This window comes from Chiroxiphia lanceolata, chromosome 1 (genome assembly GCF_009829145.1).
Source record: "Chiroxiphia lanceolata isolate bChiLan1 chromosome 1, bChiLan1.pri, whole genome shotgun sequence".
In the NCBI taxonomy this organism is placed as follows: Eukaryota; Metazoa; Chordata; class Aves; order Passeriformes; family Pipridae; genus Chiroxiphia; species Chiroxiphia lanceolata.
The window spans coordinates 122,706,895-122,851,073 of record NC_045637.1 but is presented as its reverse complement, the minus strand read 5'-3'; the positions used below and the strand labels follow the sequence as shown (position 1 = coordinate 122,851,073).

Genomic DNA, 144,179 nt, shown 5'->3' with positions numbered 1-144,179 from the left:
AATAATATATGAAATGTGACTGTGTGATTTTATTGAATATAAACCCAGAATAATGATGTCATTTTGGTCAGAGACCTTTGGAAGTCATCTCCTCTAACCTCCTGCTCAGAAAGTTCAGATGGTTTGTGACTATTTCCAGATGAGGTTGGAATATCTGCAGAACAGACATTGCACAACTGCTCTTCCCAACATATTCCAATATGTGACCATGGATGTCATGGTGACAGAATTTCCCTTGTTACAACTTCTCTCTGTTGCCTCTCAGCCTACAGCTGTGCACCTCCAAGCATTCCCCATAGTTCCTCGGGGTCTTTAGAATGTTGTCATGTTGAAATATTGGAAAAAGTATTTGCAGTCACTGAAAGAGAAAGAAAGCTTTGGGCCAAGGGCTGAATGAAAGTGAGTTGAGGTTTGTAGTAAAGAAACTCTTCCTTGTTCCCCTGTTCAGGGAAAGGACTTTTTTTGTGTGACTTGTGAAGAAACACAATGCCTTCAAAGAAGATCACTCATTTTATTTACTTTTTAAAGGAAGCAGCTGTGTGGTCCTGACTGAGGGTAACCACTTGGCTGGAGGCGGTCAAGAGTGGGTACCCCAGGGTGTTCACACAGCTTTGTGGGTGAATGCACAGTACAGAGCATCAACTTCCCATAGGCAGTACAGCACCTGATGATTTCAAATAATTAATCTTGTTTTAAGGGGAAGGAGATGGACATGACCAAAAGCAGAAAACAGCTGAGTCATGTGAGCTGGGTCTGGAGAACCAGGAGGTCACTGAAGATGGTCGTGGACAGTGGTGGTGATCTCTGCTTGCTGCCTGGCTCTATGTGTTCCCTGGCTGCAGCAAACAGAAGAAGAGAAGGCAGGATGAGCTGGCCCCTACATTTGGTGATGTACAACATAGTGTTGGCTATATTTTTCATAAAAAGTTTGGCCAGCCACATCATGGCACAACTTTAAGTGCACAGCTTTGTGTATTTTTAGAAAATCAACAGTACTGAGGTCTGCTATTTTCTGTTGCTTCTCTAATATCAGACTTTGAAGCTGCTGAGATCCAGATAGATGTGGATCCCAGGAGAACACTGATGATCCTTCTGTACCTCCTCCAGACCTACCTGGGGCCATGGTCTGTCCCTGAGGATGCAGCATGCCCCCTTCCCCCCTGCAGCTTCATTCTCACACTGTGCATGCCTGCTGCCTCCCCTGTGCTGCCCTCAGCCTTGCAGGCTGTGGGCAGGATGTTTACAGGGAGGATTAGGCAAGGAGTAATCATAGTTCTTTCAGACTGGGTGGATAAAATTAGATGTGTATAATCAGTGGTTAGGTGGCTGGAGGAAAGGAGCTTTGTTTGTGAGTGGTCAGCACCTGCTGACATCCAAACTCATGGCCTCAGTATTTGTGTTTGCCTTTAGCCACCTCTGCATGAAAACACTCACCAAGGCCAGACACAGGGATTGAACCTCCCCTGGACCTGGAATCCCTCCTGTGTTTTCTGTTTCCACCTGCCACTGCTCACACTACCAAGCCATGTATTTCTGCGACCTTGTTTGGCAGGAAAATCGGAGTCTCTGCAGGTGGCCAGCTGCCAGGGACATTCATTTTTTCCAATTAGTGGAAAACAGAGGGTGTTACCTCTACCCATGATTTAAAAACAGCATCAGAGCAGGAAGCCATGGAGTATATCCAAAATCCTGGTCCATATGCCACTTTTGGAAGTTAGCAATGCTCTCTTGAGTGCAACAGAAGACACTTCTTTCCCCAGACTTTTGGAAAAACTAGCGATGATGATTCAAAACAACTGGGTAGAAGAGCATGGAGCCATTGAAATGTGACTGCTCTTGGCCCTCTTTGAGCAGAAGCAGGGACGCAGTGAGCACCTTGTGCAGCTGAAGGGCTCAATCTGGTGGGCTTGCTATGCTAAGGAACTGCCCTGGGTGCTCCAGGAGCCTAAAGACCTGTGTTACTGAGCTCACAAGTTGTGGTAAAAGAAAATCTGGGAAAGCATATTAAACCATGATAGGTTCCAAGGTACTCAGGAGACTTCCTTTTTATTCTCTGCTGAAATTCAATAGTCCTCCTCTGGATTTTCTTCTGATTCTAGCTCTCCCCTTTGGAGTGTTTTTGTTGCACAATTTGGTTTTTCAGATGTTCCCTTTCAAAGTGGCAGTTTGGAACTGGAATTAAAGAGGGTGGCAAAAAGCCTTAATCAAAGACCTGCTTTATAAATAAGACAAGTACTTATTTTATTTCACTGTTCAATAATATATTTCTTTTCTATAGTTGCAGTGCTGAGGAGACAGAGCAGCAACAAGTAGGACTGTTGTTAATTCTACATATCACTATAACTTACTAACCTTGAAATGTGGAGAAATGAAATTGCACTTTACTTTAGCATTTATAGCAACATTTAATCAAATGTGGTTGAAGCCCATATACAATTTCTGACGCTAGAGGGAGTACATAATTTATTTTATGAAAATAAGAAAAACCAAGTATTGCATTTAAATAGAAAATAGATCAACCAGGGAAAAGCAAAAATATTCAAGGAGAACTTTATTCCCCCACTTCAAGTTACAGTCAAAAAAAAGAAGCTGAGAAGCTGCCTTATGTGTTACCCATATCTAGGTAGGTTATGCAACTGTGTCTGTAAAAGCCAGTGTGGGGCAGATAACCAAACAGTCTGTGCTCAGTTTGTGTGTGTGTGTGTCTATCGAGTCTGAACACACAGGGTGAGTAACCAACCCACAGGATAACATGCACAGACACCTCTGCCCACAGGTTTCTATCTCTGGTGCTGCTGTATTCCCTCTGTCCCCTCCAACCACTGCAGTGTCTCAATAGCTATGATCTCTCCAATGTGTTTATCCTCTCAACATGCCTGGGAGGTAGGGAAGAAGCCTCTTTTATGGCTGGAAAAATCAGGTGCAGAGGGGCTGAAAGATGCACCCACAGCCCAGTGGGAGGCTGTGGTAGAAATTAAGACCATAGCCTGTCTGTGCACCCTTGCCCAGGTTCACAATTCATCTCTGGGTACAGCAGGTTGTTAAGTGACAAGGTGCCCTTGCCTGGCTGTTTTTCCAGACTACAGGTACAAAGGTGCCTTCTGTGTTGTGTTTTTTGTGTAATTGGATAGATGTGTCACCATGACTTTGTGACCCTTTCTCCAGTCCTGGTTAGCAGGAGATGAGTCAGGCTCAGGCTAATGTGGAGATCATGCCCTTTGCAGGGTGGTGTGGGTAGAAAGCAACTCCCTCACCCCTATGAGGGTGAGAGGCCATACAGCATGGCCCCTGCTGGCACTGTGACAGTGGCTCTCACATAGGCTGAAGCAGATCATCTTGGCCTCCTACGACAACAGTCATGAAATTGAGAGTTAAATACAAATGCAGTCATCCAGGACAACCTGAATGGTTTTGCAGCCCAAGCATCTTGATTTTCATGTGAGATCAGTCTGACTCGAAGGATGCAACAGTGGTTGTCTCCATTACAACGTCATTATCTGATACAGAAACCTCCTAAAGCTCTCTTTATCAGGGGAAGGATTATTTTTAAGTGATAGAAACAAAGTCAATTCCGAAAATGCTATTGTCTTGTTATCACTGTACATGCCAACAGCTTCTGAGAGTCCCTTCTGAGCTCTTCCACTAAGGCCTCCTTCAGCTCATTTAGCACTGCAGTTACTAAAGTAACAAGTAACTTCAGCAACTCATCCCATTAGGGAATATTAGGCAGTGAAATTGCACTGCTTTTAAAATAAATTCTAATATCTTTAGTGAAGGATTTGGTATGTTACACAGTGGTTTAGGGACAGATATTCGAGGGTAAAAGCACTGTGATGTTTGTAGGTGGATCTTGTCTCCTGCCAACACAGACACCAAATAGTAAAGTCATGTAAATAAGACTGTCTGTCGCTCTTTGGCTCACCCACAAACACACATGTCCAGGCTAAGAGAGTTCAATGAATACAACCACTGAATAGTCCTTCTTACCCACTCCCCATTGCTCCTTCAAAGCAGTCAGCATTTCCCTCCTTGCTAACAGGGCGGGGGGGGGGGTCCTCTTATGCTCTGAGGCTTCCTGAGAGACAAACCTCAGCAATTCTCCACTCCTGGGACGGACCCTATTTATGCTTGAGATTTAAGGAGTTGAGTCTCATTCTCACAAATGTTTTCTAGAATCTGGGTAATGATTTGTTACCGAGAAAATGAGGCTACCCCTTGGGATCCTGAAGAATTCATATAATGCAATGCAGCTGCATTTGAAGATTTCTTTTGTTTGCACACACAAAACTTACAGAGAGCTTTGTATGCCTAAGAAAGGCAAGATCTAAGCTAGGCAGGGGGCACCTATTGTTAAGCATCGTGACCTTCTTGTCTCTTTTGTTCAGATATGAAATATTTATCTTCCTTTCAACTGCCACCTATTGAAAATATGTTTTTTAATCCCTCCTGTGTACATATTCAGAAAGAACAACAACCAAAAAATCGTAAGTAGGTGATCAAATACAGTATTCAGTGTATACCCAAACACCAGAGCGCATCAAGTCTATCTCCTCACTTATGTCAAAATTTTATGTGGAATAGAAACTGAAGATCCCAGGAAACCCCTGCAACCCAGGAGCATGAAGGAACTGAGGCAGTTAACTCCTCATCAAATTCAGCTTTTTCTGCATCTAAACAGCCAAGCCTTGAAACACTGAGCCTCTCATTTGTCAAATGGGGCTGTTCAGCCTGGGGAAGAAAAGGCTTCAGGGAGACTTTAGAGCACCTTCTAGTACCTAGATTCTTCTAGGGAATCTACAAGAAAACAGGAGAGGGATTTTTTACAAGGGCCTGTAGTGAAAGGAAAAGGAGCAATAGCTTTAAACTGAAAGAGAATAGATATTAGAAGATCAGATTAGGAGATTAAGAGATTAGATATTAAGAAAAAATTCTTTTCTGTGAGGTGGTGAGGCACTAGAACAGGTTTCCCAAGAGAAGTTGTTGTGGATGCCCCATTCCTGGAAATGTTCAAGGCCAGGTGGGATGGGGTTCTGAGCAACCTGGTCTAGTGGAAGGTGTCTCTGCCCATGACAGGATGTTTGAAATGAAATGATCTTTAAGGTCCCCTTATGAGCCAAACCATTCTATGATTCAAATAGGGGAAATATCTCTACATGTTGTGAGAATAGACTTATCAAAAGATTTTGAAACACTTGGGTCAAACAGTTTAAGAAGGGTCACAGAAACAAAGCCCAAATCTTATTAAAAAGTGAGGCAGTCAGTGGAGGAAGGAATGAGTAACTGAGCAGAGGAAGGGGAATAGAAAGCCACAACTAATTTTAGAAAGAGAGAAAGATCGAGAAAATAAAAGGCTGCGAAGAGCAAAAGCCTCAGGGACAAAGTGATAAGTTTTTTTGTAAAATCTCATGTGCAGAATATCGTAATGAAAAATGCAGCAGCACTGTCAGGGGACATAGCTGCTTAGGAAAGAGAGGTTGAGCATCATGGCAGAGAGGAAATAGTGCCAGTGTCCTGTGTTCATTATTCAAAGGCAAATATGTTTAGTTTTTACATGAGCTTAGTACCATATAAGCAGAAATTTGCCTGGCTTGTTGTATTTTAATAGGTGATTAGGAATATGTACAAGCTTGGTGCTCTGAGACTATGGTCCACCTTTGCTGTGTGCATGAGGGCACAGTCATAGCCACTGGCTGGGAATCATGAGTAAGAATACTGCATCTTCCAGCTTCTTATTGCAGCAGCTCCTCACAGCTAAGGAGTCCACCTCCCACTTGTACAGCTTACACTGACATTTTCCCCTTAATTGTGTTTATCTATATGCAAATTCATGTGCCTATACACATTGTATCTATGTATCTCTCTCTCATGGCTCCTGGTTACATTCATCTCTACCAGATTCTTATTACGTTCTGTGTTTAATTCTGCAGCTGAAATTGGCATTTTGATTCCCTCATTCCACATTCCTAGATGTGTGCACTGATGTGCTGGTTTAAAGGTAAACCAGCAGGGGAAATGAACTCAACTCAAAAGAGAGATTACAAATCAGAATAACAATTTAATAAAATAATAGAATAAGTACGATTATACAGACAAACAATTGGTTTTAACCCACAAAACCCAAATGTATAACCCAGCACCCTGGGGCATGAACAGAGTGGTGTTCTTTGGGCCCCCTGAGTCCAAAGTAAAGGGAGAGGGGAAAACCTGTTGTTGAGAGTGCTGTTGCAGTTCGGCCAAGAGTGGTGATTGCAGTTTGGTTGAGTGTGGTGGTTACAGTCTGGTCGAAGAGTGGTGGTTGCAGTCCAGTTGAGAGTGGTGGTCTCAGTCTGGTTGAGGGTGGTGATCTGCAGTCTTCCTCTGGATCCCACGAGTGGTTAAAAAAGTTCCAAGACTCCAAGATTATATATTCTCCAGTTCAGGCAGGAATGCTCAGTACTTCCCTCAGGGCGGGGAGTTCCACAAAGGGTGTGAGGACAGAAGCACCCTCCTATCTCACAGGCCTCTTAACACCCAGTTTATAGCCTGAGGAGTCAGGCTGCTCTGGGCAGAGGGTGTAAATGGTCTATTGACAACAGTTTCTGGGAAATGGCATGGAAGGCTATAGAATACACAGTTTTGGGTTACACCCATCCAGTGATGAACTGGTCCCAGCTGTTCTAACTAGGACAACTGACTTTTGAAAATATCAGCTGACTCAAATGGCGGGATGTCAGGATGCCCATGTCTATACCACCCTGCCCAAACAAAACTGCCAACCCTGCCGGCAGCCTGCACTGTTAGAACTTGGGTAAATGAGGTATTTAGCTTTTACATTTTTCCCTAAGATATTTGATAGGGAAAGGATATCAAATATCCAAAGAAATTCAACAGAGACAGATTTTCCCCAGCTGTGGTTTTTCTCATCATGAGAAATGCAAACATTGAGTGCTTTTTAGACTTGTTGCTGAATTCAGGATTCACAGAAGGGTTGAACAGTTAGAGCAGTACGTAGTCAAATCCATTGTGGGGAACGTGCAGCATTAACTCCTTTCCTGGGTTCCTGCTAAGGCATTGCTTCTTGGCTAAGTTCCAACGTGCTTGCTATCCTGGTTGGCACCTCTTCGGTAGAGGAGTAACATAAATTTTTAGTGCTTGAGCACTTAGCATTTAGATTGAAATAGGAGAAAGCAATTTACCTTTGCCTACTATTACCACATGGTAAAATTATGCTTACCTTGACAGCATCTTTTGTTTGCCTGGAGTGCTCTGAATTCAGGGCAACTTTGGCTGCACGATGAACACAAATTCATCACCATCATGGTTAAAATGAAGCACCTGAATGAAAGCAAAGGGAATGTCTTTACCTCTAACTGGATTCCTCAAATCAGACTCACAAATTGAGCTCAGTATCTGAGAAAACCCTGGCTTTCAGATGAAAAAATCCTCTTCCTGGTCATGGGTTGCTCTTCATATAGTACCCGGAAGGACTTTTGGTTCAGATACAAAACAACACAGACCTTTTCCTGATATAAATGCAAAATAAGCCAACATATTCAGTGATGTATGGAAATCTGTGTTGTAGAAAGCCAATTTACAGATAAGAATTTCATTTCCTGTAGTCAAAACTATTTAATAAGAAGTGGGGGTGAAAGAAATTGAAAGAATTAAAATAATTGCATTTAGCTATTTTCTTCCTCTCGAGATACCCCATTATCTAATCCCTTGCATTTCTAATAAGCAGTGATCAGGCACTTAGTTTGTCCTGAATGTTCTATGGAAGAATTTCAACTAAAGAACAATATTGTAAACTTTCTACAATAAAATCTTTAAAAGTGTGACTCAGCATGTGTGGCCATAAAAAAAAAAATTAGTTTTTACAGAGAGGGGTGATGAAAATGCGTGTATCACATCAGAATTAACCCCTTCACAGGTGGACTTTTGCAGGAAAAAATCAACCCACCCAACTTTTCAGCCAGACTTCTGCCTGAAAGCTAACATTTCTAAGTTGTCCTTCTGTTAGAAGAGACGAAAAAAGCCTGAAGTACCCAGGAAGAAAAGCATGAGCAGACATTGCAGCCAACAGAACTGATAGAACTGTGAATGGCAGGACCACTCCTGATGCCTGTCTTGGTTTGGCAGAAGGGGTGAAAAAGCCTGAAGCATGCAGGAGCTTCACTAAGAGTAAAAACAAAAGCAACACTTGAAAGATCATAGAATCATTAAAGTTGGAAAAGACCTTTAAGATCACCAAGTCAAACAGTCAACCTGGCACCACCACCATGCTCATCATTAAACCATGTTCACACATTTTTTAAACACTTCCAGGGATGGTGACTCCCCCACTTGCTTGGGTAGCCTGTTTCAACGCTTTACAAACCTTTCCATGGAAAAAAAATTTCTAATATATAATCTAAACCTCCCCTGGTGCAACTTGAGTTCATTTTCTCTCATCCTGTCACTTGTTACCTGCAGAAGAGACCAACCCCTGCCTTGCTACAACCTCCTTTCATGTAGCTGGGGAGAGTGTTAAGGTTTCCTCTCAGCCCCATCTGCTCCAGCTGCTCGCCATAAGACTTGTGCTCCAGACCCTTCACCAGCTTTGTTGCCCTTCTCTGGACAAGCTCCAGCGCCTCACAGAATCAGAGAATCAGAGAATATGCCAAGTTGGAAGGGACCCACAAGGATCATCAAGTCCAACTCCTATCCATGGATAGGACCAAGAGCCACCCCATGTGCCTCAGAGTGTCATCCAGATGCTTCTTGGACTCTGTCAGGCTTGGTACTGTGACCAATCCCCTGGGGAGCCTGTTCCAGTGCTCAACCATTCTCTGGGTGAAGAATCTTTTTCTAATATCCAACCTAAACCTCCCCTGACACAACTTCAGGCCATTCCCTTGGGTCCTGTCACTAGTCACCCTAGAGAAGAGATCAGTGCCTACCTCTCCTCTTCACCTCACCAAGAAGTTGGTTTCCCCTCAGTCTCCTCTTCTCCAGGCTGAACATACCAAGTGACCTCAGCCACTCCTCATACAGCTTGCCTCAAAGTCCTCCACCATCTTCATTCCTCAATGTCTTTCTTGTAGTGAGGAGGGGCCCAAAGCCGAATACAGGATTTGAGGTGCGGCCTCACCAGTGCCGAGTACAGTGCCGAGATCGCTACCCTGGTCCTGCTGGCCACACTATTTCTGATACAGGCCAGGATGCCATTGGCCTTCTTGACCCCTTGGGCACTCTGCTGGCTCATGTTCAACTGGCTGTTGACCAGCACCCCCAGGTCCTTTTCCTCTGGGAATCTTTCCAGCCACTCTGCCCCCGGCCTGTAGCACTGCGTGGGGTTGTTGTGACCTAAGTGCAGGACTTGGCACTTTAAGATGCAGCTGTGTGTTTGATTTTCAGGGAAAGAGAAGAATGCACACACTTTTTCCTCTGAAAGAGCAATTTTCTTCTTCACACCAATTTAGAACCATGAATGTACTCTTAAGTAAGGGGAATGAGAGGAACATTAAATCTAAAGACTGATTTAAGAAAAACACAACTGTCAGAAGGATGACTTTGGCATTACTAAGTTTATAATATGCTTTTAAATGCAAGAATGGTTAATGAGAGGTTCTTGCTTCTCACTTTACAAAGAGACGTAAATGAGGCGTATTGTGAAAAAAAACCTCAGGAAGTTATACTCACAGTCAGAGCAACCTACAACCTGTTAAACTTGCACAAGCTAAAAATCATAGCTTTCCACCATCACTTGAAGGAAAGGAATAATTTGTTACTGAAATTCTGATCAGACAATGCATCTGACATATTGCTTGATTTTATTTTCTGAGAAATCTTAACTTTTTAACCAAGTAAAAAATAAAAAATTACTATTTTGTAGCTTTCCATGCTCAGAGTTTAACGAAATATTTCACATTTCCACTGTGAGCATATGTTCTTCCATAAAATGAATATGTCTTTTCAGTTTAAAAAAATCCATTACTGTTAAGATACAGTCCCTTTAAACACCACCACCACTGCCAGCAGCTTCCATTGCTCTTTCCTTGGCAAAGCACAGAACAAAGACAATCCCTGTCTAGAAGACTGTCTTCAACCCCGAGAGCAAGAACTCTTCTCCTCCTTTAGTCGGGCTTCTAGGAAGAAGAAAGGTAAAAAGCCAGCTCTAATCCATTGGGCATGAAGGGATAGGAAGCTGCTACGGGCTCACAGAAGTTAGTAATCAAGTGGACTAAGAGGCTTTGCGACAACAGAACTAACATAAAAAGAGAAGGCTGCAACAGAAGAGAGCTCAAGGATACTTAGCTCAGGAGTTGGCTGCCATAGTGGTTATTCTTTAGCCTTTTGCAGGATGATTGCAGTTGATCACCTGCCCACAAATCTGAGGGAACATAAATCTGGAATTTGTGAATTCATCTGTTGTGTTTTGACAGGAGAGAGGCTTTTGGCAGACAGTAAGTGGAAATAAACTCTCTCTCCAGGGCTCAGAGCCATGTTGCAACTGCTGGAGCGTATTTATGCCCTCTCATTCTCTCTTTTCAGAGAGGCTGCAGTTCAACCAGCTGCAGGGCTCTAAATCAGAAGTACTGCTTTAGAAAGAGGGAAAAGTCCTTCCGCCTGACAGATAGAGCTGCTGAGTATTTTTTGTTCTGAGAAGCTGGCAGCCTGGTTTTGGGCATAGGGTCTTTTCAGGTACTTCAGGAAGATGTAGACACAAAACACTTCTAACTAATGTTAGGTCAGTTCTAATCCTTGATGTCATCAGTTTTGTTTCTTGTGTGGGAGGATTCCATTCTTCTGGAGAAAACAAAAACATGAAAACCAAAGTACTTTTCAGTTTAATTAGATCTATGATTACTAAGCTACATCCTTAGTACTGCGGTGCAGTATCACTGATGAGGAAACATGAAAAGCTTGCCAAGCTTAGGTCAATTAGATAAGTACCCCAAGCGTAGCTGCTAATCTGAATCACTTCATAACTAGTTTTAACCACTTGAGACTGAAAATGAAGCTCAGTATTTCACATGAACAGGCACTTCCATGTGAGTTCTCACACTTTTTTGCTTCCATGGAGAATGGAAATTCCGATTTCAGTATATGTTTCCATTACAATATGAATAGTACCTTAAAAAAAGAGAGAGAGAAAGTTTGGCTCAACTGAAGTTTAAGTTTTAAATAAACTCTCTGTAGGGTGTGGATCTCTGATGTCCTCAGGATTTGTTACAATAAGATGTCAGATAGTGCCAATAAAGAACTTCAAGTATTCAAACTGCACTCTCTATAAGCCCAAAGAGAAACAAAGCAGGAAGGTGGAGTGGATTCAAACTGCTGAGGTTGGGACTGGTCTGAACTGGCCTTAGAAGAGCAAGGATGCGTTGATCTAAAGACCATTTCGAACGGTAGACTTTGTGTAGTTGGTCTGGACCCCATAAAGGGGCTTAAGCCAGTATGCAAACATTATCTGTTACTGTTTCAAATCTTCTGATGGGACAAGCACCCTGTGGATTGGGCTGTGACTAGTGGACTGGCTTTCAAGGCTTAATGCTTGCCAACAACCTCTGGGCGAGGCCAGTACAGCTTGCTGTAAGGAAAGGTTTCTTTACACTTGACAACACCATGTTATTTCTGGGTTTTATTACATGTTTATCCTCCAGGCTCAGTAACCCTTGGGTGGACTCGTCGTGACCCTGGGTGAGAAGGACCACCCAGCACTGCTAGGCCCTAGGTCTGTTAGCTGCTGGCGGAAGAGAGGGACCCCCCAGCCACCACCTACCTGGAGGAAGTTGCTGACAAGATCACAGCATGGATCAGGGGACTGGGGAAGGGAAAGGCTGGGGAAGCGCATAGGCAGTGTTCTCCAGGCAGGCTTTAACATTTCGTTACAACTCTAAGGAGGAGTTGCCCCCTTCTTTGTGTTGTTCTTGCCCAGCAGATCCCCATTTCTCTCTCCTTCTGGCTTTATGTCAAGAGTCATTGCTTCTGCATGGCAGTGGCAGGGATGGACAGGGCTGGAGGTGCAATTGCATGAACATGTGTTTGTAGCGCAGGTTACAGTCCTCCTGGTATGGACTTTTGCACAGGAAAGCCCAGTGTAGGATGGGAGTAACCACTCTGATTGTGTGCTGACAGCATGAAAGCACACAAACAATCATACCCATTCACACCAAAAAACTGAGTTAGCTCAGTATCCTCTCACTGCTTTAAGTGGATGCCTAGTGAAGAGTAAGAGCAGGATGAAGCTACGTGAAGTTTCCTCCAGGTATCCAAAATTGTACTCTCACAATTTCAAGCTACTTTCTGTCAGGAACTTCCTGAGATAGGTGTGAGGTTTGTATTCTCTAGCTACCAAAGGCTTTCCCATCTGTGAGTGTCTCCAATGTCCTCTGAACTTATTGTGGCTCTGTATTAACACCACTCCATGCCCCCATCCCTTGTGTTGGAGAAGTGACTGGTTTCTGAGCATCCTCACCAAGCCACTCTTCATGCTGTAGACTACTTCCGTTAAGTTGTCTCTCTTTCAGACTGGGATATTCTGTCCTGGTAAAGTAATTGCCTAAACTGAAGCTTTCTGTATACGATCAGAGATTGAAGGTGATCATACTTATTACTGTCCCGTGAATTTTCTCTGGTTTGGCTGTACCATTTTTGATCTGAGAAGACCTGAACCCCACAGACTAATCATAATGTGGGTCAGTCATGAGTTTACACACTAGCATAATGTTCTTCCCTCTTTTATTCTTTATTCCCATCCTGTGATGCCCTAACACTTTATTTGAGGGTTTTTTACCACTGCTGAGTGCTGAGCTGGTATATTCATGGAGCTGTCAAAGAAGTCCCAAGATCTTTCTCTCACAGCATGCTATTTTAGCTGTGCAACTATGGTTGCTTTTTCTCCCCTATGTATCCCTTTATATTTATCTACACTACATCATATTTACCATTTTATTGTCTAGTCACTAGGTCTCATAAAGTACTACTAAAGTATTACTCTTAAAGTCAGCCCTTGTTCTTAACAGCATAAGTATTTCGCTACTGTCAACAAACTTTCCTCTCTGTTTACTCCCTTTTCCATGCTGCTTATGAACACCTCGGCAGCAAGGGTTGCACTGCACAGCACTACAGAATTATTCCAGTCCCCTCCTCTGTTTCCTATCTTTTAAATGTCTTTTTATCATGCAATGACTTTCCTCTTCATGTTGTAGCTGCTTGACTCCCTTAAAAGCCTGTAACGAAGAATCAAGGGACAAGTTTGCTGAAAGTCTTTGGATATCCAAGTAGACTGTATCAACTGAATTGCTCTTATCTATATATTCATTGATCTCGTCAAACAACTCCAATCTGTAAAAATGGAAAAGGTCATGCTGACTCTTCAGAAGTAAATCAAATTTATCGAAGTGTCAGTGAATTTTGTTCCTAATTACACTTACTACTAATTTGCCTACTGCAGATTTCAGACTTTCAGATCTGTTTTTTCTCACATCTCCCCTGGAACCTTTGCTGAAAAAAGTTGGCATTTGATATTTGATAACCACTCTTTGGATATCAAGGCAGTTTTTAAGCATAGAGTTATAATCTGCTATTAGTCATTTAGTGATTTCATCCTTGAGGTCCGTTGAAACTCCTGGGTGTTATAATCTGTTTTTTGGCAACCTGTTGCTGCTCATTCTGTTTCAGTGTTCCCAGACCAGGTTCCTGGGCACAGCTATTTCAGACAGACTTCCCCGTTCCAAAAAGGTTTCTGCGGTGGGAATCTACTCTTCTACAGTGAACGAAGTGATCCAAAGGATTCATTTAATTTTTCTAATAGCTTTATTTTCTCAGAATGCTTCCTTTGAACTCTGGTAATCAATGGGCTCCACTGATTTTCTGACAGTCTTCCTCATCCTGATGTTCAGGAATAAAGATTTATTGCTAGTTTTAATTCCTTTTGCTAAAAACTCATCAAACCCCTTTTTGGCTGTCTAATAGTTATTGTACATGTAATCTTACAGAGTGTCTCTTACTTTCTAATTTATTCATTTGGGTCCAACATCAGCTGTTCAAAGGATTTGCAGTTATTCTTCTAATAACTTCCCTTATCTTGGCATCTTCAAAGCTACCATGCACTGCCCATTTTCAAGCCTACTTGATGAATAATGTGTACTGGCCTTGTACTTCCAGTACAGCATCGTTTAGCGGACTTCACATCTTCAGGAAACAATGAATTTTCTTTGTTGTCTCATTTTGCTTATTTTAAAAAAAATTCCTCATTTATATAAGTTTCTCCTCCAAGCCAACTCCCTAATTGCCTGTTTTCTGATCAATATCCTTAACCATTTCCTCCATGCAGTAGTTATTGACTGTTTCATATTACACTCTTGCACAATACCTGGTCCATTTGCATGTAAATAATTGAAGTCTGGTGTTTGATATTGCCTTTCCTACCCCTCTGGCATCTTGGAATTCCCCTGTATTGTGCAGCCAGTGTCAACATCCTGGTCACAGAGGCAGTATCATACACAATGTTTTTGCCATGCTACAGTATATTAGATCTGAAATTTCAACCCCCACAGATTTTATGTTTCATGCTGATGTAGTTAATTTGTTAGTTTTATTGATTCTAGCATGGCCTACTCTAAACTTGCTGAATATTTGGTATTACAGTGTCCCACTTACCATCCTCTTTCTACTGTATTTCTGATGTCTGTTATGTTGATGCCTTAACTTAGACTACACTACCTTTTCTTTTACCTTATTTCTTAACATTTCTTAATGTTATCTCTTTCTGCCTCTCTTTCCCTGGCAGCACATGGATACCAGGAACATTTCAGAGACAGCTACTGTAAAAATCCTTATTGTCAGCACCTCAGAGCTTCAGTTTCACTTATAGCACCTTGCATCACCTCTCTCCCACTCTCTTCTCTCTTGCTTTCCTACAGTATTGCTATCCCCATGGACAGCAACCATCTGGCCCTCTGCAGCACTTCTTAGAAGCTGATCAAGGTTCCTCATGGACTCCTTCCCCTTTCTGCTGTTTCCACACAGATGCTGTGGCTCCCTAAATAGACTTTCTTGTCTGTATGATCCCACTGACCTTAATTTCCTTCCCTGGCTTTGCCCAAGCGTCGCATGTACCTCCTGTGACCACAGGCTGCAGGTGCCATTCACGCCAGCACTACAAAAGCTGCAGTAATACGAGTGGAACCAAGTGCATCCTAGGTCAGAAACTTAGCTGCCCCTGGGGTGCTTTCAGGAGCCTGCAGGTACTTCAATGCAGATCTCTGTCAGTGGAGTACCACTCCATAACAGCACAACTGGGTAGCTCTGACCCCTGAGGGGCTATTCAGGTGTATAAAATTAAGCAGGTGCACAGGAATTTGCAGGGTTTGGGTCTGGACATGTAAATTTAAGGCAGGCCTTTGCCTTCCTCTCTTTTGTTAATTAAGTGTAACAACTCCAGCAGCTCGAACAAACATGTGGGATTTTAATAAAATGCACAATTACAGAGCTGATTATTGGGATGATAGCAAATACCATGTAAATCTTTCCAAAACATTTCTCTGAGTCAGTATTTTTCCCTCATTCAATTTTCCCTGGCAGAGGGACGGGATGTCTAGGCAGGCTGATCATTACAGAAACATTACTAAGAGCGACTGAATGCTTTGCGTAAATTTTCATATGCAAAATCTGTGTAGAATGGGGGGAGAGACATAAGGAAGTAGTAGGCAGTTTTGTAAACATCTTGTACTTTATCTTGCATGGAGCTGCTTGTTCTGGTAACACGTGAATTCAGTTTTAAACACAAGCTACCAGGCGAGTTGTTGATCCTGAAAGCTGTTGTAATTTGTGTTCATTTAATTAGCTCAGTGTTGATGTTGTTGTCCTGTGTACGCTGCTGACCAAGCCACATAATCTCCTCCACGGTTGTGCTGTAGCACTCCTAAGTCCTGTGATGAGATTCTGCAGAAAGCATTAACCTTCTTTGTCTGACCCTTTTATTTCCACTCCCCCCAGGCTTTCGTACGTGTCCGCTGCCAGTTTAATTAAAAAAAAAAAAAAAGACAAAAAATTGCATTTACATTGGCTAGTCCGCCAGCATATATGTATTTGACATGAGAATAAATGCTTATAAATGCAGCGAGAGCTTGATGACTGTGGGTTACCTTTTAAAGGCAGTGCTCGGAGGTTTAGCAGCCTGATTCCCACTGACATTAATGGAAGGCATGAGGCTAAATCATAGTGCATTGCTTTCAGATCTGACCCCAGAACAAATTTCCTGATGGGAAGGGGCACAGCCTGAGAAATAAAAGTTTACAAAACCAGAGAGCTGAAATAATTGAATAAAAACGAGGAGGCATAGGTGCAAAACTGAATGAATTATAATTCTGATAAGCTTGCGTGTAAGCAATAAATCTGTAAGAGGAGTGGAGAAAAGAGAGAGTTTAATCACACTGGAAACATTTATGTATTTTCACTCAGTGGAAAATGTTATAGGCTTGACCTCATTTTTATTTACCAGATCTGAAGATGCTGATATCCTATGACAGTGAACACTGAGTGACAGCCTGCAAAGCCTACAAGCTGCAGGGCACACAACTTCCCAGCAGGTGGCTTGGGCAGAGCAAACCAGGCTTGGGCTTTGGGGAAAAAGAACTTAAAATAGCTACAAAAAAAGTATCAGAGAGTTCATTCATGGCTTATTGATGCCATAGATCTTAGTTACGTTTCAGGGACTGAGGAGTAAGGCAAAAGATCTTTCTCAACCCTGAGCACTGCATCAGTATTGCATGACTGTTCGGTCTAAAGTATTAAGCTTTTTTGTCTTTTATGATTTTGAGTCAGCAGTATAATGCTGGTTTACATAGCTTGGCATCTAGTTGCAAGGTTGGAAGACAAATTCGGCCTTCACTTGAGGACTGGTGAGCAGGAGTGGATTCTACAGAGAGAGCAGGCAGTGGAGGATGGATTTTGTGGCATGCAGCTCAGTGAAACGAAATGCACCCACTGCAGAAGATCGCATGAGATGACACCAGGATGACAGCACAAGTAGTGGGTTCTTTGAGGCTGACAGTAACATTTTCAAATGCTTCGGAAATTATCAGCTCGAGTTTCTCAAGTTCCTTGAGTTCTACTTCCATGTCACTTGTAAGGCTTTTAAAATAGTATACCTCAGGTTTAGAAAGACAGCCTGATGGAAGAGTGAGATAGTAAAAGCAGGCAGGAGGCTGGGTTTTCAAAACAAAGAAATAAAAAATTCTTTTTCCCTTCTGTTCGTCTCACACAATCTTCTGAAATATTATATTGTTTTGATAATTTGTAATTTACAAGAAGGATTGCCAGCATAAAGTAAGCAAAATCCTAGGATTCAAAGTATGAGTGAGTCACTATAAAAGTGATAAAGAGCCAAGAAGAGAAAATCCAGTTTTGGAAAAGGAATAAAAGAATAATGAAGACCAGACCTAGACTGCTAACATTTGTGACACTGTCTTACAAAGAAAAAGTATCATAAACTCTTCAAGTCAGAAAGCCAATAAGAAGTATCCAAAGAAAGATGTACAGAAAGGGTAGAGTTTCTCTCTTCCAGTCAGAATAACAAATGTGACAGTTCAGCAGTCCTGAGAAAGAGCAATACCTTGTATGAGCTCCACAACAGAGGGAAGGCTTCATGTCACAAAGTGGGCAAAACACCGGCTAGACCGTAAAACAAACAGTTGTTGCAGCCTGGAACGGTATGAGCAGGAAAATGAAGTTGTTTGATGAGCTTCCCCTTCAGCAAGAGCCCGTGCCACTCTGTCCTTCTCTAGTTATGTGCTTAGGTGGGAATGAGTTCAGGGTTTATCCATGGTTTCACCTGACACAATAACTGAACTTCAAGGACTGTGTTGCTCACACTTTAAGAAGAATGTCTCTCATCAACAGTGGGAATGTTTAGTACAATATGAAAATATCCTTTTAAGCTGCAACCACACAGGCATGATCATTATAATTATGAGTAGTGAAATGGCTGTAGATCCTGCTCTATGTTTAGCAGTCAGAATCAGGGGCATTAACGTTGCAGACAAAGATAGGATCTGATTTCTCTTCCCGGAGTGGCTGCTCATTCCTCTCAACTGAGCAACCACAACATCCATATTCATATATTATTTTTTTCTCCAAAAAATTGCCCTTGGTTTTGCTTTTTTCAGTGTGAAAACTGCTTGCAGTCTCCTAACAGCCCCACAAAATTTCCTGCCCTAATTGCAAGTGTGCTCTGGAAAGAAGTGCTGCCACAGCCAATATAAACAGGGTCAAGGCAGAGCTGAGAAGCAAAAACGACATACCTAATCAAAAGGGAGACTTTTCTGGTCATAAGCTGTTTTTGGAGGCTCTGCCAAATCCAAGAGCAGTGTCTGATTTGACCTCTTATGTTAATAGCCTTAGCATTTCCAACCTTTTTCTGACACTTGTCTCTGGTACATCTGCTGTAAGCGGTTATCTATTTAAATGAGCATTTTTTACTTGGAGTGGATTTGGTTTAGTTCTTGTATAAAAAAAAGTAGCTCTTTCAAAACAACCAGAAAAAACTCAGGAAAAACCCTCTGTGTGGCAGGAGTCCCAAAATTCATCTCTGAAAACACTGAGCTGCACTCTTTTTGAAAGTGCCAGTTCTGTGAAAGCCTTGGCAGTCCCTGCAGGGTACCAAGTGCCCTAAGTTTTCAGGATAGTACTTGCAATTTAAAGCTGCTCAGGAGGCTGCAGGATCAGGCTCCTACGGCTAAAAAATATCTCCCTCTTCTTGCCCATGGACATACCCAACATGTTAATTCTACAGTCATTAAAGAATTACAGGCTCTTACAGAAGGCGTGATCTCATATCCTTGAGATTAAATCTGGTTCTTAGCCTTATTTTCCAAACAGAAGGATAAAACACCTCCATAATAAAACAAATTAGCAGAGAAAATATGAGGTTACTAAAATAAGTGACAATGTAAAGCAACAATAAACCAGTGCAGAGCTCACTAGCGATTTTTCTGCTTCTATGGTGACACCAACCGAGGAATTGCATCTGGTGATGACATCTGTGTATGCTCAGTGGTTATTTATGCCACTGAAGAAAAATTAGCCATTTAGTCATTCTGAAAATACTTTCTTATAGAGCACGAAGATGTTGCTTTTCTTTCTAGGGATGAAGAACTCAATTTTGCAGGGGTTGAGTGACCTCCTTCCTCGATGAGCTTACCTGATGCCAGCTGAGGATGCTTAGCACATTACAGAAATGCATTTCACCTCCAAGGAGTGAAATCTCGACTCTTTTGAAGTTACTGGGAGCTCTGCCATCAATCTGACTAAGATTTCAGCCTAGGTCTGTAAAAGAGATCCGTCTGCAGTCTGCATACATGTTCTTTGACATACTGCTGACCTTGACCACTGTTACACACACACACACACACACACACACACACACACACACACACACACACACACACACACACACACACATGTGTGCTTGCAACAAATGTGGGTAGAGCCCTTCCCAAATCTTCGTTCTTGAAGCCCAGCCATGTGTGTGTGTGTAACAAGGAACTCTTTTTTTTCTAGGACCTCCTATAAAATATAAACCTCCAAAAAAGCCTAAGCTCTTCTTCCATTCACAACCCCCTTTGAAATGTGGAAAAATGAGAAAGAGAATGTTTGCCATGATTTAGGCATCTGCCAGCCAGCTCTGATGTGCCTTGCAGAAGGATTGGCCCAGTTGTAGAAAGGAACACATTACTCTGAATATGTATAAACGTAAACAATGCTTAGAAGCTACTGCCCAGTTTCATATCCTCCTGTCCCTCCCCCACATATTGAATTAGTGCATTTATAATGGCATCTCTGTTTATTTAATAAATCTAAATTTCAATTACAGACCACTAACAATTAGTCATACAGACTAGATATGACAGATGGGCCTCATCCATGGTTGATTACACTAAAAAATGTTATGTGAGTCTGCTCTTAAAATACTATCATTCTAATACCCTTGTTGAATGCAAATAGCTGAGAAGTCTGTAATGTATTAGCGAGAAATTTGGCTTCCTGATAATATTGCAATTTGCACAGAATGGGAAATTTATACTATAAAAAGGGTTCATGATTGTCTCCTATTTTCTGGAGTTCATTAGTAAAAATTATGGCAGTGTTTATGTAGATAAATGTAACACAGTGTGATAATTTGGTTAGTCTTATTTCTCTATATGGGTTGATTTAAAACATCAAACAAGAAAATGTATCCAAGATAGACAAATACTTGCATGGATCATGGCAAGGGTGTGCCTGAATAATGTAAGGGATTTTATATTTGCCTTTGACTCCCTTGGAAATCTGATATTTTAAAATTCAGCCATTCGACAGCTATGAAAAATATCTCTTATGATGAAAAAAAAGGATCCCCACTGCCTCCCAGCATGAAATGAGTATGTTGTATGTTGTATGTGTTTTTCCTTTCAAAATGTTCATATAGACTCGTGTAAAATACATAAACGGAAGATTTTATGTTCCTTCAAAAGGACTTTAACTAAGACTTATATATTCAATATACTTGTATATTATATATATATTTTATAGCCTCTGAGACTCTAGTCAGAGTAGGGGAAAGTGATCACAAAAATGTTACATAGAGGAGCACATTTGAATGGTATTAGACTTCTGATTTCTATTCTCTTGTCCTTTCAACCCTATTCACAAATGCTTCCTTTTTTAGCTGGCTAGCAAAACTGAATTATAATGCCATGCTACATGGAACAATTCTGGCAATCTTTCCCTAAAAAAAGCACCTCTTTTAAAAAGAGATTTATTTGTTTGTCTTGAAACAATTTCAGAAAAAAAATCCTGTATTAAAGAAGACGAAAAGGTTAGGAGAAAATTCTTTTGAGGAACACTAATGAGAAAATCAGGAAAGGGCATATCAGATAACATAAAACTACCCCAGAGAACAACTGACCTTGAAAGATGTAAGTTAAAATCAGAAAAATTAAGGAGAAAGGGCAATTTTAATCTGAGATGTAAAAATAACCTAATTCAATTGCGCTCTCTGTTTCATATTTATGGCATAAACCTTTGTCCTTTTCATTTATTTGTATCAGCGACACTAAACATTTAATATCTGGAGAGCCAGTTTGTCATTGATAGTCTCTGATGGCTATGAAAGATGAAATATATACAGAGTTCAAACTTTAGGCTTATAATATATATAGCACTTCTGCAACTCCAGAGTAACAGAAAAGACCATAAAGCAACTTAAATGGTCTCCTGAGGAGCCTTTCCATCCCAGGAGGACCCCGGGGTGACAGCTCTCACCACAGAGCAGGTGGGTGAGGAGGAGGCAGCACGATGTAAATGCTACTATAGGTCAGTGACCCCTTGCTGTTCAACAGCCCTCTTAGGTATGGCCATAACTGAGGTTGTTCCTGAGGCCAGTATCTTTATGGTACCCCTTGAGGACACCAAAAGAAAAGAATAGACAGTGGAAAGTCCCTCTCTCTTTTCTCTCTCTTGCATCTGGTACAGTGCCGAGCACAGCTTAGCTACAGGGGCGGTGACAGGCCAGTGTGTGTAACCCTATTCAGAAAAAATCATGGTTGGTAATTCTGTTAAATCACTTTATCCCAGAGTAAAGCAAACATCAGAGCAGATTTTTGTATTCTTATTTTTACAGTTTTCTTGCTTGGCTGACAAAATAAATAAAATTTATATGCCTGTCTGTCCATCTGAGTCTATGTGGGTTTTCATGTTTAAGCTGGCTGCGTTCCCTGGAGTATATGCCATGTTGCCATTAATCACTATGTGATGATATGCACTAAAAGCAATGTCTGTGTATGTGGTAAGAGAAGAGCTACATACCACTCTGGAATTATATGCTGAATTCACTCACTTGCATGGCTTGCAAAAATCTCTTTTTCAGAAGGGAAAATAAAAGCAACGTATTTAGGGAGTTTCAGGGGTGTTTCCAGGGCAATGTCTAACTCATGATTTGCTCAACATCCCTTGGAAATTCTTCATTCTGCGTCAGAGGAAGAATCTGTGCTGTTACATTACTGATTGCAAATTTTAACAGGTTTGAACTGGGGCTCCATGGGCGAAGGTTAAGCCCTTCTAACTGCTGAGACATCTCTGGACCGATCTAGTGTTGACACGCTCCAGTTAGCTGGAGATCCAGCACTGTACAGAGTTCTTGATAAATGGCTCTTGGCTAGTTCACAGGGCGGAAAACCTCCATGTCATTCCAAAGGGAAGAAAACATCCAGCTGAAGGGTCTGCTGCTTGTGATTCTTTGACACCTCTTGACTCACCCAGGTTCTGAGAAGGGCTCCTTTTTGCAGTCTGAAATGCTATATTTCTCATCCAACTAAAAGAAATGCCTGCCTGCTTGCACTCTTTTTGATGACAGACACCATCGGACCAACTGTCCTCGCCTTAGAGGAAACACTGATGTCCAGGAAGCCAGTGAAGCTGGGATGCCTCATATGTTGAGGTCCCTGCCACCCTGTGGGGGACCTGAGCTTCGGTGATGCTGCATCTGAGGAAGTCCCAGGGCTCCACACCACAAGTGTCTCATGTCTTGATGAAGTTTGGAGCAATTTCACATTATTCTAGCTGTAAAAGTTCCTGTTACCATTCTCTACTGGAGAGATGTGTGCATGTTAAATTAGCCAATCTACAAAATAATGACTTGCACCTAAAAAGTAAGATGATAAAATGATTGAGGAGAAAATAATTGTAATGCTCATGAGCAGTGGTAAATTGGTTATAACAAATAAAATACTTGCTTTAGCTTGCAATTGTAAAAGAGAGAAAACAGTGCCTACATACTTGTTTGAAGTCTGAAAAGGTGATGAAACTCTACGTTTATTTTCTAGTTTCTATCCAAATACACCAGTATGAATGATGATGCAGAACTCCTGCTGCTTTTTGCTGCAGACCATTGTTATTCCTGTGGGTGAGATATGGAAGATATATGATATTTATATAATTTTAAACTATGGACTCTCTCTCAGACTGTATCCTGTGGGGCCACAAGATGGATCTTTTAAGGGATTCTCCTTTCCCGTTTCTCCTCTGTCTTTCTAGTCTTCTTTGCAATACAAACCTGTGGGGAGCACACAGTCCAACTCAGATTTTCTTTTCCACGGCAGCTCTACAGAAGCAAAGAGGAGGCCCTGGGAGAGTTAATTCTGTGTCAAGCAGCATTAGCTGTAGCTCTGATTTCCAGTCGGAAATCCCTGGGGTTGGCTGAGGACAGTGCTACAGACAAGAGCTGGTCTGCTGATCTGTCTCTCCCGCCTCACTGGTTACCCCAAGCCCACTGAATACCTCAGGCCATCTTCTTTTTATCCATCTGATGGAGAGGCAGTGCTATGGAGGAATTACGATCCCTGCCATTGCCCCAGATTATGTCAGGTTTTCAGCCCTCCCACTCAAAATCAGAGGGAACAGTTGGTACTGAGGCTTATAGTACAGTACCTCAGGAAAAGAAATAAAATCTTTTTTCTTCCATATTTTTTTTCTAGTTGTTGTGGTTTAACCCAAGCTGGCAACTAACATCGTGCAGCCATTCACTCATTCCCCCTTCCCAGTGGGATGGGTGAGAGAATCAGAAGAATAAAAGTGAGGAAACCCTTGAGTTGAGATAAAGAGAGTTTAACTGGACAGAGTGAAAGAGAAGAATAACAATAATGATGATGAGAATAATTATAATAATAATAACAACAGCAACAGAAAAAGTAGGTTATACAAAGTAAGTGATACACAATGCTATTCCTCACCACCCACTGGCCGATGCCTAGCCAGTTCCCAAGCAGCAGCCCCTGTCCAGTCCCTCTAGTTTATATACTGAGCATGCCATCATATGTATGGAATATCCCTTTGGCCAGTTTGGGTCAGCTGTCCCAGCTGTATCGCCTTCCAACCTCTTGTGTCCCTCCAGCCTTCTCAGTGACAGAGTATGAGAAGCTGAAAAGTCCTTGACTTACTATAAAGACCACTTAGCAACAACTGAAAACATCAGCGTGTTATCAACATTATTTTCATACTAAATTCAAAATACTATACCAGGTACTAGGAAAAAAATTAACTCTATCCCAGACGAAACCAAAACACTAATATTTTTTTGGATTATTTCCCCACATTATTAATATATTGACATGTGATGCAATTGGAACAGAAACTTTTCCCTGTATAAAGCTTTATATGTGGTACTGAACAAGCAGCAATGTCCTTCCTTACCCATGAAGTTGTATGGCTACATTAAGATTTTTCCTGTGAAGGAATCAGCTTGGATTTCCTACTATGACTTTTTCTTCTGTTAACATAGACACTTCTAAAAAACTATTTCAGCTGAAAAAAATAACTGAACAATGTTTGCCACAGAAGCAGCCAGGAATACAGACATTTCTCTTCAGTCTGCGCTGCACTGGGGAATCTGCAGGGCTTTTCAAGACCTTTCTCTGACCCGCCTGCAAGAGTTTTGCTACTTCAAGAGCCTGTAGCTCTTGAAGTTCTTGCTAGCTGATGACAAAAGACATTTCATGGTCACCTGATAACCTTGTTTTTATATGTACATTACTTTTAGACATGATTGACAGTTCAAGCTTAATCCAGCATTTCTAACAGCAGCCTCTTATGATTATTCTAACCACTCTGTTAAATCCCAGGCTTTTCTTAAATCCCGGGAACTGACAGGAATCTAAATACATGAATATTAACCTCGAGTCACTAGGGCTTAAGTTTTTGCAATGCACAGGTCTTGCATTAATACATTGTTAATTTTAGCAATAAATGGTAGCAAGACATAATCTGATTCTGTTTCATTGTACTTATTATTCTTTCAGTCAGATATGGAACTTACAAAAGTAAGTACCAAAAATACCATTTCTAACACTAGTTTTATTAATGTAAATTGCAGTGCCCCTACATCCTAAAAATACGGTGTCTTATGTGTGGTAGGAATTTCTCTAGAGAAATGAATAATTTTTTTCTGAGAAGAAAACAGCCCCATTCTCTGCTGGCTTAACTCTGGTGGAGTCATATCATAAGGGAACTGCTTTTTGTTCTAAGGTCTTTATCCCCCCAGACCACAGAAGTGCAGTTTCAGTCACTCGTTCCTTCTGTTGTGCCAAGAATGGTCAATAGTTTCAAACCACGGTGACCATGAAGTAAAATTCACCAGATCCTTGAAACAGGATTTAAGTGCTCTCGAATTCTCATCCCACCTGTTTACCAATAAACATTTTCTATCTCTCAGGAAAGGAATACAAAAAGATTGAAGTAAACATTACAGTTCTGATTTTAAAATCAAGTTAAGTGGGAAATTGATATTTTTCACTGCCTCAAAGTTATCTTCTTGTGTAGGCCTGGAAGTTTTTAACATGATATTTCAGAGAAATCTAATTTCCTCCTATACTAAAGTCTGTTTCTGAGTTATCTCAGCAATGCCCAATTCTATGGAAAAGATTTGTGATCTACACTAGTGACACAAACAGAGCTGTGTAGTGTTTGTTTCCTGTTATCTGCTGGAAACAGACAATTAAGTTGCCCTGACAATACCCAGGTGCTTCTTTTCCAGAGCAGAAAATTCTATTCTTCCCAGGAACTACTCAGTTTACCTTTCATCAAATGAGAAGGATTTTCACTTTCATTCTCTATTTTAAAATTCACACAGGATTTATCCTGCAAATGTCAGGTGCTTGATAACAAAAGCACATATTTACTCTGAAGTCAGAAGCAGCTCATATTTTACATAAGACTTGGAAGCACAAGGAAATAGTGATTCCTCCTTGACTAAGCTGTAAGACAACTGGTTAGTAGCGTTTATATTTCTGAATAGTTTGGTATAGTCAGTAATTTATATTGATCCTGGCTGCGTGTATATGAGAAGTACCACTGGGGATGTTTAGACACAGTGTGCAAAGTTTTTCAGGTTTCTTTCTTCTGGATGATGAGAAATGCAGAGCTGAAAGTGCCCTTTTGAGTAGCTCTTTTAATTGTGTACCTTACTCCACCGACATCATATCCTACTAGCCCATGATTAGGACACTCTCTAATGTACTCATTTAATTTGGCAAATGGAAAAAAAAAAAGCCCTGAACAAACGGTTGGAGCAAATATTGTCAAAAGCAGCCTCTGACCTGAGGGTAGAGTGCAGATGAGTGCAAGTTTGGTAATATCAGTATCTGTTTAGAGAAACTGCTCTTCAGGCACTGGAACAGGTGACTGGGATCTCCCCACCAACTTTCTACCATCTCTATAGGTGCAGGTTGAATTAAACAATCCCTCTGTGTACTGAGACTTGATAAAAATACATGACTGAGAGCTAAATCATGACCACAACCACATCCAGACTTATTCAACTGTGGATGCAGGTTCCAGAGTCTCAGTCTCAAGCTCAATATTCACATATGCACACTCTCACACACACTTTCTTGTTAATGGAAGCTAGGACAAAATATTCTATACAATTATGTATTCAATTGCATACAAACTGCCATTCATCAGTTGGCTGACTCATTGTCTTTGTTTCAAAGTCCTTGCTTGTACTTCACTTCTGCTATTCAGGTATCATCAACGAACTCAATTAAAACTTCAGATAGGACATTCTTACACTTTTGTTTCCTCATTAAAATACTTTCCTTGATAGAAATGTAAAGTTAAAGGAAATTTCAAGAAGATTTATAGAGTTCTAAAGGGTTTTTTTTTAACAGCTCAAAGTAATAACTTGTGTATGAATCTCCATTTCTCTTTAGGTAATTGAAATTGCTTGAATAAAAAATAATAAATAGAGCATAAATCCACTACCACCAGAATGAGTTTCATTAACATGTTGAATATTTACCGGAAATTTGGTTTTCATTAACGTTAAATGATAAAAATTCTCTTGCTTGCTAGAGTTAGGTCCATGTTCTTTGAATTGCTGATCACCTTTTTTGAAGTGCTGAGGGCTCTGATGTTCAGAAATTATTCAGCACACCGCCTACAATGCAGTTAGACTCTTAGTTAAAAAAAAATGCTTTTAAATTAAATGTAGAGCCACCCTCAACTTTCTATTTAGAATTTGACTTGGAGCTTTTAATGGGTTTGCATATTGCTGTGAATGTAGCCAAATGACTGTATTAATGAATTAAATTCTATTTATGGTTCTTTTACATCTGAACTGTAAATTAAATTATTTAGATCTTTGTACACTTTCCAGTACAGAATTGTTTTTTAAAGCCCCTGAACTATCACACCAAGAAATTAGACTAGTTCTACCAGCTACACAGCATGCAACACCAGTCTGATTCAACTGAGAAGCAGATCAGAGAAGGATGTTTAACAGCAAGCTGTGTCGTTCCTTTCTTGAGTGAATCGGGCAGTGAATTGGCATGTTTCTAGCCATGCATTGAAAGAGGCATTTTTAAACATTGTAATCTGGTGGTGAGAGTGCTAAGGAGTGTGATTTTACTTAAATCTATCTGTGAATAAGAAAAGAAGTGCATCTGAAATTTTGTAAGAGATCTCCTGGACACCTTTTGCTCTGCAAACTTAAATCATTGCAAAAGAGCCCACATCTGTGAGCTGTTCTATTTCACTCAAATCCTGCATAGTGATTTTAATAGTCTTTACACAGTTCATCAAACCTCTTCACAAAGACTAATCTGCTCAAGAACGAAATGGTGTTACAGATATTTGCATGTTATGCCCTCACGAGTAGAATCATTTTAGATTTAGTGTTTGTAATGATTAAATGGTTAAACTTAGTGTTTGCATTGGGGTTATCTGGTGAAAGCCAGTGATGCCCGCAGATGGCAAATACATGTAAAATATCCATGTTTGGCATGAGAAATGGGAGAATGCTGCAGTAGTCAAATCAAAAGCGGATAACCTCCAGCTATATCGCTGGTGAATCATGATTCCACTGAAGTCAGTAGCAAAACTCCCATTGATCTCACCTGAGACAGCACATTACTGACCCTGCTACAGTAGTAAATTCATGTAGTGCTGGGTTCGAGTGTCAGAGCAATCTCCTGAAACAGGCTGATTAAAATCAGGCAGATTGGTATATTCTCTGCCTCTTAAATCAGTCTGATTTTAATCAGCTGCTTTCGGGAGTTGCTCTGAGGATTTTTCTGTACGTGCGTAGGTGCTTTGTGGACTTGGGCCCCCTATACCAAAGACAGTAAAACACACTGAGTTTTATGAAGAGGTGAAAGAAACAAACACATAATACTACTCCTCTATGGACTTTGGGAGAAGGAGAAATGACAATTTATAAAAAAAAAGCCAAAGCACTCTTAATATCCCCTTAGCAGTTCAGCTGAAAAATGTGACCTTGTCAGAACTGGATGTTTTTCAGCTTCATTTTACTGATTATTTCAGTGTAAGAATTAAAGCTAATGTAAGTCCATAAACTCAAGCAGCATAAACATGTAATTTAAATAGAACAGTCTATACTAATAAGACTCCTTTGTTTGAATTAACAAAAGAGATACCCGCAGTAGTACGTTTTTAGAAGTTAAACCAGCTACTTGCCCCCTACTGCAGAGTGGGCATGAATTGCTTGAAGGGCAGTGGCAGAGCAAGCACAAACAAACAATCAAACAAATACTTGGAAAGGAAACAGACTGAACATCCAAAATAAAAGGAACACTGTTGTTCTCTACAGGAGTGTTTTGGCTCTTATCTGTGCTACATAACCAACCTAAAACTCTTCAGCTAGCAAATAGTCAGAGCTTTAGCGGGACTTGGATGGCTTAGGGGATTGCTTTTGGGATACAGAAGCTTTCATCTCTACGTCATTGCTTCTGGCTCTCATCCAAACAGGGTAGTGATCAAAAGCTGCTGTATGATGAGCCCTTCAATACTCCATATGAAACAAGCGGCGGGTGTCGCGTCTGCCTATCTGCACCCACAGCCCCCAGCTGAGACCCCTGCCAGCCTTTGCTTGTGACACAGGCTTGGGCTACCCAGGGGGGTACTGGGGTCCCTGTCGCCACCAACTCTCCACTAAGGATTTCTGTATCCCTGCAAAAGAGACCTGCACTCACAGGGTTTGTATCACCAGGGGTACCAGAAGAGGGTGGGTACCACCACACTGCATTGCTCCCAACCCCAGAATCTGGTAAGGGCATGAGGAAAGAGATCCAGAAACACACGCCCGGATGGATGGAGCTTTAGGCAGCAATGTGGGAAAGGCTGTCCTTCCTCTCACAACTGCAAGCAATATCATCAATTACACTTCTCATTAGGCAGAAATTACTACGAGGGGAGGGAAGAAGAGGAAACACAAACCTTTTTGGTTAATGTTAACACTAACTGCAATTATGGCCAAACTCCTGGCAGTCCTCAGTAGTGGAGTTCTTGGATGAGATAGTAAGTTTCAGATGTCATGCAAAGTTTTCTAAATCAGGTATGATATTCTCAGCTTCTTTTTTTTCTTGTGTCAGAAAAAAGATTTGAAAGAGCAGACCTACCTGCTAAGTTCCTCAAGCTGTGTGGAAACAAAACTTATCTTGGTGGAAGAATAAATTTGAAGAACTAGGTTGGGCTGGAGAAGGAAGCTGAGTTCCTGTGATCAAAAGAGAGGTGAAACTCTTGGTATGATCACCCAGAAAACTTACTGCTGGCAACTGTGAAATTGCTGCTATATCAACAGACATCAGAGACACAAATACTTGGTTTTAGAAGGAGGTACTATTTTAAGTACAAAGAAGTCTTAGAGGAAAAAAAATGAATTAATGTGGATTGACTCTGCTTTATAGACCAGATTTTGAGAAAATTTCATTTTACCATGAATACGGCCCTCTGCATAAAAAAGAGGTGAAGGTTTTAGTCACATATCTTCAAAGCTGTAAATCATCATTGTTTACATGGCTTAAAAAAATGGTTCTCAGAATTATGATCTTATAAAATGCCAGCAATGTTTGGTATTAATTACCTCATGAAGGAGCTGGAATTTATGTTAATGAAATCTACCTGGTACGAATGCATTTGTTACAGGCTGTCACCCACCAGTGTGGATGAACAAGAAGTGTAAGAGAAAAATCACCTGAATTACTGCCACTAAATAGGTACAAGAGTTCCATGCAGGCCAATAGTTTTTAAGTCTCACATGGAATTCATATGACCGATGAAAGTGATGTATAGGGATAGGACAGTTCCTTCTCGACTGAAAAAGTATGTGAGGACACACTGCCTCTGAGGATTATGAGATACAGAAAAACAGAGCAGGAGTTAACTATAAGAGCTGGAAGGGAGGGAAGCTTAGCTAGAAGGCAGTCATGTGCAAAATAGCAACTTTAAGGTGGCAGCTGCTTTTCTCTTCCAATTGAAAAACACAGCATTGTAGGATGGGTTTGCATCAGACATGGAACTAAAATCATAGCATCCCCTGGGGCTGGGCAGCTGCATAAACCAAGCTCCTTCATTTGTGTCCTTGCTCCTGGTGTTTGTGTCTGAGAGCCTCAGCGATGTGCTTGCAGTGTGCACCTGGCTTGCAAGAACCACATCCTCCACTACACTTTACCAGTCAAATAGAGCATATTGCTTCTCTTCCCATGACATTTAGGTCTGCTCGAAAGGGCAGAGTGGTAGCAAGAACTTGGCTCTTCATCTTTCCGAGCTGGTGTGCGCACATAATCACTTGACTCAAGGAACTGAGACTTTGGGAAAAGCACCAAATACTTGTGTGCCTTGAGATGAAATTGTGAGATTCGGCAGCACTGCTGTTTGGAGTGCCAGGAGCTTGTGGGTGGAGCACAAGTAATTTTCTATTGACGCAGATTAGTATACTTGAGATGACAAGTCTGATACAACCCCGAATTTGAGCTTCTAACACAGAACACCCTCAAACCCCTAGTGACGTTATGCTGGGGAAAGGGTACTGTGGCGTTGCTGGGTCAGCTCCCACTGGAGTTCCCCTGGGGGACAGATTTGTAGCAGAGCCAATGTACACAGAGCAGGGTACAAGAGTGAAATCAGCCTCATGGATTTTTTTATTTGCCCTGATATCCTCCTTACGGGATAAAACCAGTGGCTTTTGGTACTCCAGTTAAAAACTCTCTTACGAAAAGAGCAGATGGAAGCGACTGATTGTCAGCAAATGTCATGGGTGGGAACTAATCGCGGGTTTGTAGAGTGTTTTTGGGAAGTGGCTCTGCTCAGGATAAGGCTCTCGGCTGCAGGTCCTGTCCAGGGGGGCTCAGAATGTGGAAGAGCTTAGCATCAAAGAGCTCCGCTCTGAGTGGAGCTGAAGAGTTCTTGAATTATAAATGCATTAAAAATACCAAGCATTTTTCAGAGTTGTATTTCAGAATTTTTCACTCTATCAGCAGAGTAAAAGAGACGAAGAAAGATTTTGCAAGGTGTAGGGTAAGACAAAGCAGAGAGTAATAAAATACTACTTGTAAACGAGCCCAGTTGGAAAGAGAGGCTCTTTATGACAGCTTGCCGAGGCTGTAGTGTTTTGCAAAACTGTGTGATAAACTCCAAATAGCTTCTCCGCAAATCTCTGGAGGCAGAACTGAGCTAAGGCTGGCTGCTGTTGCTGCCACAGCTTTCAATGAATGAGCTCAAAATGGACCCTCTAGTGACAGCTCTGTCAAAGAATAACAAACAGATGCTCTAAACAACAGCAACTTCAACATACATATTTTTGTAGGTATAAATGAACCTTAATGTGCTGGCTTCAAACAAAATGAAAAGCTCAAAGTTTTTAAGATGAGTGGTTGGACTGTGAACAAAATAAAAATGAACGCAGATAGTATTGCATTTTCTCCCCTATTTAGTTTGCAAAGCACGATTCTCACTAGAATTGTGATGAGAACAGAATACAAAAATAGTTGGTGTTGGTGGGGGAAAAGACTGGATAAATGTAGCTCTGCCATCATCTTCAGAAAGGAATTGTCAGAGGAGTCACCATCACCTAACAGTTCAGGTGAACTGGCTCCACAAGGGAGAGTCTGAATGATTTTGCAAACTCACAGCTTTGACAAGTAGCAAAACAACCATATTTTGGAGGAGACACTCTAGACAGAAAAAACCAATTGCCTAGAAATGGGCTTAATCAGAACCAAATTATTACCTCATGATATTATTTATGTCTCTACAAATACCTGATTTCATACTACCAATAAATTCTGCTTTTGGAGTATTGCATTGCTGCTTCTCTAACAGGCAGAATAAACCAGGAGTGTCTGCCTCTGAAAAGCACGAGAATTTTTTCAGCAATGGCATGTGGAGCAGGTGAGATGAATCTCCACACTCACAGTTATGTTGAGTAAAATAAGGGTCGTACTGCATGTGACAGTCAGTTTTAGTTGTGTGACTGTCAGGAGGACTCCCCTGGCACCAAAGTACTGGGAGCTCTCTCACAGACACCACGCAAGAGTTAACATTTCTGTGGGTGGAAGCAAGGTGTGCTTTTTGGATTCTGCTCAGGTGTAGCTGCTTGTGCAGTCTCAAGGAGCTACTGCTATTGCCAAAGGAAAATTAAAACAAATCTGGCTTGGCTAATACAAGGCTATGAGTATTAATGGCTTTTTCTCCAATTGCCAGGAAGTTTCAATCTCTGATGTGATAAAGACAGATTACGTACAGACCAGTGTTATCATGCTATTTTTAAATTTTGGTATGCTAGAAATTGTAATAATTTTCCCTGGTCTTTTGGCAAGCCAAAAGGGAAGGTAAGAATCACAATGAGAACGTGATTGTTATTTTCAAGAAAGGAAAGAACAATTCTTAGGCATTAGGGCTATTAGTTTGGACAATTATAAAAACAACACCACTTTATGGACCCAGGTCTCAGAAGTGCTGAACATTCACAGCTCAGTAAAATCAATAGCCTCTACTCAGGATTACTTAAATCTAGAACATACCAACATTCAGTGCTATTTAATACCAGATACCTATTAGTTTTAACTGATTGTATATATTTTGACAGAACTGCTAAGATATGTTGTTACAAATAGGAAATTCTTAACTGTACCACACAGTGAAAAATAATCCACTCATACAAGGAAAATTATATTAACAAATGCTGCTAGCAGTAAACATATTTACAAACCAAAGCTGAGCAACAAACACATATACCAGATGTTACTGGGATATAGACAGTCTGAACTGCTCAGCTGAAGTAGTTGAAATTCTGCAGAGGAATTTTTTTAGAGCATGTATTTCATGATGGATACCATAGTTCTTGAGCAAATTGTCATGGGAGTTGGAATATGGCAGTTTTGAAGTTGTCTTAAAGATTCAGTGGCAAGTAAAATTTCATCAACTTCATATAAATTTTCCCCTTTTTCTTCCACATTTGTAGGTATGAAAGACTCTTCAGCCATACAAATGATAATTTGTTTTAAATGGAAATTTTTGAAGGGACTTCACACTGTCAAATAACCACTTTCATCAAGAGGCAGGATTTTCTCTGAAGTGACAGAGGAAGGCCCTTCTTCCCCATTGTTCAGTCCAGAGCTAACTAGGCTTTCCCTTGCCTAAACCTCCTTATCTTTTCAGCAAATCCCATGTTTCACAGTGGTTGAGGTAGTTGGAAGGTGCACCTACACGGTCGTGTTCATTCATTGTGTTTGCACTTTCACTCCCTGACATTCCCTGCTTATCTTCAGTTGTCTGCAATTTTGTCTCATCTGCTCCCTCCAGCTTGAAGAAAGCATCCTGGTTTCCTGGCAGGAAAACCTGCCAGGATAGAGGCAAGGATAGAGGCAAGCCCAAGCTTTGCCTTCACAGTCTATCTGGATCCATCAAGGTCAAACCATTTGGCTCTGGAGGCTCAGCTCTGAAGCAGCATAGCAACTCGCAGGAATGTTTGCATTGTCTGTATCAGGTATCTTCTACCACAAATTCTCCTTGTTCAGCTTTCCTGCTTGTGGGCTGTTTCTGAGACTACCTCAGTATTTCTTGTTGATGTTTCTTTCAATTCCTTGAAAACCAAAATGAAAAACACCAGTTTTTATTAAAAACAACAGTCCAACCTGAGAAAGTGAGTCCCCAGACGACTCCTGCAGTGTGTAAGATGTTTTTTTATGAGACATGAAGGGTTACTTTAGACCAACATAATTGCCTTGCATGTGCTCAGCAGCTGGGAATCATGTTGAATTGTCCCTCGACATTGTACACCGCAACTCAGCGAACGTGTACAACTCTTCCACGATTTGTACTTAACCAGGAAACAGCTAAAATCATAAATTTTGATTATTGCATTCCACATGAGCTGGCAATGATTCAGTGTCAGTTTGTCTAGATCAGCAATACATGTAGACCCATATTTTTTTTTATTCTCTGATAGTTTCTACCTTGCATCAAATGTTATCAGATTGTACTTAAAGGTTCCATCAAAGCAAGTAGAGGTATTTTTCACAGAAAAGACCTGGGTTTTACTTATGAAATAAAAGTTTCTTCTTAGGATAAGGGAAGCCACAACTTTTCTGCTGTTCTCTTTTGGCACATCAATGAAATTCAGTAAATTTGCAGAATGCTCCTGGTATAAATCAAGCACCACTCCAGCAAGACAGGCATCCCTGGGGATGCTCCTTCCTTGCTGAGCAGAGATTGCTAGCAAAAAGTCATGCCCTTTGATTGCTGGGAGGCAGAGCACGGAGATGGCGAAGGTGGAATGTGCAGCAGGTGCTGTGGAGCTGATACCGGTTAACCAGTGGAGTTATAACCACCCTTAAGGGTGGCTATGAAAAACTGGATTAAAAAGAGGATCACTTGTAAAAACTGAGACAAGGCTGACGCTGGGGGACACTGGGACATGTTAACTAAAAACAGAGCTGTCAAGGAAGTCAGTTGGTAGCTTTCTTTTCTGACCCTCCTGCACAAATACAGAGGTGGTTTTGGATGACTTGCCAGCTAGGTAAGAAAAGCTGTCACTATTAAAAATACATTAGTATTTCTGCTGTAGATTATCATACAGTGTTTCTTCAAGGATTCACTAGATGCCAGAACAGAAATGCACCAAAAAAGCAGAGGTGGGTCTCAGTGTTAGTAATCTGCCACCCTTGAGCAGCAGAGGTGTTAGGATGAAGAACTGAGGCAGTCCTGATATTGTTACCGAGTTCTGAGGAAGCTGGGTTGTTTCTTAGCCAACTCCCAGTGTCAGTGTCCCCCAGCCTTAGTGGAGAGAGCAGCTCAGTGGGAAGTGACTCAGCCGTACTGCTTGTAGCAGTGAGCACGAGTCAGCACTTGAATTCACTGTACTAATTGGCTTCACACAGTTTGTCCACACTGCAGTGCCTTGTAGGCACAGCTTGCTTCAGCCCCATGTCAAATGTGTCCACACTGCAGCTCCAGCTCTGCAGATTCCCATGCCCTTTTGCACTATGACAAAGGTATTTGAGAGCATTTGTCTCCTGATTTCTCTACACCATACACTTCTTGTCAGCCTCCAAATACTCTCAGGTGAGGAGTTTTCCACATTGCACTCACCTTGCAAACATGTTACATGTTACAGGTGACATGATGTGTGATACCATTGCCAGGACTCAGGAGAGTTTTCTCCCAGCCTGACAGTGCCACCAGCAGCTGTTAGAGTCCTGCAAGGAAAGAGGAGACTATGGTATGGAGTGTGTCTCTATAGGTCAATGTTAAAGGGCACTGCATGCATATATTGTAGTCTCTATGCTCTCAAGCATTGTTTTTTTTCCAAATACCTCAACCATCTCTTGCCCCTCCTGCTCCTAATTCCTCTTTCAGAGTCAACCATTCCCCTGAGACTGTATCATATGAAGCCTGTCTCCTTAAGCAGCTGTCCTGCCTTCCATCTTCCTTGCCCAGTACAATATATACTGGGCTTTAAAATCCTGCATGTGTTCTGTCCTAAATCTTAAAATAACATTTCCATGTCATGAAGAGCTATTGCAGTCTAGCAGTTTCCTTCTCCCTGTGCCCTACACATAGCCAGGCTTTTCTTCCCACTCTGAGATACCCCTGCAATCCTCAGGATGCTCATCAGAACTCCAATAGAAGCAGATCACACTACACTCCAGCTGGTGGCTGGGATAAATGATAAGAAAACCTTTAAGAAGCCAGAGAGCATTCAGCTTTAACAGGTTAAATATATTTATTCCCTCAGGAACATTGTAAAATATGGTTAGTCTTGGCTTGCAGTAAAAACATAAGTAATTAGGAAATCTAGTGCCCAAATGTACATTACATGCCAGCAGAGAAAGTGGTAGCAGCAGCAAGATGTGACCAGTGCAGGCTAACTAGGCTCTCTCAGGAGTCAAGAGAATATAATGAATGTTTGGAGGTGATATAGATCAGTCCCTGGAAGGAGCAGATATAGAGCCCCTGGAACTGATCAGCCTTTTTTACTGAGGCATCCAGAAAACACATCTAATTTTTTGGCCTAATTTTGCACAAAATATATTCTGGTTTACAGTAGAACAACTTGATTAATAGAATGCAAGTGAGATCTCTGCCTCCTACCTCTCAACACACCCATGCAGACAGCACTTCAAAATATATTCCTTGAGGTTTCTTATCTTTGAGCAGATGTCATTCTGAAGTGAACATGTCAGGCATCCTCATCCTTCTGAGCAAAGCAAGAGATGGTTTGCTGTCACATTTGTGTCTCCAAGAGTTCGGTTTACAATTCAAACACTTAAACAAATACACTCATTGCATTACAGCAATGCTGTCAGTAGGAGGATCTATAGTCCTTTCCAGCTGTACCCACACCAGAATTTCATCCCATATCCCCATGTGTCCTCTTCCATGCATTGCCTGACTGAAGAAAAGCTGGGCAAAGGCAGATGGGGAGATGCTTTTCTGTCTCTGCACTTGCTGCTTTTACTCCTCTGGGAGGCAGCTGAGGCAGGAGAGCATCCAGCAGGTAAGTGCAGGAGAAAGACAGAGGAATACGGTTGTCAGACTGTGGCTACAGGTGCTCCTGGGAGGCTTCTCACCCAAATGTTAATCTGTTGTCTCCATTCCCTGAGGTCTGATGAGCTCAAAACTCACATCTGTATTCTCTTTGTTGGTTTTTGCCTGAGAAAAGCAAGTTGTAATTCTCTGTAAGTATCGGTGATAAATCTGCCCCATTACTTCCATTTACTCTGGTCCTCTTGATGCTTCTCAGTCAGTATGGCTCAGAAACACCATCTCACCAGAGCACTGCCTGCAGAAGGGGAGAGATGGAATGTGAACATGAGCAGTGAGTCTGGCAAAGAGCACATTGTGTAACAGATGACTATGGGTTCTTTTACTTTAATGATCATAATAATAAGTTTTATTTATATAGCACCTATTTGCACAGCAATAAGAGTAATATGTGTGTTTCGGTGAAATGAGACATGACAGCAAACAGATTAAAAACTACAATTCATCTTGAAATGAGGGAAAACAATCAAATGAATCACAGAGCCAAGCAATGGCAAATGATTATCCTTAAAACAGCATTAAAGCAAAACAAATGAAAAATACACTGTACAACACTTTTTCCTTGTCTGATGGCAAATACTGAGTGACATTGCCAGCTTATGCAGAAATTGAGCCAAGTTCTCCATTTAAGTTTCATGGACACCCTTAAAAAAGATATTATGTAAGTGGGACTTCAGCTGTGCATTGGCCATGTGCTGACTCCCAGTACACACGTGGGTTTGGACCCTTGCAGAAAGTACTATCTCCAAATCCTTGCATTGGTCGTCATGTCACAAGGATAAGAAAATGTGTTTCCTCAAACTTTAAGCCCCTTCAAATTTAACAGATTTAAAACTGGACAATAATGGAGCAGAGCCTATTAATATTCAAACTACATTTTCTCATATGGAATTCATCAGCTTCCTCAGCCCTAATTAGTTTTCCTGAGGCTGTCAGTTGCAAGCAATAGCAGCACTCTAGTAATCTCTTTTGCCTTCTCCTCCCATCTCCTCACCCATATTCATTATTTCTATCCCCTTCATGCCAAAGTGTCAAGCCTTCTCCATGTTCATTTCTCCTAATGACTCATCTTCCTGTAAGGCACCAAAAAAGTGATACAACAGTCTACACACAAATGAAAGAATCTTAACTTCAGAAGTCTGAAGAATCTGATTTTATTTCCAATGGGATGGTTATGCATCTGATGCCATATCAGATGCTGGCCAACTTTCAGGATGAGAGTAGTCTCCAGTTTAGTGAGAGAAACCATTCATTCAAATTTCTAATAATTTGACTTCAGCTGCCCTGTGAAGCTCTCTTCATAGGAAAGTTAGGCTTTTCCCTAGAATGTGTATCTGTAGACTTGTATGTTTCTTTTTATTATATTTTTCTACCAATAAAGCTCTTCTCAATTTATTATGATACATAAATATTTCAAATAAGAAATGGAATATAGGGAATAGATGTCCTCCTGGCAGGTGACTGGATCTGCCCCATATTAAAGAGTAGCAGACAGAGCAGCACTTCTGTCAATTTAGAAAAGACTATAACTCAGATTAACAAGGTTGTCCTTTCCTGGGTTGGTAGATGTACACGCCTGGATGTCACGAAAATGTATTAACACACGAAGAGGTTTTTACTCTATTAGCAGCTGTCCAGCTACAGTTTAATCATGCTGCACTAAAGCTGATGGCAAAACGCTCCTCAACTTCTTGTGTCAAAATGTTTAGTTCTCGTTTTAATGTGCATTCTCCCATTCCTTAGAGAGAAAAGAAAATATCAGCATGATTCAGGATATTTTAAGAAAACAACACAAGTGTCTTAAGCACCTGGGTGCCCTCTGTTCCCTGTCACTCCACTACTGTTAAATTAGGTTCTGACATAACAATCAATGGAAAGATGTGGGAGCCAATAAACAATGGGTAATTAAGCTGAGGCATTGAAAAGCCTGTCTTTCCTGGACTTGGCCCAGAGAGTGGGAGGCTGTGCTCTGTGGTAAGCACCTGAGCTCCTAAACTCAGTTGGAGGGCTTGGAAAGGATTTGTGGCTGTGAACAGAAAGAATGAAGGCACCTGGGACTGGCTGATGGGAAATGCTCTGGCTGTATATGTCTTTCTCACCACATGCTTGCATCCCTTGCCCAGCTGTTTTACAGGGATATGAGCAACACTTGGTATTTTCCATTAAAATGAGAGAGAGGCACCAAGAAGAAAACAGCTTGTTGAGAGGAAAGTCTCAGTTGAAAGAACCCAGCTAAAAAAGGTCATTGAAAACTGCTGTTGATGTAAGTTCTCAGACAGGACATAGGAAGACTTCCATGGTCACTTTCAGCAAAGCTGAATTTAAGCTCAAGCTGGGTGAGCTCAGGAGTGCAGTCATAGAGCTGTCAGCTGGTGCCTACTCCCTCAGGGACATAAAATGATGTATATGTCGTCTGCAGATGTTTGTATGGACCAGGGACCTACAAACTGTCAAATGCAAATTAAAGATGTTTGTAGTGCTGCTGCACAGACACGATGACAGTGTTTCTCCCTGTCCAGCTCTATGAGCACGGTGCTGCTGCCATCTCATCTGAGAAGAATACTCTGATTTGGTGAAATCACTTTTTTTACCAGTGTTTTGTAAACCCAGAGCCATTTCCTGACAATGTTCGTCAGAATCTCAGTTTGGGAAACAGTGTTGAAGAATCCCGTAAGAAATATGATGTGACTAAGGTGGAATCTTAGTTTAAGCATTTTGTTTTGTGATTTTTTGAGCATTTTCCAGCACAAAAGCACACACCATCTGCCTGTAAGCTCCTGCTGAGCCACAAGGGACAGTGATTGCAGGTGCCCTTCAGTAGGAGCCATCGTGTTAAACAAGGGCTAACTGTTTAAATGATCAACTTAAAAGCAAGACACAATTCAGGCTAACCAAATGATTATGCCCAGGTCAAAACCATCATATGCAGTAGAGATCAAGAAGCAAAAGGAAGAGTTTAGTGTATGTAGATATTTATAACTCTTCTTTTTGACTGACATTAATTAACTTGCCAGCTGGACTAACTCACAATGAATCAACATCCTTCAGAATTGCAATGTTCCACCCAAAGTGGGAATAGACTTTGCTACTGAGCTGTCAAACACATATTTATAAAACACCACGATGCTGGAAAATGGTTTTGCAACGTGAAGAAGTGCAGATATGAGCTATACATCTCGGCATACAGTATCATTTTTTTTTACCCATTTGGTTATTTTTACACAGACCACTTTTTGCCTTTATATTCATCTTTCAAAAATTAGTAAGACACAACAAAAAACACATATAAGGAAAAAAAAGTGAGGGACATCTTGATATATGTGTTTGTCACAGTAGTGCTGTTTGGTGCTACTGAAATGTATAGAAGATAAGTAATGTTACTACTCAAATATGCTCGGTTAGGATACTACATGAGGGAATTAAAGGACAATGTTTTGACCACAAGAGGCATTCTATATTCTCCTGTTAAACCAACAGATACATTTTGAAAAACCTTAAAAGGTTAATTTGAAAATTAAATATAGACATGGTTCATTCTGTGCTTTGCCTGTTTTCTATTACCTGCCAGAATCTACACACATACTTGCTTTAAGTATGTTCTCTCTGAAAGAGAACAGTCAATTGTATGTTATTAAGATTCAGATTATTTTGGAATGAGTAAGATAATTACAGGCCAATCCTGCCTTCAGTTTCCTATCATAATTTAAAAGTGCTGATTCTGATTTCCACTGATACAAAGCAGTTAAAAAAAATTCTGAAGTAAAATATTTCTTAAATAGGAAAGATTTTTTTTATTTTTTATGTAAGATGCATTTTACATAAAACATTTCTGCTAGAAATTTATATCTTGATCCCTAGAAATGGATGGAGTCTGAATCTCCTACTGAATTTAATGGAAGCTGTTGGGGTTAGGCCACTGGTAGAACTAGAAGAGGGACACAACGTATGGAATCTTTTGCATTCTTTTAATTTCATCATCTACCTTGGACATTGCCTCTTTTCAACACTTAGTAAGAGTTATCAGGAGGATTAGAGCCTTGTTTTGGCTGCCAAAGTTATTGCTGAAATTTGATCAAAGATTTGAAACACAATAAAACCTATTTCAGGTTATGAATAAAAAAAGGCAAGAGAGACAATGTTGTTCATGTGCAATGTTCTTCATGTGCTGTGTTCTTCATGTCTCAAAAGCTGCTAAGTGCTCTTCTCTTCTTCTAGGGTAGCTTTCAGCTCTCCAGAGTATAAATGAAGCATTCTCTTGCTGAGAACAGTATACTATTTTGTCAATTAATAACATCTGTAAACACCCACATTTAATGACAACTGCAATTCATTTTCAGCTTCAAATCAAAATTTGTGATTTTCACTATGAGAACAGTGACAAGAATGTGAAGATGATGAAAAATGCAATCTATTTTGCCCATACATTTTTAATAAATGAAGCACGTATTACAGTGCGCTATTTTTAAAGCTTTTTCGTCTGTGATGTTAAAGTGTGTAGGTACAAAATCCATCAAGATAATACATTAATGTTTAACAGTTAGCACATCAAACTCTGTTCTGAATAAACAGAGATGCTCTTTTACCAACTTGATTCTATTCTCTCCAACATTTCTTTATACTGTCAGAGCTTATTTACTTCACTCTATTTTTGAAGCACTAATGTAATCTTTTTTTAATGCACTAGAAAACTCAAAAGCCTTGCCATATTTGTAAGTTATCACAGCATACAAGTTTGGGATAATATATTATTATATGTTTATTAAGATCTGATAAAATACTAGACACAAATATAGACAACTCTCTATTGTAAAAGTTTATACACTAAACCAAGAAAATATGTATTGAGTAACAGGCACATTTAGAACATTCTAAGTTAATCTGTTCTAGCTTAAGAGCTAGGTTTCCCCTTCTTTCCAGTATCTGCAGCAGTTGTGGCAATGCAGTTCTGAGCTCTGATAAGACTGCCTGAATTGTGACAGGATATGGAAACCTCAGCACATCGGGTTGAAACTCCTGTCATTGCTAGATATCGACAGAGAAGCTTAGTAAGGTGTTAGTTGGCAGCTTTCCTTAGTTCAGTCCCTTCTTAGAAAGAGCCAAAGAACTTGTGGAGAAGACCTTGCAGGAACTAATCTTTGAGGCAGCAAAAGTTCTTGGTGAGAAACACATCAGCTGGCTCAGCTGGCTCAACGGCACTAGAGCAACTCAGTAACTTACCTCCTATCACCTTGGAAGAACCAGAATGTCTCAGTATCAAAGCTTTGTGGAAAGACTGGAGAGAGCTTTCCTATCCACCTCTCTATCCATATGTCATTCTATCCATAGCTCATGGTTGAAGTATTTTTGTATTAGTCTAGAAGGTTTATTATAGGAGGTAGAGATTGCAATGGTAGTCAGTCTGATACCAAAAAGTAGGCATATGAAGTTCTTCAGATGACATGAAGTATGTAAGACATCTGGGTAGAAATGACAGTGAAGATGAAGAGAGACCTAGAAGAGGCTGGCACCTTCTGGAAAGACAGCTGGACACCATGCAGGCTGCCTGCAATGTCAAAAATGTCTTCATTTAGGCAACAATTTCTTACCCAGTATGACTCACATCTTTCCGTGAAGTTCTGTGTCATCAGGGAGAAATGCCACAATTTGCTGGTTCTCCCAACATGTATGGAACACAGTGTTCTCATCCATTTTTTAGGCCAAAAGCAGTCAATATCTCAGTGAAATGCAGATTGTTTCACTCCAAAATACATTACAGAAAGATACAAGATGCCATGTTTTAATGGTCTATTAAAATTCACCTGCTGTGCTTCAAAACACTCAAGGCTGGGGAACTTCAGCTACCCAAAAACTGTACTAATGGTCGAGTAATGCATGCCTTATTGTGTGCTAATCCTATAATAATTTGATTCTCTAATATTTATCAGTAAACATCCATTTTAATGAAATCTATTTCAATGAGTTCATACTCCTATTAATGGAAAAATAGATTGTTATAAAAGGAGAGGGCTTCTAGTGCACTCTGTTACAATTTTTTAAAGCTGCCATTTTAATATAGTACACTGGAAATGTAAGTGATAATCACAAATCATATTCACTGGGCTACGATTTCTGTTAAATAAAAAATCAAACTCAAGTGTATAGTTCAGATGATTGCAAATTTGCACTTGGTTACTAATGCACCACTGAAAAGGTAGGATTTTTTCAACACTTCTTTTCCCTCATGCAGAGGTAAAAAGGTCATGCCACAGAAGATAAATGTACAAAACCATATGCTCCCTTCTGCTTCTGTGAGTGGAAGAGAGCAGACAGCTGCACATTGCAGCAACAGGATGGATCCCAGTAGGGACTGCCAGCTCTACGTTGGCTTTCAGTTCAACATAGAAACACTTCTCTTACCCTGGAAGGGCTAATTTAGGCCATACTCCTTACGATGATTTGGCATCCCTTTCTTTCTCTGGTTGGTCTTACTCCTGAGACTGGAGCTGTGAAGGGCACCGCTCCCCTGCAAAAATCTGTGTTTGCTCTAAGTGGCAGAGGTTAGCCTTCACCACTGGGGAAAGAACTTGAAACTTAGATGGATTCAAACCTCTAAGAACTTATTTTAATTTTTTTAACAGCTGATACCTGCATTCAATGGTTAGCCTTTTAAGCCTGGTTTTGACATCGAGTGCTCTGCATTTGGAAGACCCCAATTAATTTCCAGGTTAAGAAATGAACATATTAGCTGTCACAAAACCTCAACTGCTGCCCTTACCAGTAGTGGTGTGGGGTATAACTGGAAACATGAGCTCTTGTGACCATGATACTGGTGATTGGAGGTGGATTGGAGGGTGGATGCATCTTTCCCAGAAGCATCAATGAATTGAAAATTAGTCCTGGATTCTGCATCCAGTGTGTAGTGGACTATGTTCAGTCCTGTACTGGGACAAGAGTGGTTTTGCCCAGTCCAAACATCCGCAGACTTGCTGTAGATACAGAAACAGCACAACTGCAGCCTTGCAGTAGTACCAGTGGGTGCAGAGTGCTGGGATCCCATGATATGGAAGTAGCACATGGCTAAGTATGCCTTTGTGTCTATAGAGTAGTTGCACCTGGCCTTGCTATAAGTCACTTTTTCCCTGTCTTTGAGCTGTGCCTCGTATTCTTCAGACATAGATGGGAATCTAGATAAGATATAAATTCAGGGCCCTGAAACAACAATCAGGTTGCAATTAGAAGAAATCACACGGCCTTGTGACCTGGCCAAAATCTGTGCACCACTTCCGTAAATCCAACCTACAGATGAATACTTTCTTTATTTCTTGTCTTTTTTTTTTTTTTGAAACAGCTGTACACTGTTGAATATCAATCCTTCTCCCTTCCCCCCTCCAAATTCCAATATTTGACTGACAGACAAATAGATAGTATCTCTGCATAACATATATATGAGTTTATAAAGCAGTTTGGTCTCTCATAGGCTGAAGTCCAATACAATACTAGGTTACAGGTAGTTTCCACTATTATCTAGATTTCCTTTGAGTAATCTTATGCCTGGGAAACTACTGCTGCCAACTTCCACTTTTGATTGAAGATGTATTTAATTTTTGGTTGGTTTGGGATTTTTTCTTTAATGGGAAATGAAAAGCCAGGTAGGAAGGAACTGCTATTAAAATCACTGGCAGTCTGTTAAAGGAAAGAAAAAGATTTTTACCCTTGTCTGGTAGAACTAACTCAACTGTGACTTTTAGCAGCAGCTTCTAAATTTTGCTTTAAAACAAGTCTTGAACTTTACACCATTCGATTTTTAGTAAAATATTTAAGAAGTAGAGAGGAAACCCTATGATGTGTACACAGCTTTTGAAAGGCACAAAAATGCTGCAGAACACCTAGGAGAGTGCTGCTAAAATCTGAAGTCAAAATAAAAATTAGGACCCAGTGTATGTAATGTTGTTAGAACCTAAAAAACACAATTTACTATTTTTGCCAATTTTATTCGTAGAAGTACCTTTGGGCTAACCAGAAGTGGAATTTTAACAGATTGGGCACTCTTTAGACACAGAATGAAGATAATCCTTGCCTTATGGATCTTAAATGCAAGTAAATAAGTCTGAAAAACAACAAGGAAAAGGGTATACAATTAATAATGTAAAAAGGATAGTTCCTTTATGTAGCAAAACCTGTTTAAAACATTTTCTTTGTGTAAAAGAACATAGAAGCTATTCTAATAATCCAGTGCAATGTAAAACACTGGATAAATATAATTTCTATTTGGTTTATAAATCATTCTCTATAAATTACAGAAAACTAGGAATGCAAAGGATCTCGAAAGTCAAACAATCCCTGTCCCTGTTTCAAGGTAAGATGAACCATACCTCTGATAGTCTGAAGGATCTCAAAGACTGATGATGCTGGAAATTCTGCCATATTTCCTAAGTGATTTGCAAAAATAATATCTTGCATGAGAGAGTTTAGCCAATAAGCAGAAATTCAACCCTGCCAACAGTCTTAGTCCTGTGAAAAACATAAAATATCTAGCCTGTACCTCCCCTTTGGCAGATCCTGCCCCAAATTAGTCAGCTTATTCTCAGTTGCCTCCTCTGCCAGAAATTTGTCTGAGGCAAAGGAAATAAGAGCTGTATCTGTAGCTCCCACAGACAGATTTGTATAGTACAACTCCATACATTTGTATTGTAACCATCCCTGTTCCCCAGAAAAAATTGGACAAAGAGGTTCAGGAGGCTGTATTTTCCCTGGCTTTCCAAAATGCACTCCACAGCAAAAGTGGTGTTTTGACTGGATATAAAACTCAGAACAAAAGGATACCATTAGTCCTACAAGCCAACTTTTCTCAAATGAGAAGCAATTTTGTGAAAGAAATGAACTACAGGAACAAAACGTACAGATTTGGGGTTGGTTTAGATGATGCAGTGTAAGTAATTAGTCTTTAAATGGAGATATTGTATTACATGTGCACACAGTAAAGCCTGGTTTGCTATGGTGGCCATAATTAGATTTCTTTCAAAGACTTGTAGGACTTTTAGGATGGGCTCAAATCTTAAAATGACATATTACAGTCTTACAAGCATTTGAAAATTAAAGAGGAAATGGAAGTTATGTAAGATCAATACTATTGAAATAATTCCTTAACTACTCTTTCCATGGTGTCATATTTGTCATAAGAATTTGATCCCTAAATGTGGCTGTAAGTAAATGATTCCTTTCTAAAAAGTAAAATACCTAATCAGCAGTTATTTTCCTCTTTGTTCTCCTTTCTAATCTACGCACCTTTTAAAATCATCCTGTATTGTTTCTTCAACATTTGGTCTTTACTTCCTCATTCAACAGAAAAGTGTCTTCTGATGCTGTTGTTGCCTCTGCCAGACTGACCTATGGGTTCCGTTAAATGAATTTGCTACAGCAGATAGCAGGGAACAGGCAGCAAAGCTTGTTACTGACAATGTTTATCTTTTACTAGATTTTCACTGGAGACACATTTTTTTTTTTGCTGGTGTTCCATTGAGCTGGAGACATGAATGGCAATGTATTTCATCTTGAAAAGATTTGCAGCTAAAGAGTTTGGGGAAGGAACTGCCTTTTGTAGCCAGAGCTACAACAATTTGGGGAAGAGGACTTTGCAGTCTGAAGCTGCTAATTTGCTGTTCATTTCTCTCTTGTAAGGGGTGGTTCTTCCTGCCCTCATCTGACTATTAAATTGGCCTTGAAGCATGAGGATACAAAGTTTCTCTGGCAACACTTACTGTAAGAAGAACACTGTTAGGAAATGAGCTGAGCCTACTCATGTAGGCTGCAGAGCCGTGGCTTTTCTGATATGCTTAGGTTCACAAATGATTTGATTCCCTGGAGTTTATTTGAAGTTTTTAATTAAAATTCTCTCCATTGGCACTCTGATTTTATTGAATGTGACAAAGATTTCTTGGGACTTGATTTTTCTTTAAACTATGGTCCCTTTACAGCCATCACATAGTGTGAAAGAATTTTGAAGTGTGTGTAAATGACATAATTTTAACAATATAAAGGAAACCTTTGGGAAAATGAGAATGTCTGTATTCTGTTTTTCTGAAATTTCATCTGTGTGTCTCTGGACTGAAGACAAGACTGTGAAGTAGGAGAATTTTTACATTTTCTTTCAAGAAATTATTTTTGGATATGAGTTCCGTGTCAATACATTTTGCAAGCATTATTTTCACAATTTTGCCATGCTTCTCTTTCACTTTGGGGGGGCATTCTTCTCTGGGAAGGAGACCATGGAAAGGAAAAAAACTAAGACTTTTGTGGCGGCCAAAAAAGACTTCAAATATGTAAGCCTTCTTCCTAAAGCAGAGCAAACAACAGTGCATGGTTGCTGAGACCAAAAAGAGAGCAAACAATGGAGAGTATGGCACTAAGCCCACTTGCTACTGCACAGTTGGGCAGTTGTAACTTGGATTCTGGCCCATGCTCCCAGTGTAAGTTAAGATTTACCATTTTATTGGATAAACTATACCAGAGCTGTCTTCTTTTTCTGTCCTTCTTTTCCTTTCCTTTCCTTCTGTTCCTTCACAGTCCCTGTAAAGTTTTTGAGTCATTGAATCATTGAGTAATTCAGACAGGGAGAGGACCCAGGGGGTCTCTAGTCCAACCTCATGGTCTGGGAAAGGACAGCTGTGAGAGCACACCATATTGCTCAGGGCTTTATCCAGCTGAGTCTTGAAAACTTGCAAGGAAGAAGACTGTAGAACTTATTTAGGTAAACTCTTCCACCACTTCCTAATGATGAAAGAGGAATTCATCCTACTGATGAATTCAGGTTGTTTTCTTTACAGCCTGAATTTCTCTTGATTTCATCTATGTCTATTTTTTTCTCAGCCTTCAGTCATGCACCACTGAGGAGCCTGGCTCCATCTTCCCAATAACCTCCTAGTAGGCACTGCCAGGCTAGTGTTATGCCCTGCTCAAAGCCATCTCTGCTCCAGACTGAACAAGTCCAGTTCCCCCGGCTTCTTCTTGCTGGACAAGTGGTCCAGTCCCCAACCCTCTTGGTGGCCCTCTGCTGAACTTGCTTCAGTTTATTCAATGTCTTTCCTGTACTGGGGGGTCCCAAAACTGTATTTAAATGTGATCTAACAAGTGACAAGTAACGGGGGCAATAATATACTGACTTTCCTCTTATATTAATAAAGCTGGGTTGCTGTTGATTTTCTTTGCTGCCAGAAGACACCCCTGGCTCATGTACAGCTTGCTGTCTACCAACACCCCCTGGGCCTTTTCAGAACAGCTGATGCCCAACCAGGCATTTTTGCCCAACCACTAACATCTTCCAGTCTGAATCAGTGCAAGAAGTTAGTCTACCTCTGGTGCAGGACTTGGCATTGATCCTTGCTGATTTTCATGAGGTTGGCCCATTTCTTCACTATGTCAAGGTCTTCCTGGAGGGCAGACCTTCTCACCAGCATTTCAGGTGTACCCCAAACTGTTCTCATCTGCAAATCTCTTGAGCAACTCTGTGAACTCCTCCAGGTCATTGTTAACAATGTGAAGCAGGACATGTTCCAGGACAGATCGTTGTGGTGCTCCACTTGCTAGATTTGCTACTGTCCTCTGAGAAGAGCACAGTCCATTAACCACTGCTCTCTTGGCCTGACCATCCAATTCATCTGCTCATCCAAACTGAAACAGGTGAACTCGGGTAAAAGGGCGTTGTGAGAATCAATGTCAGAAAACTTGCTGTATTTTATTAAGTTTTTTAAGCCTTGCTTAAGTCTTGACATCCATAAATCTAGCCATAGAAATGCTTTCAGGTTGGTTAGACGTGATTCAGTCTTTGTAAATCAACACTTTCTCCAGTCACCTTCTTCATATGCTTAGAAACGTGTTCCAAGAGGACTTGCTCCAGAACTTTCCCAGGAACCTAAGTGAGACTGTCCCTCCTGTAGTTTCCTTTTTCTGAAGATGGGTGCAAATTCTTCAGTTGTCAGGGACCTCCTTTAATCTCTATTACTTTACAAACCTTGTAGAGAGCAGCCTTGTAAGGACACCAGCCAGCCCGCTCAGCTCTTTCAGGTGCAGTCCATCTGGTCCCATGGGCTTGCATGAGATGAGTTCTTGCAAGTATGCCCTGTCATGATTTTCATCTGCTGCTGGTACTTCTCTTTCTCCTTGCACAGAACCCTGAGAGACCTTGCTGGTGAAGAATGAAGGAAAAAAAAGGCACTGATCACCTAAACCAGCTATGTCTGTTGTGACTAAATCACCTACGCTATTCAGTAAACAGAACACTTTCATGGTTCAGTTCTATGGAACTTTCGTGCCTTGTTCTGTATTCAGGAGAATACTATAGAGTAGATGCTCTACTGAACTTGCTTCTGAGACCTGAGGAGTAAACAAAAGTTTTATATTTAATTCAACTTCATTTAGCTGAACCTTCTACAGCTTGGGGCCATGCAGCCTAGTGAAAGACAGTGGATGAATATTCTTTCTGTAAGAAAGATAAGCACTACTGCACCTGCGAAGAAGTTTTGAAATTGTCTTTGTGTAACCTTCTCTTATGTTTTCAGATTTTCTTGTCATGTAACCCAAGTTTCAAGATGCCAGTGAAGTTATGTTTTGGTGGACTTTTTCTGTGCTCTGAATGTGGGCTGAGAGTTGAGAACGCACATAGGCTGGGCAAAGGGGAAAAGTATAGGCCACCTGAAAATAGTTAGTACTTTTAAAATAAATATATTTGAGATACGGGTCAGGGTAATGACAGTTCTTTCGTTTGAGGTATAGCTCATGGAAACAGAATTGTTTTCATAATATTGGTTTACAAAGAATTCTGCTGTTGTGCTTCCTCTGCCTCCTAAGAAAAAACCCCACCAACTCATAAAAAGTATCACATTCACATAAATAACATAAATTTTGCAGAAAAATAGCTAAATATTTTCAGTTGCAGCTAATATAATTTCCCTGATGCACACACTGATGGAAAATAAAATATAAGTATACACACAAAACACCTACAACAATATGTTCAGGCAATTAAAGAAAATCAACAGTACTTCCCAAACTAAATATTCCAAATACATGTCATTTCAACTCCTAGCTAAAAGCTCATCATCATTTGGGGCTGTGTCTTCCTGCCTAAACCGCTACTAAGATGCAAATTCTGTAACATTACTGACCTAACCAGAAGGAAATGTGCACTTGCAACCTGCAACATCTTAATCGATGCGATTCCCATGTGTAGTCAGTGACAACTATTTTTGAACTGGAATACCAGTCTCAGGTGGAGGAATTTTTGATAGATTTCAGACAGTAATGCACTTAGGTAATCATGTTCAGGGGATTTTTTTTTTTTTTTAACAAACATGAGAATTGTAATTCTAAAATTCTGACAGTTTAGAGGAGCAGAAGTGGCACAAGAAAATAGTGTTCTTTTCTCTGTCTGATCAAGTACAGCCTCTGTTCTTTAATAACAGCAAAAGCTGGTTTCTTTAGAAGGTTGTACCTCTTCTTCCCAATAATAACCTTGCTAATTGCATAGTGCTGTATACAGTGGAAAGATTTTTCCTGACCCCGCAGGGAACTAGTGCTATGAAGCATGAGATTTGATTAGCCTTATTATCTTAGCTTGCCCAGTTACCAATGTTGTAAGCTGCCATGAAATTATCCACCCCTTTTAAAAATAAAGCCATACTATTTGTCTTCATTATCTCCTCCTGTGGAGTTGAATTCCACTTGCAAACAGAACTCAGTGATGAAAATAGCACAGGAATTAGACATATAGCCTTTTAACTGTATAGGTGCTGTTTCATTTTATTCTTTCATGTTACTTTTACATGTAAATCAACATTCTCCTAATTATTGTTGTTTTGATAACCCACCCCTAAAAGAAAACTGGTTTTATTTTACTATCAATATTTGTAATCATCTACATGATCTTTTAATGAGTTCCTCTGAGATACTTTGGAAAATTGTGTTACTTCTTAGAGATTTTGCTGCATTTACTGGATCTTTTTTTAAAATCTTCCATGATGTCTTATGTACAGACATGTAATCAAACTGTATACCAAAAATAAATAAAAGTAATAATAATAATTAAAAATCCCGTGGTTCATTTCTTTGGCACAAAGAACTTAATAAAAAATATCTTGGATGGTGTGCCAGTGGATACATAAACATCGTAAGATTCCCAAAGGGTGATAAACACATCAAAGAAGCTGATACTTTATTGTCTTAATTTATTGGGTCGCGAAGAAAGCGTATTTTAGGGGTTATCAAATAAAGAAGTAGTCTAGAATTCCAACTGTCTTAAAACTGATAATAACAACTGATCCAAGCTAGACATTGGTTAATGAAAGTACACAGAACACTGGACTTGCTGAGTATGCCACCAATCAGTCTAAAACTTCCTTAAAAAATATACAGTGTCTCAAAATCTTTCGCTCTAAGTGCTCAACAACACTTTGCCACAATAACTAGATGTGAAAAGGGTAACTAACTTAAAAGAAGAAGTTCTTCTTTGGGTACATCTGTTTATTTCATCGTTAAAATTTTCATTGGAGCAGTGACAGAGAATTCAGAATTCAGACCCAGAGTTCCGCAGAGCATGAGACAAAAATTTTGGCATAGTTGACACTAGGCAGCAGATGATTTCTCCACTATTGTGGCAGTGCTGGTAGTGATTACAGGTTTTCTTTTTCATGTGTACATCCAGAACTGTAAGTGGACTGAAAACCACATCGTCCTCCTTCTCACATTCTGTATACTGGAGTGTCTGCTCCCCTAACTACTCTAATATCAGGGTGGGAGCCCCAGCAAAACTAAAAGACCCTGGATAAAGACCTCTACTTTGTTACTTGCAGCATCAGCACGGAACTATCACAACATTAGCCACTCTGGTCCCTGCAGTTTTACAAAAAGGAGTAGCAGACTTCATAGTAAAAGAAACCCTTTGCTTCAGTGAGATCTGTATCATCAAAGGCAGAGTTCAAAGCTCTGTAGAGTCATAAACTCCAGTCCTAGTGAATGCTAATCAATTAGTCCAAAATTATGAGGGTAGGAGCTGCCCTACCATACAGACTTTATGGTCCCTGAATCCTGTGGTTTGACAGAGACTGAGATAATCCCTGGCATAAAGCAACTCGGTTTTGGCACTATTCTAACTTATGCCTAGCTGACCATGGTCCCTAGCCAGACATTGCAGGGACATAAGTCAGCCCTGGCCGGGTCCCCATCTTTTCTGCCCTAAACTGGGAATAGGGTGAGGTTTGGCTGAAGTGCAGTAATTGCCCATTAAATGGATAAAAGAGATTTACAGTCATTTTTGCACTGCGGGAATGGCACAAAGCCATCAGATTGAACAGGACCAGCAGGGTCCTAAGGACCATCCTTCAACGGCGGATTTCTGCTATGAGCAGCATTTGAATGTAAGTAGTAAAGAGCCAAAAGGATATGATAATTGCTGCCGGAGGGTGAACATCAAATTCTAAATTCTTCTCCGAAACAATACATCCCTAATTCCTTCTTGACCCTAATGGGTCAAATGTATTAAACAGTGGGCAAAATGTGGTGTGTGAGCATTTGGGACACATTATCTAGAGGGGTTTAATAGCCAAACAGCAGCTGTGGAGGCCAGGATGAAAGGTGTTCAAAGGGCTGTGGAGCAGTCAAAATACTCCGTGTTTAGATATTTCCGTTACAGGCAAAAACAGGCTCTCATGTTTCACAGGTTTGGATTCAAGCTTTAAGTAGCACTGTAATAAGGAACCTCTAAGTTTTGCAGTGAAGCAATTTTCTTTCATAGGTCGTGAAGGTAAAGTCAGGATATCATGAAAGATGTCAGCATAAATTGCTACAACCCTTTTTCCATAATAAAATACTGTTCAGTCTCCACAAATGCGGGGACTGTAAGAGAAGAAGTCGACAAAATGTTGAGTTGTGAAATACAGGAGGAGATGACATTTATGCCTTTTGTGGCTCTGGTTCAAAAGATTTTCCATTAGAACACCACAAAAAATAAGCAAGGGGCAAAGGAGAGAGAATGATGTGGAGTTATTTTTGGGGGAGTGAAGATTTTCTATGCCTGTCAGTTTTTCCATTGTAGCTGCAGGGGTTCAAACACCGAAATGGTGGTGGAGGTAATTTTGTAGCTTAGAATTCCTCATGCCATTTTAAGTTTCCTTTCAGTTTGATAAGGAAAAGATAACTGCTTGTGAAGCAAATTACCAAAAATATGTTCAATTTGGACTTTTTAACTGAGAAATTGCAGGAGGGCTGTAAGCTCTTTGGACCTGGGGATGCATAATTTCACATGCTTGTGAAGCTCTCAGCACAGGGTAGCTACTGTAATTTTAAGAGTAAGTAAAAATGATTCCTGAAGGAATTTTACATGCTGGTTTCCTAAGATGAGGTCCACAACATCTTATTTACTTGATGCAACTTTATTGGTCAATCTGAGAAAGGTTTTTCACCTGCTGACTGCTGTTCCACAGTTTCTGTAATTATGCCCATCATATATATAGGTTGCTTTTTTTCATATCTTTGGTTGCATAGAAATCAGCTTATTTGTTATCTGGTAGGAAAGCACAATCTGAACCCATTAGAATGAAAATTGGTAACTGTGGGATTTTCTGTTCAAACTCTGCCCCCACATAGCTCTGGCTTTCCCTTTTCCCCAATGGCTCCCAAAGGAAAAGCCAGTGTGAATTGCAGACTGCTTGTTATGAAGGGTTACCATGTCACACCAGGCTATCAGGTGTTCTTAAAACAGCAAAATCAAGCAGATTGCAGCCAAACTGTACACTTGGATTCAAAAAATGTCAGGAAAGTCTGTATGAGAAGGAAAAAAGTGAACCAAAACAAGCTGAAGAATGAAGAGTTGTTTTGGATATAAACATTTTCTTTTCTGGGGCAAATTTTACCCTTAGGTAAAAACCAAAAAAAAATCCACCTCTAGCTCGGGAGAATTTTTCATACAGGACTGACCGAGTGCAACCCAAATTTCCCGAAGTCCAAGAGTATCCAAAGGTGAGAGCCTCTGTAGAAGCAAAAAGTGAAAGCTACTCTATTATCGCTGTTCAAAGCAAACGAATTGTTTAAAGCAAACAGTGAGCAGAAGTGCGGGAAAATCGTTTTTTTTCGGTGTTGCTTCCATCTCAGTGGTCTTGCAGGTTATTGGCATCAGGGGAAACTACCCGCCTCCCCTTTCCCCTCTGAAATACGTGACTTCTCTGCCAGTGTTTCTCGCACTCGGTGACTGATCAGGCAGCGCCACGTGTCACGCCAGCGCGTCCCCTCCGGACTCGGACCGAGGAGAGTCCGAACCAGCCCGGGCAAAGCCCGAGCCCCGTCCGGGAGCGCCTGCGCTCCGCGCCCTGGGGACACGGACACGCTCTCACACCCTCGCTCTGTCTCTCGCCAACGCTCCCCGTCAGCAAACACGGTGGCCCTCACACGCCTGTGCTTTTACACGAACACGCGTCTGCTTTTACACGAACACGCCTGTGCTTTTACACGAACACGCGTCCCCTCACACGGCCCCGCGCCGTCCCCGACACGCCCACACGTGCCGCCTCACAGACACGCCCTCACACAGGCACAGTGACACGCGCAGTCACACAGTCGCGCGCTCACACGCGCTGACCCCTCTCGCCCTCAGCCCCCGGCACACTCACACAGGCTCTGTCACACGCGCGCGCGCGCGCTCTCTCACGCACAGTGACACGCACTCTCACACGGGCCGACCCCTCCCGCCCCCAGCCCCCCTCGCTCCCGCACACTCACACACACACACACACTCTCACACACACACACACACACACGGAGGTGGGGGCCGAGTAGAGGCGCGCGCGCTCCCTCCGGGAGGTGGCTGGAGCGGTGGTGTGGGGGGTGTGTGTGAACGGGAGGCGCTCGCGCGCTACCGCCGCGGAGGCCGCGCGCGCGCTCGCCGGTGGTGGGCGGGGGAGGAGGAGCGGCGGCGGGAGCGCGTGCCACAGCCACGCCGGCGGCGCGCGCCGAGGCGGGCGCAGAGCGGCTGCGGAGGCACCTCCAGCTCGCGCCGTCCCTCCGGGAGACCCGCGCGCCAGGGATAATCCATGGGGCCGAGCGGCGCCCGCTGAGGGAGGAGGGAACGAGGAGCGGCGGGAGTCGGTGCCGGCCGGTGAGTCCCCGTACCGGCGGGGAGGTCGCGTGTGCGCGGGGGGGGGGAGGGAGGGTTGGTCCACGCTCTTCTCCCCTCCCTCCGAGCCGGCGGGGAAATGGTGGTGGGAGGCGGGGTCCCGCAGCCATCCTGGCCGAGCCGCTCGTCCCGGCGGCGGGAGCGGAGGCGCCCCGTGTTCGTGTGGCGTGAGGGGGAAGAGCCGCCCGCAGGTAGCGGGGTCGGGCGGGCCTGCAGGGGAGCGAACATGGCAGCGCCAGAGTCCGGGAAGAGGGATTTTTGCCCCCAGAACGAGGATTAACCCTCCTCCTCCCGCCTCCGGATGCGTCCCCGGGAGACTCGCGCTTCATCTGCCGCTTATCCACCCGCCTACCCTCCTTCCCCCACCCCCTTTCCCGGTATTTTCTCTCCTCCTGGAGATTATCAGGTTTCCCGCCCCTCCCTCCCCGGGATCCTCCGCCTCCCCCCCTCCGAGGGGATTATCTCCCCCCTTCTCTGCAGGATTATCCCCCCCGGTTCGCTGTCCCTGTCCCTCACTCCCTGCTTAGGCTCCTCCGCAGCCTCGCCTCTCGGGGATTATCTCCTCTCCCTTTGGGGTGATTCTTCCTCTCTTGATCTCTGCCCCGGCCTTTCCCTGCCTATTTTCCTCCCGAGGAAGTCAGCCCTCCCCTTCCGTCTGCTTCTGACTGGGGAAAGGGACGAAAATGTGGTTGTGATCGGGTGGGCAGGAGTTTCCAGCAGTGCTGTCACCTCCTCGGTCGCTGTACGAGTACTACAGGCAAGTGGATGTAGGCGGTAGGAGAGAAGGCACCAGGGATGGATGTGCGGAGCTTGTAGCGGAGTTCAGCCTGTGGCGTTGTGTTCCATATGCAGGAAAATATCTGCACCCCTTCCGCGATGTTACATCTGATGGAGGTGAAGGAGAGCCGGTCTAGATCAGTGCTTTAAAAAGACGTGCATGGCTGAGTGGTAGAGACTGCACGCCAACAGCCTCCGAGTTTCTTTGAGGAAGGTGCAGCGTACAGGAGTAGCTTTATAAGTGGGAGGGTGCTTGGTTGACATTGCTGCTGTCCGGGGGTCAAAGCTTACTTGGATAGCTTCTGTCTGGGCTTGCAAGCTGGCTTGGGCTGTTGCTCGGTGGTGAGGAGGAAGAAGGCAGGTGTGTTTTGCTGAGGCTCTGATGCTGATGTGGTTCATTACCGTCAACATGCTGGCAGAGAAAAAATGAGTGTTCCTAAAGCAGACAGGGAAGGTTTGTGCCATGTATTTGGCTGCAGTGTAGGTTAAATCAACCTCATCTCATAACCCCTGGTCTTCACGCACGTGGGTTCGCTGGAGGAGAGTTGCAGATCTGGCCATCTTGCAGCACAAGGCCCAGCATTATATCCATTAAACTTCTCCCACTTGGCTTTGAGAGGAGGAGAGGCTGTGAGAAATTGTAGAGAGGCTGGGCAGCTATAAATAGATGTCGGACTAGAGGAGGCTCTGAAATCTTAGCATGCTGCTTCTGAACAGATAGTGTCTGTTGAACTGGTTGGTTTGACACCAGCATCATAATGTTTCCCTTTTTTTCTACTGAGGTAGTTGGCTTTTAACACTTTGAATATGGCTGGACCATACAACATCTGCCAAAAAATTCTTCTTCAAAAGGATATAGACAAAATTCTCATTTACATAAAGTGCTGATAATTGGAGTCTAGTTTGAGCTTATTTAAATGTGATTTTTAAAGGACCCTTCAGAAATATCTTTCATTTCGTCTTCCCTCCATTGAAATGTTTGGAATTGATGATCTTGCTCTCCTTAATTTGTTTTCAAAGTGTTGCGCTATATAGGGTACCTGACTTCCATCTTGCTGTGAAAAATCTGCAGTACTGAGGTATGGCCTCTAGCATTGTTAGGTTTTTATTTTATTATTGAGGTTTTGGAGCTTTTTTGTTTCTTTTCTTTTCTTTCTGTCTTAATGGAATCTTTGACATCTAACCAAAGTGTGTATATTCAGCTTTTTTGAATTCTGAGTGAATTCTGAATTTGTTTTAGATCCTATGCATCACTGCTCTTTCACTTTTTCAACCTGTCTTGTCAAGAACTAATTAATATGGAAATTATTGACAAAATACTGTACTAGCTCTGTGAAATGGTGTCTGTTTTGCTGCTGTATTAGTGGGCTAACTGCATACCGAGACTCTCTAAAATGATTGTAAAACTGTTGCAACATAAGTTCATTGGACCTTTATTGAACTACCTCTTGTGCCTTTTTTTTTTCTTTAAAAAATAATGGAAGCTATTAACTTAAATCGTGGGTTTGTTGTTTTGGTTTGGGGTGGTTTTTTGTTTGTTTGTTTGTTTGTTTGTTTTTAATTAAGGAAAAATAAGAAAGAAAGTAATGAAAACATGCCCGGCTAACTGAAGGAGTCTTAGTGAAGGCTAATAGAGAGGATGAATGTCTGCAGGAACCCTGACTTTTAGGACCTTTCTTATTGAAAGCATAAAATTTTAATATCATCTTTTTTTTCTTTTTGTGAATTCTTGTATATGCAAACCTCAAGGAGGTAGAAAGGAACAGAAATCTTGGCAATATGACTTACTAGTTTTGGCACTTCTATTTGAGGTTTAATCGTAGTAAGAGCAGGAAACCCAAGTAATCTACAAAATAATTTGGCTTAATATTGAGCTGTTAAGAATGTGATCAGAACATTATCCTCAAACACTGTGTGTCTTTGGCCAGCATCAAGCTCCAGCTTGGTATTAGGTCCTTGTGTTGGGTATTTCTAAACACAGAAAAAAAGGTCAGTGATCTGGAGAAAACTTTATAGTACCACAGTGACAAGAAAAAGACTCTTTAGTGTGTCTTTGTACAGTGTCTCAGTCCCTGAATCATTCTGTTATTCTAAATGCATTTGTTTGTAGAAATTACTTACAGTTTGAGTGCAATTTTATAAAAGTTCAGTGTCCTGCTTTAAACCCATGCTTTCTGCTATAGTTATAGGTGATTTAAAGTTATCATTTGGTGGGACTGTTACTGCCCTTTGATGCTCCCTGCAGGACACTGATCTCTAGATCAGGGAGTCTTTATGCTGTAGAAAAAGGGGGAGGATGTTCCTTTTACTTAAGAGACAGGTATGCCCTTAGGATTGTGATAGTGTTTGTGGTTGTAATTTAGGTGTTGCTCTCTCCATACAGATGTGAAATGAATTATAGTGTTTCAAGATTCGAAAGGTAAAGAACTCACAAGTTTAAATAAAATGCCCTGTTGTGTTTTGTGTTTGAGGTAAAAATGGATAAAAACTGTAATGGGTTGGCCTGGCTCATGTGGTGAAAACTTGACTTTTTAGAAGCATCTTGCAACTGGAGGGGTACAGACACCACTGGACTTATTTGTCCCATACAAAGTACGAAGTAGAATATGATGGTAGGATTAGGAGTGAGTCTGTTAGTGGGAAAGTGGTTGTACTGTCCATGATGAGAGAAGCAGCTCATAGAAGGTCCTGGAAAAGGGTGAGTTTAATTCAGGCTGACATGTGAGAGACAGGCTGAAATACAGGTGTGCTGGTCACAAATGCTGTTAGAAGGCTTATCTGAGCCCATGGTCACTATAACCATTTCCAGATGGATCTCAGGTTATACTACAGCAAAACTGTAGTACAAAAAAGCATGGTGATGGTAATGTGCTATGCTGTGGCTTAAAATTGCGTTTTTTTCAGAATAAAGCAAGACTGAATTGTGTGGTTATGGCTGATGTCATTCTTACAAGAATAATGGAGATAAAAAAAGAGAAAGGAGAGGTTAGGGAGAGGTGTTTTTCCATATCAAAACATTTACATTCTTATTTTTGGTTAATTAGAGTCTTTTAAAGCTATAGCCATTTCACAACATGTGTTCAATAATAAAAACTTAAAAGTGGGAGGTTCTCTACTTTTACCATCGTGTTTAATTATTTTCAAGGTCTCTAGCTTAAAGGAAAAAAGGTGTTACGTACTGAGAATGCTTCATATTAGCAACCATTCTGTGGGTTTTGCACATCAGTTATTTAAAGAACTTGTTCTAATGTTAGTGTCCAGGTCTCATGAAGGGATAGTGGAAATCAGCAAGATACTGAAATAAGATGACATTTCAGATTTACTAGCAAAAAATATTATTTAAGAAATTACTTATACATGTTTTTTAGGAGTGTTAATTAGTTTTGCATTCTGACAGGCAACTGTTTGAGAGCAGGGACTTTGTGAAATCTGTGCGAACTGCAGGGAATGGCAGTGGTTTCTGCAGACTTGTGCTTGGGACATGACACGTGATGACACGTCACACGCAAAGTCTTCGCATCTTACACAAAAATCATTGCTCTTTTACTTACCCAAATCCCAAAGTTTCAAATTACTGTTTCAGTTAAATTCATTTTTCCAGTAGATGGAAACACAACTGTTGATTTCAAGTAAGCTTAAGCTTTTACTTTTTTATTGCAAACATTTTGTCAAGACTGTTGAAATAATGAAAATTAGAACATAAGAAAAAATTTAAATTTTTAAGATAGTCCATTTGATCCTCTTTTAGTGAAGTAGTGTTGGCATTCAAATACTGTTTTTGTAGAAAGTGTCTACTCCAATAGTTTGGTTTTAATTTTCTAATTAAAACCTTATCTCCACCCAATGGTCATATGTGCATGAATGAAAAGTTAAAGTGATACCTTTTTAAACGTCTGAACATGGGATGGGGAAAAATAGATTGAGGGTAAATGAGACTGAGGGTAAAATGATTGGGTAAAGTTTGGTTTGTAAGACTAGTAGTGCAATGTAGGGAGCACTCAAGTAAATCAGCAGGGGAATAAAAGAAAAATGCATCAGCCATTCTGACTGTTATTCCATTCCTTGATAATTTTTTTTTTTTTAAGTATTTGATTCCATGTTCATTCATTAGTTGTTCAGGGATCTGCATGCAGGTATCATGTGAGAGGTTTTGTGTGTAAAACATGTCAGCAACTTTTTATGTGACATTGATTTATTTTTTAACAAGTCAGTGGGCCAATTGGTAAGTCAGCCTTTACGTATCTTGTTAGAATTCCACCCCATACCTTTCCTGATCCTCTGTTTGAAGTTTACAGGAGTCTTTTTGGCAAGATGAAACTGCTTATGCAGCAGAAGTTCTGAAAGTGGGAAGGCAAACCGTAGTCTAGTGAATGAAGTGAGGGAAAAGTTTTATTTCTCCTTTCCAAGCACTTCTGGCGTACTGTATTGTGAGCTGTTGTTCTGTAGCAAAGCACAGTGTTGCTGGACAGAAATTGCTTGAACAATACTAAGTTTGCCATAGTCATACTGCTGCTTACAGCTTCACATGCATTTTTCGGGTCACTAGAAGGAGCTGTAATTAACAATTTAAAGTTCAGTTTACGCATTCTTGGTAAAGAACATGAGGGCAGGGAGAAGTCAGTAAGTGAAACTTCATGTTCATGGAGCGTGCCATGGTAAGGCAGTCATCTGAATTCAAATCAGGCAGACAGCTGTGCTTCCCAGATCTACTGGTACGGCTTTGCTGCTTACACTGGATTGGGTATGCAACAACCAAATGGGATGAGCAGGGCTTGATTTGGTCACTTCTGACCAGTGCAGCTGCTTTATATAGATTTAATATTTGCACTATTTAAACAACTTCCAGAAGCGTATTGCTTGATGTAGCTGGCATTTGTCATATGTGATCTTCCCTCAGAGGACAAACTCTGTGTGTACACTGCTACATGTGGTATTTAAAGCAGGGTTCAAGTGAGGCTTATTTATGAAGTGAAACTCTGGTGATACTGGGGCTGGCTCTGTGATTTTTGTTTCGTTCTTTTATAGCTTTCTATGCAGTGGCCCACTTGCTGCATGGATAAAATTTAACCTTAGCATGAGCTTGTTGTGTGAGAGGAGTTGTCCATCGTTAGCTCTGTGATAATCTTAGAGGTGTCGTGGCTCAAGGGGATTTAAATGAACGGACTACCTTTGAGTCGCTGTGCTTTGGGAAGCAAGATAAACTGGTAACCAGTGTTGCTGGGTTTTAAACAGCACTTCTGTAAAATTAGCTGGTCACACAGAAGTAATGATTGTGCTTGAGTTACTCTGATGGTTCTGAATCCTCATCATTCTGCTGCTGCCTGCGGGGATCACATCCGCTTCATGTTCCCATTGGTAGAAGGGAAAAATGTTTGAACAGTTTTGAGGACAGGCCATAAATGCAGTAAGAGAAAGGGTGGGAAAGGAGTTGGAGAGCGTTGAAGAGTTGGCAGTCGAATTGTCCCTTGAGTTTGACACATAATTCAATAGGAAAAAATCTGTCCATCCATCTGTCTGTCTGCACCTCCACCACCATTCCCCTGCTTATTTCCCAAGAGGTAGATCTTAGGGGTCCAGGCATTGTTAGAAATCTTGCTGTTGGGATGGGAGAATAACGGGGTGTGTACACTGGTGAGAAGGGTAAGAGGATTTGGATGTTGTTAAAAGGTGCAGAAAGGTGTTTTTTATTTAGTGATTTCCAAGTGTGGAGCCCGAACGCTCCGGGTCTCCTCAGAAAGGTGGCTCGAGCGCGCCCTCCAGTGTCCACACTGGGACAGCGGCGCCGGGACGCGCCCGGGGCTGCCGGAGCCACTGCTCTGTGTGAGTGACAGAAGCAAGCTCCGGTTGTGCGGGTGCCTGCTTGCTTAACTGATTACACTGATAAATAAGCCGTGGCTTCTTAACAAATAAGTAGATAAATGCATTTTAAAAAAAAAAAATCTGCTGTAGCCAGAACGTGATGCAGTTAGAAGGCTTGCTCTGGTAGTTGGATCAAGAAGTGACTCCTATCCAGTAATCTATTAGTTGAAGAAACTGGTGCAGTCTCTTTGCTGGGACCACTTGTGCTGCATGCACAAGTTTACTGCTGAATGGAATTTATTAGCTATGAATTGAAGCGTGCACATTTAACTGTCAGATCTTGGCAAATAACTCTGCGAACAGCACGGACTAACTAGGCAGCAGCAGAATGAAATGTGTAGTTCTTACCAAGTTTACCATACAGTTCTCAGTCTTAGGTCAGATCCCATGCTGGTCAGAAACACAGCAGGGACTTTCTGAAGGAAGAACTTCATCGGTACTAATGAGTAGGAAATGGAAAAGAGAAGGGCGGACTATTCAGCAGCTGGACTCCTAATAAAGTGGAAGGTCTCAAGGTGTATTGTCGTAAGTAATTTGAGATTTCCAAGATTTCATAGATGTTTCATGGATGATTTCAAGTTTCTAGTACTGTTTTGCTTTGTTTCTTTTTAACTGTTCAAAACTTGAGCTTCTGGCTCCTAGTAGAGGTGTTTTTTTAGACAAGGCATAAGGTTAGGCCTTGTTTGACCACACACCTTATTTCTCCATAAAGCTACCAAACTGTTTTGAAACAGTTATATCACAGTGAAACTGTCAGAATGGTCCTCTTAGGTCTTGCTATTAACTGGAGTTGTTGAAATAAAACACTTCATTAAGTAAGTTTAAGCTCATAAGAATATAGTGTTTGGTGTTCTTTTTAAAGTAATCTCGTTTGTAAGGTACCGGCAAAAATCTACATAGAGAAGCTTTCAGTGAAACCCATAGGAATTCTTTCTTTAGAGTTATAAAAATTAGTATAATTACAAATTTGGCAAGAAGTACTTTTATAAGACGTTCCAGAGCAATCTGCTACTTAGCTTAGAATGTATGGGCACTATATGGAAAAGTGCAACTGTATGTCTGTTCTTACTTGACATCTGGTGTGATACAGTCTTACCAGTTACATGTATCTGTTTGCCACCACCAAGAAAGACCTTATACAGAATATGTACTTTTGTACTCAAAGTTCTTTTCTCAGTATGTATGTCATTGTGAGGGTTTTACACATTTCAAATAATAATAAAAAAATAAAATCCCTTGGGCCTCCCTACCCTAGGCATAAGTGATTTTACTTTAGAAATATAATTACTGTACTTCCAGAAGGTAATCTCTCTGGACAGCTATAGACTAGTTTGAATTAGATTACTCTGGTTTTTCCTCCAGGGCGAGTTAATACATTGAGTTTTATTTTTCTGTAATTACTTCAAAATTCAGATCACTTCTAATGCTTGCTATTCTTCCTTATTACTAGATTGGGAGAGCTAAGAGTACTTGCATTTGAAAAGTTAACATCAACTTTTTTTTACCTGTAACTTTATTTCTTTCAGGTAGGTATCTGCTCTACTTCTCAGCTTCATACAGCTTATGTTGTACTCATTTAGTCTCAGTTGTAGAGTTTCTTAATTTGAAAATACTGGAAATATTTACTTAATAAGCAGAGAGTAAGCACACTAAATCTTTCAGCTGTGACATTTAAACAAGTCTAGCTCAAGCAATGTTTTTGTTAAATCTGTATTTCCAGAGTTCTGCATTTGCAAACCTTTCAAGTAGTTTGGCAGTAAGCTGCATGGATAAAACAAGTTACTACTTTTACCTCTATTACAAAATCTTAGGACAGAAAGCCAGTCAGTATGAAAAAAACAGAGAAGCAGAGTCAGTCGTGGGAGATACTCGGTCAAGAAAATGTTTTTCCCATTTTTTTCATGAACTTCAGCAGGAAGTGCAAATCTCTGGATAGATGACTGTGAACCCCTGTGGGACACTAATTCCAAAATGCAAATGCTTTTATATAAATGACCTGTTTCTATGTGGATTTTGCTTAGTTTAAAAAGTAGCACTACACTTAAGCACTAAATGAGAGAAATCTACAGAGATGAATTTGTAGGTGAACCTCGTTGTTTGATAATATAGTGCTGTCTTGAAATAGAAGAAAATCTTTGGTGTTTTGAGGTCTCAGGACATGACTTCCTGGTTGTGTTGAATACAGGGCTAGCCAAGATATCTGTAGAGGCAGTTCATTTTGGTTCTGTAGTTGGCATCTGGTATCAAAGTGCGGGAGTGTTATGTACTAATGCAAGATTTGTCCTGCAGCCTAGCTACATAACACCTGAGTCCATTGCAAACCTGAAAGTATTTTGGTGCTCTTGATACAGAAGGTTTTCAAATAATAACACCTCTCATTGGGTCGAACTGAAGGTCCATCTAACTCCTTTTTACAGCATGCAGTACAACTTCTGAAACCATTCAGAGTCTATCAGGAGCTCCTGTTAACATTATCTCTGAGCAGATTTTCAAGACGGCAGAAGTCATGGATGTCTCTAGATGAGAAGGAGCTGGAGCCAGAAAATTTAGTGTCTGGATAGCCTTAAATTCAGCTTCCAGATAGGGATAAAGAAGCATAAAATGATCCCTGAGTGCCTAGACATCATTATCCAAAAACGGGTGAATAATTTCATTGTGCTAATCTGCAAGAGTGTCAGAATCCAAAATTTAATGCGTTGTTCACGACTAAAATAACATCTTATGTAATTGCCCTGGGCCTGCACATTAACAGCTTCCTAAAAGATCTGGTAGCTTTGCAGAGGGGATTGAAAACTAAGACAGCAGAATGACTGATAATGCTAAAGATGTAAGACTTGAAGGTCTCCAGAAAGTCCATCCCTTTGTAAACAACAGATAACACACTTGCCACACTTTCTCTGCTTTTCTGCAAGTCATAAGGGAGCCAGTGTAAGTGCAAGAGGATGAACTACAATACCAGGCACAGATTAGCAGCTATGGGTATGGCTACCTGTAAGCAAAGGATTCCATTTCCCTAATATTGCACTGAAGAAAGATCTTGTATCAGGACCCTTCTCCTGTTTGATGTGATCTTGCTCTACATTAAGGTATTACCCAGGGTTGTTAGCAGTAATCGGTTGTAAGTGGCAGTTCAGTCCTTTAAATGCCCTTTAAAAATTATGTTTATTTTATTTTGTTTGTATGTGTGCATATGACTGTATACATATATGTATACATAAATAAAAGGAGGAAATTTTTAATAAAATATGGTATTTTATATATATGTGTAGAGATGCATGTGTGTATATAAAAAGAGCACTTGTCTCTAGACAGGAAGCCCAGCATCTGTGAGCTGACTAGGAAAGCATAAAAGCAAAGTAAGCATACATAACATTTTCCCCAGGTAATCTCCCAGAATCCAGCTAATATTTAACTTGAAGATTTTTTTAACCAAATTATGTTTGTGGATTGCTTATGTAATTTGTGTTGTGTGCTTTTGCTATTCAAGATACTTCCATTTCAAAACTAGTCTCAACTTCCTAATGGACTAGTATTCATACATAAATTGCTACTGAGCACTGGAGATCTGTTTGATTAAACATGAGAAACTCTTATCCTTGGATTGGATTACTGTTTAGTTTCTTTAAATAATTGACATGGGTTTTCACTGAAGTGCTTGATAACTGAGATGTGATACGTGTATCATTGTAGCCTACTGTGAAGATTGAGCCAGTGCTAGTTCTTGTTTCGGTAACAGAGCTGGTGGCAAGTTTACAGCAGATTAATGATTACCCATATATTAGTTTCGGAAGCATGTCAGACTGACCAGGATGCCCACAGATTGTTCTTTGGTTGGCCATTGCTCCATTCTGCCTAATAATGTGTCCAGGTGGAACAGCAGAAATAGATGTTTAGCCTCCAAACACTGGAGCCTCTATGCCTTTACATATTCACCTACTCTCCAGGGCTGCTGGCACCCTGTGTGAGGTTGGACCTAGCTTTGGCCAAGATCCTGGCATGGCTTTAAAGGTTCTTCTGCTTTCAGTGTGGGGTTTTAATGAACACAGACAGATACTGTGTGTGTAATGAGACTAAGGGAATAACATTTTAATAGTTTGAATTTTGGGTTGGTTGGTCACTGAGCCCTTTTAACTTACATGTCTGTGCTGATAACAGGTGATAACTTCCATGTCTATGCTGATAAACTAAAGGGAAGACTTCTGGATTAGCAATAAAAGTGCTCTTTCAAGTTAGACTGACAGTATGGTATCTTGTACCTGGCAACATCTTCAACTGATCTGTGGAAATGCATAGATAATATGGAAACAGATCACTGTTTCAGATTGCTTTCATTAAAAATCATTCTTCCTAAAGTCTCTCCTCACATGGTCCTATATCTTACTCAGAATTGGGAACAAACTGTAGCAACTGGCTCATCTTTCACTTACTTCAGTCATTCTACAGGTAGCTAGCAGTTTGTTACATTCAGTATTACTTGGAAAACACTTCCAAGTTGACAGTAAAGACTTTTAAGCTTCTAGATTCAGTCCTGTGATCCCAGTAAGAAGAATGGAGTCAGGAGTTCTAGACCTCCTTGTGTTAACAGTGAACAGGAGATGTATTTTGTTCAGTGAAATCTACTTAATGTGAGATCTTAGAATCCAAGCAGAATAACAGCATAGCGCTATAGAGACAGTTTCTACTACCTGTTGGAAATGTGCTATCAAGGACTCAGAGAGATGTAAAGAGCTCTTTCCTCTTATTTTTCAGTCTGTTGTCTTTTCATTTGTTGGTAAAAGTCAAGGTTCTCATGTTTGATCCCTTCATCAGTCGGTTGAAGAGGCAATAAAGAAGCACTGTCCCAATACAGTTGTCTAATAAAGTTTTAAAAAATACTTTTTCAAGCTGATTTTCCTATTACCTTTTAAGAAGAAGTGTAATCATTGGCAAACCCCCAGTTTGGCCTAAGTGGAATGCAGAAGCTCTCAGGCTTAACATGAGCTGGTAAGTGTATAAAACCAAGAGCAGTTCCATTACCAAGAACTTGATCTAAGCTTTTGGAGGTACTCTTTCTTCTTGGGAGAAGAGATTTTGATAGTGGTAGGTAAAACAAACAAATAATTATGGTGGGGTTTTTTAATTTAGTTTAGAAATAATGTAACAATGGAGTTCAGTAAAAATTGACTGAATTTTTTTATCCCAAGTTGCACTAGGAGGGCAGGTTTTCCTCTAATTATTGGTATGTCTTCCTCAGAGAAAAGACGATGGTATAGCTAACTTCTGTTCTCAAAACCAGGTATAATAAGTGAGACTTGAACAGACTTGTGTTTTCTCTTGCTGAAGAAATAGATCCTTCGGAAAAAAAATTGATATAAAGTGCAGCATGCATATACTTCTTATATAGAAATAGGAGAAAAAAGAGAAGTAAAATTTACCAGCTATACATTGAATATTGTCTTTTCAAGTGATGCCCAAAAATACTCTTGTACATCTGAAGATGTTGAATGCATCATAAATCTCAGCTAACATTGTCTAGAATTGCTATACTTGGTTATCTGTGACCAAAATTAGAATCCTGCTAAAGCTTCTGTTACATACTTTTTAGAGTTCATTGGCAGCTTCGGCTGAGTTACAAAGAAGAGGAAGGCAAAAGAAGTGAGGAGTCATGAGGACTCTAGATCCTGACCATCTAACTTTAAAATAGAATTTAAACTGTTAGAAAAATCTCTAAATGTCTATAGCACAGGTTCTTTTTAATCAAACTGCTCATGGTTTTTATGCAGCTAAGCTGCCATTTTGGTTTTCTGCTGTTTCTTAAGCATTTTTGTATACTTAGGAAACATTAGGAGTACTTTCTTGAGTGAACAGAAATATGCAATGAATGGAAGGAGAGTGGAAAATATCTTGAGTATATATGAACCAAATGGGTTAATCAAGACTTATACTGTGTGACATTTCACAGTTTGTACTTAAGGAAATATATGCAAATACCTCTTGTCAGCCTATTTTGAGGGGATCTGAACATATAAACCTCCGAATGAGTCTTTCATTCAAGTAGGTCACTTCCTTTTTGCTTTTTTTTTTCCTGGAATAATTCCCTAAACCAACTTTAACAGATGCCTTAACTTTGAAGTCACAGGGACTACTTGCTTGCTTGCAGGCGAACATACAATGAAATGCTTTCCAATAATATTTTAGCAAATTCCACTTCTCTCTAATATGTCTAACCCAACTTTTTTAAAGTCAGCAGGCTGAAAGAGGAGCACAATGAGTGGCAAGTTGAACCTACTCAGCTTTGGGAACCTCTCTTTCTTTCTCGTCAAGGAAGAAGTGTAATATCATCTTCCAGGTAAAAGTGCCAGGCTGTGTACATGAAGACAGGGGGAGCAGGTGACAGTACCATTTAAACACCCCTTCCAGCATGGTATAAGCACCATGTTTTAGTGCTAGACTGTGTACAAAAAGGACAGACCAGGCATGGTTTCCTGGGCCATCATCTGGAACGTATCATACGACATTTCACATTTTTTCTTTTTTCTTCTGATCCATTCCTTTTGTTGTATCTAGTTTTTCTAACTTCATCATAATGTGTTGCCTACCTTCTAGCCATTTTTTCCCTTTTATTCAATAAATTTTCAAATAATTCACTATTAAATAAGTGTTTGGGACTTTGGGTCTCAAACAAAATTTTAGTTTTATTTATTTATGTGTTGGGGAGGTGACCAACTCTTCTGTGTATGGTAGGGTTTAAATTTTGGCTAAATGTTTTAAACACTGATGTTGAGGTGTGTGCATATGCATATGTTACGATGGCTGGTTTAAACTGGAAAAGATGACTGTAAAAAAACCCATGAGAGATAATCTGACTCTAAGATGATCTTGAATTTCTGCATCTCGGTGGTGTTTAAACTCATTAAAATATATTTTCCACCCCTTCCAAAATATAATCCAAAAAACCTTCAAAGGATTAAAGTCAGTTTTTCTAGAGGCATCTTTTACGAAGTGTCAGGAGTGATATGTCTGTAAGTTTGTTTGGGATGCTCTTGTGGTGGTATGTGTCTTTTGTGGAATCTGTTTCCCTTCCTCAGAAATCATAGGACACTGTGTGCTATTGGCTTTGCTGTGAGTGCTGTAGACTCAAGTAAAAATGTTTGGGGAAAGCAAGAATGTCTCGGATGCAGTTGCAGTGATATTTCCATGCTTCAAATTTGTGGTAGAGTCTTACAGCTGTGCTGCACTGTGCACTTCTCATCTTGTCAGTCTTTGCATTGTTTTTCTGTATCTATCACACAGAAAAATCTGTATCCACCTGTTCTTAGAAAGCCCCATAACTGAAGAGCAAGGCTGGTAGAATTACTGTATTGATTATTTTATTAAGTCTTGAACTTAAGATAGTCTTCCTGATAATTTAAAATGAGAGCTCTGACATGTGTGCACATACAGCACTGTGTGAATGTTCCTTCATCACAAAAAGATACCTGGTTAGGTTCAGGTGTCTGTCTGGAACAAGAACTGTCTGCTGAGTGATGGACTTCATTAAAGAATTAGGAAAACCGACAGGCAGTGCTTTATCTGTAAGGCTTTGGTAAAAAGTCTTTAGGGGAACGGTTCTACAGTATCCTATTGTTAGTATTGTGTTCAGAATGGATGAAAATGTTTTTCAGTTTATATTGAAGTTTCTGGTTTGCTCACGAAACCAGGAAATTACAGGGCTTTTTGGTGCACTCTGCTTTGACTTGTTTGATATGCTAACAATTCAATTATTTAGCACAGGAAGATTGGTTTTGAGCACATGTGAAATTTATGTAATTGCATTGTGAATTTCAAGTACTTAGAATGTATATAAAAAAATTGTCATGAGACTATTTAATTCTCCACCCTTTCAGCCATAATTTAGTCCTGTGTTGAGCCAATGCAATGCATGCTTGATTGTATCTTTATCCTTCATAGCCCTTGATGTCCATTGTTCTGAACAGGGAGATGGTAATTAATTTTTGAAAAGAATTTTTCAGTACAGACACCTGGCTTCTTTTTTGAACTACTGGCAGGAGCTCATTCAAACCAGTCTCTTTGGTATTAAAAGGCAAGCGTTGATTCCTTCTGTGTGAAAGTTGGCTTGTCTGGCTCTGAACTTGTGCTGAGAAGTGATGTGGTATTTAAATCCTGACACTGTATTTGGAAAAACAGAATCTCTGCCAGAGTTTCTGCAATTGAGAAAGGTTCTTTCATGTTTCAACTGCTTCAGTCATTGAACACAAATTCCTTCTTATGGGATCAAATGTGATTGCTATTTTCTACCATGACAAGTACTCGGTGCCATCAGTAAGCTTGATTTGTGGAAAGGCTATTATGCTAATGAAAATAAAAAATAAATCTCTAAGCAATATGGTGTTATTATTGCTAAGGTCTCTTCCAAACTGATCATTCCAAAGGGAGTTTCAACATGAAGATCTGATGCTTCTAATGCACCTCTCTATGTGCAGGTTGATGGTAGTAGGTGGACCCGCAATCCAGTGGTTGCTTACCAGGCTGCTGGGCTTGTGCCTTTGTTAGTGTGCCACTGGATCTGTCCGGGGACGGGTGTTCTGGCAGTCTACCTGCATGGGGTTTACTTTATTAGATCTGTTTGTTCAACCTAGTTTTCCCTCATCACTGGACCAAAAACCAAGCTAAAGTCCAGCATGTGACCTTACAGCTTAGCACGCACTTGTAGCTAGCTTGTAGGATGCATGTAGCTGAGCTATCAGGTTCTGTTGATTTAGGGAAGTGCAAGCCTGGGTACTTAAAAATATCAGCTGCTCTTTGAGTAGAGACAGTCAGCCAGATTCTGTCCTGAGTGTAGGACTTGTTCCTGAACCACATGACAAGTGGAATGTTTACAGGTCTGCTGGGGGCCATGTTAACAGACAGGGTTTCATTTGGGTTTTGGGCATGTCTTCAGGAACAGGAAAGAAATACAGTTGATTATTTGAAAAATAATTGAACAGATTAATTTCCTTTCTACAAAGATGAATTTACATTTTCTGAAAATGCATTCTTAGGCTATGTTTTGTTTCAGACCTTTCAAAATTCTAAGGAAGAATGGGGCCATTTGACTTCAGTGCCAAATTTGCACGAGACGGTGACTACTCCATCTGTTTCTTGCTACCATGTGCACTGCGTAACCTCTCTGCTGAGATAGGACTTGTTTTCTTTGTTACCATAAGTTATGAATGTCATTAATGTGGTTTTGACCTTGTAACACCCAGGGAGCGTTGTATCTTAGCATTATGGAAAAAGACATCATTGCCCTTTCAAGTTTTCTTGAGAACTTGTGGGTAATTTCATGTTAAATTATTCCACAGTCTTAAAGCTAGTTGTGTCCAAAGAACCAATTTATCTGTAGGAGGTTACACTGCTCTCCTTTTATATTGCTCTCAGGCCCAATACTCTTCTGGGAAAGAGGAATTTAATGGGGAGTATAATAAACAGAAACTACCATAGATGGGACTGACTGCTCTGAGAACTCAGAGTGTGAGGAGGCAGTCCTCTCAACTGCCATGCTGAAGATGGTTGGCAGAGCAATTGCTCTTTTCCAGGTCAGGACCCAGACTTCATAAAACCTTCTTGTGGAAAAGCTGAAACATGAAATTCCAAAGCTGGGGACAGAGAATCAGAGTCCCTAACCTACCATTTCTGATTGTTCACGGGAGGACTTTAGTAGGCTATTTAAGGAGTCCTTTCCAACTCTTTTCTATTGATGGTATTAGTAAGTGATTCTGGCTGCTGATACCCAGGTAACTGGACCTCACAACTGGTGTGAATCTGAGAGGTTCTGTTGTCAAGAAACAGTGAGGTTCTTGCTTGTACTTGTATCTTCTGCTCTTCTCTGCTCCCATCCCTTTCTCTGAGACCCCTAAGCAGTCTGGGGAAACAACAAAACAAGGGGACTTGAGTGAAAGCCAAGATAATGTAGCTTTTATTGCTTCAGCATAAATAGATTTGAAGACTCATACACTCATACACTCGTATGAGGATGTATATGAGCTGCTTTTAAGAAGCAGCAATTGCAGTTTGAAGTCAAGAAAGACATTATCTTAAAACTTTTTCATTTTTTTTTTCCCCTCTGTAGACTTTCTCATGGTTCAGATGCGGTCAAAAAGCCAAATTCCATCATGGCCTTATTTTTACAAGAGAAGACGTTGTAAAAAACATCATGTAATAAGCAAAAGTTGTAGTTTTAGACTTCTCTACTTCCAGATTTACAGCAGTTTGCCTGTCTCAGAAAATGATAAAAAGCCTCGACAGACATGATTCTTCACTGAGTTTCTTCTTGTCCAAGAAGAAAAGTTCAGCTGTCTTTACATTTGTCAGTACTTCTTTTGGGGGAAAAAAAAGAAAACATTTGAACTGAAAATGTGCAGCGCTTGGCTTGTGCAACAGTAATGGAGTGATTTGTGTAAAGTGAGTGACTGGAAGTATATACTTGAATAATTACTGCTATCAGGGAAGAGAAATAAACTGAAGTGAGATTCCTGGCGGGCAATGTGAAGCTCAAAGGTGACCAAGGCTTTCCAAAGAAAGAGTGGAATGGAACAATGTTTAAAACTCATTGTGTAATTAGAAAAATTGTAACTGTTTGGTTAAAAGTTATTCACTGTAAGCCTTTACTTAAAAGTTCTCTGGTTGAGAACTTCAGTTGAGGTGACAAGGTACATGACTAAAAATTCAGAAGTTCCTAGGCAAAACTTAATGAAACCAAACTTGGTATTCTGAGGAAATGGAATGGCAAATTTCCAACATGTCAGTATGCATCATGTGCCATTTAGAAGATACCCTTTGCAGTTTCACAGCCTGTGCCCACCTTATACACACAGAACAGTGTCATTCAGGGTTTACGGCAGCGAGTTGGAAAGTGACTTTAGAGTGAAGGTCGTGAACATTCAAAGTGGCAATTTCCTTAAAAACATGTAGTTCTTAATGCAAGCTGCCCCCAGACCACTAGAAAAAACTTCCCCCCCTCCCGTTATTGTGCCTAGATATTATTAAATTGAAATTAGATTTCCCACTTCTCATTAAGCATTTGCAATCATAAATAAATCCTGATAGCATAATGTGCAGAAGTAGTTCAGAAGGTGAAATACAAGACTAAGGGCAGTGTGACTTACTGCATGGGGTTTTTCAGTTCCCTTCAAAATACGAGTGTCAAGGTGATCTTTTCATTCCTTTTCCAGGGTTCTGGAACATACCCTTCAAAGGACTAAAGGAAGGTGACTGCTGAGGATAATGAATATGCAATTGTGTAAATCTCAATTGCATTAAATTGAAAGAAAAGTTTAGAATTAAGTCTCTTAACTAGGGAAGGAGAGAGATGTGTTTTGGGCATTCCTACAGGTCAGTAAACCTTTAACAAGCCATCATGTTTTGCCATCTCTGTATTAAAGTACAAAGGTTTTATGTGGTATTTTTTCATTATTTAGAAACATCAGCAGTGTTGTTCTGCAAACAAATTTGGAAAAACCATTTTATATCTACTACATCACTGCTAACATTCCAAGTGTGTTTTGGAAATTTTCTTTTTAGGTAAAGCTTTAGCTGTGTCCTTAGAATAAACAAGAACTGTGTCATATGACAAGGGTAGCAGAGTAAACATTTTTCTCTTTTCCTTTTGCAAGTCACCCTGAACTATAACATCATTAATTTAGCAAATTGCTTTTATTGCTTCCTATTAAGTTTGTTTGGATAGAGATGGGGAGTGCTTGCTTGAGAGAGATTACTTTAGTGGAAGTGGGAGCATTAGAGTTTAGGGATGAACTGCAAATGAAACTCCTGGAAAATAATCATGTAAAATTGAAAACTGAGGTCCTGGGACAGAGATAATTGAATTTAAAATTTATAAATTTTGTAGATTCACTCCTGTCTTAAATTTTCGCCTTCAAACTGGGATGCAGTGGAAAATCAGATGAAATTAAGTTGATTCTGAATTAACTGAAAAGTTCCCTATGGAAGTTCTGTATGGTGGGTCTTCTTCCCTCTATAGTAAAATGGGCTAGATATAATATAATCAAATATATTTTTCATTCTTTATTAAAGAATATATTGAAATAGTCTAAATATTTTGTAAAGTGCTTTAATTTATTTTGTGCTCCAAAAAGCTGTCTCATATTTCTGTTTTCTGCATCTACATTTATTGAGCAGTTTTCAAATGTTTGTAATAGAATCTCAGAAATATTTTTAGGCATGCATTGATACGTATCTAATTTAAATACTCCAGTGTTTTGGGTTGAAAAGGATAATTTAATAAGTACTTTACAGTAGCAGAAGCCTGAAATAGGGCATGCATGAAATGTTAATATATGGGTGTGATGTGTTAAAAGGGCATAGGTGTAGTTTTTGAAGTGGCTGAATCATAATGGAGCAATCAGATTCTGAAAGTGCTGTGTTTGGATGCTTTCATTTAGAAAAGCATTCTGCTGTTGTTATGAAATAAGTCTGAGAATGTGTTATAATACAGCCTTGCTTCACTTGATATCAAAACTCTTCATCATAAAATTCCTTATTGTTAGAATTCCTCAGTGGCTCCTACACTTAAAGCTGTAGAAGGAGGTTGTGTTTAAAGCAACAGTAGTGTCTGGATGATGTGTGGTTTCTGGTGGATTTTGTTGTCTAAGCATTTTCACTGAAGCAAAAGAGGATCAAAACCAAAGTGCCAAGAACTGATTGGAAGCCTAGAGTAATAGTAGTGGACAAAATATACTTGTAGTGTTTTCACTGAAGAAAGAGGACACTTTGTTCAGCTACAAGTGTCAGGTTTGGAGAAGAGTGAGGTTCAAAATGATGTTTTATACTGTTTTGTGACAGACCAGGAGATTAAGCTGACAGTATGATATAACTATAAGAAGGACAAAATAGATCTTATTATCTATCTGTCTCAGTAGAAAGGGAAGATTTCGGGTGTTGGGCAAGGCACTCATGAGACTCTTGTCTAAAATATTTTGCACAGTTCTGACTGTATTGAAGAAAGGTGCAGAGTGGAAGAGGTACAGGGAAGTTATGCCAGGCTTGCTTCTTTCCTGGTCAGTATAGGAGTGGAGAAGTTGTCCTCTGTAGGGCAGAAAATTGCCCTCTTTAGGTTAGAAGAATGGGAACCGAGGCATTGTTTGCTAGATATAAAAAAAAAAAAAAAAATGGTTTGGGAACAGGAACCAAAAAGAATTGTTTAAGCCAGATTTCCTAGATTTCCAAGATTAAGGAAACACCCAGGTATCTGAAGCGTGGATTGTTTTTAATGGTATCCTCCTGAGAGTCTGTTGAGTGATCAAGTCCTTTCAGATTGAAGGATAGAAGTACCCCTGAGATGCAAGTGACAGTGGAATCAGCAACATCTCTGGTAGTCAAATTCCTCATAGGTCTCTGGAGGTGCACAGTGTTGTTACTTTACTATACAGTGGAATATCTAATTTTGTTTATTAAAAGTACGTTGTCTTGTTTGCAGATGTGCACAAACCACATTATAAAATACTTCTGTAAATAATGTTCTGAACAATGACATTTACACAGACAGTAGAGTATGTTACAACCCTTGTGAATTTTAGCTTTCTTCTTTGACTATACTTGCCTAGTGTTCCTAGATGAAAGTGCAAATGGGTGAAAAAACATGTTCATAGCAGACCTTGAACCAGTTGCTGTTGGTGCCTGGTCTCAGAAGTGGGGCACAACATACAGCCTGCCTTTATGCACTGAGACCGTTTTGATTGGAGGCCAGCAACAAGTTGCAAGGATGTAACAGTTGGAGTGGAATTCTGCTTCTCTTTGGAAGGGTGTTCATTATTTTCTCTTCAGGTCTAATTTTTGGACATGTGTGAAGAAGGGATCTAATTGAGGAAGAAATCATTTGAGTTTTAGTTGGCCCAGGCTTGAATTTTTTAATGGGATAAAACTGTATAGATAGTTCTGCATGGCTTTGCCTCAAGTTTTCCACCAAGAAAAGTGGTATAATAAACTGATATTTTTGTTTGTTTGTTTTTTGTTTGTTTGTTACACAAAACTTGTTCCTGTGGGTATGTAACTGTGGTCTTTACTTATGTTAGTATTTTGTCAGTTTTGCTATCTTCAGGCTCTGTCCTCCTGCAACAGATAAATAATTTTGAGTCCTGTGGCAGAAATATAGAGATACAAAGCTTTGATTAATTTGGAAGGGTGCACATTAGAGGAAGAAATACTTCAAAAGATGTACTTGCTTTGTTGCATCTGTTTTGCTGGCATTTTGGACTTCATAAATACTGGCATTAATTACCAGAGAGACTGCAGAGAATACAGGTTTCTTCATCCAGCTTCTGCTTGCGAATAGTAGGGAGGATGACTGATGTGATGCAGTAGGCTCAGCCTATTGTATAAGTCTAGTGGAGTGCAGGATACATCCTGAAACTTCGTTGAATTTGTACTAAAATTTTGAGTACAAAGTAGTATCTTAAACTGTGTATCCACTGAATGTGTTTTGCCTTCATTAAAAAATCTGTTTTAAAATATTCTCCAGTACTCAAACTACTAAAGTAATTGGAGAACTAAGGGTAGTACAGTCTTTCTTCAGCAAAATTGAAATTTCTCCTGGGGCATGTCCTAGTATTCATTTAAAGTACAGTAGTCTTTGTGTGACATCATCATATACTTTCCTAACATCCATAGCTAAAATGAAAGAAGATTTTGCACTAAATGCCTTCTGTATTCTGCACACTTGTGTGTGTGTGCATGTGTATGCTTCCTCAGTTAATCACATCTGTGCCTGAGGTTTGCATCAGTCTTCCTCTCATTAAAAAAAATCAGAAAATGTGGTAATACCTAACACCTGTATAGGCTTATCTTCAAAGCATCAAGCTTAGTTAGTGAGCATCAAGTTAAGTTAATTGCCTTTATACTTTATGAAATATTTTTCTTTGCAATCCTTTAAGAAAAAGAAGTTTAACATAATTTCTGCAATACTGGATTTTAGTGTATCTCTTACCAATATCTTATTGTTTGTCATGATATATGTATTCAAATAATACTTAACCTTTTAATTCTGCTGATTTTGGAGTTGTGATGCTTTGTTCCCTTTTTATCTTTGCTGAGATAATTTTTAAATAGAGCTTTTCTTTCCAGAAGATGCAGCTGTGTGGTCCATCTGTTCATCAGAAAATTTGTGCTTCTTCTTTTTTTTGGACAAACTTCACAGCCTGAAAGAAGTATGTCTGCAGTGTTCAGGATGAGAAAGGGTTGTTCACTCTTCCCCACAGCTTTTGTGACCTTCACAGTCATGAAAAGTGGGCTTGTAAGATTGAGCCAGGTTTGATAAGGGTAGGAACTGCTTGTGCTTCTATTTATAGCTATGCTAAAATAACTCCATCTTGGTTGCCAGTAGACTTGGAAAAAATGAACTAAAAAGATTAGCAAACATTTCTAAGCATTTATGTTATTTCTTTTCAACATGTGAAAATTCAGTGGGCAGAATTTGAATATCCAGAACACTCATCCTTATCAATTAGACTTTCCTTCTTCCTTTGCAAAGTCATTGCCATATGTGATTATGCAGTCAGTACAGTGTGCATGCTGCAGACAACAGCTTCCTTCAATGAGCAATCTTACTGTCTTTCTAGAGGAGATGTACTGTATTTGCTGCATGAGGAAGGGGTCCTGTTTGGGAAAGGTGCCTGTTACAGTGGACTGCTGCCCAGGAATGTCTGAGTTAAGGTGGCTGGCTGCAGGGCTGGAGTGGCACTGGCCCAGCACTGTCAAATAGTAGATGCAAAGTCTGTGGATGCTTGAGAGCCCAAGTGCTGTGGTACCCTACTACAGTCAGCAACGTGTGTGGGATTAGGTGTAACTAATTGGTACCCTATAAGGAGAAGCAGAGGAGCTGAGCTGCAGTGGTCCATCACTTCTATAGCGCTTCTCTGGAGCAGCTGCTGAACTGTATCAGTGGATACAGCTGCTGGCTGTGAAAACACAAACATGATGCTGTTATGTCCTCGCTACATAATGCTTTCCCAGAGACTTATGTTAAAACCTGGTTTCTAGCAGTAGTAACAGACGGCTTTGTTAGTGTTTCATACACTCTCAATCAATAGTCTGTTAGGGAATGAATTTGTTACATGTTCTCAAAATGTTACCTCATCCATAGGTACTCTTTTTCTAGATTGCCAAAAATACTATACTTTATAACTGGGGAGAGAAGTGGCCAACACAAAATAGATTTTTTTTCTTTGCCTTATCTTAAAGCATAAATCTGTTATTTTAAAAACATGAATGCAAATGGAAAAAAGTTAGTGTTTTCATTGGTTAAGGGCTGGAGAAGTTACAGATTAATTTTCTTTTGTCTGAGCTTATTTGGTGTCTTGTGAAACTTTTCTTTTTGATATATCCCACTTGAAAAGGTTTTAAGTCACACAAGAAACTATTTCCAAAGTTTCTGTATGTGACAAGGTTTTAATCTAACTTCCTAGACTGTGCGTGACGCATCTGCCTCACCAATAGTCCTTGAGGTATTTATTATACCTTCCTAGCCAGATGAGTAGGCCATGTGGAAATAAATATGCATGTTTATTTAAATATATTATACATAATTTTCTTTTCATTCCTGTTATTTTGTAAGCTTGGAGACTAATAAAATGAAACTGAGCTAAAAAAATCTGTGCAAGGTATTCACTCTGGAAAGCTTTAATTTTCCCCAGTGAGTGACACATTTGTCTTCTGTCTGCAAATCTGGAAAATTTATTTAAATGTATGCTTCCTCTTTCCTTTACATAGAATTAATATAGACGAGAATTAGGCACTGAAAGAAAGAGTAAAATCAAATTTGATAGAAGAATCACAGTTGAGAGCTTGGTGAAAACCTGTCTTTTTCTAACAAATACAAGAAGAGAAGAGTTATCACAGGATCTTTTACTTCTGTTTGATCTGAATTTACTATTGTAAAGTACAATGTGTAGATTAAACCTTTGAAGCATCCTTTGGTTGTCCCAAGAGCTCTTTGTGGATTAGGAGGAGTTAATTATGGTTAGTAAATTTTGCATTAGGAAGTGGAATCTGTATTCTTATGCCTCAGGATGCATGCTGTTTGCCACAGAGATAATTAACATATCTTCCCCCCTTTTACCTTTCTGATATGGGGTTCAATTGACAAACTAGTTTCCCCAAGTATGGGGTCCTGTGCATAGTGGGATTAAATTGTTCAGTGCATGTACACAGAAGACCAGTAGCTCCTGCTGAGTCTTGCTTGAGGCTTTAAACTTGCTATGGTTATGAAAATGTTCTTTGAAAATTGACTGTGGAAATTAATTCTACTTTTATGTGTGTTCCCTGTCATCAGAGCCAAGGGCTGGAGTGGAGAGGGGCCCATTGTAATCTCATTTTCTCTTAGGAATCCCAAGTCAGACTCAGTTTTATTGTCACTGTTTCCTAAGAATCGATTAATTTCAACACCTTGCCTCAGCTGAGAGCCTGTTTCTGCTGCTGGGTTCATCCTGTTGTGTCTGGAGGCTGTTGTCAGTGTGTGTTTCTTGTCTGTTAACCACTGTAGTCAATGTCACCTATCTCATACTGTCTTCACAAAAGCAAATCCTCTTGTTTTGTGATGAGACTTTAAAGTTTTATGCAAATGGATCTTTGAATGTAGAAGAAGGCTTGTCTTCATAGAGAGAAGGAGATGCATGGTAGAGCTCTCAAAGTTAGTATGTTCTTATCAGTTTTCTCTAAATGATGGGGCAAGAGAGACCCAATTAATTTTCCACTGAAGAAAAAGCTTTTAACTGGACACCAAAGCATTCAACAACAAAGAGCACTTCTGCCAACCTGGTTTATGCAGTTTGTTCATGTAGTCCTTATTCTGCAGGGCTTTCTACTCCCCCAGTGAGTAACTTCTGTCAACATTTCAAGGGTGGATTTGCCACAAAAGAGATGTGAGGCTCAAAAGGCAATTTTTGATGGAGTATTTAGATTTGGTAGTTTCTAAACTCCTCAGTTCCATCTGTTTCTTGCTTGATAGGACCTGATCTTTTAAGTAAAACTTTGCTACATAAGTTCTTCCATCTTCAGCTTTCATTCCTGCTCCTCAAAGATAGGATAAGTGCTAAGGTGGCTTTACCCCGGAAAGAAAAGAGTGAAATAGTTTAAAAGACTGCTACTTGAAATTCCTTGTGTGTATACATTATTCTGAAAGATCATTATAATTAAGCCTGGAAACAGCATATCTCCCACTGTTTGTTTTTTAATAAGATCTTTTTTCCCTAGAAATGAATAAACAAAAGCCTTTTGAATAGATACACAAGAAGAGGGCCCATAATACATTTCCCAAAGTGTCTTCACCTCCTCCCTTCTCTGCCCTTAAATAGTTTTTGGATAAATCAAATTGTTTGAAAGTACATGTATGAATATCTAAGGCATATGTAGGTCAGTACGTTGCTTAGACTTTCAAAGTTATTTTCACATGTGAGCAAATATTAGCATTTTGCATTAAATGGGAACTATGACTTGCATAATAAATGTAAAACACTGAAATTAAAATGCTTAGTCTAGTCTGTCACAAAAAATACCCATGTGTTTGTTGCCTATTCTTCTTATATAAACCAGCTGACATAATTCCTGTTGGAAAATGCTCTTAGTGACTTTTTGAAAAATAACATTTGATCATGTTCTGAATTTTTTTGCCAGGTGAATGTAAAGCAGTGAAGCATATAAATGTTCCTCTGCCTACCATGTGCTAGGTAAGAGGTGCAAAGACTTTGTTGAAGGTCAGGCTTTCTCTCCTCTTAAAAATTTCTTACTTAACATTGTAGCTGGCTAAAATAAAGGGGTACTTAACAGTAGTATTTTTTTTTATTCAACTACTGGGAAAGATCTTCCCTTTAAGATGGGACATTAGCTATCCTGAGGCAATTTGGAGCCTCCTACTGTGTTAAACGTAAGCAATCCAGGATAAGTAAATGAGTTACCTTTAAGTAACCAATTTGCTTATTCCTGCTTCTTTGTTTTGCTTTCTAATATCGAGGCAACAGTACTGACAGCTAAGAAGACTCTTGCCATTATGGCTGTGCCATGAGAGAAGGCAACCATCACACACACAGCAATAAGAAGATATTCCTGAAAACAGCTGATTTGGGTTTTGATGACCTGGGATGCAAGTCTGCCTTTGTGGATTTTTTTAAACTCTGAATGTTGATAAAGCTGGTTGCTGTTTTCCAAGAATGCTGAAATATAGTTAAGTAGTTCTGATGCCAGATGTTTGTGAAACCTTTATTAAACAAAATATTATTTTGAAAATACCCAGTCTACTTGTACAAAGGTTGAAAGACAGTCTTAAGAAACTTAATCTTGCTCTTAACAGTTTATCATTGATTATAAAGTTTTTATGTAGGGACTTTATTTTTTAATTTGATCTTTCTAAGATAGGCAGAATTGTGAAAGATTTAAGTAAGAAACAGCCTATTATCGTGGAGATGTGTAAAGAATGTCTGTATTATGCATGCCTTTGTCACCATCAAGTGCTGGAATTACAACTGGCAGTTGAGATGAATGTTTTGTCCTGAAGGAAGTTTTATATTTTCTCTGATTATTTATAGGAGCAAAAGGCTAACCTGAATTCCTTTAGAAGCAATTTACGTAACTGTTAAAAATGTAAAGAAAGCTTGTTATTATAACACAGTATTATGCAGCACCTGATACATGATGTAAATTCATGAGAAACATCTGTCTACTTCTGCAGGTATTAAAGCTTGCATGACTTATACAGTAAGAGTCTGTAATTGGAAAGTGAGAAAACATGAAACAAGGCAATTGCATGTGCAGCTGAACTAGTCAAGATGTGGGACATACCTAGTCTGAGGAAGTTGTGACTGTTTACAAAGCGATTTAGTGACTTTACGTAATGTGTGATTGCTGACAGCACTTGGTCTGTTATAAAGTAGAAATAATACTGCTCCAAAATCTGAAAGCATAAAGTGTCATTTTCCCTCCTACTCATGGTTTCACAGAAAATTCACTTTTTGGAAGCGAGAAGTATGGCTAAAACACGTTTAAAATAATGCAGTCTTTTGACATGCACTGCTGTACTTAAAATGTGACACATGAGATGATTTGATTGAAAAGTCAGTTCCACTTGACAGAAAGAATGGCCAGAATTTTTTTTCTTGTGATGGAATTTTCTAGGAAGAATTGAAATCAGAAAGTAGGTGTTTAGAAATGCTGTTTGTTCTGTTACTGTGCAGTGTTTCATAATAGCTTTCATTATAAAGCAATGAGGAAAGTTAAGGGTAAATTCCTGTGTGGGAGAAGGGGCATATAAGCTTTTCTAATTCACTTGGTATATACTGCTCTGCAACATGCAGAACATTGCAGAACGCAGTGGTTGTTCCAAGGCTTTTTATCTTGTTGGGAATCTCAACAGGAGATTTTGTTAGTATACCTGTGTGTGTGTCTGTTTGATCATGTACATATAACTCTGCAGTTAAAAACAAGAACAAATTCTTCTTAGGACAAGACAGCTGGGATGGTGGGATTTTCTGACTTTTCCTTGGGCAGTATTGTTCACTCTCACCCAAGCTGCTGCAGTTCTCTCTGCAAGTCTGTAGATAGCCAGGAAAATCTCCACTGAGGGTACTGGGCAGGCACAATACATTTCTCATTGTAGGATATCCTTCCCATTACAGTGTTCTGTGGGACCAGGTTGGTGTTAGCATCTGCTCTTAGTGCCAGTCAGAACTGGCTGTAAAGGACTGATGGGGATGGACACAAGGGCCCCCGAGGTAAGAGCTGCCTTGGAAGCAAATTTTTGGTTTAAAAAAAATTTTCAATAACAATGAATCTGCCTATACAAGCATTGTAAAACTTGTAGTTGGTTGGTGGATGTATAAGGGCTGGAAACTTCTTCTGAAAGAGGGATTAAATGAGAAGAGTAGTGAATGAGTTGCTTTTATTGTATTTGGAAGATTATGCTTACCTTGTACATAGTTTGTACTTGTTTGGTTTTTGCCACCTTTAAGTGGTAGCGAGTCTTGAAAGGAATGTGCTGGGCCTGGGTTTAAGTTAATGTGGTGGTCAGGGTTTGGATAGATCCTTTCTTTCCATCTCTCAAACACACACAAAAAAGATCTTTTTCTATTCTGTTCCTTTGTTCTCAGTAGATGTATTTGACTGCTTAACATCTATAAAGTTAATACTGTGGTATTTCCCAGAGCTTTTGCTCCTCATGGAAGCCTGTTTTGGTCAGTACTTACTCTTTGTTTTTGTTTTGTCAGCAGCCATGCAGCAGGTCTTAGACAACCTTACTGATCTGCCAACATCGACAGGCGCTGAAGAAATAGACCTGATTTTTCTTAAAGGAATTATGGAAAACCCTATCGTAAGATCACTTGCTAAGGTATTTAAACTTGCTACTTCGAGTAGAATCTGGAAATATTTTAACTCTTAAATTATTGTGTGAACATTGAGTATGGATTGAGGTGTTAATGGCTTTCATGTATGGTATGTCTTATTAAAAGAATAGAAGGCAAGCTTGAAGGTGAAGATTTGCTACAGTATAATTTCTGTGCATGCTAATTAATTGTTATATGTAAGATTCTAGAGGAAGAAGAAGAATTCAGAGACTACAAAAATAATGTGGTTACATTATTTATGAAAAAAGTCAAAATACTTGAAATTAGAATCAGTTGATTTTAATGTAGTCTTGTAACCACTGTTGTGTGCAAAACCCATATGCCTTCTGATTTTTAGCATTTTTGCCAAAGATGAAAAGTGAGAGCAGTAACTTTCCTTCTCCTGTGGCATAAACAAGTTTTCTTTTTGTCTTTAGCTCAAAACTACTTTCTGATCAGCCCAGGAAAATATTGTCTTCATGCCCTTTCCTGAATCTCAGAATAATGCTGTTACCTTTGATTGTCAGCTCTCTGAGACATCAACTATCCTTAGTTTTGGTCTTGGGTTACGAAAATCTTTTATTTATAGATGGTAGCAATCAATTATGAATACGTAAGGTGATATTTGCAAAAAATCTTGGGGCTCTGTAATTAAAATGTAGCTGATCTTACCAATAGGAAATGCAGTCAAATATTGTACAGCACTTACATTCTTTCTTAATTTTATTTCATAAAAATAAGTTCCTTTCATGAGGAAAACACAGTTAACTTAAATGCAGCTGTGTCTTTAATAGAAATAGACATCTGAAAGCAATGCCCTCTGGGCAGGTGTGAAATACTCTGTAAAGCTAAAGGATTGTTGTGCAGGGATTTTGCTCAGTATAAAAATCTGGAAAGGAAAACTTCCCATGAGAATTCATAGAAGAATTTACTTCTGTTAAACTGTTCAAAAAAATGGTTTTGAGTCAAAGACATTGCATAGTAATAAACTGAGAAGTAATAGAAGTGCCTCATCTGCTGGTGAAATGACTGTGGAGGGAAAGATTTTGTACTAAATTTACTAGAGTAAGTAAAAGTATTTTCTTGCTGAAGTTGGAAGCAACTCATTAAGTATCTGCTGCATAGGTCATCTTTAATTTAATATTTATCATGAAGAAAATGTTCGTTGCAAAGTTTTTTTCCTGTCAAGAATTTGTGCTTTAATGGCCAATTACAATTATGTGGAATTTAATGACTAGCAGATGTAAAAAAAGTGCTTGTAATGGAAACAGATTCTTAACTGTACACATGCTTTATATAGAATGCTGAAAGGTTTAAACTGTGTTCACATGGCACGACCACACTCATATTTTCTTTTGTAATTCTTTTGGAAAAAATCTCAGTCTTAGCCATTAGAACTAAATAAGGGTAAGTTCAAAACACATTTCATGAGGTGTGTGTAGTTCATACATTTGTATGATATCCATTTGTCCCTAATATCCATTGTCCCAAATATCCATTTGTCCCTAAAAATACATAAGCTTGTTTTTCTATTAAAAGAGCTAGTTTTAATAGTATATAGCAATTCTCAAAACCCTGAGATGGCCACACTATTTAAGCAGAATAACTTCAAAGCAGGCCAGAACTATTTTCATTTTCCTTTATTAGCCAGTTATTAAGGCTAATCGTTATGTAAATTATGCCATAGAGGACAAAAAGAAACTTAGGGAAATTGGCCACAGGTCATACAAACTTTTTTTTTTTTCAGTCCTTAAAAAAATGAAGATAAGCAAAAAGCATAGTAGTTAGTTTATAATATTTTGCAGCGCAAAGTTTGGCTGATCTTTTGAAACTGGGTTAAGTTCATTTCACACTTTTTCTGTGTAGAATAAAGGCATCAAGGTAGAAATTACAGATCTTTTGGGGGATAGGGTTCTTTGATGGTATCTTTCCATTTTTCAGTAGGTGGTAGGAGAAAGGGGAAGTAACTGTAATTATTGTAAAATGTTTTTTCCTGTTGCTTACTGATGTTTATAGAATCATACAGTAGTTTGGGTTGGAAGGGACCCTTAAAGGTCAGCTAGTCCAACCCCCCTGCAGTGAGCAGGGGCGTCTTCAACTAGATCAGGTTGCTCAGAGCCCAGTCCAGCCTGACCTTGAATGTTTCCAGGGATGGAGTGTCTGCAACCTTTCTCTGGGCAACCTGTTGCAGTGTTTCACCACACTCACTCTAAAAACTATCCTTGATATCTAAGATCAGTCTACCCTCTTTTAGTTTTAAATCGTTATGCCTCATCCCATCTCTGTGGGCCCTACTAGAAAAATTTTTCCCATCTTTCTTTTAAGCCCCCTTTAAATATTGAAACACTGCAATTGGATCTTCTCCACACTTAACAACCTCAACTCCTGTGCTGACATTTGTGTTCAATCCTAACTAGCCTTTAGAATTATTATGCTTTTTGGAAAATAGATGTTGAGCTTGGAACATGCATGAAGTTTACTTAGTTTTGCTACTGAACTGTCTTATCAGAATTCTCTTCTCCTGGATTGTTAACTATTCTTTCAAACCTCAAAACTTTTATCTTCTTTCTGCAGTCACACTATTGCTTTTAGCATTGTATGCCTGCAGCATACCAGCACAATGCCTAACTCAGACCAAGGAAATATCTTAGGAATAATCTATAAAATTTGAGTCCAGTATTTAGGATGTTGTATTGTTGGAGGTAAAAGCCTTACTATTTGAACATTTGGCAAGTATAATAAATATCGAATGCACTGAAAGACTCAATTCAGTATCACTGTTTCTGAAACGATGAATTGAAATGAAAGGAAAATTGCAGTATCTAAGTTAGGTATTCCTGTTTGTTTGTTGTTTTTTTAAATTATTCATACCACTCTGTATCCTGCTACTCCTCAATATATTACAGGATCAGAGGTTGTTCACTGATAAAACTTCCTGTTCCCTACTATATACATGGCCTTTATTTTGGAGTAAAGGGTTAGGATATTTGTATTTAAATTATACTTAGTGGTAGTATTTTTTTAAAATGAATATATGAGAAATAAGATAACCCATATTCTCTAATATCATAAAGGTTCTGCAGTTGGATTATGTTTAAAAGTCATAAGATTTGTATTTTTACTTGCTGTAAAAGAAGTAAACTTTAAAAGAAGGATATTGTTTACTGTATGTATTGTGTACAAAATAGCATTCCCTTATTAAGGAGAATGTGTGTAGGTGCCAAGCTTCCTATGCTTTGTAATCACAGTGATTTGGTTTGTGTGTGTTGGTGTTGAGGAATGTTTGAAATGTCTTTATGTTAAGTTAGCCTTTCCAGAGTTTGATCATCAGTCTGGCAGAAATACCATTTTATAGATACAAAGTAGAATTTAATATTGAGATGATTTCAGGAAACAAAGTTTTCTCGTTTTAGCAAAATTTTATTTTAAGGTCTTTTTTAAAGCACTAATAAGAAAGTAGAAGTGCGTGAATACCTTCAAATTATATATATGGAAAGTATATATAGGTGAATCTCAATTATATCTGCTATTTGTTTGTTTTTTATATGCCAAAGTGATTGCTCTTTTTTAAATTTCTTGTTGCTATGGTGTTGGAAATAACTCTTAATTGAGTTGAGAATCAGTTATTTTTGGCCTCCTCCTTTTCCCCCTAATTCTATGATACAGCACTACCTGTAATAAGTTAGTGAGGTATTCAGATTTATGAGTTGTTTCTGTTGCTGTTTAAAGCTCCTACCTTTAAATCAGTATCTGCAGTGTTTAGGAAAGGATTATGTCTGCAGGAATAGCTCTAGAAATAGATGAAAAGTTGTCAAAGAATCACAGCATAGTTGAGGTTGGAAGGGACCCTCTGGAGGTCATCTGGTCCACCCGCCTGCTCAAGCAGGACCTCCTGGTTGCCCAGGACCACATTCAGACAGCTTTTGAGTATCTCCAAGGAGTGAGACTCCATCCTCTCTGGGCAACCTGTGCCAGTGCTCAGTCACCCTCACAGTGGAAAAAGTGTTTCCTGATACTCAGACAGAGGCTCCTGTGTTTCAGTTTGTGTCCCCTGCCTCCTGTCCTGTTGCTGGACACCACTGAAAAGAGCTTGGCTCTGTCTTTTTTGCAGGTACCTGCAGGTACTTATACACCTATCTATATAGATGAGATCACCCTGAGCCTTCTCTTCTCCAGGCTGAACATTCCCAACTCTCTCAGCCTTTCCTCAAATGTGAGGTGCTGCGGGCCCTTCATCATATTTGTGGCCCTTCACTGGGCTCTCTCCAGTATGTCCAGAACTGTACACAGTATTCCATGTATGGCCTCACCAGTGCTGAGTAACACTCCTGCTTCTGGTAACATTCCTCTTAATGCAGTCCAGGATGCTGTTAGCTGCCTTTACCACAGACTTTTCTGTAGCATTTCCTTTAGTTATGCAGGGTTTCCTTTAGAATATGCTGTTTTGAAGGTATTTCAATGGGAGGAGTCTGGGGTAAATGCTTCTCTTAAAGAGTTTATTTTTTTTCTGAGCTCCCATAGTTCCTTTTTTTTGTCCTTCTAGAAGGTGTGCTTGTACAGGGTTCTGAAGCAGAAAAGATCCTGAGGCACTATACTGTTCTGAGAGGACTGTTGGGTGTATATATAGAGGTTACAGGAAATGAGGACATACAAGCTTCTCTGACAGGTGTTGCTTATGAAGTTTGTTGGGTCACATAGTTAAGCATGCGAAATCCTTCAGCAGTATAAAAATAAAATATACAGGTTGTCCTAAATGTAATTTTTCTGGCTTTCCTGCTGAAGGTTGCACCAAGAAATTACTTTAGAAGTTTATAGATGGGAACTTCTTGAAACTTATTTACAATATAGTCTCATATATTTAATCTTACAGGCTCATGAGCGACTGGAAGATTCTAAACTTGAGGCTGTCAGTGACAATAACTTGGAACTGGTGAATGAAATTCTCGAAGACATCAGTCCGTTAGTAAATAAAGATGAAAATGTTGCAGAATTGGTTGGAATACTCAAGGAACCTCATTTTCAGGTGCCACCTTTTTACTGTATGTTACCAACTTACTGTATCAGTCTCCACATATGGATCTAGGAATAATAATGAAACAGAACCTGACCTGTAGCAAACTAATATGTAGAATTTTACTCTGAATGAAAGGTAAAGCAGAAGACCTGTGGGGTTACAAATAAGCCTGATTTTATTCTTTGATGTCACCTCAAGAATATCTTCACTCACTGTATTATAATCTACTGGAGTTTCTGTTATAAATCTCCAACAAGCATTTACTCTCTATATGAAAGTTTTCATAACAATTCTCTGAAGGCTTCATCCTTAACATTTCCAGGTGATCTACTGATAATTCAGCATTTCAGTTCAGCTCATTCAAGCTCATGTGTAAGATGGACGGTTTGCAGAGTGAATGAACATGACTCTTCTGTGATCTGATCTGCAGCTGAAGTTCAGACACTGCATCCTTCTCCCTATTGCTTTGCTTAAGTGAGGTGTTGACGTGCTTGTCAAAAGCAGATGTTTTTTCCATAGCTGCTGTTCTATCACCAGCTGCCATACTGACTCTTAAAGATTGGGGTTTGAAAATCTTTGGTAGATTCTGGCCTTTCTAGGCAGGCTTCAGCAGACTGTAGTACTTGGCTATATGTATCCTGTAGAAGAACAGAAGCAAACCTTTTGCCACAGTACAAATGAGCTTCTTTTGGCAGGCGAGTATGGAGTCGTAGATATTTTTGGGGTATATGAGTTTAAACACACTTTTTTCCCTAGGTTTTCAGTTACAAACTGTACAAACATAGCAGTGAGGTGCCTTACTGTTTAACATGGATAAACACTGGAAATACTGTGAAGCTGTATTGTGGTCTCTTGGAAGAGGGAACACTTTAAGAGCTCAGCTTTTGAGGTAGTAGCTCTTGTGAGTGATGACAGTTCCACTGCCTCTCCTGAAGAGCAATGTCTTGGCCTCCTGTCCAGAAAGGCATCATAGCTAAGTGATCAAAGGCTACGATTTGGAGACTTACTGGTGAATAAACCTGCAAATCAGTTTTTGATCCCTTAGCAGAAATTGATACTTGAATAGAAGAGGAAGAGCTTGGAGGAACTGGTATTAAAATGCAAAAGGATTAGAATTGGGGGCCAACTGGTGCAGTGACACACTTGACAACGATCTATTGCGTTAGATAGAGAAACCAAAGCTGAAAGTTAAAGAGGATGAATCAAAAGATGAAAAGGACATAATAATCGAAGTGCTGTACTTTGAAAGGCACTGTAGCAGTGATTTCTGGAGAGAGATGGCAAAGACCAGAAAGCAGCTGGGCAAAGGATCTTTGGGGTGGAGACTGAAAATGACCTGTTGGAGAGTGAGGTCAAAAAAGAATTATATTTAAAGTGAATAGCCAATACTGAGGCAAACCCAGCATTCACTCCTGTTCAGTGGTCAAATTTACAGAAAGGCACAACATGGTGTCAAATACTCCATTAGTTCAGGCTTAAGCAACTTAAATGGGTAATCTAAAAGTTCCGAAATAGCTGGCAAACTAAAATGTTAGTATTTATGCTGTTTCTTGTATGTTTTTTGTTGTTTGCTTTATAGGAGCAGATGTGAAATTGCATATTGCTACCTTAACTTTACAATTTTCCTCTGATCTTTTGTTAGTATTTCCTGATTCCATGTTAAAGGTTCATTTAACAAACATCTCTTCTGTTTTCCTTCCCTGTCCCAGCAGTAGTGAAGACTGTAAGGCTAGAACAAGCCAACTGTGATACCTCCCAAAATGTTTTGTGAGGATTTAGTAATTTTTTTGCTCAGACTTCTGAGTGAGAAGTGGTATCATTCACCCATGGTTCTCCTCCATAAGCTTGTTTTCTGAGTTGTTTTTTCAGTTGTTTTTTGAATCCATATGAAAGTCTGTCACTCACAGCATCCCCCGTCAGAGTGGAGACTGTGCTCTTTTGGTTTTGAGACTGTCTCCTGTCAATTTAACTTAATATTCCCTTGCTTTTGTGTAGGAAGAAAGTGAATAGTTTTTCTTAATCAGCTTTTCCATGTTACCAGTATTTGAGAGATCTCATTGTGTGTGTTTGTCTCAAGTAGATAAAATGAAGGGAAGCAAAGCTGTATACAATGTGGATTTATGAAGTGGTGTCATAATTTCCATTGCAACTCCTACTCATGGCCTAAAAGTTCTTAGTATTTGGTTCGCCTTTTTAACAGCTGATGAATAGACTGGAATAGTTCAGTTGGAAGGGACCTCCAGTGATCATCCAATCACTACCTGACCAATTTAGGGCTGACTAAAAATCATGTTATCATGTCCAAATGTCTGTTGAACACTGACAGACATGGTGGATAGGCCACCTCTCTAGGAAGCCTGTTGCAGTGTTTGACCACCCTTTCAGTAAAGAAGAGGTACCTCTAGAGTCAGAAACATAGAAGTGGATTGGTTGTTAGACTTGGATTGGTTTTGTACTGTTTGCATCTCCGAGATGCCATTTCTGAGTCTGTCAGTTAATATGTTAAACTAGGATTATGTTTTCCCTTGCAGTCTGTATTGAATTTATTTGCTCTGTTGCTCATGAGGTGCCTCTGCAGGTTACAGTCAGTAGTTTTGGTCCTTGAATAGCTGAGCAGCATCAGCAAACCCTGTCATTTCACTTCTCATCCCCGTTTCCTAGATCATTTATCTGACATGTCAGTGTACTGACAGGTGTAGGACTGAGCACAGCTGCCTTTGGGAAATCCCCTGGTGACATGAATTCTGGAAACTAATACTACTATATTCCTGGCACCAATTTTTCTGTCTTTTAACTGATATTTTCTTCTACTCGAGCGTCTTACTGCTTATCCTATTGTAGTTTTGTTTCTTTAAAAGACTTCTATCAAAGGCCTTATGGAAATTGATCTATATTAACAACTCTAAACTGCCTTGTTGGTGTGCCTAATGACTCTTCCAAGGAACCTGACGAGATCTGAGAAGCATGTCTTCCCTTTATTAAAGCATGTTGATGCTTTCCTGTGATCTATTTCGTCCAGTCATTCTGGTTTTTATAGAAACTTCTATTTGTTTAGTATCAACATCAGACTTACTGTTTTGCCATTTGTTGACTCTTCCTTGGAACCCAGTTTAAAAATTCATGTCATGATTATTGCATGCAGCTGCTTCCTGGGTGGGTCATGGGTATGTAAGAGCAATACACTATTTCTAGAGCTCCCAACTTCATTTGCTGCAAAACCTGGATAGCACAGAAAGGACAAAAAAGTGTGAAAGGAAGAGAAAAGACTATTTGATGGTTAAGATAGTTAAATACTGCCCTGGAGAACTAACCTATTAATCACTCTGTCAGAATTAGAATTCCTTTAAAAAAAAAAAGTCTGAAGCAGCTTTAACTTGTATTTTTTTAATATATTTTCTAAGTGCCTGTTGTGAGGCCTTCAGTATCATTTGCAGAAACAATGAGCACTTTTGGCTGCTGTGTACAGGCAAAAAACTACTTTGAAGTATATCTGCTGTGATTCAATTTTGAAGCCTAAAATTAGAGCATACTTTTTGGCCCTTCATTTTGTGCTTCCATCACCCATGGCGAGGCAGGCAACAAAACCAACTGAGGCTGAAGTACTATTATTTTGATTAAATGTTTTTATTTAACTGATATCATAGTTATAGTGTCTCTAGAAGAGCTTCTGGGGCAATTTGCAGACCAAACTGTGGATACAATATTCTTTCTAAGGCTTGGGGAAGCTATATGTCTCCCTCTCTGAAAAGGAAAGAGAAAATTACTCAACTACTCTAGAAATAAATGCTATCTTTTATGCCTCATTTGGTGCAAAGTGGCATATTCCAAATTCTGCAAGAAGGGAAAAAGGAAAAATACGATGTCAAATTGCAATTATACAAAATGTCATTTGTATCCTTTCTTCAGTTCAGTAAATGTGTAAACAAACCACCTTGACTCTTCTGAAGTTTCGTGGACACTATTGTGTAACAGGTTTAGAGGTTGATTCTGTATTTTACAAATGAATGGTGCCACTTTATCACAGCATCACCTTACAGTTGTAACCTACCTTAGCATACAAGTATCAAATGTGGTATACAAATCATCACTGCAATACCTTATTTGAATGTATCATTTAGTGCTAAAAATATCAAATTACAGGACTTCATTTCTTTTACACATTTTTATAGTAGAACATTTGGGAAGGACTAGCTTCAGGAGTACAGGTGCATGCATGGCTATAGGATTATGTTTGCCTGACTTCTCTCCCTTTTCTTGTTTCTCCTTTCATTCCATTCCTTTTCTTCCCTTCTGGTTTTAACTCTTTTTAGTTTTAACTGAACCTTTCAGGGGTCAAAGTGTGGAAGTTCTAATGAGTTGCACAGTATTGATGGCTGGCCCATATGTTTCAAAGGGCCAGCTGGCACAGGCAGCACATGGCAAAGGTTGTAGCAAAGTCTTACCAGGCAGTGGCAGGAGAGCAGAAGAGAAGAGTGGTAAGAGAAGTTGCCTTAAGGGAAGAGGAAGCAGTTGAAAATTACCAGACTGTTGAAGTGGTTAAATATGCAGAAGAATCACTTCTGCTGCTTATGGAAGACCTTTTTCAGTTACTTTCACCTTTTCAAGAATTAGGCAAGCCATTCATCCTAAATAGTAGATTCTGCTGGCAATAAAATACTTAATCTGAAAAGCAGCCAATATATTATTCTAATAATTAGGTTTATAATGGCCAATTGTACCTTTAAAATGTTTCATATCGAAAAGTGATCTTAAGTTGCCTCCTACACAGATATTAATTTATAGGGTTATTTCCCCCACATATTCCTGTCTCCTTACCAGCCTACTTGATTTCTCTAAGATCATAAATGATTTCCTCACGTTTTCAGAATAGCCTTTAAAAATGCTTCATAACATGTATACATTGTCTTGAGAATTTTTTTAGGAAAAACAAATTATGAATTTGAACTTGGCTTCAGCACTGCAGAGAGACTTGGATCTTTAACGTTTCTCTGAGTTTTTACTTACTTTTGAAATAGTTTTTTTTACCTGTTAAATATGTGCAACCACAGAAAACTACTGTAAGGAAGTCAATATCTCTTAAGTTTATGGGTTATTTTATGACAGCATCTTGCATAAAGGGACCATACTGTCTGCCACAGGACTGTGTGTCTTTTGTGTGATATCTCTTGTGCTTTGTAGAGCTCTTCTAAATGTGTTTTTCTGACAACATTGCCATTTTTTTCCATGAGAACCTTTCTACAGCTATCCAGTCTTGGATAGTCAGCTGATCCTGTTTACAGGAGGAAATTTTGTATGGAGGAAACTTTGAACTGTTTTATGGTTGTTAATTGTTCAGTCTATGTTGTTTTGCAGACTTTGGCAGTGGTTTTATAAGTGTTCCAGGACCAATATGGAAAGGTCAGATTCCAGGGGAGCTCTGGAGTTGCAGGGGCACGGGATATCACTTTTTCCAATACCACAAGAAAGAAACAAGAGAAGTTCATGCAACTGTATTTCTCAGATCACTCAGCCACGTTACTGAAATAAGAAAGTAACTTAGCGACATAGTTGGCGAGGGGTCCTGCAGTGGTACAGACACATGGCCCCTGTTGCCAGGTGGCTGTGCTTAAGTGTTCCTCAGGATTGTAGGCCATGACCTGGCTGGCTGGAAACAACCTCATAAAACTGGTATAGATTCTTCAGTTTCAGATCTGAGAGTTAGGGGTGGGATGATAATAAGTGAACTATGATTGCAAGGAAACCAATGAACTAATTTCTTAAAGAAACCGCTTTATAGTTCTGGGCAGCAGTGTGCAGTTCCTGATAGTCCCTCTGTGACCCAGCCATGAAATAGCAAAAATAAATCCTGTGATTGAGAGATGGTTAAGTAGCAGTTAAAAGACTTTTTGCTGATCCATAAAACTGAGTGGTTAAAAAGTATCAGAGTGTGGAATGGGATCAGATTTAAGAACTGAAGAATCTAACAGAGCACGTTAATTTGAAAAGGATAACACAGACTGTTATCTTAGTAGTCTTTTTGACTGTAGATCAAATTATAATCCATAAATTGCATTACCATGAAAGGGCAGAGAGCTGTACAAGCATAGTTATGTGTAAGGCTTCATGAAAAGTATAGTGGTTGCAGCTAGAAAGTTTGGGAACAATTTTATTCTAGCACGTGACCAAAAGAAAACTGGAATTATTATGGTGATGTATCTACCTGGTTTTATCAGTGGTAATGTGTTAAAAAACATGTAGCTGATGCTAGTTGGTTTCATTTTGAAAATACAGAAAGATCAAAAAAAAATGTTGCTTGCAAACATTGGCAGAGAGAGAATTATTCTCCTGGTTTGGATTGGATAGTGAAGAATTAGAAACTGCTACCGTCTGACAGCTGCTTGATTTAAATAAATGATTGTTTTTCCTATTTAATTTGATTTCAGAGTATCAGAGCATCCACAATAAGCAGCTGTCTTTACAGTCTTAATGGAAGGGGAAAAAATGGTGAATTAATACTTCCTTCTAACCTCAAGTTGAAATATCAGCAGGTTCATTGTGTTATGGGCAGATTAAAATGACTGTTCAGGTTTGTGACCCTTTGAGGGCTTGTATGCTGAGTTTAGCACTAAACTAATGTGGTTACACAATGTTTAGCTTGAAGGTGGCTTACAGAAGGATGGAGTGGACTGCATAGCAAAATCATTAACGTTACCTACTTGCCTGCTCTGCTTTATAGTAGTTCTCTGTCTTCCTTTGGCATGTGCATGTCCGTATCAGTGACAGTCCCTGTGGTGTCTTCCCTTTTTAGCTACTTATGTGACACCGGTCAGTAATGTGATTTAAGACTGTATCTCACCAGGTCACTGTTTGAAACAAGGCTACATTGTTTGAGGCTAGTAGGCATCTGCTCTGCTTGCTTCTTTTTTTCTCTCTGTATCTGTCAGTGTGACTCTCTGTGCTGTAGGGGCTTTAGCTTGAACTACTGTGTATGATAGCTATTGGGTGTCCCTATTTTTGTCGTAGAATCATAGAACAGTGTGGGTTGGAAGGGACCTTTAAAGATCCTCATTCCAACTGACCCACCACAGGCAGGGACACCTTCCATTAGAAGGTGACAGGAAGACAGAAAGTCTCCACTGTCTTATTTTACAAGTTTGATCTTGGTTTACCTGTATGTATTGTCTTAGAAACTTTTCTTTAAATCTTAAGGTATCTTTTATCAGAAAATCGTGCCTAAATTGCATTGTCTTCCAAACATGATGATGTTTGTTTCGATCTCCTCCTTTGGCTTTGTATTTGTGTGGACTGGTGAAAACACTTTTAACTATAAGGTCTGAGCTCTTGGCTTCCAGAAAGTAAATTCTGTCAACTTGGATTCATTTGGTGCTAGCATTCTGCCTTGGCTTTGTGCAAGCAGGAAGCATTCATTCTGCAGATTGCTAGAAATCCTTGCTTACCTGTAATTATCCAAATTACTGGTGAGGAAAATTTTACTACATTAAACACAAGTATCTAATGATGAGCTGTCTTCATTTTTTGCAGTGGGTTGTTCATTTACTGTAACCATTTGCTGGGATACTTTCTCATTAGGTGAAAGACTATTTTAGGTATTCCTTTTTCTGTCTCCTTCCCTGGCAAGATCACACATTCCTCCCAAATTAACTACATTTCTCCTATACTTCCTTAAGAAGCAGCATTTACAAAAGAGAGCATATTTGCCAAGACAGTAGGCTTATCAGTCCATGTGAGCACTGTTGATGTCAGTTTTTTCTTCATTCCATGGGAAGTGAGAGTTTTATGATCTGGCCCCAAAAGATTATTCAGCACTAAATCCTTTTGCAAATGATTATTTCAGGATTTAAAGAAAGACCTTTTCTGTTCCTTTGCAGTCACTCTTGGAAGCACATGATATTGTCGCTTCAAAATGTTACGATTCCCCTCCTTCTAGCCCAGAAGTCAATAATTCTTCAGTGAACAACCAGGTTGTTCCAGTAGATGCTATTCGTATCCTTGGAATTCACAAAAGAGCAGGAGAACCACTGGTAAGTAACTGAAGATGAATTTGTCTTTAGATTAGTACAGTTGAAAATGTTTGCATGTGCCTGATTTCTTGCATTATGTTTTAATTATTTACATTATTATGTTGTGTAATTTAATGGGTGATAAGATCTGTATTGAGAGGTTGAAATAAATGATAAATTGATTTAAATAAATGATACTTATGTGTTCTCTCTCTAAGATATAACAGGGTAGTGAATAAGCAGTCACTAGGCCGAAGGACTTGCTAGCATAACTAACACAACATGTTTGGTCCCGAGACAAGGTGGCAGGGTCGCATGCAGTCGAGAACAACACAGTCATTTTTCAGTGGTATGAAAACCCTGTCTGAAAGCACTTTTATGTCACCTGATGCTTCTCTGTGTATTGGGAGCTCTTACACTGTAGTAACTGTTACTGTCTGTTTTCATTGGAGTAGGTGGAATATCCCGTAGCTGTGTATTTCTGCTTGAGATAATGGTAAAATGAAACTGAGATTCAAACAGTGGTGAGTTGGTTGTCACATCTCTCTTTCAGGGTGTTACATTTAGAGTTGAGAACAATGATCTGGTAATAGCACGAATTCTTCATGGAGGAATGATAGATCGACAAGGTCTTCTGCATGTAGGTGACATTATTAAAGAGGTGAATGGCCATGAGGTTGGAAATAATCCAAAAGAATTGCAAGAACTGCTGAAAAACATTAGTGGCAGTGTCACTTTGAAGATTCTTCCCAGCTACAGAGACACCGTTATTCCTCAACAGGTGAGTAGCACATTTCTGATGGTTCTGTCAAAAGAACTTCTTCTTAGTACTGTATTATGTAAGGTTATTTTAAGATTTTGGATTAAACATAGTTTGATTATTTTGTGTGTACAGTGCTAGGAAGAAGGCTAAAATGTAGATACCTGTATTAATTTAATTACATTTTTGTAATGTGTTTATTCATTACCTTAATGTGCTACATCCAATACACCTGCCTGAAAAAAATCTCATATCTGAAATTGAGGAGCATTTGTATATTACATATAAAGTGTGTTTCTTTGACATCGAGCGACCTCTGATGACCCAGCCACAATCACACTAACATGCAGTGAACTCTGTGTGTGTGTTTATAACATGTTTGGTGTCCAAGTAATCCGTTTCATGGAATTCAGAAACATACTGAATTCAACAGATTAGCTTGAACCCACTGACTTACATAGGAACTTAAATGGTGGCTATTCCTTATCCTTTTGTTGTTGCTGCAGGCTGTCAGTTTCTCCATGGCAGAAATAACTTGTTGCTCTAAATCAGTGCCTTTGAAACACCTTTTAAGATGCTCATTCAGTGGGTCTTAATGCCCATGACTATAACAGGCTATGCTTACATTCAGTAGAGGCTGAGGGAATGATGTGCTGTGTTTGAGGCAGTGCTTCCTCTTCTCCCCGGCCTGATACAAAGAAAGTCAAAGATGTTTCCAATTGACTGATGCACCTTACTGTTTCTTCCCCTGCATCAAATTTAATCTTAAGCAATCATGTATCTTGTCTGTTTTAAAACATTGAGTTCATGGCAAAAATAATTCTTAAGATTCCGCAAGCCTTGAATTCAGTGCTCACATTCTGAGAATTTTTCTATATTTCTAAGTAATTAAAAGTCAGAATACTAATTGTACATACTGAAATGCAAAAATGAGTGTTTTGTAATACATTGTCCAAATGGAGCAGTCGGTTTTTTATTTTTATCATGAAGCTTTTTCAGCCAAGGTTTGCACTGTTGATTATTCTATCTCAGCTGGTATATCCCTTTTTTCCCCCTAGTTTGTATTTTACATGTCAAATGCAACTTTCATCATGTCAAGCTTTTTATGCTCTAGGTGAAGACATTACTTCAGTTTGACAGATAAATTAGTCAGAATGTATTTTATAATGTCTTAGCTTTGTTAATTTTTGCACATTTCAGGTTTTTGTGAAGTGTCATTTTGATTATAATCCATATAATGACAACCTCATTCCATGCAAAGAAGCAGGTTTGAAATTTTCTAAAGGAGAAATTCTTCAGATTGTAAACCGGGAAGATCCGAATTGGTGGCAGGTTAGTAAAAATATTAAAATAAATAAAATAAAAAACTGAAAAGCATCAGTTGTTGCCTTAATAATAAACTCTTTAAATTGTCATCTGCTTCTATTTAGCAGTAGATACAAGAAAAAATATTTACACTGCAATCCAGTTTCAAGCTAATATCAAGATATTAACAGTTGAAACTAGAGGAAATTAAATGTTTTAAATTGTATATGTAAGGCTTATTTTGCTGTTAGGGGTACTTGTTTTGTTTTTTATCATAGCCTGCCCGGATGTTCCAAAATCAGTTGAAGTGGACAATTTCTAGGAAAAAGTCTTAGGTTGACTATGTTAATTGTGGTAAACCTTCCCTGACACTGACTGTGGAAGAAGTGGACCCCTTCCTGAGTACTCAGAGTTGAGGAGAGAAAGAGGGAAATTAATCTTACGGATTTGAAGAAGGGTGAGAATAGCTATTTGGAGAAGCTGTATCTTTTATTTCTACAGTGGTGATTAGCGTCTGTGAGCTGTATCATGCATGTTCATAGTCATAGTGTTTGGCACTACTTCAAATATTAACAGTTCATCCTGCTTTAAGGTTGTATTTCTACATTCAGTCCTTTAATAGAAATGTAATCCAGTGCTTCTGCTATTTTTATTTTTCCAAGACACTATACACAGAATTAAACATCATGAGTGCCTTTGAAAGTGGGCCGAGTGAACCTTTAGGATTTTTTCAACTGAGGTACTCAGAATTGGAAGTGTCAAAGAGTTTAGCATTATTAATTTCCCTTGCTACCCCTACATTGTTCACCCTTTGCAAGGTAAAAAGCAGTAGAGAACCAGACATTACTTGAGAACAATATATACGACTTCTTTAAAAGCAACAAAAATATTTGAGTATGCATAATCAACTGCTGAATTTTGTTGCTTGTCAGTGACAGAAAGAGAATAAAAAGTGTGAGGGAAGGCAGAAAATTTATTACTGCCAACTTAATTAGTTTCAGAAGTTAGACACTCCAAAACTCTGGAGCAGTTTGACATTTAGCTACCATGCTGACTTCTGTATTGCTTTTCAAATTCTCCAGCTGTAACCTGTGGGAGTCCAAGAGAAATAAATCTTCAATACTTGATCAGTGGCAAAATTGAAATGTATTAAATCGCTATAATGTATTGCTATGCAGATCATGCCGCTGGGAAAAAAAGTTACTTTTTCCTTGTGCTTTCTAGAAATGCCAGACTGCTAATGAAAACTTCTTACTGTAAAAAATGAGTTAGTCATAGGTAAAAGCATACAAGTTGGAAAGCAAACATTTCCTATTAGCAAATGAAAGATCTATGCAAGCGAAAGATGTATGGAGAATTATAACATTTGATAACTATGTGTTTGTACGTGTTAAGCTTGCTGAGAATTGAGCTTGCCATGAAATTATTTTTTAGAGAATCTTAGCCAAATTTTCATTACAAGGAATACTTGAGTTACTAAGATTTTAAATGTGTAGTTACTTAGTGAAAGAAGTTTGAAGGCACAGTTAGGCACGTGTTAATGTGGCATTCACTGTGAAATGACAGTTAATAAGCTGCACTGGAACCTGTTTGTAGCAGCTCAAAAGACAAAATAAGTGTACTGTGTACTAGAAAATCTTGAGTTTTGTCACCTGAGAGTTCAATATCTGGAGCTATAGAATTCCATTTTATATTTTCATGCTAAAGGTTTATGGCTATAGGAGCTTACTAACTTAATGGGAACCAGTAATGAAACTTGCATCTATTTTATTTAAGTTTCCAGAATTGTAATACTCAATGGCAAGACAGTGTTACTGTAAAGGAGAATTTTAATATCCACATCTGAGTTCGAATTTCCAAATTTCAGTAGTAAATGTATCAATATTCAACACTGAGAAACTCTGGTGGTATGGAAGTCAAGTCAACACCATGTTGATGAGAACAGTGCTTCTCACAAGTTATAATGTTTTTGTATTATTTTTTCCCCCAGGCTAGTCATGTCAAAGAAGGAGGAAGTGCAGGTCTAATTCCCAGCCAGTTCCTGGAAGAGAAGAGAAAGGCCTTTGTTAGGAGGGACTGGGACAACTCAGGTGAGATTTAGCGAATTTCAGGAGTAGCTTTTGCTCTGGCTCCATTTGTTTTGCTTTTCCTGCCGTCATAAATAATAAAAAACTGCTGTGTGAGATTACACAGAATATTGTGAAACACTAAATATTATATTTTGACTTTGATTGAAGGACAAAGGCTAAAGTCTCTGCTTAGTGTTCAGGGATGAACTGATTCAAATCTGAATCAGTTTTGCCATCTGCTGATGAAAACCTGAATGAGGTGGGACAGGCATAAGAATTAACTTTTCTTTTTTTAAATTATGGGATTTATGCACTGAAAGTTACTTAACAAAACACGGATTTTCCTGCTGCTTTGTACAAAGCTTTGTAGGAAAATATTTTTTCCTTTGTGTTCAGTTCTTCCTATACCATATCTATATGTAAATAGATGTGATCTCCTGCCTTAGAACATACAAAATTCTAAAATAGTCCTTATATATTAAATTAATCTAAAATTTCATATATTTGTGTAAGTAAGCTTTGGAAAAACATATTTAACAAAAATTGCTAGTTCATATAATTTTTTATTTTTAGGGCCTTTTTGTGGAACAATAAGCAGCAAAAAAAAGAAAAAGATGATGTATCTCACTACAAGAAATGCAGGTATCTCTTAATATTACATGAGTCAAAGTTGTCTAGATTTCTAAACTTGCAGAGTCTAATGTATCTAAAGATTTGCAGTAAAATATTTGATCACAAATTTCATAGATCAGATAGTTTTTATGGTTTAAAAGCAATAGTAACCAGTGAAGATATGGTTGTGCTGAGTGCATCATTTGGTAGGTGGAAGTCAGAGAAAAACTGGGTGTTAAAAGAGAAGAAAAGCAAAAGCTTTGTTTCCAGCAGGTTGAGGGGATGTGATCCTTCCCTTCTGCTTGGCATCAGTGAGGCCACACCTGAAATGTACTGAGCATCTCTCCAGTGCGAGAGAGACATGGGCATACAAAGGTAGTGAAGGGACTGGAGATCTCTCCAGTGAGAAAAGGCTGAGAGAGCTGGAACTGTTCAGCCTGGCGAAGAGAAGGATCAGGGCGAGTCTCATCAATGTGTATAAATACCTGAAGGGAGGATGGAGCCAGGCTCTTTCAGAGTAGCTCAGTAACAGGCCAAGAGTCAACAAGCAACAACGCAGGAGGTTCCCTCTGAAAATACTGTTTCCACTGTGAGGGTGACTGAGCAATGGCACAGGTTGTCTAGAGAAGTTGTGGAGTGTTCCTTCTAGGAGATACTCAACAGCTGTCTGGATGTGGTCCTGGGCAACCATCTCCACACAATGCTTGGGCATTGTGGTTTGGCCAGATGGCCTCCCAAGGTACCTTCCAACCTCAACCATCCTGTGATTCTGTAAAAACTCATTAATTGTTAATCACAGTTTTTCCCTTCTGATCAAACTCCAGTTTTCTCCTTGGAAGTAAACATGAGAATCTGACCTTGATGCTGTCCATGGAGGGATAGCTATCTCACTCACAAACCAATTTAAAGCAAAAAAGCTCATATTAGACTTACTGCCCTATGAGTACTATTTATATTCACATGGGGTCTTTTGAAATATAGCAGGACTGCTTAGTTGTTTTTTTTCTTACAGCACTGACTGTGTATTAAACTTTTTTGTACATTTCTCAATCTAGAATTTGATCGCCATGAAATCCAGATCTATGAGGAAGTGGCCAAAATGCCTCCTTTTCAAAGGAAAACACTGGTCTTGATTGGGGCCCAAGGAGTGGGGCGAAGAAGTTTGAAGAACAGGTTCATAGTACTGAATCCTACTAGGTTTGGAACTACAGTGCCATGTAAGTTGTCAGCATTCCTATCATCATATCCTACTTTAAGTCTCTGATTATCTGGAAAATATCTGATGTTTATCCCAATGATTCAGTGTAGGATTACTTTTGTCAGAGTATAAAAATTATATAGAGTGGGAAAATGAAAGACACTTCCTCTTTTCAGACAATTGAATAACATATGATGACTGTGAAAATATTTGTAACTAGCAGTTAAATGTTACTGATGCTGCAGAAAACCAGTTTTTGTCTGTGCAGTATTTCTGTCTGTGGGTTTCTTCAATGTCAGTCACCATCCCTTACTGGGGAGATTCTAGAAGTTTCTAGTAGCCTTCTGTAAGGAACAGCCAGTGGAGTTTCTCAGATCTGCCTTTTAGTTTTCCACCTGTGAAAGCATCCTAGTCATTATAAATTGTTGCTTTAGTATTAGAAATGTAGGGAATAGCAAGAAAAGTCCAATAAAACTGAAGTGTTTGTGCTCTCCAAGATTTGTATAACAAGCTGATGTTTTTATATATCTAGCTTGAAGTCCATGGTCCTTCATTTTTTCTATCAGCTGCAGAAAAAAATTCTCCTCCGTTACTGAAGTATTGTTTCCTTGCCCTCCTTTCAGATACTTTGCTCATTCTCAAGACCTTTATGTTTTTTAACTGCTCCCTCCTGTTTGACTGCTGACCAGAGAAGTCCACCTTAACTACATTATTACTCTCTGCCATATGCTTTTCAGAATTCCAAAACCGGTCTGTTCCCTTCTGTTTTCAGTGGGAAGAAGTAGATCCGATGATAACAGGGGAGGAGGGACAGGTCTGAAAGATGAATTGTGCAACATGAGAGAACCAGTCTCTCTCATTTTCTGAATCTCTAACACCAAAACTAGCCAGGGTGTTTAGAACTGGTATATAGGACTGATAATAAGGTCGACTTCTCAGTGTTACCTTTCTAAGGAAATCTTGCCCTGGGAACCTCATTATTTTATATTGGCAAAATAGTAGTAGACTTGTTATTGCTTCTAAAATGTGTTAAAATACTTTGAGTTCTTGAACACACTTCAAACACATAAAAATTAACTTTTCCCAATCTTGACAGTCTAATCATGCACATGCAGTACCTAGTTTATTGTATGTAGAATCTCCTCTCTGCTTTAGATTTTAACTGGGATAATCAGTAATCAGTAATTTTAGTTGGTCTCAGTTTCTTTGTTAGAAGAAAATTGTCCAGGTTATTCACAAACTAGTATATGTGGGATTTTTTAGGGGTTGGTAAATGACTGAAATGGATCCATAGTGCTATGGAGACAACCATGTTCTTGGTGTTGAGCTCTAATCCAGCACATGCTGCTGTGGTTTCTCTTCCACAGAGGTACCTGAACTGTTTTCTTCTGGCTGTAAACTGTTAAATCCCGTTCTCTAAAATTTATTTCAAACTGATATGATAATATTTTTTTTTTATTGTATTAACCATTATAGTGTTAATGTTTCTGTATAATTATGGCTAAAACCAGATGTTCTAGTAATATTGTTTATCATTAATAGCTTCAGAAGATCATTTTCCCTGAGACTTGAGTTTTCTATCATGTTGAAGTTGATAGGAATTACTGGAAGGGAGAGACTGCTTTCTACTTGTATCACCAAGTTGCACCAAGTGCTGATAAAAGTATTACCAAAGGAATCCATTCACTGTTACATTTAATATGTTCAAGAGTTCAAATCTGATTAAATACAAGTAGTGGGTAGTTAATATGGTGATAGGATTGCAAAGTCAATAATAATTCAATAGGGTATTTTATTTTATTTTTACTTTCTTGCTTAAATAATGTCTGTACTGCACAGTTTAGTCAATACCCAAGAGTTGATAGTGCTTCACTTAAATATTGGCTTTAATCTTTCTGCAGGGAATTTACCTTATTTTAAAGGGTAAGTTGTCCTGGAAAGCAGCATCAGTTGGCCTCCTCTAAGATTCTGCAATAGTGGCTGGGCTGCTTCTGATATTTAAGTAACTTTCTCTATAGCTAGCTTAGGTAATTCTATCCTGAATAGCAAGGGCAAATACAGCGAGCAAAGGTTTGGGGGTGGGATGAGGCAGATCTTGTTGTGTGTTCAGTTATTTTCAGAAGTACATTTGGCATTTGAGAGTTAAATTTCCATTTGATTTCCAAGTCACTTAAATAATTATTTAACTAAAAATATGACATGAATGAGTATTTTATATTGTGTGAAGGAGTAATACAAAGGAAATAGGCAAATGAGTAAGAAACATAGAGGAGAGAATAGAAATAAAGGGAACAGGAGGGGCTGTGTTCAGTTTTAAAACTTACACTAGAATAATGAATTAATCTGTACATGGAACAATTACAATTGTATATTAATGTATATTATATTCTCCCTAACTTAATAGGCAGACCGGTCTCATTTTTATTCCAAATATAAAAAGAAAACATTCAATTTATATTTTAAATTTTTTGTTTAGTTACTTCACGAAAGCCAAGGGATGATGAAAAAGATGGGCAAGCATACAGATTTGTGTCACGAGCTGAAATGGAGATGGATATTAAAGCTGGAAGATATTTGGAGCATGGAGAATATGAAGGAAATCTTTATGGCACCAAAATTGATTCCATCCTTGAAGTTGTTCAGACAGGAAGGACCTGCATCTTGGACGTAAATCCACAGGTATGTCATTTATAATGTTCCACTACAAATGTAGGAGTATGATGTTGAAGAGGTGCGTTAAAATTTGAAGGCTTCTTATCTGGTTTCAAGATTACAATATCAACTGGATTCATGCCTTTGTGCCACCTCACTGGAATGAGTTAGAGAAAGATGGAAAAAACCCAGCCTAGATTCTGCATGAAAAAGGAGACTTGCAGAGTAGTAAATAATCTTTTTAGCCAAGGAAGGAAGGATGTCGAGCATTTCAAAAGGCTGTGTAGGAGTTTCTAAAATAGAAATAAGAATGTTCGCTTATGTGTTCCTGTCCATTGTAACAGATTAGTTTTGCAGTGCCCCTTAAGTAAAGGGGATATGTGGTCAGTCATTCTCAAACTTTGGGGTTTTTTTCTTTTTCTTTGCTTCTAGGCCCTGAAAATACTGAGGACTTCAGAATTCATGCCCTATGTAGTGTTTATTGCTGCTCCAGAGTTGGAGACTTTGCGAGCTATGCACAAGGCTGTGGTAGATGCTGGAATTACAACCAAACTTCTCACCGTAAGCAGATTATTTCTTATTTATTTGCTTTTGCTTTGAACAGGTTATCCTTAGATTTTTTAAAAAATTTTTACCTTTATTTTAGGTTGAATTTGTTCTGAAATTAATGTCTATAAGAAAAATTAGGCAAGACTTTTGCTGATTACTTAGTAAAAGTTAATCAGATACTACGTATAAGGAAGATTGCTTCTTTCTTAGAAATAGACCTCTTGCAGGGAAGTGTTGATGATAAAAATTATTTGTAATGTGTTCTTTGGAAAGTGTCACCTTTGACTATTTGCAGGAAATGGTTGATATTTCATGGTGGGAATTGTTCTTTTATGCAAATGTCTTTCCTTCACTTTCCTTATCTCTCCCCCAAAAATCTTTGTTCAGTTTTGTCTTATAATACACATGTGCCTTAAAAATGGAATCTGTCATCCTTGGGAAAGATATTGCAGCTTTTGTAAATCAAGCCAAACAAACAACAAAAAACTCCAACCATCCAAACAAAGCAAGCCCCAATAAAAACAACCAAGAATGCAGGTAGTCCTTGTTTTCACTGCTGCAGCACCACGTGCTGCACTGAGAAATGGCTGAGAGCTGCCAGAATAGGAAATGTTGAACAGCTTCTCTTCCCCTGAAGTTCCTTGGATTTGTCATATAAAGCGAAGTGGCCCATTTTATTAATTAGATCTTCCCTGCCTTTCTGAGACATGGTGTGTAGCAGAGGGAAATGAGACATGCTTCCTCAGGCACAGCAAATTATAAATATTCTGTGTGGGCATGAACTTCTCAGCTGCAGGAGCAAATGAAAAAAGCCAGATTGAGCAGTTAAGAAAACTACCCTCTATGTTCAGCAGGGCCACTTCCCCATCGGAGAAAAGCCGAGGTTTGCTGATGACTCACAAAGACAGTGCTGCAGCTTAGTAGCAATATCTTGAATAATGCTGACAAGGCATTCAAAGCAATAAAATGGGGGGTGGGTTAGTATTCCACTAAATGAATGTGTGATTTTTAGTTATGGATTCTGGTTATCTTATATTATATTCTAGTATCTCCGTGGATACTCAGCCTGTCCTCCTCCCTGTCCAGCCTTTCCTTCTCCCTGCCCCAAATGTCCCCTGAGTTTTGTGGTGCATATACAAGAAGCCAGTGTTAAAACTGTCCAGACAAGTATAAAAATGATTTCCTGCACTTTCTAATATTTGATTCCCTAAGGGACATCCTTACCTCTCTATTACTTCTCCTTATGAATAATAAAGAGCACAGTTATATTTCAAATATGCATTTTTGTGTCTTTATGGATTCTGAATTGTATCTGTGCATATGTGTATAGAGTATGATTTCCTATTTCATATTCTTGTGCTTCCTCAACAAATGAAAAACAAATGTCATTTCAGGTATGATATTCTGCTTGTTATTGGGTCTGTCTGTATTATTTCTAGCATTCTAAGCCATTCCATTACAAAAATTCTGGCTCTTGTAGTCATACATGTACTTGTCTCCTTCATTTACTGTGAAGGAAAGGCTATTCACAAACTTTTTCATTTTGGCTTTTGTATTGACAACTCTGTCAAGACTTGAAAATATAAAAGTAAATATTGTAAAGGGGGACAAATCTCATAATTGCTTAAAAAAAAATTCTATGGTGCAAAAACGGAGAGGAATTTTCTAAGAATGTAGGACTAATGAAACACAAAAATGTACTCAGAGGTACCTTCATGAAGCTTCATAATGTAGGAATATAAATTTCTTGCATATTTTGTAGCTCATGTCAGAACTACAATAATGCAGCAGTAGTTCACAAACCAGTGTCAGGTGAGCAGGGCTGAAATGCTGCCTCTAAAAGCCATATAGTATTCTAGAGCTTTATTCTGATAGAAATGTATCTTTCATTGGCTTTTGTTTCATATTGATTTAAATCTTGGATTTTTGGTGCTTTCTGTAGAAGTAAAAGGGGCACAAATATATTTACAGAACTGATTGACTCAGTCATTCCTAAAGCATTAATTTTATTCTGGTTGGATCATCAGTTGCGCGTACAAAAGGATTAACTACCCATTGTGCACACCAGCCCAAGTTCACGTGATTCTAATGATTCAAAATTGCAAGACTGGCAAACATTTTCTTGCCATATTTAACATTATTGGCACAGCTTGAACTTTTTCAGCCCTTTTAATGTATTTTAACTAAAGTTCTGCGTGGATTTACTATAAATGAAAACTTTTCTTATTTTTTAAATATATTCAGTATATAGCTTTGTAATATGTACTGAAGGGATATTCTTCTGTGTTTATAAGGATTTGCCAAGTCTTATCATCAAATCTTTAGTAAGATTTAGATTTAGTAATCCTTCAAAATCTCTTCCACAGGACACTGATTTGAAAAAAACAGTAGATGAAAGCGCCCGGATCCAGAGAGCGTACAACCACTACTTTGACCTGACCATTGTCAATGACAACCTGGACAAAGCCTTCGAGAAGCTGCAGACTGCCATTGAGAGACTGAGGCTGGAGCCGCAGTGGGTCCCCATCAGCTGGGTGTATTGACATGTCTCGAGAAGAGCTTAAGTAACAAATAAAATCAACAGCAGCAAATGTGACATGTAGATACCGATGATAACCTACAGCACCTGTGCATTTTTACTCTGTGTATATTCAAAAGTACACTGTTCTGAATTTTTATAAAAATGTTGAAGAGAAAGTGTACTTAAATATGTAATTTATTTTAATTTTTCTAACTTTTTACAGATAACCTTTCTATTCATATCACATAAAGGAAATGCGTTTAAGCATTTTTCTATGTTTTGATTTAGTACCTTTGCCTTTTTCATCTAAGAAACTTTCAGTCATTCACTTCAACATTTACATCTTGGTCTTACATTTTCACTGTGATTAAAAAAAAAAGATACTTGAAACAATTTTTGTAAAATTTGTTAATGTCAGTGTTTAACTGATCAAAAGTCTATCGCTCTTATTAGGAAAGAACACTAATTTCTTTGTTTTTTTTTTAAATTCCTTAAAAAATCAAAATTTCATGGGAGCAGAATTTTAAATATTACAAGCAGCAACAAACAGCTCCATTGCTCCAGCTTCTTTCGGCTTAATGTGGGTGCATTCCTGATGTTTCACAAGTTCTTGGTATCTCTTGATTTAGGTAACTTTTATGTAGGTTCCCTTATATCTGTCTCCTAAGTTAACATAGAGCAATACCTTGCAAGCTGCTTATTAGGCTTTCTTGGGAACCAACCTGTTTGTTAGCCCATTAGAGTTGAAGTACTGATATTAGAAAGTCATATGCCAGGTAATTCAGTGCAATTTGAATAAAGGTGAAGTAGCTTGAGAGAGAACCTGATAATGTGGAGCCTTGTAAGTGACACTTAATGTTTAGGACTGATTATTCACACTTGTGAAAACACACTGCTTTAAGAAAAAAAAAGGCATTTTCTTTTCTTAGAACATTGTTCTATATTTGTATAGTGATCTGTGGCTTCATTTCCTGTGATGTCTGGCTGGGTTCTAAATTATCTTTTAAATATTTGTGTGTGATCAACTGCTGTATTTTATGAGTGTTGTGTAATGGCATTACTGTGCTTTTTCTCACATTGTTTTTAATTGCATTTTTCATTAGATAGCTTGTGAATTGGAAGCTTACTACTAAAAAGCAATGTTGTTTATACCTTTTTTGTTTTACAATGTATTTTCTTTTGTTTAGTGACAGTTCTCCCCTCAGTAGGCTCACTGATATAATTTGTATTAGGTTCATCGATCAAAACTTAGGCTGATGTAAATTTCTGCTTAATGAGAACAGAACAAAAAGACAGCTTGTTGCTCCGACGAGCTCTTTTTGTGACCATGTTTTATATTATAGTGTCAGCTGTTGTATATAGTCAGATTCACCATCACGTACTGGGTTAGGTGTCTAAACTGAAGTCATCTGTTTAATGTCTCTTCCATCTGGTGACAGGCACCTGGCTTCTGGATTCTTTCTCAACACCAAAGTGTGACACGGAATGCTATCAAAAGGCAGCTTCCTCAGAACTATTTCTGGAGGAAGACAGGCTTAGACACTGAAAAACAGTATTGCTTCCTGGGGCTCTCAAAAGACTTTTATGTGCACAAGGAAAAGAAAAAATGGAGTTGATGCACTACAGGAAAAGTGTGTTTAAAAAAAATCCCTCAAAACACCCATATACTACAAATGATTTTTACAAAGCCTATGAAGTTGGTTGTAGTGGGGAAAAAGGGGCAGAGGGGACTTTAAATCGCAGTGTATGTGGAAAATGTCAGTCAAACTTGAGTATAGCACAGGAAATCTTTGTGGCTCTTAATACTGGGATTTCAGTCTTTTAGAGGGAATCTGAAATTCTCTAAGGAAAATTTGTACCACTACTTTGTTTTACTGCTATACTTTTCAGGATATGTTTTCTCTGGTTTTGTTTAAGTTTGGCAGAGCTTTTAAATGTGGCACCAGCATGGGACTCTTAGTTTCCTTTCCCAGGAAACATGTTCTGTGATCCTATCACTCAGAGGCTGCTTTGAGAAATGGATCAAGTTTTGTATGTAGCAGTAAATGATAGCAGGACCGTTGCTTGGCTATTTTAATGATTTGCTTTTGGCACTCTATGCTGAACATGACTGAACTGTGTTTGTGTATTGTGTCATAGGAGACCTCCATATGCTGTAAATAAGATGTGCTGTCTGGACAGATATAATGCCTTTTCATTATGAGTTAGAAAAATACTCTTATTTATGATGCCAAAAATGGGCTGAGTTCACTCTTCCCTAATGAATGGAATGAGAAGATTCTTCAGTTTACACACTATAGTACTTTATATTGCAAACATCACTTATTTTTATCTTTTTTCTATAAGTTTACTTAACCAAATGAGACACATGAAACATGGACACCAAGGTTTAGTCAGCATAAGCTCTCTGCTCCTTCTGTTTCCATCTCAGAGAGAACACTGTCGAAAGAGTCTCCTAGTTAGCAATCTCCAAAATATCCACGTATTTGCTGAAGCTTAAAGCTTTAGCATTTGCTACAGGTTCGCACTGTGTGTTTAAATCAGGCAGTGAGCACAGTGCAGCCTGGTGGCTGAGCATTGGGTGGTGGTAGTGTAGATGCCAACGAGCAGTACAATTCTTAAGCAATAAGAGAAGATGGCTTGCTTAGGTTGCAGGCAATGATTGTATGGAAGTGTCTGCAGGTTTTATCTGAATGTCCACATGCCAGGTTGTAAGGGGGAAAACAACTCAAACACCACACTCCTTGCATCTTTTAAATCTTGAGGGTTCATGCTGGCGTGTTTCATGTTGAGAGAGGGAGAGAGGTTGGCTTGTTTTTTTGCAGTGGTGGGTCTTGGTTTTGTTTTTTAGCAAAAACAGATTTTCATCAGATATTCTGCTTAGTTTGTCACTACCTGGTAGGATGACTAGCATGAGAATGACAGTTACTTTTTTTTTAAAAAAGCATTCTTGGGGGTTGTTAAAGTGCTGGTGCCATTTCAGTGACATCCACAGCGGTGATAGTCCCTACCTGCCAGGGTGTGCTGGATCAGCTGTTAGACAGGGACCTGCATATTGTGCAATTAGGGGAGAAAGACACTATGAAAGGCTCATTTTGAGCAAGTGAAAACATTTCATAGAACAGCTGTTTGAAGTATTTCAGAGGAGTTAAAATAACTGGGATTTCATGTATCTCATTCTGTACTAAACATTAATTTTCCAGATTAGGAAAGCTTTTTACATTGACTGTTAATGATTACAATAGGTGTGTCTGAGCGAGGTGAAGATGCTGCTAAATGTTTAAGATATGTGGTATGTATCACAAGATAAATATTTAAGTAGTTTAGAAAAGTAAATTATCAAGTAGTTGTCTGTGTATATGTATGTATGTGGATGGTAAAACAAAAAATGCTCATGTTGGTTATCACATTACTAAGCTACCATGACTTAATCCAGAAATGTACCTGCATGTGAGACTTTAGAACTGGTACACTTCTCTACCTGGTTTATTGTGTTTACTAATGTATATTTTTCTAAATATACAGATATTTCAATCTAAAAAATTCTATATTTATCTGTAATTTCTATCTGTTTTGGACAGTGCATGAGGTGCTGTAAAATTCTGTACATATAGAGACTTATAGAAGAAACACTGTCGTTGCCCTGTGAATGAAAAGTTATACATAGAAGTACAGAGAGTATGCCAAGACCTGTAAGTTATTTCCCTGAATTCACCAAAAATTCCCTTAAGCGTGCACCAATCTCAACTTTCATGTAAATACCCTGGTGCATGTGTACCCAGGTGATTACCTTGCTGTCTCTAAATGTTACTAGCAGGTCTATTTTAGGTTCTGCATCATGTGACAAGATGCAGTTCAAGTTTAGTGGGATAATTATAATGGAAAGTGGGATAATTATAATGGAATATGTCATCTTGCATAGATTTATAAAAGTCTTTCAAAATGTTCTGCAAATATACAGTGAAGGTAAAATTGGAGCAAAATCACAGACCTTTGTAGGCAAGGAAAACTGAATTTATAACCAACGCAGTATCTGTAACTTGTGCCGTGTTCTCAGATCAGGGCAGCTCTGTGTACTTAATCATACAAAAGCTTTGTGAAGCAGGATGGTGGATCAGCTCATTGCTTTTGAATTTGTGTTTATATAAGCTGTCACATCTTGGATAGGCTCAGAATGTGACATTTATTTCCCCATCCTCTGTACTCACTGCATCTTCTAAAATCACACCTAAGTGACTTGCTGTACAAATTGCCTGCAGCTCAGTGCTCAGAAGTCATCTGGGTTTGGTTTTGTTTTGAAAAGGGTGATTCACCTGAGAAAAAGGAAAACTTTTTTCTCTTTGAAACACAGAAAATCCTTGGCTGGGTACCCCCTTGAGCCCAGCTGGCCTGTCTGGTATGCTTAAGGACCAGTGGAGGACGATCAAGCAGAGCAGTCCACAAATAAGGAACTATGGGTTCTAACTTGTCCTTATGCATGAGCTAATATTGTGTACATAAATTCAAACTTCCTTCACCTATTCCTTGGTTTCCCATCCAGGCTTCCTCTAGCTTACTGCTCTATTCAGACTGAACCTTGAGGCAGATGCTGTTCCTCGCTCGCTGTGCCTCTAAATGCAGCTCTAAAACAAATACAGCTGGAGCTCTGTCACATCTGTCACGCAAATCTGTACAGACTGTTTCATGCAGGGTTTCTTTCCTGCCTCACCCAAATTCTGAAGGGTTCAACTACCACATTGTTATTGCCAAACTTCATGATACTACTTTTGCAAAAGTGGTGAGATCACTTTATTTATGTCTACATAGCAGTTACTGGATACAAAGACTTGTAGCCTGCTAGGCCTCTTGCCTTAAGTACCCCTCAGCTCCCAGCTGCCCCCCAGAACCTCTCCTGGGCCACTGAAAGGGTTTCTGTACTTAAAGGTACTTTAATTTGCTTTCTTTGGTGGACTGTCGTGACTGACAGTGCTGAAGTCATGGCCCCCTGTTCTTTTTTTCTGGCTTTATTTTTTTTAGCCTCTCCTTCTCAGTTTTCAAGTATGTTTAACAGGCTTTCTGATGGAAAGTGTCTGGGATTCTCCACTCATGTCTTGTAGAGGAAATAACAGTCAATATAAACATTGGTATTTAGGACTAGTGTAACTTACTGGTTTTAGGCCCAAAAGAGACACTTAAAAATAGAGTAAAAAATGCTTGTAAAATAACCAGTTTGGGTTATTTTACAGGCAGTGTTGGCTTCCAAACATATTAAAGGTGTGCTCATGTTCACACACATACATGTAAAACTTAGGGGTAAATACTGCAAGAAATTCAGGCAGTATCTGGTAATTTACCTGAATTCTCCATGGTGGGATGCTATTCCACAAATGGTCCCATTTTCAACTGCTGAACTCTTGAGTTCATTTGCTGGTATTGCAGCTGAGATTTACCTGTACAGGCTTAAAAACAGACCCCAGCTTGGTGAAGGCTGTTAAGCAATTTCACCTACAAAAAGAATTTATTCAGCAGGGGTTCAGCAATATTTATATTTTATGGAATAAATCACACTTGAAGTAAATTAATTTTGTTCTCAGTATTTGGAACCATTTCTTACTTTCATTGGGTATGGAGTTCCTTTTGCTATTAGGGCAGTCATTGGACAACATAGTTGAGAGTAGTCCTGAAAACACTTTTTCCCATTTAGCCTTCTCCCTTTTACGGCAGCAGCTCCACGCCAATGCTTCTCCGTGCAACTTTGGCTGAGTTTGGCTGATTGGCTCCTCATGGCTGAGCCAAGTATTATTCCACAAGTAGCCAGCATTTACCTAAAACACAGCAGAGCCTCTTCCAAAACCCCAAGTAACTTCTCCGTTATTTGACCTCTCACGATACGTAGTGTAGTGCAAAATGAATGGCACTGCTTTGTACAGTTCCAGGGTGGCAGCCAAATTGTTGGTTGCAAAGAAAAACTTGACTGATTTTTGCTTGGTTTAGGTCTTGTACACAATTATATATGGAGATAACTGTTGAAATACATTTTTCCCCCTATGAAAATGCATGTTGAGCATCCCTTCCCTGCCCCTGGTCCCCCATCATATATTGCCCGTGTGTAACAATTGTGCACTGTGGTATAAGGAGGGGAACCACCTCTGTGGATTTTAAAATACAAGAAAGTTTGCCTCTCTCCCACCCTACACTGGGCTAAGAACTGTAGAATCTTGGTTAAGTGTTTGGGTTTAAATGTCTGTTAGAACTCTGTCACTTTGTGTTTCCTTACCTTGCTTCTTCTCACAACTGGTTTTGCCAGTTGGAAGCTCTTGTGGTTTTTGTTTGTTTGTTTTCATTTCTACAGCATATTAAATTAAACTGGATTTGACATTTGTAAAATTTTCAAAACTGCTCTCCTGTAAAAAAATTAGTTTCTTTAGCTGAAAACTTCCTACAAAAAAAAAAGTTAACTATTAGCTAGACTTTTAATGTAAACCTGAAAATTATTTAGTACCTAATTGTTTGAATACTGTACTGTAGAGCAGGCCTAGGATATGGGACTTCTTAGCATTGTGACTTCATACTGATAAAGTCAGCTACTATGTGGGATGTTTTTAAATTGTGACTTGTTTTCTAAGACCCCCCCTCCTTGTCTTTTTCACAGCTAATATTTTCACAATAAACACAGCCAAACATAAAAATATTAATGTACAAATGATGAAATTCTGTTAATTCCCAACAAAATATTTTTGTATATAATAAAGATTTAATATTGAAAAAATGTAATTGGCTTTTTTCCTGATTGTTTTTGGTCATTCTAGCCAAATCAGGTATCAAGGAGCAGTCACTGCACCTCTGCCTTTTTATCTTCAGATCTCAGGTGCTCCACGTTCAGAAAAGCAGCTTTTCAGTTGGTCTTATTTAGCTCCATGTTCATGCATATGCCAAATCCCCATTCCATGTACAGGAAGACCTCGGGGCCTCTTCGGCCACGCTGTGAATGTCACCATTGCTGAAGCTGGGTGCCCTGTTTTCTGAGCACTGCAGCACTGAGGGAGCCACTCTCTGGGGCCTGCACTGTAATTAGCCAGTGTACAAAAGCCCGGGAGACTCAGGACTGAGCAGCTTGATGGAGGAAAGTGCTGGTTCCTGGCAGCACAGCAGAGCCTGTCGGCCTCTGGAGATAGCACATGCTTTTTGAAAAGAGGCTGCTGACCTCCTTCCAGATTGCAAAGGTACGGATTCTTCCCCCTTCCTCCTGGGGAATGCAAAGGGAAGCGGTATTTTCAGGAAGTAAGTCAGGATGTGGAATCAAATCTTTTATGAGACAAGCTTCAGCCTTCTCTAAAGCACCCTCCCCTCCAGCTCTTTCACCAACTCCTTTCCTAGGGAAGACCACATCTAAGCATTTTCTGTATGAGGTCAGCCTGTCACAAGGAATTGCTGGTTTGTCCAAGAGATAGTAGATGCTCATCCAGCTCTTCTGAGGTGGACTGTGAATTAATTTGGGCCAGTGCAGCTTCAGCTGGGTCCCTGAAGAGGGTATGCTCTTAGCTTAGGGAAGGGCAAGAGAGGAGTTATTTGAGAGACAGGCTGCTTCTCTTGCTCCCTTGGATCTTCTTATTTCCAGTTTGACCTAATTTTAAAATTCATGTGAGTAACAATCCTGCATTCAAGAGCATGGAAGAAGGAACTGGAGAGAAAATGGTGATCATACAACCTGCCTTAGTGTTCTTTTTTTTGCCCAGTTGTGCTGCTCACCCAGATCTAAAAAGGCCATTCTACCCTACTTGCTGTTCTAGAGGTGCTTCTGTGGTCACAGGAGTGCTGCCAAATGGAGGAAAGCTGGGAAACCCTTCCACAAAGAACACCTAATGGGACGAAGCCAAGGCTGAAGCGCAGCCAATGACTTCTGCAAATGCACTGATCAATCCTAAAAGCACATCAGCAGATGAGGTGAGGAGCCAAGAGACCCAAGCAACCCTCACAACAAGCAGGAAGCCTGGGCTCCCTGGGACACACTCCTGTTGGCCAAGTGTCTTTCCTGCTGCCTGAGTTCGAGGCTGCCCATTCAGTGGGTTGAGCTGAGGCAAAAGCCTAATCATATGTGAAGCCAAAACAGCAGGAAACAAACAAAACCTTTTCTTTTAAATGATGTTTCTATAGAACACCCAGCCTCTGGGGGGGTCTTCCACCTCTTTAAACAAGTTCCCTCTTCTACATCTGTGACAAAAAGTCATATCCTGATAGCAGTTACCCAATATAGTGCACAGAAGGCTCACACCAAAGCTCTGTAAGGAGGATAAGAGCACATGGACAGTGGCACTGCATGGATGCCCAAACAGCTACTTGCCATCTGTGCACCACCTTTCAAAGCCAAGGGAACCCCCAAAAGAAAAACAATGGAAATTATATTCATGATGTTATAAGTTGTTCTCTTGTTTTGACATAATATTGAACAGAAATTTTTGATGAATTAGTTACAGAGGCAACTTTTGAGTAGTGATTGGCAAAAGAAGACTTTCCCCATTTACACACATCGTTCCAGAAGCAGTTACATGCTTCCATCCTCCGAAAGGATCTTTCCATCTACACCAGTGCAAGGCTCAGGCAACACCATCAGCTTCATTTAACAGATGAGACACAGAAATGCCCACGGTGCAGCGTGCAGAGCTACCCTGGGCTCTTGGGTTATGGAAAGGTTCCACAGTGCTTTTCTGCAAAGTCCATGTCCTCAGGGAAAGCTGAACTGCGGTGACTTTTTGATAACTTCTTAGTCCATTTGCTCAAGATCATGTGGGAATAGAGCAGGAAACAACCAGACTCCTATCCACCACCTACACTGCAGGGCCTGGTTACTGATCACATAGGTTCCTGCTCGTTTGTCAGCCATCTCAGAGTCTTACCTGCAAGCACTGATATTCCACTTACCTGGAACATCATCTTCCCAAGCCCACATTTGCAGTGATCTCTGCTGCATTTCTGTTCCATCCACAATTACAAAAAATTATGATGGAAAAAAAGACAAAATAGTTCAAAGCATGCAGTGAGTGCTTTACTGACGCTTTGCTACTAGTCAAAGAAACGAGCAAAGTATCTGCACTTAAAATATCCTATGGGTGAAATGATCATTTTTGTGGTGTGCAGCAGGGACCCTTCATGTGCACCCACCAAAAGGCATTGCCATACCTCAAAGTTCCAAATGCAATTTAAGCTTGCTAAGGTGAGTAAAAACTTATTAGAAAATAGAAATGCTGTACAGATGTATAAATCACTAAGGTGGTCTTGGTTTTTGAAAAAAAGGATTTTATATTTCCTGCATTGTGCAGGAAACGCCAAACAACAAGACAACCTAATCAAGTACCTCTTTGAGAGCCCTCCATTCCACTTGCTCCAGAGTGAAGGCATTCTGTACATCCAGTCTTAAAGGAGCTAAACAATTGCTGCATTGCAGAACCCTGGATTTCCACAGCCTGCTTGTCTGCTTGCTTGAAAAAAGCAGTTTGTACTTTGCTGTTTTCTCTCACGCATATTAATGCAAGCAATCAGGTTTCTACTGCCCTGCAGATCTGACAACTACCACAGCAGCTCTGTTCAATTTCTGTTCCTCACTTCTCTTGTTTAATTCCCCCCCTTCGTCCTTTATTTGTGTATTTTCCACTGGAACCGCAGAGGGGTGGCACACCTGATGGCAGCACAGAGCCTGTACCCCCGGTGTTCTGGGTGCCCCCTGACCACCCTAATCCCCGGCTGTGCTGCCCTAAGGACCCAACGGAGCAGCTCTACTGCTTAGCCCAAACACACCAACACTATGGAGCTATAGAAGAAAGAACAGACTAGAGCAAAAACTGGGTACTCAGTAAAGCTCCTATACATTCCCACCTAAAGCATGAAGCCCACATAGCGCAACATAAAGAACAAGTGGGAAGAATCGAGGTTCTTTCATAGTTACAGCTTTTACAGAAGACTCTGTCATTTCCATATTAATGTTTGATGAAGCAAACAGCCTTTTCACGACATCAAATCTTCTCCTGTCAGTGAGAGTGGCCACCAAAGGACTGCTCAGCGCCACACTGCCATCGGCTGAAGCAACATCAGGCTGTATTTATGAGAGCAAAAGATAAAAGACATGAAAACATTTTCCTAGCAGTGTTGTTCCTGCCATTGCACAGCTCAGTTCTTTCATACAAAACCACTGCAGAGCTTACAAGGCAGCAGCAAAAGGGCAAGATTCCCTTTACTATTGGGCTTACTGATCCAGAACCAAACCTCTATGGCATCCTTTAAGGAGAAACATCCCTCCCTACTGTCTGTCTGTTCCCCTAGTTCAACTTCACTCACTACAAATCACATTTAACTCTCACTCTGAGCAAACAGTATCACTCCTCTTGCCCCTACATATTTAAAGGATTTTACTATTGTTTTTGTAAGTGAGCTTAAAAACCTCAAAAAATGAGAAAAACATAGAATGTTTTGGGTTGGAAGGGACCTTAAGGATCAGCTAGTTCCATCCCCCTGCTGCCATGGGCAGGGACACTTTTCACTAGACCAGGTTATTCAAAGCCCCATCCAATCTGGCCTTAAACACTTCCAGGGATGGGGCATCCACAACTTCTCTGAGCAACCTCAACACCCTCACAGTAAAGAATTTCTTACGAGCACCTTGATTTAAACCTACTCTCTTTCAGTTTGAATCCATTCCTCCTTGTCCTATCACTACGAGTTCTTGTAAAAAGTCTCTCTCCAGCTTTTTTGTAGGTTCCCTTCAGGTACTGGAAGCTGCAATTAGGTCACCCCAAAGCCTTCTCCTCTCCAGGCTGAATAAACCCAATTCCCTTACCCTTTCCTCATAGGTGAAGCACTCCATCCCTCTAATGCCCTGCACCATTCCTTCAGCAGTTTCAATAAATGGCCTCAGAGTTTTCGGACTTCAGAGTTTGCCATGGCTCAAGCACTGCTGCTATCAAAAGAGGATTTCTTTCTCAAGGGAGGTGATTACTGTTACTGAGCCTTTAAAACAGTGAGACTATTAGTAAACTAAAATTCAAGCTTAAGTTACGATTTTCTTTTGCTCACAACCCACGAAACCTCCGAAATACAGCAATGTTTAGAAGTTAGGTATCCACCTGCAGTAAATTACGTGCTTCGTTTGCCACTGTCAGACTGACCTTGGCTAAGCACTGCCTACGGCTGAAATTCGCACTGGAGCCTGACATCTCCTTTATTGGGTGAGAAACATGGTGAGGCCAATGACATGGTCATTCCTGCTGCTGGGCCCACATGCCACACAGCCACTTCTCCATTACTCACCAAACAACACAGCGCTGGAACAACCTGAAGATCACAGCAGGCACGCAGCAGGACCAGAGTGTAATCAGACAGCTCTGCGAAGGAAACATTAACAGGGAAAGATTGTTTCCAGTGAAGGCTGCACTAGGCTGGCTGCTGGAAGGGAGCCTTTAACAAGGAACTCTGGTATGGGATTCTCCTTAGCTGGATGTTTGGAAGAGGCTGATCCAACCCTTTCCTGCCTGCAGAATAAAATAGGATGGGCAATAGGTCTGATTACCTCTGCCCTTGAGAAAAGGCACTAGTAGAAAAGGGGATTTCCTTCCCATCATCCTTCTCTCCTCCCTAAGTATCTCCCCAGTGTTTCACCCCACATCTACAGGCTGAATAAATGACTTAGGCCTCGAATAAATCAAGAACCTACGCTCTCAAAATTTATACGAGCTACTGACTTCTGCAAACCACAATCTGAGAGGAAATGACACAGCTGAGACTGCCTTCGGGCTGGGAGATGGAGTGAATGATCCCTGTGGTGCCCTTCAACTCTGTAACAAAAAGGCTTTAATTCCTAACAGGCAACAGGGATAATACAGCTTTTGAATCTTGATCCAGCTACACTTATGCCTGGACTTTAGCAGCAGACATTATGTCCAAAGTCAGGTGATAATGCAACACACTCAATTAACTGCACCCTGCTGTTAATAGCATCTGAGAAGTCTTACCACATCAGCAGGTTTCTGTTTTCTATTTCTTTTCTGTCTCCACAAATGAGTTAAACTATCCTACCTGGGTACTGTGTGTATATGGATGCACACTGACATTTTGCTGCACAGTGCCACATCTACACTGGACTTCCCTTCGTTACCTTAATGTCAGGAAATCCTTTATATATGAGACAGAAGAGAAAAAGCCAGGGAAGTCTGTCGTGGACTTTGCAGGTAGCTTTTAATTAACACTCTGATGCCAACTAGATTGTGGGGATGGCATTTGTTTGACATTTATGTTTAATCTCCCATTTCAGTAGCTGCAAAACAACCTTCTAATTGCAGTGTCTCTACGTTAAACTCATTTTTGCTAAATTTAGTTTGCACCTCAACAATATCCGCTGTTACACAGGAGACATCACCTAATTTGTAATTCTCAGCACTTAGGCGGGAAGAACTCTGGCATGCAATAAGTACAGAAATTAGCTGGCCAAACTGCAAATGCCCACACTCAGCAGAAGCAGAGTCAAGCAGTCTTGAAGGAATGTGTATTTTACACACAAAATCTGTCGGTGATTGAGGGCTGAATTTAATTCACAGGCAGGAATGCTAAGCATAGTATACCAAACTCATAAAAAAGGAACAGAACAATTTATGTTCACTCAGCCACCAACTGCTCAAAGAGAGCCATAAATGCTTTAGCATGGAGGGAGCTTCTAAAAGGAAAATCAAATTAAAAAAAAAGGGCTCTTAACAACGTACCAGAGATAGCACTGATGAGAAGGTGTGCAGCTGAGAAAAGTTCTTCATCCTGAGGCTGGTATTTTTGCAACAACAGCTCACTCTGTAAACTGCACCCTAAGAGCTGCAAGAAGTCAAGGAGGTCTCTTTGTTGTGCAAGTTTTAACTCCTCCAGATCTGGCTCGTCTCCTGTGCAGATATCATCAAACTGAAAGCAAAAGAATAAGCAAAATTTCTTGAAAAGAGAAAAATTCAAGCAAAAGAGAATGTTCGTGCTGTTCTGAAATTACTTTTAGGAAGCAAGCCAAAGTTTCTTCATCTTACCACATCCCCCAGGGCAGTCACCATTTCTTCATGGAGCAAGAGTTCACAAAGGGTTTTATATAAAGCTCTTTGCTTGTCTTCTGGAAGCTTCACAAAGGGCTGGAACTGGGTCTTCAACTGTGACAGATCTTTCCCAAGAAAGCAGTAAAAAGTAAAACTAAGTACTTCTACACAAATGCCAGTAAAAACAGTTAACATTTTTGCTATGTGTTTTATAAGTCCATTTATCACCACACCCTGACTACCTGATTTCCACGAGCACGAGTTATAATGCAAGGTTGAAACAGATCTGATTATAATTCCTAAGGAGCCAATGAAGCCTTAATGAAAACACTAAGAAAGAAGAACAGCTACCAAGCATCACCATTTGGTGTTCAGTATTTTTAATATTTTAAAATCAGTATTTTAATGCTAACCAAACTAATCACATCTTAAGTTTCTCACTTGAAATTTATCTCCAAAATATGTACATTTATACGGCAGAATGATGAGTTCTGCTCATAAATTTACTTCTGATCTGTGGTTAGTATGAATTACAAAGTCAATGGTGTAAGTCCACACAGAGATCTATTAGTATCCTACATTGTTGTCCTCGTATTTCATCAGGTGCAAGAAAGAATTACAGCCCTTCACTCTGGACCTAATTATTATTAAAATAGTCAGGACAAAAATGCCTTCTTAATTGAAATTCTGAATCCATTACAGTACATACAACAGAAGTACAAGAAGTGCACTGCACTTCTTTCACCACAATTCACCTATGATCATGTAACTAAATACTTTGTGACATCAAATTACCACTTTGCTAAAAGAAAATAAGTTTTCAAATCAATAATGCCAGCTGGAAGGTTGGAATGTTTTTTCTCACATTCCAAAAATATAGGCATGCAAGTGTTCTCAACCTCGTTTAAAAGAAATTTTCCTTCATGTCACTCCGGCTAAAAACACACTCTCTTAATTAAAAGATGTCCTTTATATCTAAAAAGTTACTTCACTGGGGAAAAAAAAAGCCCAGCCACAGGCAGATATTTTTTTATCTGATGCAATTGTATGACTGTCTATACAAATAACAGAGAAGGAAACCTACTTTCAAATTCCTTAGCAAAACCAAAATTTTTTTAGGTTTTTTTCCCCCCAAGAGACTGTGCAGGTTAATTAATTAAAAGAAATCTCCAAGCCTTTTAAGCAAGAAGGGCACAAAGGTATGTCAAGCTAAAACAAAACACAGAACTGTGGCATACCATTCTTTTACAAGTAAGTGGGTTTTATATATACATGGAGACAGTTATTCCTTTCAAGCAAGTCTACATAGGAGAATGACAGAATTTACATAGGGACAACAAATATCTATTCTGGCCACAGTCTACTGAACAACCCTTAACAAAGGGTGACATTTAGAGATAACAGAAGTGATGTTCATCAGTAGAACCAGCTGTAAGAACTCTACCAAGAACTGATGAAAAGCAAAGTGTGTTCTGAGGCCTTGCTTGGTTTTCCCTTTTTTCATTCCTCCAGTAACAATTCTGCCCCTTCGTTCCACAGTCCTACAACAAACAACTTGTACCTGGCCCATTTTACCAATTTTCAAACTTCCATTTAAATCATGTTTTAATTTTGTCAGTTATAAAGCTTCTCTGAAAATAATGAGGCTAAGTCTTTGTAATTTTGAGACTTAACCTCTAACTACGAAGTTTTACAAAGAGTGTTTTTCAAATATGAAAAAGTATTTTCAGTGACCCTTTATGAATGAAAGCATAAATCATCACTAATCTTATAGAGGTTATCTGGAATGTAACAGAGCTGACATAAACACCTGGCTTTGTAGGATCATATTTACGACAAATGGATTCAGGATGTTCCTAAGGAACAGTCCACTGCATATACCTATTGCAGAACTAATTTTTTATATCCTCTCAGTGCATTCCCCAAGAGTTCCTGATAAGAGTTATTAAAATGAACTAACGAGATTTCTTATGTACTATTGTACTAGATTATTTCTCCCTATCATGTTGCTTAATTCACTGTAATGTAATCATTTCTGGTAATACCTTGTTTCAATACACTTATAGAAGCATCACTGGGAACGAGGTTTTTAGCCCCAGAGTACATCTCATTATCAACAGCATCTGGCTGATAGAGAAATGAAGCATCTCTGAATAGAGCTGAATGGGGATAAGTCAAGCCTTCTGTGCTTTCTTTTTCAAAACCTCCTTGCTGTTCATCTAGCAGACAGAACTCTGTAATTAGAAATTCAATTAAAAACAATAATTAATAAAATACACAAGCAATTACTAAATAAGATGCTAGCTTGTATTTTCTAGTGTTCTTGCATGTGATTTCTCCATGTCTCGTCTCTTCCAGATGAAAAGAATGCCAGCTGTTGCTATGCATGTGAATTATTGAGCATTGCTGCAGCCCTGGTGTTGGGTACAGCATGTACAGATTGAAGGTCCTGTGATGCAGCTGCCACCTACAAAATGTGACACCAGCTCCTGTGAACTAAAGTAATGTAGACAGCAAATACCATGAAAACTTCTCTCCAACACAGTAAAACCTGAATGCTGCATACAGGAGATGCAGGTATGAATTTCTGACATGCTGGAATGCAGGCTGCTGATCCACTCATGATGGAGACACACGACAGCACTCTCTGAGACTCGTAAGAACTCTTGAGAGTCCTTCACAGAGCTTCTTTTGGTCATGGCACTGACAAGACACCTCTTTCTCAGCTAAGCCACAAGTTGTCCATCCTCAAGTTCTCCAGATGAGTGGAAAATAGAGAGTCTCAAAAGGACATCACCTAGGTATGTTCCCAGAGTCACTGCAATATACTGTCTATTTGCAGTAAGTTCATGGAGGAAATAACATGTCCTGGCTGGATTGTCCTGGTTGGATTATTCTTTCTGCCTCATCTTTGTGGCAAGCACTGACTGACCTCACCCAACCAGGACTGCCCTTTTCCTGCCACCCCAGTGCCCTCAGCTTAAGGGACTCCTGCAAGGTACAGGAAGCCTCTGTAATATGCTGAGAAAGCCAGAGTATCAAGTTCTGTGCTCATGTGTCCAGCATTGTGCCCCAAAGATGCAGAATACAATCAAAGCTCTATGCACATTCTGATCATCTTTTATTGGCTCAAATGCAAGATTTGAATCTGTTCCCCTGGGACTCTGCAGGAGGTCTGAGGAAAACACAGGCAGGCTAGCAAAAGAAACTCTATTTTAAAATAATACCTGACAACAAAGAGGGAAAAAAATGTAACTAATCAAGTACAGTGCTCACGTCTACCAGGCACAAAACCTAAATATAACCTTCCTGCAGTTTTAAGACTCTGTCTCACTAAATTAAGGACATTCAAAGCAGATGAGAAAGCATGGAGAGCACTCCATCAGCAAAAAGCTTTTTCAAAGGGAAAGTAGACAAAGAAATCTCTGCCACAGAGGAAGAAAGAAGACAGACCTTTACGCTTGCATAACCCTTTGCAGAGAAGAGTGAGTTACAGAGAAGCAGAAAGTGATTAACACAAGCTAAGAACTTCCCAAAGCAACAAGACTCTGGACAGCAGCTGAGGCACCATCAGGTCAACTCGTTCATGTTACTTTCCTTGATAATAACAAGGCTTTCACACGAACCCTGAGGAGGAGGACAGTGCTGACAAACCGACTCCCCTCCTGAGGCAGAATGAAGCTAATAAGGGAAATCAAACTTTTCAGATGATGCTGTGTGTTAAGAGATACAGACCCTGCTGTTAACTCTTGTAATGGGACTCGATTCAGAGGAAAACACAGGACTCAAAATTTTGTATTAATAGGACTGTTAATGAATTCTGTATTGAATGCTATCACATTAATCGATGACAAACCTCCAACGGTGCAGTTAGAACTTGTTAGTTATTCAGAAATGTTAACAAAAATGCACGAAAACCAGAGATGATCAATGAAAGCAATTAAAGAGACTCCTTTGTGTGAAAAGGTGGAAAAGATTAGGACGGTTCAATTTACAGATACTTAAGAGGAAGCAAGCCACACATTTTACGTATAAATATGTCCAAGCATGTTCCAGAACATTTTAAAGAAAATTTATATAACATTCTTCGTAACAATAACTCAAGCACTGCCACCGGCATAGAAAAACAGACAGTAAAAAGTTTATCTGCACCCTATTCCGTAATTATCTCTGAAGAGAATCCCACCAGGTTACACCTGCTACAGGTCACTTTCAGTCTCATGAGAAAGGACTACATTAGTCCCTGGATTTAACTTCAAAGGCCATTTCTATTTCCATAAACAGACACTGATCACTGCTGCTTAGACATTAACAAGCTGAAGTTTAGGCTCCACCATACTTATTCTTGCTGGCAAATCCTTAATTTTGTTGTTAATTCCTACCCTTTACCTTCTCAGTGATAGTCAGGCAAGGGAAAATAGCTCAAATTAAAAAAGAAGAGGCAAGACATAGGTTGTTTGAGATAAAACATGAAACAAGCTGTGCTGGTTTTGGAGTTTGAAAGATATTAACATTAAATATGAAAAAAAGGGTGGGAAAAGAAGCAGAAGTGGAAAAAGAGCAGAGAAATACAGATCATTAACAAGACCCATGTATCATCAGCTAGCAGAACACAGGAATTTCATCTGCAAAATCACTTTAGGTTATAAGCTACACACCTATGTAGTCAGACAGCCTTAATTGCACCTCATTACTCTAAATTACAGTTCTATTATAACCATGAAGTCAATGTCCTTTGCCATTTATCTCTGTGTTCAGTCTACGTCAGAGCAATTCCACATTTCAGAAACTTTTTACAAGTTATGTAATATTTACTTCTATTCCTGACCCTATAGACTTCCTTAATATCAGAAGTCAATTGAAGGAGAATGATGCAGAATTATCTTCTGCATTTCTTATCCAAATAAAGTGCATCCTGGATTCAAATCTCAGCTGTACTTCAATTATTTCTTCAACGTATCTCCTGCTTCTCTCCACATGAGTCCTTCCCAACTTCGAGCTCTACCCAGTCCATCTGATTTCCTTTCTTCTTGCATAAAATCCCCTGAAACCTCCTTTAGGTCAGGGAGTTTAAATGAGGACAGACAAGAAAGAAAAACCCAAGTGATTCTGCAGAGCAAAGTTACATCCCCCCAAAGCCAATTTCAACATTTTTTTTTAACCTGAAAAATATTCGACCTGACATAAATAAAGCATGACCAGAAAACATGACAAGGACATTTCTGCAAACATTCTGAGGGCAATCTGTGTATGAAAATGTAAGTTAGAAAAGTTTAAATTCCAGTCCTGTATGAATGATTCTTAGCACGACTGTTGTCTAAACATTCCTGGTTGGCCGTTGATTTACATTCAGGTCACTCTCCTGCCAACAGGTGAAGGGAATAGTACAAGCCAAGGGCCAGCTAGTTAGAAGCAAAATTGCAGAAAAAGACCAGGACAACAAATTTGAGAGGATAAGCAGCGTGCCCCTGCAGTTACTGAAGTTTTCTGCATACTGGGCTGTACTGACAAGAGTGTAGCTAGCAGATTGAGGAAACTGAATTTTCAATTTGGGAGACTGTATTCAGTGTTGTGCCCAGTTTTGGACTCTCCAGTACAAGCCCACATGCACATAATGGAGCTAATCTGGCAAACAGCCACCGAGATCGCTGGGGGATGGAGAACAACAGAGATGAGGAGAGGCTGAGAGACTGGGTTTGTCCAGCCTGGGGAAGGCACTGCTAAGGGAGAACCTTACTGCTATCTACAACTACCCAATGGAAGCGTGAAGAGAAGACAGAGCCAGATTCTTCTGTATGATGGCAGGACAAAAGGCAAGAGACACAAATTAAAGAAAGGGATATTCTCATTAGATATTAGGGACAAAAAACCTTCACCATCACGGTGGTCACACATGATAACAGGCTGCTCGGAGGAGTGATGGAATCTCTGTCTCCAGAGATAATCAAAACTTTAGAACAGACAAGCAATCCGATCTAACTCCGAATTTAGATCTAAGTTCAAAGGCTGGCCCTGCCTTGGCTGGGGCTCCAGCTAGATGACCTCTTCCTCTGAAACCTAAGTAATTCTGAGTTTAAAATGTATTCAAGCAAGTAAAAAAGCATTACTAAATCAGAAGTGCAGCATTTCCAGCACAAATAATTATCAAGGCAAAAGAGACCATACAACACAATCACCTTCATGCACAGAGAAATGCAAAAATCATTGCCCAACGGACAGCTTTGTCCACAGCTGAACTGGGTGCCACAGAAAATGAACCTTTCACTTACCAAACTTGCCATTGTGCTTTATAAACAGTTCAATTACACCATAGGCAATAGTGGTTGCAGGAGGAATTTCAAGAATCACACTAGAATCCTTCACCATACTTCCATTTTCACTTACTGAAACCTAGAAGACAGATTTATTCACCATTTATCTGATTCAGCTATTGCATAGCTTAAACCCACAACTAAGGTGAAAAATACAGAGAAAGAACGTGCTTTATTCTCTGTGATGTCTAACTTAAGCACGTAACATTTGACATCTGCAAAAGGAAGTAGATTAAGAGCGAGGTAGAGCACAATGCCAAGAGCAGCACTCAAACTCTTAGCTACCCTGTCCCAACATAAAGTTAAGTTCCAGGTGCAGCTTTTGCCACACATGAAACACCATGTCACTAGGAAATGGGCATCCACTTCAGTATCCTGCGCTGCCCAATTCTATCTTGACATATCTTTTGCCCAGCTGGAGACTGCTACCCAGAAGGTGGCACTTGCACAGAGGGTGGTTGCCCTGCAACTACTGGATTTCTGCTACTGGAAACACCCTGTACACAGAAGTGATTCATCTCTACCATTAAAAAAACCCCTTAAAATGAATAAGCATATCTTTTGGCTTTGGTAATTCCTTCTCAATTCACAGGCAGTTTTTCAGACATCCTCATAATGCAGTTAATCTCCAGTCCCATGATCGAAACCAAATAGCTTCCCAATAAATACGAAAACTCAGTAGACACTGCAACCATTTGTGATGAATGATTACTTGGTTTTTCAAATAAATTTGCTTCAGCAATGTATTTTTCTATTCAACTTTCAATGAATTGCTATACATTTGCTTTATGCTCTGCTGTAGGCAGGAATCTACACAGAAACTGAATTGCAATTTGATAGTGTTGATGGAAACTACATTCCAGACTCACACTAAAAGATGGCATCTTTTGCCAGAAAGGCAAAAGAAAAAAATAGTTTGCCTTTCTGAAGTTTCACAATTAAGCAGTACAGCAAATTCAACATGTTAAGGAAGCACAAAAAATACTCTGAAGCCTATTTGGAGAACCCAAAATTTCTTCTCAGATAATCTGCAAATGTTCCATTCCTTGCAGATTTTTAACAACTTTTACCTTTACTGTTTTTGCAGTGCATCCCATCACACCACTGACTTTTTCTTCTGTCTGGATATGTTCAAATATTGTACACCTCTGAGTTGTTATTATCTTTTCTCTCAATATGCACAGCACTTCCCGTTTTCTTTCTATTACTTGCTGCAGTAAACTACTGTTTAGATCCATTGTTCTGAAAAAGAAAAGACACCATTAACAACATAAATACTAGAATTGTGGAAAAAAAAATATTTTCTTAATTGCTTGAAGAAGCTTTTATTGTAAAAACAACAATGGTTTCTGTATGAGCAATCCCCTCAAAATGATTATGTCCTCTCTTGTTATTTGGTAGCAGTAAACATCTGTATTCCACAGTAAGTCCTGACACACATGCTGAAGTCTTGATTACTTACTCTTGAGCACAAATGGCACTTGTCTGGCTACTTTCTGAGCAAACAAAAAAGCACAACTTGAGACAACTTTAAGCTTCCAGGGTAATATGAAAACAACCAGCCAGGCTTGTGGACACTAGACTGAATCCTCTCCTACTCTGAAATTACCACAGCCATAGCAGCGGATGCCACACTAAGAGAGCATCGCCTCAGTGCCACACCTCACTGCTTGCTACAATCTGTGTCAGTGTTCACTTAAACCCTGAATGGGCTGAGTGGGATTAGCACTGACCAAGTACTTCAAAGGGCTGGATGAGAAAACACAAGATTTCGTGGGTTTTAAAACTGAAGATCACTGAAAAAAACACCTGTTACAAAATCCTATGTATAGACTCAAAATTCAAAATTAGTGACCAGGACTGTCGCAGTCAAAAGAAAAAATAACTGTGGGAGGGACCTCAAATCTCTAGCCCATGCCCCAACTTTACAAGCCATCCCTACTGAACGATGTAATTCAGCATGTTTTTAAATGCTGCTGGAGATAGTTCTAACATTAAGCTCTTCTTAGAATGAGCAGAAGACAGAAAGTGAATTCCCAGAAACAATACATAAGGTTTATTTTCTAAGAAAATGTTACAAAATCCTCTGTCTTTTGGGGTGTTAACAGATTTTCGGTAGCAGTTAAAGCAACTTCTTAATTGTATTTAATTGATTAAAATATGTCAATTACATTATACTTTTGCAAAATACTCACTGGAGGTCCTCAGATGAGATGTCGTATTTTCTGTGAACAGATAAGTCCAGCAAGACAGTTGGAAGATTAAAGGATTGCTATCCCTGGCTCAAGTTATTCAGTCTCTTCTCCTCCCTTTTACTGTAAATGGCTATTCATGGACCTAAATGGCAATTCCCCAAAAATGTGACAGAAAGACATGTCTGACTCCATCTAAATCGAGATATCTCCACTTTTAATTAAAAAGTTTTAGATTTATTAGATTCTGTAATTTGGAATTTATGCAGTCTGTGTAAGTCTGAAGTCAGCTTGGGTTTTCATTGAATTAAAAATATCCTCAGGCAATTTTTGATCTTTGGAGAGTTACATGCTTATATGAAAGTTCAATCAGTTGGAATGAACTGTCTGAAAACCTTAAAGTTGATTGTTTAAACAAGGGAAAGAAAATACCTCTGAAGCAGTGCAGCAGCCACTAGAAAAGCACCCCCAAACATTCCTCAGATTATTAATATAACTCTTCTTTTCTTTTGGTGCAAAGCCATGCTTTATGCTTGGAATGCAATGAATCTTTGGATTAAGCAAAGATTGAACAAATGTCAAGCAATCACAAACATCACTGCTCTCAGAAGTGTTTGCCAAACCAGAGCCATTAGTTATCACAATAACAAACCATCAAGCCTATCATATACTTCACAATAATTATTTATGTTTCTGAAGTGGTGTGCTAAGCATCTCAAAAATACAAATTAATGCACTAACACCTTGCAATTCTAACATTTGACCTAGGAAGCCACAAGGGGAAAAATACGATGAAAAAGCATAAAAGCAGTTTTGTTTTTTTTTTTTTAATGTATATTTTTGGTTGGTTTTAGAGGATGACAAGCTTGCTGGATATCCCTAATATTTAGAGGAAAAAAAACCCTAAACAATGTAAGGTAGAAAAATACAGATTAAATAGAGACTTGCTATTTCTGAATGAATGTCAGTAAAAGAAGCATGACCTAACTCTATACAAATGAGTTACAAAATAATTCAAGAGACTTTTTCTTCCATCTGCTTCTCCAGCATTCTGCCCGAGGCAGGACTGGTTCAGACCCTGTCACACTCCTGGTTCTGAGGTCCAGATACAGAACTAACAGGAGTGTGGCAGAGTGGAAGACACAAGTTAACATGCAAAGAGGCATAGTGAACAAATTTAGGAGACAGTGCTGGAGGAGCTGCTGCAGCACTAGAGGCTAAAGAGCAACAGCAACACACAAGGGCACAGAGCTCACTGTGTAGCACTGATGTAGCACTCTCACCTCAAAGGTGACTGGGGTCCTCCACACAGAGCTGCACGTGTGGCAGACACATGGCCACTGTCTCAGTCGCAAGGTTCGAGTGACTTCAGTGGGCTGTGTCCAATTGCAAAGCTGTCAGAAATGCTCTCCTCTGCCCAGAAAGTTTAGTGTCTACTGAATTCAGAGCTTTAAAACACGCACCCTTACCCACAGGTACAAGTACCTTTTGTTCTAGGGCAGCACAGTTAAATGTTCTCTTCTAGACTTTCTATCATAAAACAGACTCTAGGGTTGTGTGTGGACACATCACGAGTTATTACTGGGGCACAGCCTGTTGAAGGCAAAACATTCTGCTCTTCTCAGTGACTTAAGCAGATGACATGAGGTAAGCAAATACCCATCTTATCTAAATTATCATTGAAAGCAGTCATCAAGAGCAAAAAGCAACAGGGTTAAAGTTTGACAATCAGAGCAGGGCTTCAAGTATTGCAGGGCAATGGCCACAATCTGTATTTTTGCAAGAGCTCAACTTACTTGCTAGCATAACACCGAATAATACAAGATGAGTTATACATGCATGCAGGCATATGAATTGCATTGCATTTTATTATGTTACAGGTCATGTTTTAGAGCTTTTATTTCTGTTCTACAACCATTGCTCTTACTGTCTCTCCCACTATCTATTGCACAGGAGCCCTCACCAACCCTGTGCCACCTGTCCTATATCACTGTACTCCTGAGCTGAAGCACTATAAAGTAACACTGTATAAAATACAATGAAATTTTGGGTTGTTAAGTCCCATTATCAACACACAGAGTATGAGCCTGTATAAATAAAGATCATTTAAAAGGGTTATAGCGTTTTGCTTGTTTGTTTGTTTGCTTAAATAACCTTCCAGGGGTCAACGATTTACTATGCTGGAAGCTCTATAGGTCAAACATGTACAGAAAATAATCTCTTTGAGTTTTGGTCTCACTCCCCATTTAACTAGATTCTCCTGTAATGCAAAGACTTCCTTCACCCTCATTCAATTTTTTCTTCTTGCATGAGAAAAGTAGTGGAAAACAGAAGCACAAAGGCAATTTTCTGCATACTGAAGGCAGAAAAGAAGGGAGAAAGGCAGAAACCAAATGAAGATAAGAGAAAACAGACAATACCTGGCAATATAGCAGACTCACAGTTAAAGCAGAGAGCAAGTGCCTGGTCTAAACCCCACTGCTGAGACTGAGGGTCTTTCCTTTAGGCACAGAATTTGATCTAATTGTCCAAAAAGGACAGGCCTTAGGACCATTTTTCCATCAAATCCTGCCTAGTCTTCTCAGTAACCCACCCAGGAATCTTCAAAGCATGAAGTTTGCCAATTTACAACAAATACCAAGAATGGTTACTGCTGTGAGCACTCTCCATCCTCACACTGGACTCAGCACTGCTGTCTGCCTGCACAGATTTTCACTAGTCCAAACCACTCATGAGTGAAAAACCTTTTCAGTCCTGCACTGGGCAATGTCACTGCAGCACACCTCCTTTCCTGGCTCTAGAGACACGGGCAGCCCACACTCACAGCCTCCACTGCATTTATAATGTGCAATAGTCTGATGTCTTCCATACAAATGCTGCTTGTTGCACAGTGAGAGCCTTCAGCCAGCTTTGATCCTGCTCTAATAGAAACATCTTGATGAATGCCATGGAGTAAAATCCACCAGACCTCGCTCTGCCACTTTCCACCAAACACAGATGGCATAGTATTTATTTTGTTAATCCATTTCAAATATAATCTCTCTGACCTACTTCTCACAGAACACAGCACCTGCAATAGTCAGCTTATTGATAGCATTTCACTATTTTCCCTACAGAATAACCTGACAATTACTTCACAGAACATCTTCCCCAAGAATACCAGAGACTTCTCAGACTGCAAGAGACAGGTAGTTCCTCTATTTTCTCCTTATTATTTCTCCTTTCTCATGATAAGGCATGCTCCTTATGTTTTAAATCACAGACACACACAATTGCTTTTATTCAATCCTGTCTCATAACATTCTGTGACTTCATATTACCAGGTAGCACCTTTGGTAAATGATTTTCTCACCATACTCATAAATGCTCAAAGAGGTTTAATAAATAACAAAATGGTCTGAATCTCCATGGTACTCAGAATAAGAACAGGCACTTATTTTTGTCTCAGTGTGGACAATAATATGTACTTACACTGATTCAACTATAGTGAAATATGCAATAGTGTAAAAGTATCTTTCAACTATGCCAGAGTATGCTGCTAATAACATACTGTTTTCCTAATATGCTAATCACAGAGTTAGGAATCATTCACATGGTATGATGAAAGAGTGACAGGCAATTTTTTCTGCAGCTGATGTGAAGTGACTGGCTGCTGCCACTTGGTCCTATGTCTGCCGTCACTGTCATCTCAGAACTTCTCTTTCAATCACCTCACATGACTTTTAGTGAAATGGTAAAAGCAAACAAGCAAATTTGTTAATCCATGAGAACTACAGAGATTATAACCTCCTCATAATCCTTTTTACTGGAGGGAAGAATACAGAATGGTTGAGGTTGGTCTGGTCCAACCCCCTGCTTAAGCAGGGCCACCTAGAGCAGTCTGCCCAGGATCATGTCTCCACGGAGGGCAACTCCACAGCCTCCCTGGGCAACCTGTGCCAATCCTCAGTTACCTTCACAGTGAAAAAGTCTTTCCTGATGTTCAGACAGAGCCTCCTGTGTTTCAGATTGTGCCTAATGCCTCCTGTTCAGTCTCTGGTCACCATGGAAAAGAGCTTGACTCTGTCCTTCAGGTATTTATATACATTAATAAGATTCCCTCCTAGCCTGAGCCTCCTCCAAGCTAAGCAGTCCCATCTCTCTCAGCTTTTCTACAGATGTGAGATGCTCCAGCTGTTTTCATCACCATAGTGGCCCTTCGCCGAACTCTCTCCAGTACGTCCATCTCTCCCTCGTAGTAGGAAACTGTACACAGTACTCCAGGTTTGGCCTCAACAGTGCTGAGCAGAGGGGGAAGGTTCACCTCCCCCCACCTGCTGGCAATAGTCCTCCTCATGCAGTCCAGGATACCACTGGCTTTCTTTGCAACAGGTGCACATTGCTGGCTCATATCCAACTTGATGTCCACCGGGATCCCCGGGATCTTTTCTGCAAAGCTGCTTTCCAACTGATCAGTCCCCAGCATGTGCTGTTGCCTGGGGTTGTGCCACGTGCAGCACTTTGCACTTCCCTTCATTGAACTGCATGAGCTTCCCACCAGATCAGCCTGTCCAGGTCCCTGTGCATGGCAGCATGACCCTCTGGGTGTTATCAGCTACTCCTCCCAGCTTTGTGTCATCAGCAAACTTGCTGAGGATACACTTACTGACCCCATCACCCAGATGATTAATGAAGGTGTTCAACAGGACTCGATGCAGCATTGTCCCCTGGGGTACATAATTAGTCACTGGCCTCCAACTAGACTTTGTACCACTGATCAACACATTCTGAGTCCAGCCCTTCAGCCAGTTTTCAATCCACCTTACTGTCTCTGCTTCTACAGCCCATATTTCATCAACTTCTCTATGAGGATCTTATGGCAGATAGTATTGAATGCCTTAAAATAGGAGATGGAATATACTCTTAAATCCACAGCAATCCAACTAAGTTAAAGGCACAGGATTCTGACCCAAAATCGGTATGTTACAGTACTGTGTGAACTAGCAAGCACGATGTAATACAAAAACAAGACTAATGTAAAATGAAATATGCCAAATATCGCTTAACTTTATTTTAATATTGCATATTATGTGTTCTGTGTTTACAATGTCACTGCTTCTGCAAACCAGGAAGGATCTCCTCCCACATCCTTCAGCTGTCATCCCTTTTCAAAAAAAGGAGCCATTGCAGCATCTGGGATCTAATTAAAAGATCAGTAGGATTCTCCTTCAGAAGGTTCACCTAAGAAGTGACAGGAAACCGATTAGCTGCCACTAGCACCTCCAGCTTGCTGAACTCTGAAGACTCACATGACTTAGTTTAAAAGGCATAACGGATTTGACTTTTTAGAGTTTTCTGCTATTTATCTGCAACTTTGACTTAATTAGCCTAACACAAGAACATATTTAAAATGCAACTTGATTAGGCTATATATGTAGAAATAATAAATAAAGCAATGATTGATCAAACAAGCATAAGCACCATGTGTCATTTAATGACATCAAGAACATTTTGCTGATTCTCATTTCACAGGGACTGACAGGTAAACATCCTCTTACTGCCATTAACGTTTTGCATCCAAAAATCACTAACCTGTAGGCACCAGCATTCCCAAATTCCACAAAATGCTCCGTGAACGAGATGCAAGCTTGAAGCTTGGACACAATCAATCACAAATCATAGAATATTTATATTTATGAACAAGTAAGCAGAATTTAATCTATAAGGCACTGCCACCATTTCCAGTGAGCCTCTGCATTACGCTGAAGAAAAAAAAACCGAATTCTGCTATCGTCACCATTTTCAGTGACCTGGCAGAAGGCAGACTGACTTGATATCAGTCATACACTGTGCATCAGAAGCTTTAATAAGCTATGAGCATCTTGTCTATGAATTGAGAACTAGCTCCTTGCATAAAGTGGCACACACATCAGCCTTATTTACAGTTACATATAGATTGGTGTAGAGCCACTGATTTACTCAAAAGAAGATAACATTTCTGAGTATTTAGTTACACTCAGGATTATAACGCCAAGATGTGCTGCTTCGCTACGGGAGGATTCTCTGTGTGAATCTGCTTATTGATCTGAATCAAAGTTGCTCTAGTTTCTTTCTCTGTAGGACTTTTTCTAGTGCTAGAAACAATCTTGACTGACACTATTTTCCTGATATTAGATGCGTATTAATTTTACAGACTTGGTACACACATTTAGCCCAGTATTTTCTGCTTTTAATAAGGCATTTAGCACAAAGAGAGCAAGGTGCCTTATTAGAATAAATCTGTTGCCTTGTGAATGCTCATAATAAGAAGAACAAGAGCCATTTGTTCCCATGAAAATGGAGAATTGATTATTTCTAGAACATCAGTGTATCTAAAGCAAATTTACACTGCTTCTGACAACTTCTGCACTGATAACAAAAAGCTATCATCTGTATCGTCAGAGCATCAGCAAAGGTTATTAAATGGCATTACACCCCCTGCTGCAGATCTAGAGTACAATGCTGTCAAAACCAAACCACCCTCATCTCCCAGGAGTCAGGACCTGCAATACAGAGTAGATCCCTGACTTGTCAGTTGGTTGCCAAGTAGACTTTCGTCCATGACTGTCTTATTGCAACATTAAATAAATCCAATTTCAGAGTAGAATAGAAAGTGAGGAAGTGTTGTGTATCTTGAAAAATACAGAATATGGTTCCCCTCTGTTAATACAGCATATAACAGGGAGAAATAGATCTGTATTTTGTTCAACTAGTAGAACATGTGTTGACCATGCTTGCTCACCTTTGCTATTCCTTCAACTTCAAGCAATCCAATTTTCAAGCGCAGTTGCTCACATACACACACGTACACACAATTACAAAACCTGCTTACAAGAATATTAGTAGTTCTGAATTCAGTTTCCACAGCATTTGCTCCAGTAACATAGAGACACTAATGCATTTTTTTCCAGACTCTTACCTCAGTACAGTCCCTCAAAGAAGGGATTAACGTATTCATGCAAATATGTAAGATGAAATTACAGAGAGATGTTTTTAAAATGAAAGGGAAAAGTTTGATCATCAAGATTGCGAACTACGGAAAATTTTGGTTTTGTATATGTGATTGATCGCCTGAATACGAGAGCTTACAATAAAAATCATTTTCAAACTACAGCAACACTATAAAAAACGGACTGCTCAGCGATTGTACCTGGCCCAAGTCTTTTCAGCTCTAACCCTTCCTGGCCATTACAATGCCAACATTAGAAACATACCTGTCCTTGACGTCTTTCATAAGCTGCTGCAAGTCAATCTCCTGCTTCCTCAGGTTTCCAAATGAGGACTGGTTTTCCACATAGCCCTTCCTTCCAGCTCCCAGGTTGATCTTTGCAAACGATGCTTCAATACTTCCTTGAATAAAGTCTTCAAACTTCCCCATATATTTTGCAAAGTCAGACTCCACAACCACTAGGAAAGCAATAAAAGTAATTTCTACCTGGGAAGGGAAGTACTGAAACGGTCCTGAAGTGACTGGAACAACAGACACTTACTGAAAATATGACAAGTTAGTAAAGGCAGGGAACAGCATCGAAAGGTAAATAATGAAATTTACAGCTCTGCAACTCTTATTTCTGCTTCCTTCATGTTTTCCTCATCTTTGCTCTGCTATCTTTTATATTTTTGCCATTTTAGGAAAACATAAGGTGACTGAAATACTGAGCTCAGATGCTATGGAAGATTATTATAAAGAAGGATTGAAACTTATTTCAGCTACAAAAAAAAACCCAAAACCAAAGCACACCCACTTGTACAACAGGGTTAGTATTTTGGCATTATCTTGGCATATCTCCTTACAGCGCTGTCCCAAAGCTCACTGAAAACCAACTGAAGCATCTGTTTTAAAACAACTCGGAATCTTATATACCTACAAACCTATGAACTGACTCAGAATCAGCTAATCTTCCAAGCTAATATCTTAACTTACAGACTTATTTATTTTCCTGTATGGAATTGTGACACGTCCAGAAATACAGGATTCCATCTTGTTAATCCTCAAACCTGGATGATGTAGTTGGATGAAGAAAGAAGTACAAGAGTCAACCATTTTTAACAGTCTGTGCAAGATTAAAGGAAGCAGTGGTAAAACTTGCTTGGGCTGGCCTGGCCTGTGCAAGCATCCCCTGGGCTACTGTCACCAACAGGACACTGTGTATTCACTGCTTTTTGACCCGGAGCACAGTACAGTTTCACACTGCTATCACATACTGGAACCACCCAAAAATATTATATGGGAGTTCCTGTGACTACAGACAACAGTGTTATTAAACAGTAGGACTAACAACCTTCAGCGCTCAATTTCAGTAGTCTACACAGGCAAACATTTATTATTATTATTATTATTATTATTATTATTATTATTATTATTTCAGTTAAATAAACAGTCAAGTGAGAAAAGAGGCACTCATCTCATTTCCACAGATGGAGAACACTTCAGAGCATTCCTCTGAAAGGAGCCCTCTAGTAACATGACTGAGAATAATGACAAAAAAGCTTAGGGTTTGCATTCTTTTTATCTGCAGTAACAGTGCTGACCGAGTATGGCTTTACCTGGTTTTATCGGTTTGTCTTCAGTAAGCACATCACTCAGGGTGACTGTCAAGAAATGATACTTGGGCTTCTGCCAGCACCAGAATTTCCTCCTCTTCGTAACTAAGCTCAAAAGCTGTAGCTTCTCTGAGGCGTTCAAGTGGGAGACAGGGATCAAGTCACCTCCACTGTCAGTTTCTCTCACAAAATTCTTTGTTGCTTTTGCAAACATCTTGAGGAATCGATTAAAGCCTGAAAGAATACATCTGCTCTCAAACAACTACAGTTGGAAAGTACAAATATTTACATTGTCACTTTAAGAAGTTCTTCATAGTATTGGTATTAATGCAAGAACAGGTAGTGTTTTCATCCCATCTTCTCCACTCTGTCCTGGGAATGACAGTTCAAACAATTTATCCTAAAGTAAAAAAATGTTCACAGTAACTAACGAAAGAATTTTAGTTAAAAGGAACATTCACAGGTAATTAATCTATTAGAGAAGAAAAAACTTACTCAGCCTACCTGAAATTCTATGAAAAAGCCTCTACTAATGAGCTCCCTGCAGAGACTGACTGGGATGAGGAGAGCACTTGGGCAGTGGCAAAGGATTTTTTTTTCTTTTATTACCTAACATAAAACCATCTTACTCCATATAAGGTAGTTAGTTATTACTCACACAAATTATCCTGATCTTTTTAACAGAGAGTAAACACATACAGGGATAATAAAAATTGTTCCATAAAAAGCAACAAATACTTGACTTGGCATCTTTGTTACTAAGTTTTGTTTCTGAACTACACCCCTGGAAAGTTTCAATTATTTTTTTTTCTTTATGAAATCCTTTTTTATCTCCAATATTTTCAAATTTTCTATTTTCCATTTACATAACTACAGCTAAATTGAACATATGTTATTTGCAAGTGCTATTCATATCCACTAAACAGCTACATACATATCTTATTGTAACTTTTCAATGATTTTAATTCAAAAGTATCAGCACCTCTTATCATGTAAGATTTTTCTTTATCCCCAGCAACACATTTTGCGGTATTTACAAGGATTTTTTTCAATAAGGGAAACTGGCTAAATGCACAGAAGAAATTGTAAAAATGACCATTCACAAGTGCTAAACATGCAAGTCTAATAAACTAATATTTGAACCTCTTAAGAAATCTCATCTTTTTTAGTTTTTCAACTCCGTGGTTTTTGAGCTAATGGTATCTCCAGAATTAAATCAATTTTTTTAAAATCTGGCAGTGTTCCTTTGAATCCCCCAGCTGACACTGACTGGAAAGTTCAGCTAAGATCATAAGCTGTCTCAGCTGGCTATCCACACATTCATGATTAATTACCTGCCTCGTTCTGCAGAGATCTTAGATTTGTCATTGACAAGTACAGGCCAGAGTAAGATAGAACAGACTTCAAACAAAAATGGATATTGCAGTGAGCACTCAGCATTATTAAAAGAAAATGGAAACCTGAATAAAGATATTACTGCTTGGACCACAGCCTCCATATTTTAGTATCAGAGGGGGAAAAAAGCCTTTTTGAAGATGGAAACTTACCTTTCCATTAGTCTTTCCCAAATCCCATTTCGGATATTTCACACAGTATTTACCAATTCCTGTTGAGGTAGCTACCACCTCATGAATTCTCCATGGCCTAGTCTATGTAAGGAGTAAAGGGTGTACAAGTAAAGGCTGTTTTCCAACAACACCCGCCTCAAAAGGACTTGAGCAAAGTCAAAGTCACATAACATTTTACTAAAGAGTCTTCTGGGGCTTTCACTGTAATTGCAGCTGCAACAAAGCCTGCAGCACAGCCTCAGCTGTATGCACTGGGAATACTCCCACTCACTTTCTTGTTCTCTGACCTTTTCCTAAACTGAACTGAGACTGATTTTTTGCATTTCTCCTCTTTAAATTTCCCTGGTTTTAATATCAGTGAGAACCCTTTAACAGAATAAAGCAATGAAGCTCCACTGCAGAAGAAAAAAAAACCAAACCAAACCAAACCAAACCTAGTTTTCTTTATCCCTGGGACTTCTTTTGCAGGACACTGTATTTTGCAAACAGCCAGATGACTGCTTTGTAATGGAGGGGACCACTAAGAAAATTCTCACGAGGGAGAATGAATGAGCTTCCTGCATGAGCTGCCTTTCCCCAGCATAACCTTCTTCAAACATTTCTGTGCTTTACATGACTGCTTGCTCATTCTGATCACCCTCCTACATAGCCAACTCACATAGGCATAGTCTCTGAAAAGAAAAAGGCCACCAATTTCTGAGGAGTTTATCATAAACCAAATCGCAAAAAACAATTCCTAGTATTGTTACACTCATTAAACTTCATGTGAAAAACTACTGCACCATTCTATTAAACTTCCAATTCATGATATTTTGGCGTCACTCCTAGGCACCACACTTCTGACAGGCAAAAAGAAAATCCAGGAAAGAGCACTGTGCTTTTGAGGACCGAGTCGACTCACCAGGCAGGAGAAATGGGACAGTTTTCAGCCTCAAAATGGCATGTCAGTGTCTTCCACACTTTGCTGTGCTAGGAATGTCTTTGCAGGGAGCATAGTTCCTGGTGCAGCTGCCCCTGCAAAGCAAGAATATTCTATCCAAACTGCTGTTTATGTGTCTCTGGATATAGCGCCTTTAACACAAATTTGACAATGCACCCAAATATCTTGTTTCCCAACTTCACAAAACAAAGGCAAAGAGCAACTGAATATGCCCTTTGCCAAGATCAGGGAACTCCTATGCAGCCACCAAGATTGACAGTGTCCTGACTGAAGAGACATGGATTGGTTACAGACTCAGTATTAAGAAAACTCTGCCTCTGGAGCTTCTTCCTCTGGAAATTTCAGTAGAGCTGTGCTTGGTTTGGTAGAATTAAAAGGGAAGGTAACAAAGCCGGTAAGAAATGCCTGTCAGAGTGAATTCACTCTTGCAGATTGATAGTCAGGCAGAAAAGCAGAAAACCTTTCTTGCCTACTGAGAAATTTAAAATTAGCCTAAACCTAAGCTACAGAAGGATTATTTAATGACAGGGATGAGATCAAGTGAAGATAATTACAGCAACTTCACTGTTTACTTAAATAAAAAATCTCATCCAGTTCCTTTGCTTTATCACAGCTCCCTAACTCAATACAGTGGGGCATTAGATCCAAAGCAACATTTGATGAATAATCAGTGTTTACCTCTGTCAGCATAAAAGCAAGTTCTCAGCAGTTGCCTGATACTTCTTACAGTCTATATACTTTACAGTAAATACAAAAATGCCTTTTTTTTTTTCTATTTAACATAAGGTTACACAGTACACTGGGCACAGTACACAGGGAATTAGGGTACAGAATGGCAACTGGATTGCCAAATGCCGGCATACCCCTTGCCAAACCAAGCTGTAAGGAAACACAACCCCTGAAGGCCAAAGAGGACCGGGCAGGAGCCGCGGTGTTGGAAGCGCTATTAGTCATTCCAAAAAGAGCATCCGTAAGAGCTAATACACAAAGCCTAGCAGGACTATTCACACAATGCATTTCACTGTTTGGACACACGTGGTCTCCAGAAACACATCCAACAGATTTTAGCCCTGGATGTGGCCGTCTTTTGTGCCTCAAGGACTGCGCAGCACGTGTCTCCAAAGACTTGAGCACCGTGGAGGGACGCGGCGTCCTTTCCCGGGATGCCAGGCGCCGTCCTGTCGGGTGCTAGGACTCTGGAATGGGGCCGAGCCGCCCTCGTCCTGGGTGAGCACACCCCCGCCCGCCCCAAGGAGACCGGCTCGGGCAGGCGAGCATCGCCCCGCCGGGCCCCGCTGAAACGCCACTCAGAGCCACCGCTCGCAACTGCGGCCATTCGGCCTCGCCCCCGCGGCGGGAAGGACGGCGGGGCTCCTCCAGCCCCCCGGGAAGGGCGGCGCGGTAGCGGTCGGGAGAGCGTCAGGCACGGCCGGGCCTTGCCGCCGCCCCGGGCCCGCCCCCGTACTCACGGCATTCCCGGCGCTCCCCGCCGCCGGCACCGGGGATGCGGCGCGCTCCGCCCGCGGGCGTGACGAGCCGAGACGCGCCCCGGCCGAGGCGCCCTGGGAGGAGGGAGCTGTGCGAGCAGCCCCGGGAAGCTCCCGTGGCAGGCGGAGGGGCTCCTTGCCGGGCTGCGGCGCAGCGGGAGGAGCGGAGGCCCCGCCCGGGTGCCCCGGCCGAGCGGGCGGGCGCGGAGCAGCGCCCGGGGCGCCTCCGCCGTGTTGGGGGGGGGGCGCCGCCCCAGCACAGGACAGCGGGAGGGGCCGGGGCGCTGCCCGTGCACCCTGTGAGCCCCCGCGGCGGCTTCTGCCGCCCCTGCCATCCCTGCCCACAGCTGCCCCGGGCGTTGACAATCCCGCCGTGAGGAATGGCGGGATGGGCTGCTGGCTGTGCTCGCCGTGTCCCGGAGCGGCGGGCAGCGGTCCGGCACAGCGGGAGGTCTCGGTATGGGGCTGCCCTGTGACGGGCTGAGGTGCGGGGCTGGATCATTCCCACGTCCTGTCACATTACACAGGCCTTTCCCTACAGGCAATTGCCTGTCAGCGATGTTCTATGAGAGGGTTGAGGTGGAAGTCTTTATGACATCCTTTCAAACCTGGCTCGGGTCGCCCGTGGTCAGAAATGCACAGAGCCAATACAAAGTCTGCTGGAAGCAACAGCCCTGCCATGTTTTGGGCTGCGGCTTTGCAACTTTAAGTTGCCACCCTTGGGTGGGCCTTGCGAAGCTGCCGTGGTCCGAATGGAAGCTCCCAATCCAAGGTCCCTAGTCCAGGGACCTTGAACAGAAAATGAGAAATGTCAGTGGAGCATGGAGGGCAGGTTTGTGAACCTCAGCGTGAAATACTGATCTCCATCACCATATCTCAGCTCTCTGAGAAGAAGGCAACACCACAATAAAACAACTTGGTTGTTTATGATTCCAAAGGAGTGATACAGTGAGAAACAGATGAGTCTGCAGAAACCCAAGTAGTATTTCAAGTTAATAAATATCAAAGAAATTTTTTTCACATGAACCATGCCACAGGCTGGGTACTTCCCTTGTGGTTTGAGGAGAGAGCATTTGAGGCTGTGGGGTGTAGTGACAAGTATTGCATCACCAGATCTTGATGGACAAACACCCAGGCTTTGGAAAAAAGGGAAGCTGAAAGCTGAATGTCCTTAAATGAACAGTCCTGGGTGAGAGGTAACAGTTAATGCATGTAGCTGAAGTAGATCCATTTCTTCCTTAGCTACTTACAACATCCAAACCTTCCAACTAATTTCAGCAGATTCTAATCCATTGTCTCTTTCTGATTTCCCAAGGTGACACCCTTATTGAATCCATGATAAAATAGATTTTCCTTCTGGGGTTGCACCTGCTTACAGAAATTTGAAAAAATAGCCAGGATGGAACTAAGTACCAGCATTTGTGATAATTTAATTTTAAGGAACTAATAAAAATTATAAAGCTCCATTCTTAGAGCCTCATCCTGAGAAAAAGCACCCACACATCCTCAAGAGATGTCTTTTTAGGATCAGCATCGAGCTGCAGAATTGCTAGCTCCAGTAATAATCTGGCCAGTAATAGCACTTGTTTCATAAGCTATCATGTGTTTTTCCAGGGAGTGGCAATGTGTGATCCATTTCACATGCAAGAGTCTGCTAAAGCATATTTTGAGAAATCAAGGCAGGAAGTTGCACTGAACCACATTGCCATGGAAATGTTCACTGGGGAGGAATGACTGAAATAAAACTAGTGAATCTTGCTAATCATTTTAAGGACATTGTCAGCAGTTGCATGTACACTAAATAAAGGGTGTTCACACTAGGAATATTTCCACATTTTCAAGAAAAATCTTCAACAGAAATCTTCTATCCACTTCAAAGACACACACTGATGTAGGATAGTTTTCAGATGCTTCTCATTAGAAGAGAGAGAAACATAAGTCTGGGTGTTAGCAAATGCTTTTGGCGATATGTGGCAATTAACTTAGAGGCTTCAAAAACTGTTACCAAAACTGGCTGCAAATAGGAGACATTCAGGATTAAACACTCACTTTGAGTCTTCAGTCTTCGTGGAAATGTTCTATAGGTGCACTGCACAGACAAAATTCAGAGCCCGTAGTTACTTTGTGATCAGCTGGGATGCCAGCAGGGAGAACATGATATCAGAGAAATACACATTCTGAGTGTGGTCTGTACTGGGATCTGTCTGCCACATGCTCCATCTCCCGAGCTGAAGTATGAAATGCATCACTGCTGCATTAGAAGATCCTTCTGCATTTCTCCTGCATAAGAAAATCCTCTTGCAGAAGTAAGGGAGGGAGAAAATCTGAAACTTTTGCCTCTGGGACAAACTGGTTTTGGTATGGGACAAGTTCTGGCTACCTCGTTTAGATAAATAAGTAAAGTGAGGCAATTGACATGAGAACTTCACAACCACAACTTAAAAAATGAGTAATG

At 39.8% G+C, this 144,179-nt stretch overlaps 2 protein-coding genes across 18 annotated transcripts; one reads left to right on the top strand and one right to left on the bottom strand.

Moving 5' to 3' along the window:
- The first annotated feature begins 54,769 nt into the window (after nucleotides 1-54,769).
- MPP6 (membrane palmitoylated protein 6) lies at nucleotides 54,770-114,384 on the top strand. Of its 14 annotated transcripts, none has more exons than XM_032685846.1 (16): nucleotides 54,813-54,961; nucleotides 72,808-72,967; nucleotides 80,258-80,310; nucleotides 80,595-80,803; nucleotides 82,252-82,347; nucleotides 82,843-82,961; nucleotides 87,827-87,979; nucleotides 95,839-95,991; nucleotides 96,524-96,751; nucleotides 97,931-98,062; nucleotides 100,026-100,125; nucleotides 100,678-100,746; nucleotides 101,772-101,933; nucleotides 104,391-104,593; nucleotides 104,999-105,127; nucleotides 107,482-114,384. In XM_032685846.1, exons 6-16 carry the CDS (start codon nucleotides 82,845-82,847, stop codon nucleotides 107,656-107,658), a joined length of 1,623 nt encoding a protein of 540 aa, XP_032541737.1. In that variant the 5' UTR covers nucleotides 54,813-54,961; nucleotides 72,808-72,967; nucleotides 80,258-80,310; nucleotides 80,595-80,803; nucleotides 82,252-82,347; nucleotides 82,843-82,844; the 3' UTR covers nucleotides 107,659-114,384. The 14 variants fall into 14 exon arrangements, with proteins under 14 accessions (XP_032541765.1, XP_032541737.1, XP_032541727.1 ...); XM_032685836.1 differs by having other exon boundaries at nucleotides 82,840-82,961; XM_032685864.1 differs by lacking the exon at nucleotides 80,595-80,803.
- Nucleotides 114,385-116,012: 1,628 nt separating this feature from the next.
- On the bottom strand, nucleotides 116,013-141,816 carry GSDME (gasdermin E). Of its 4 annotated transcripts, none has more exons than XM_032711022.1 (11): nucleotides 141,707-141,816; nucleotides 140,199-140,311; nucleotides 137,733-138,129; nucleotides 136,400-136,592; nucleotides 128,046-128,217; nucleotides 126,934-127,054; nucleotides 122,710-122,898; nucleotides 120,662-120,789; nucleotides 120,359-120,545; nucleotides 118,914-118,987; nucleotides 116,013-117,702 (listed from the first exon to the last, which is right to left on the bottom strand). In XM_032711022.1, the coding sequence occupies exons 3-11, from the start codon at nucleotides 137,941-137,943 to the stop codon at nucleotides 117,472-117,474; spliced, it is 1,506 nt and encodes a 501-aa protein (XP_032566913.1). In that variant the 5' UTR covers nucleotides 137,944-138,129; nucleotides 140,199-140,311; nucleotides 141,707-141,816; the 3' UTR covers nucleotides 116,013-117,471. The 4 variants fall into 4 exon arrangements, with proteins under 4 accessions (XP_032566913.1, XP_032566906.1, XP_032566921.1 ...); XM_032711015.1 differs by having other exon boundaries at nucleotides 137,733-137,963; XM_032711030.1 differs by lacking the exon at nucleotides 141,707-141,816 and adding an exon at nucleotides 141,273-141,564 and having other exon boundaries at nucleotides 137,733-137,963.
- Nucleotides 141,817-144,179: the final 2,363 nt, after the last annotated feature.

What these genes read in the sequence shown, in the direction of transcription:
- MPP6 (XM_032685874.1), top strand. Translation starts at nt 82,845, where the DNA reads ATGCAGCAGGTCTTAGACAACCTTACTGATCTGCCAACATCGACAGGC. An exon ending in AAAGAGCAGGAGAACCACTG is followed by an intron (nt 95,992 to 96,523) that starts GTAAGTAACTGA and finishes TCTCTCTTTCAG; the next exon opens with GGTGTTACATTTAGAGTTGA. An exon ending in AAGATCCGAATTGGTGGCAG is followed by an intron (nt 98,063 to 100,025) that starts GTTAGTAAAAAT and finishes TTTTTCCCCCAG; the next exon opens with GCTAGTCATGTCAAAGAAGG.
- GSDME (XM_032711022.1), bottom strand. Translation starts at nt 137,943, where the DNA reads ATGTTTGCAAAAGCAACAAAGAATTTTGTGAGAGAAACTGACAGTGGA. An exon ending in TGACTGCCCTGGGGGATGTG is followed by an intron (nt 120,546 to 120,661) that starts GTAAGATGAAGA and finishes TTTTGCTTTCAG; the next exon opens with TTTGATGATATCTGCACAGG. An exon ending in TCTCATCAGTGCTATCTCTG is followed by an intron (nt 118,988 to 120,358) that starts GTACGTTGTTAA and finishes TTTCCTTCGCAG; the next exon opens with AGCTGTCTGATTACACTCTG.